We start from the raw sequence: 144,179 nt of genomic DNA, 5'->3' as shown, positions 1-144,179 counted from the left end.
CATCGGACGCCAGCAGACACAGTCAGCCATTTACCGAAGAGCAGCAGAAGAAGAAACACTGGGAACCAAAACCTGCTGATCAGGTTCGTGTTTTTAATCAAATCAAAATCTGTAAACCTACATTTAAAAAACACAAAACCTGAAACAACAGAAACTGTGGATGAGTTTGTGAATTTGGTGCATTTTTTTGTTCAAACTTGTTTGTTCATTCGGTGAAGTAAGTAAAGTTTGGTGAAGGACTCAGTTGTTGTCTTGGTAAGGTAGTGATACTTTAAAATATATTAGTAAACAGTGCAGCCCCTCAGGAAGCCCCTGTTGGGTAATTGCTTATTTTACTGTAAAATACCAAACAAATATTTGATGTAATGAGTCTCTGCTGATTGGACTGATTTCTGAAGGCATCTTTTGTCTTTTACCCTGTTTTCCTCTCCTCAGTTGTTCATTTGTCTGGTTTTCCAGGTGAAGATGGCCGCCAACTCTTCCCTCCATACTCTGAGCTGTAACTTCCCACTGATAAATTTCCTCATGCCAACCATCTTAGCGCTCCTCAGCTTGATGATCCCTCTTCTGGTTTATGTCCTGGTTGTTGGTTTCCAGCGGTGGAGGAAGCAACCTTTCAGCTCTCCTTTTGCGATGTCAAGTCACATCGACATCCTGACCTACAACGTGGCGTTCATTGACCTCCTTGGTATCTCAGGGAACTATTTTACATATTTTGGCGTGTATGCTGATCATGTGGAGGTACTGATCGTAGGATACAGCATGATAGTCGTTTCCTCACTTGGACATCCGCTGCTTCAGCTCCTCACCTGCATCGAGCGCTACCTGGCTGTGGTTCATCCCATCTGCTACCTGCGCCTGAGAGGCTCAGCAGGTGTCAGGATTAGAAACATCACCATTGGTTGTGTTTGGCTGAGCTGCATTGGTGTGATGTTTCTGTCTGTGTGGTTGGGAGTATCGTTTCTAACTTTGTCTTCTGTGTTCCTGTTCTTCACCACCACGGCTTTCTGTTTTTGCAGTGTATCTGTTCTCTGGGCTTTGATTCGTCCAGGGCCTGGAGAAAGGGGCGGGGACAATAGGCTTAGTAACCAATCAAAGCAGAGAGCTCTCCACACAATGGCTCTGATCACAGCAACCCTTTTACCGATGCTTATTAGCAGTCTTATTATCTCTGTAGTAGAAACAGTTTCCGTCCTGTACGGATACACGTTTTGTGTCTTAGCGTGTTTTTCAGTGTTGTTCCTTTTGCCCACCTATCTGGTTTTACCGCTGCTCTTTCTGCAGAGGGTTGGCAAACTAACAGTCTGTGGACACAAACCAAATGAAACAGCGTGAAGTTAGAGGGTTTGTCTTTCAATGATGTCATCCTGACATCATTGTTCTTTACTCTAGATACAAGCAAACGTTTAAATTTTCTCTTGTCATTAATTTAGAGAAAACAATTATCTGTGAAAAAAGACCAACGTCTTAAAGTGATCCAGGATTAGTTGAACATGTTGGCCTAAATATGTTGTAATTTTCCAATAAACTTCAAAATGATATGCCAAAACTCATATTTACTTCAAAAATGGATACCTTTTGTTATATTTTTCACCCTTGGAGATGCCATTTATTCATATGTTTCGGTCCATTCGGTACTGGAGTCTACAGCGTAAACACAGGGAGGCTAACTTTACCTGAGTTGTTGTTTATCACACCCAGTTTGACTGGTTGAATTTTAAATATTGCCACACTGTGATAAAAAAGTGAGATGAATCTGGATTATTTCCCACATGAAAGAAAGAAGAGGTCACTGAGTGGGACACAACTTCCAGAGGATCTACATTTGTGCCCTCAACATTTCTCTCCAGAAGACTTTGACTCATTTGTACGAGCAAAACTGACAAAGGCTCCAACATATGATCGTTTATATCGTATATCATAATAAGTTAAAAAGTAAACATAGAGAAATATACGTGTTGGATTCCCTCCTGAAGCCAAAACTCCTGCTACCTGATCTCACATAAGCAGAGTGATGGGTGGAATATCCTTTGTTGTTGGATTTATTTTTATCCTAATGTGTTGTTGTTTGATAGCTCTTATTGTCCACAGAACATCATGTCTGCTTTGGATTCATCATGTCTGTTTGGATTATAGATTATAAATGTGACAGAATTTGCAAAATCCATTTGTTTTTGTGACTGGTTTTCTAATTGAATTATGACCCACAGCAGCTGTTCATCAAGGATTTCTTATGGAATATTCAAAAATCCCTTCTCAATCATTGTGACACATTAACATAAACATTACTTTGGACTGGACTCCAGCGGGAAGCAGTCGGTTAGTGAAGAGGAGCTGAGGAAGGAGCGTTGGGACCAAACAGAGTTTATAAGGTTTTTGTTTTTGACACATTTGAAGTCTGTAAAGTGAAATTTGAATAACTAAAGCCACATTGTTTTGGGCCATCCAAGTTTGTCATTCAGTAAATCAAAGCTTGGCCAGTTTGTTGCAGACTAAAATGGATACAGTTGGTTGCCTTTAGGTAGAAAACTAACATGTCTGACACTTTCTGTGGTTTTTTCAGCAGTTCATCGTCGTTCCTCTTCATCCTCAGTCGCTGATGTGAACTGAGATGTCCAGTAACTCTTCTTCCAACTCATCGCTCCTCTCTGGTTCTGGAAATACTGTGTTTCTAATAATCAATGGTGATCAGGAATTTTAGGCACATATAGAAACTTTATGGTGTTTTTACTCTGCATTTTTGTTCTTCATTGAAAAAAGAGGCAGATATACAACAATGTGATGAAATTTGTTGGGAATCTTAGGAATAAATAAAGTTATGAAAGCATCAATGTGTTAATTTTGGGTTAAATCAAATTAAACAGACATTTTGCACTGAAAATATATGAAAATCACACGTTTATCAGCAATAACAAAATTATTTTCTTATTTAAATGCCGAATTATATGCATCAAAGCCACTGGACTGGATATACTAATGTATTTTATTTAATTAAATGATTTAATATTTAACATGGATGTAGAAATTACAAAGACTTAAGGTTGTGGGAGGATGTGCAGTGTGTTGCTGTTTGGGTGTTAATAGAGAAAATATACTGTAATTTATTAAAATTGTTCATTAAATTAAATCTTGCGTTGTAATTTTCTTATTTTGAAAAACATTTTTTCCTTTATGAACAGCTGCTTTCAAACTGGAATGTAATATTAGATCTTTTGAAATCTTTATGATGTAAACTTAATGTTTTTTACAGTGTTGTATAAAGTACTGAAATCTCAGAGTCAAGTAAAAGTATAAGTACTTCTCCAAAATACGACTTTGGTAAAAGTCCAAGTCACTGACTGAAATGTTACTTGAGTTAAAGTCTTAAAGTATCTGAAACTTCTTGTACTTAAGTATGGAAATTACTGTAAAAATGGATGTACTCAAGTAATGTAATGAAAAGTACAAGTAAAAAGTAAAACAAGGCAAATGCAGTTTGAATGACATTTTTTATATTTTGGTAAACTTGTCAAATACACTTAAAATAATGTACATAACCAAGTGCAGGCAAAATTAAACCTGCTAATAAATTGTTCCAGTTTTAAAGAGTAGCACATGTTAATGGTTTGTGGTTTTGAACTTGCATGCCTTTCCTATATTCGTTAAATTTAGTCTAAATTGCTATCGCTATGGCTTCTGTCCCCCCTTGAACAGAGGAGTCTAGGTAGCCTGCTACAGTCAACATTAGGCCTAAGCTAAATACACCACGTATGGAACTGAAACAATGCCAAACAAAGTTCATTTATGGTCAACGTTTCACAATACAGTAGTGCCTAGTGACCAAGCTATAGTTACTGAAACAGGAGGATTATAACCATTTCATAAGAAGTTACCTCGATGTGTTTCTTCAAGTTGGACGGGGAGTTTTTGTAAGATAGAATTTCCACATCTTCGGGCAGGAATAACATAAACTGCATGCGGTACGACGAATCTTTAACACCCACGAAAGAATGTATTGTGTTTAAATAAGGCCAAGGGCTCTCATCACCAGCTGGTGGTTCCCCTGGAGCCGTGTCCGACGTAGTTGCAGTCGTTGTGGTCTCCGTCTCCTCCTCCATGTGGCTGCTGCTGATTGCGAGACTTGCTTTGTGTTTAATGGGAGAAGCGAAACAGGTGTATCCTATTGGTGGTGATGAACAAGCCCAGGCAAGCAGGATACCGACTTTGTTGCAGTCAATCAGTAGGTGGAGTCAAAACACTTGCGTTTCTCTCTCTCGCTTTTTTGTAACGAGTAACTAAACCACACATTGAAAATGTATCGGAGTAAAAGTATGCGATTAAGTTCGGAAATATAGTGAAGTAAAAGTGAAAGTCATCAAAAATTTTCATACTCGAGGAAAGTATGAAGTACTCCAAAATATACTTAAGTAAAGGAGAGGTAGGATGGATGGTTGGATGGATGGATGGATGGACGGACGGACGGACGGACGGACGGACGGATGGATGGATGGATGGATGGATGGATGGATGGATGGATGGATGGACGGACGGATGGATGGTTGGATGGATGGATGGATGGATGGATGGATGGATGGATGGATGGATGGATGGATGGATGGATGGATGGACGGACGGATGGACGGACGGACGGACGGATGGATGTTTTATGATAACATTATTTTCAAAGAATAGATAATAAAAATACTAGAATAAAAGCAATATATTCTAATTAACTCCAGTTTAAAAATTTGTGTAAATAATCAGTCAAAATATTTTAGAATTACTTTTAAATGATAAAAATGAAGGTGAACAGAGTAAAACCTTGTAAAGGGACCAACTCTGAGCTACACGCCAACCAAATATTATACACTGCTCAAAAAAATAAAGGGAACACTTAAACAGGTGTTTCACACTTAAAGTGTTCCCTTTATTTTTTTGAGCAGTATATTTAACTAATAAATATAATTTATATTAAAAACATCTCATTTCCATGTCGTCTTTCTCACCTTCAGTCAGAATAAAATACATCTGAAACCGTCTCTCAGTTTTTATTGAGTTCTGCATGTTTGCTTCAATCTTTGCACGACGTAAAAATTAAAGTTTCAAACACATTAAAGCAGAAACATTTACTAGAGGCAGCATTTGAATACTGGGACAATTATAACCAGAAACATTTCATTTACAGATGATGCATCATAGATCCGCTCCACGTTAAACAAATGAAGAATTTGCATTTACTAGTTTTGCATTTCTGCCTTTATCTTGAAAAAAGAAATGAGTCACAACCCAGTTTCTTTTCATTTCTTTATTTCTTATTCATTAGTCTAAAAAAATTACAAAAATAATTAATAAACTTTCATTTAAATGTTTGTTTTATGCTGTTTAACAAACTTTCCTTGTAGTGTTTATTTTTAAAGCTTAATAGTTGTTCATTAATGTGTTTAGTTACGCATTTTGTTGTCCACATAAGGTGTTTAAAGTTTTATTCAATCACTTCAAAACAATCTGGACAGATTTCCATTTAATATGGAAATATTTCCATATTAAAAAGTATGGAAATAATTTTCTTTATATAAATATAACTTTACTTTCTTTCACATTTTACTTTCTGTAAATTAACCCTCTAAACTATTTTTTCTGCTTGTGAGTCTGGAAGTTATAACCAACTTATGACAGAATTTGTTTTCATGAAGACGTTTTCTTTGGTTTCTTATATGATCATAAATGGGATTTTGCTCTGTGTTTTTTATGGACTCTTCATGTAGCTTTTATTAATCATTTTAAATAATTTTGTCTCTTTAAACAGGATCACCTCATTAACATATTTGATCAGATTATTTATTATTTATTTACTTTGTTCCATCATACATTTACTGTCTATGTCCAGTTTTAATTTTATGACAGGATGGAGATTTTAAAAAATTCCCTGAAATGTAAAACATTAATACCAGACTAAGCTGCATTTTTGCATATGGTTTGTATTTTGTGGATTATGGCTCCTGGTTGTGAGATTAATAAACGAGGTGTGATTGAAGGACCTGCTTTAGAAACGTTTGCCTTCTCGTTGAAAGGGAAACGTAAATCATGAGCCTGAGTGAAACATGCAAAAACCTTCTTCTGTCATTGTGACACAAACAAGTAATCCATGAATGTTGGACAGAAACTTTATTTGAGACTGAAACTCTGAGGAGACGACGAGAACCAGATCCGTCTGACGAGGTGCGTTTTTAACAAATCTGAAGCTTGTTCATTTAAATTTGATTAAACTGCTTCTTAGCTTTTATTTATTTTTGTTGTGTTGCAGCAATAATTTGTGTTTAATTTTATTTGTCTGATATAAATGATGCAGGTTTACCTTAAACAGAAGTGATGAAAATGAAAAACATAAAAACACAAGAAAAACCCCTAAGCACAGTTATCTAAAAACTATTAAAGCTTTTAATATTTTATCATTTTGGTTTCATAAAATTTAGTGGAAGAAAACAGAGCACACACCTGTGGAGTAGAAAAGCAATAAATAAATGTTTTTAGATATTTTTACCAATACATATCAGAATAAAATGTCTGTCAGATTAAATAAAACCACATTTTACTGCAGCCACGTTTCCACCACTTCTGCACATGAAGAAACTCAATAAACTCAAATTTCCATCCTCAGTTTTTCTCAGACAGATTCAGAGATCCAGTAAAGATCAGACATTTTTTTTACAAATTCACTATTTGATTTAGATCTAGACTTTGACTAAGCCATTCAAACGCTGATCTGACGCTGCTCTTCATCTCCAGTCCTGGAGAGACGGGATCCAGCAGAACGTCTTCGCTTCAAAACACCCGAGTCAAATAATCAGGAATCGGATTTTTCAAGAGGCTCCAAGCAAATTTCTGGAATTGTAAGACTTTCCTTAAAATTTGACATTAATAAATGTTACAAAGCACCGTAAGTCTTTAGAGAGATCCTAATGTATCAGTTACCAATGCACTGCAAAAACACAAAATCTTACCAATAATTTTGGTCCAGTTTCTAGTGCAAAATAAGACAAAACCTTTCAGTAACATGTAGAGTCTTGTTTTAAGTAAATAATTCCTTAATATTGAAAAAAAAATTCTTCCATTGGCAGATAAACTAACTTATAACAGGAGAAATGTTTTGTTATAAGTGAAATAATCTGCCAGTGGAACAAATACTTTTTTATGAATATTAAGGAATTATTTGCTTAAAACAAAACTATATATTGTCAATAAAGTTTCAGTAGGTTTTGTCTTATTTAATGTGCACTAAAATACCTGGACTAGAAACTAGACCAAAACTACTTGGTGGGACTTTGTGTTTTGCGGTGAGATTATATTTTCAGCTGTTAATGTTTCTTTCCTTTTCATTTTCAGACATCGATATAAATGTTGCTGCCTTCTGACTCGTCCAACTCGTCCCTCCGTCCTCTGCTGGTGTTCTGCACTGCCCCTCAGACACTATCAGTGATGGAAAGCCTCCTGGTTGCTCATGTGCTGCTGTTGCCTCTTTTCCTCTACGTCGTCACCGTCGGTTACCAGCGATGGAGGAAAGACGGTTTCATGGCTCCTTTCACAACATGGAGCCACATCGACATCTTCACCTACAACGTGGTTTTCCTCGACCTGTTTAATATAGTCGGGACATTGTTCTACTTTCTTGGTGCCGTCACTGGAAACGCAGGTATACAGCTGGCAGGAGACGGCATATTTAACATTTTCTTTTCAGGACAGACTCTGTTCCACCTGCTCACCTGTATGGAGCGCTACCTGGCCGTCGTCCATCCCGTCTTCTACCTGCGTCTTAAAGGCTCAGCAGGCGTCAGGGCCAGAAACATCGCCATCGGATGTGTTTGGCTGATTTCCATTCTGATAATGATTCTGATTGTACATATCCATATTTCCTATTCCATTATCAATGGACTGATGGTGTTCTTCATGTCTGTAGCTTTTGCTTTCTGCAGCCTGTCTGTTCTCAGCGCTCTGGTCCGTCCAGGTCCTGGCAAACGGGACGAGACCAGGGTCAGGACTGACCAATCAAAGGAGAAAGCTTTCCATACGGTTCTCATAATCACTGGAACTCTTTTCGTCAGGTTCGCGAGCATCTTGATCAGCTCTGTAATTCAAAAACATCTTGGAGATGATATTTGTTTGATTGGTTGGTCTTCAATGTGGTTCTTGGTGCCCAGCAGTCTGGTGTTACCTCTGCTCCTTCTGCAGAGGGCAGGAAAACTACCCCCCTCTGGGGCAAACATCAAATAAATATATTACCTTAATATCAACACTGCATCAAATATAAGATAAGATGTTCTTTTTGGAAATAAATGATCTTCTATGAGGGTTAAATCTTTGAACCAAAGACACCATTAAAATATTTCCTGCTGTTAAATGTGAGGTTATGCAGTTGCAACATTTAGGGAAAGTACTCAGTTCAGAGAGTGTAAGTGTGAAATAATCACAACGAACGAGAAAAGATAGATTAGAAGAAGAGCATTTGCAAACCATAGCACATGAGTGAGAATCAGATATATTTTTGTGCCCTCACTGAAGCAATATCAATAAACAAGTGAGTTCTGGGTTCTTTGTTTCAGTATACTCTCTTACTATTTCATTTAACCTCTCTCTACTACTTATGGATCCATCAGCATTGGACACTACTGACGTAAATTACACTACACATGATGTGAAGTAGAACACAGTAACACTCCTTTAAATAGGCAAGCTAATAAATAATAAAATACGTAAATGGTTTTGGGTTTTCAGGTAAAACAGGAAAAACATATCACTTTACCAACTGTACAATGAATCCACATAAAAACCACTTTTGTAAAGAAAACAATCTGAACCTGAACCAGGTGTGAGGTCAGCAGGTGGAGCTGAAATGGGTGAACTAACAAACCAACAACCTCTGCCAAAACCTCGGGAAGGAAAGTTGCTATTTTCTGTGTGAGAAGTGGCTTAGAAACCTCAATATGACGTCATAATTAATTACTATATTTGTTGCTATTGTATTTGTCATCCAACCTATCAAGTTAAGATATTGCCAAAAAAAATAAAATAAAATAAAACTCTAAATATGTTTGGAACAATAAATTAACTTTGTGGAATAATTTAAATACTTTAATACGTTTCCTGTCTCACGTTTTCTAAATGTTAAGGTTATATTTACACCCTGATAAGCAGCTTTGTGCATGATTCATTTCCAATGTGGACACAGAATCAATTCAAATGTATTTAATCAAGGACAGCACGTTAAACAATGCTGCATGTGGAGAAACAGATAAACTTGTTTTGTGCACAACAAAGGCTCTGAAAGGAGTGAAGGGATTATTTAAATCCACCAGGGGGCGTCCTGACCTCTCCACCCTCTCCTCCAGGCTCACCGCCCTGCAGGTTTTAGGGATTTCCTTGCTTCAGATCAGCTGATTTCAATTGATGACTGATTAACAGGCGTTTGTTGAACTGCAGTCAGTTGAATCAGGACATTAAAGCAGGGAAACCTCTAAAACATGTCGGACAATGTGCCTTGAGGACCAGGGTTTGGAAACACTGTGGTAGAAAAATGTACATTTTGAAAACTTAAAAAAAGTTATTCAGTCCTACATTATAAAAAAATAAATATTAAATGTTGCTGTTTCTCTACAGCAAAATTTCTAAATATATTTTTAGAATATATTTTTTGAAATTATTCTAAAGATATATAAGAGATTATGAATAAAACATATAATGCTATTAACATGAGTTTAATTAAAGGTTTAGATTCGGACTGTTTCTTTGTAGTGGGCGGGTTTTACAGCTTTAGTTTTACTTTGTGTTTGGACTGGAAAATGTTAAATCTGGCCATAGTGGCGAATGGCGCCATTTTTGTTATTAATGAGCGTGAGGCGCATGCGCCATACTGGATAAAACCATGACGCAGCTTCTACGTGAGCTTTTAATTAAAGACGCGACCAGCTGCGGCCGCACGGAGACGCGAAGCTGTCGGTCTGATACTCATGGACGTTGGGACCTGGATTAAATGATATTTACTGAGACGCGGAATCCGAGTGGACGCCCAGCCTGGTGGCTGAAACCTCTGTGGTCCGATTGAAATCCTGTCATTGTTCATCGAGGCCCAGTTTGGTTCCTTGTACTTGACCTACTAGCAGGCTGCAGTGGTGCAAGTAGGCCGCGGGAGCGCCATGTTTGAAGTCGCTGCGTTGGTTATTCGGTAAGTTATTTTTCAGAAGCTTTATTCTAAGTTGTTTGTCTTTTTCCACCGATGACGTTAGTGAAGCCATTTTTTTTGTGTCTAAACAGAGCAGCACACAGGAGAGACCCGACCAAGGCCTCTCAGCGGCGGCTTGTTTGGTTACTGGCGTCTCTGGAGCATCTCAGGGGATATAATGGCATCTGGAGCTAGCAGATGATCGATTATGGATTTACTACAATCAAGCTAAGGATCGCTAGCAGTTGATCGATCATGGATTTACTACAATCAAGCTGAGGATTCCCTTCAATCAAGCTGAGGATCGCTTCCGTCAAGCTGAGGAATCGCTACAAGGTGCCTGGCGGATCCGCCCGACCCATCAAAGGTTGGTTAAGTCAAAGAACTGTTCCAATGGCGGGTCCAGAAGACATCTCAGGGTAGGAGCTGTTGCGGGTTTTGCTAAGCTACGCTGCTGATGCTAACGCTGTTTGTTGAAGGCCAACGCCAGGCCTCCTGCTGCTGGTTTGGTTTGATTCTCTGCTGAGAGTCAATGAGCTGAGAAGGATCTGCTGCTGTAAATCCTTCTGTCTTTGGGTTTTTAGTGTTTGAAGCAGTTACTGTGGTCTTGTGACCTGTTCAGGTTTAGGTGTAACTAGAATCATATATCTACAGTCTGAAGTTCCTGGCTTAAAGTCAGTTGTGATGTGAAAGAAAGATGGCTGCCAAGGCAAATACAGTTTAGATGCTGTAGGAAGTGATTCAGCTTGGGCTTTGTAAATATCACTAATAAACCTTGATAACATACCTACTTATTAATACCAATATAATGAGGCTATGTTGACATTAGTATAGCTGCATTAGGATAATATTTATCTTTCCAATGAATATCAAATATGTTTTTGGGTGACCATGAGGTCTATCTATTTCAACATACATATTTTTTTTTATTTTTTGTACCTACTTAATATTTAGTTTGAAATGTAGGGTCCATACTTTAATAATTCAATAACTCAAACAAATTTAATTTACGTTCAATTTAAACGTGAAAACCGGATAATTTTTGCGCGGAAACAAGGCGTGGCGTCGTGAATTTCATCATGAGACTTCATTTCTTCTGGACGACGTCGGAGGGATCTGCTGGAGCTGCAGGTCGGAGGTCACAGAGGTAATGTTCACACTGTAATCCACCATCTTTTATTCTCAGGTTTTCAGCTGAACTCCATGTTTCCCTTCTGAAGAGGATCAACTGGGACCTGTCCTTCAGTGTTTAAGTTTGTTTTAACCCATTTTCTCTCCTAGACTGAGCAACTGGTGAACCTGTTGTTGCAAATAACTTTATTTTTTCTCATAGATAAAACCACCAAAGGAGCTTCTATTACAACTAACTCTATTTTCTCCTATAGCAACACTCTTGGAGCAGCTCTTTCATTTCTGTCTCTCTCTTTATTCTGTCCTTTCAAATCCCCCCGGGGTCGTGACAGATGGCCTTTCATACAGAACCAACTTCTGGTTCTGCTGGAGGGTTCTTCCTGTTAAAGGGAAGTTTGTCCTCTCCACTGTCACTACATGCATCCTAAATATGAGGCATTGATTTAGCTTACTTTACTGTTAATGAATTTAAATAATTGGTGCAGTGTTATTTTTATTTAAAGTCTTCCTGTTAAAGGGAATCCTTCCTCTCCTCTCCACTGTCACCAGATTGATATTCAGTACAAATCATTGCTTTAGCTTAACTTTTAACCAATTTAGATAATTGGTCTAGTGTTAACCTTATTTTGGAAAATCTTCCTGTTAAAGGGAAGTTTTTCCATTTTTGTTACCACGTGGGTCATCAGTAGGAGACATTGCTTAAGCTTATTTATAATGAATTTACGTAATTGGTGCAGTGTTAATGTTTTGGAAATCTTTCTGTTAAAGGGAAGTTTTTCACTACATGTATCCTCAACATGAGAAATTGCTTAAGCTTTCATAATTTTTAACTTATGTTTGATAACCGGTTTTTATTTTTTGGAAAGTCTTCATGTTAAAGGGAAGTTTTTCCTTTCTACTGCCACTACATGCATGTTCATTATGAGGCATTGCCTAAGCTTACTGTAACGTAATAAATTTAAATTGGTGAAGTGTTGACCTTATTTTGGAAAGTCTTCCTGTTAAAGGGAAGTTTTTCCTCCACTGTCACCTGATGGGATCCTCAGTATGAGTCATTACTTTAGCTTAACTTTTAACCAGTTTAAATAATTGGTGCAGTGTTGACCTTATTTTGGAAAGTCTTCCTGTTAAAGGGAAGTTTTTCCTAAACACTGTCACAGCATACATCTATAGTATGAGTCTCAGCTTCAGCTTACATAACTTTTAATCATTGTATGATAACTGCAGTTTTTTTTTTGGTACAACTTCCTGTTAAAAGGAAATGTTTCTTTTTGGGAAGTCTTTCTGTAAAGGGGAATTTTTGTCTCATCACTGTCACCACATGCATCCTCAGTGTCTGTGGTGGTGGATGATAGTTTTAGCTCATGGTTGAGAATTTAAGGCCTGGTCATCACCACATGGTATATGGACTGGGAAGACATGGAAGCCAATCAACAAATTTTGTTGAGATGGAAAGACGACTCTGAAGACACCAGATGACCTCGGACTGTGAAAGATAGGAGTGGGAATCCAACGGCAGGAAATGTGGTATGGTACTTCCAGTAGCCGCTCCTTAAGGCTATGATATCATTGGAAGAGTTCAAGGAATTTGGTATCAAATGAGGACGACGACGGGATTGATCATTCCATGCACGATGCTCCACACAAGAAAAGCACGGTAGGCTATTTGAAAGGTAGCTCTGATCTTGGTTTCAAAAGGGTAAAGGTGTGAAAGCGAGCCCGACTGAAGGGTAAGGGCTTAGTTGCCCTTTGGTCGGGTTTGTGTGAAACGAATCTGACTCACGGGTAAAGGGTTAGCGTTGCCCTTCGGTCAGGTTTGTGTGAAAAAGAACTTGACCGACGGGTGAGGGGTTAACGTTACCCTTCGGTCGGGTTTGTGTGAAAAAGAACTTGACCGACGGGTGAGGGGTTAGCGTTGCCCTTCGGTTGGGTTTGTGTGAAAAGAACTTGACCGACGGGTGAGGGGTTACGTTGCCCTTCGGTCCGGTTTGTGTGAAAAAGAACTTGACCGACGGGTGAGGGGTTAGCGTTACCCTTCGGTTGGGTTTGTGTGAAAAAGAACTTGACCGACAGGTAAAGGGTTAGCATTGCCCTTCGGTCAGGTTTGTGTGAAAAAGAACTTGACCGACGGGTAAAGGGTTAGCGTTGCCCTTCGGTTGGGTTTGTGTGAAAAAGAACTTGACCGACGGGTTAGCGTTGCCCTTCGGTTGGGTTTGTGTGAAAAAGAACTTGACCGACGGGTAAAGGGTTAGCTTTGCCCTTCGGTCAGGTTTGTGTGAAAAAGAACTTGACTGACGGGTAAAGGGTTAGTGTTGCCCTTCGGTCAGGTTTGTGTGAAAAAGAACTTGACCGACGGGGAAAGGGTTGCGTTACCCTTCGGTCGGGTTTGTGTGAAAAAGAACTTGACCGACGGGGAAAGGGTTAGTGTTACCCTTCGGTCGGGTTTGTGTGAAAAAGAACTTGACCGACGGGGAAAGGGTTAGTGTTACCCTTCGGTTGGGTTTGTGTGAAAAAGAACTTGACCGACGGGTGAGGGGTTAGTGTTGCCCTTCGGTCAGGTTTGTGTGAAAAGAACTTGACCGACGGGTAAAGGTGTGAAAACTAACCAAACTTGGATCCTTCAGTCAAATATGTGTATGGAATCCATTGTAAAAATTACTAAGAAGGTACCAATATAAATAACATTTCAGTGACGACCAAAACTGACGAGACCAATGACTCAAGTGACCCAGCCACTCCTCGACTGCTCCCAACAATGACCTACGAAAAAGGCCTTCATCGCCCCCACCGCTGATGGATGACCTCAGTGACCCTGCCACCGGGCTCAGAAGTTTTCAAGCAATGCTGCAGGTATTTTATTATTTCAGAGAGCTTTTAAGTTTTTGAAAAGTGATTTCTGAGTTGTTAAAGAGTTTGACCTTAAACTTGCAACCGTCTTGTTGTCTTCCTGTCCTGTTGTCCTTCAGGAATCCTCCTGGATCATCTGGTTTTTCGTGTCGGATTTCGCCCTTCAATGGACCCCCATCGACCGACGGAAAAGGCCCTCATCGCCACGACGACGGAAAAGGCCCTCATCGCCCCGGTCATCCCCTGCTGATGGATGACCTTAATGACCCTACCATCGGACTCTGTAGTCTTCCTCAAGAAATGAAGCAGGTATTTTTCTGATTGATATTTACAAGTGTGAGATTTTGAGAAGTGATTATTCATTGAGTTAAAGGGTCAAACCTGTACCTGTCCTGTTGTCCTTCAGGAACCCTCCTGGATTATTGCCCCAATGACGGAAAAGGCCTTCATTGCCCCCACCGCTGATGGATGACCTCAGTGACCCTGCCATCTGGTTCAGAAGTCTTCAAGAAATGCTGCAAGTATTTTGTTATTATTTCAGAGATCTTTTGAGTTTTTGAAAAGTGATTTCAGAGTTAAAGAGTTTGACCTTAAACCTGCATCTGTCTTGTTGTCTTCCTGCCCTGTTGACCTTCAGGAATCCTCCTGGATCTGGTTTTTCATGTCGGATTTCGCTCTTCATCGGACCCCCATTGACCGACGGAAAAGGCCCTCATCGCCCCGACGACGACGGAAAAGGCCCTCATCGCCCCGACGACGACGGAAAAGGCCCTCATCTGCTCGCCACCTGCTGATGGATGACCTCAGTGACCCTGCCATCAGGCTGAGACATCTTCCTCAAGAAATGCTGCAGGTGTTTTGCTAGTATTTAAATGATAGTTGTGTGTTTTTGAAAAGTGACAATTTAATTCTGAGTTAAGAGTTTGACCTTAAACCTGCATCTGTCCTGTTGTCCTTCAGGAATCCTCCTGGATCATCTTGTTTCTGTCTCGGATTTCGCCCTTCATCGCCCCCATCGACTGACAAAGGAAAATGGCTGAACTTAAAACGTTTACCAAAACTTTTTTTTCTTTCTACCAAAAACTGGGTCTGGTACTTTGGCAGCATTTTTATTTAAATTTTTTTTCTTTGGACAATTTTGTTTAGAGACATCATAATTAATTTTATTTGCTCTGTTTATTTTAGATATTTAAAATGTCTTCCAATTTCAGTGTTAAATGTTAGAACTGAATGTTTGTTGATTTTTGAGAATGTTTGCATCATTTGGCGTTACCATGGTTATGGCATTGATTATGAAAGGCGAATCCTGTTTTATTGTGATCCGTCTGTATTTATGCTGCTGTTTGTCATTTTATTTCAACTGGTTTTGTTTTCTGTTGTTTTTCTCTCCACAGTTTCAACACCTGGCCTGGCGTTCTGATTGGCTGCGGTTGCTTCCTGGAGGAGGACATTGGCTGACATGATGCTGCCACCACCCAACCGTTCTCCCTCTCCGTTTCACTTCCACGAACATGGAAAGTTCTCCTGATCGTTGACCTGTTGTTGTGTCTCTGCTCCGTCGTCTCTCAGCTCCAGTCGGTCCTGGCAGATGGCTGCTGGTACTGAGCCCGGTTCTGGTTCTGCTGGAGCTTTCTTCCTGGTAGAGGGGAGTTCTTCTTCTCTACTGTCGCTACATGCATGCTCTGTATGAGGGACTGCTGTAGAGTCCACAACTCAACACAAGCGATTTGCCGTCGCCCCCTGCTGGTCAGATGGAGTGAATGCTGTAAGTAATGACTCCATACAATCTGCTGGGTTTTAATTGGTACAAACTTTTTAAACTACTTTAATAATTAACTGAGATCATTGTACTAGCAATTGGAGTACATGTGATTGAACTAAAATTATTTCAAAGTGCATTGAGACGACATTTGTTGTGAATTGGCAATATATAAAATTGAACTTTCAAACTAACAAATGGGCCCCACCAATAAACAATAAAAAAACCCACAACAAACAATACAAGAAAGTTCAAAACCCCAAAAGTAGATACCAAAACATTCAAAACCCCCAAAAGTAGATTTCAAAATCCTAAAAATAGATTTCAAAATCCTAAAAATAGATTTCAAAATCCTAAAAATAGATTTCAAAATCCCAAAAATAGATTTCAAAACCCCAAAAATAGACATCAAAAGCTTATAATTATAATGTTAATTCACAACAGTGTCGTTGTCGAGGCATTTTACGAAAAGTCATTTCAATTTAGTGAAATTACGATTGATAAAAGTTTTCAGTTTCTTAGGTTCAGTTAATTAAAAAGCAGTTTAAAAAGTTTGTACCAATTAAAACCCAGCAGATTGTATGGAGTCATTACTTTCAGCATTCACTCCATCTGACCAGCAGGGGGCGATGGCAAATCGCTTGTGTTGAGTTGTGGACTCTACAGCAGTCCCTCATACAGAGCATGCATGTAGCGACAGTAGAGAAGAAGAACTCTCCTCTACCAGGAAGAAACCTCCAGCAGAACCAGAACCGGGCTCAGTACCAGCAACCGTCTGCCAGGACCGACTGGAGCTGAGAGAAGATGGAGCAGAGACACAACAACAGGTCAACGATCAGGAGAACTCTCCATGTTCATGGAAGTGAAACGGAGAGGGAGAACGGTTGGGTGGTGGCAGCATCATGTCAGCCAATGTCCTCCTCCAGGAAGCAACCGCAGCCAATCAGAACGCCAGGCCAGGCGTCGAAACTGTGGAGAGAAAATTTACAGAAAACAAAAGTTAGTTTCTAACTAAAGACCTGTTTGAAATCAATCAAATATTTATTAGTTGAATAAGCTAGCAGCACTTACAGAAAAATGCTGCTATAACTGTCTGTGTGCTAGAAGTGAGCAGAGGTGGAATAATTTGTTTCAGGTTATAAATATTTATTTTGAATCACGTCAAAGAGAATTCGGCTGTTAATTAATGGAGATGCTCGTTGTTGCTCTCATGTCTTGTTTAACAATCGTTCTCAATTAAAAAAAAAAACAGATTCATTACTTGATTCATTATTGTGCAACATGTTTCAATTTAACTCAGATGTTGAGAAAACAGCTGTTACAAAACCTTGGCATAACAATAGGTGTCTGCAAATTTCTGAATTTGAAAAAAAAAGTCAAGCAATTTTTTGATTATCCTGGTGTTTAGAAAATAGAAATAAATGAAGTGAAGCAGAAAATGTTTGGTCTGGTTTACTGTGAGTGAACAAATGTAAGTAAATATCTAGTTTCAGACAGTCTGACTGCAAAAATAAATCAAAATGTAGAAAATCGTATGTTTACTATGTAAATGTTTTTAGAAGATAAATGAAACTGTTTTATACATTAAATTGCTACATAAGTCAACATTCAGTCAGTAGATGCAGGTCAGTGTGTTTCTCAGGGATTTAAAAACATTGATTCCTGTTGAACAAGGGATCGGCTTCACTAGGTCAGAGGTCAAGTTGGAGTCCAGCCAAGAAAGTCATGTTATCCATTTGCTAACGGAGTCTGTCTCCTCCGTATCTTGTCAAATTAAATTTGACAAGACTCGGTTCACAAAGTTCCAACAGCTACAGGAAGTCCTCACAAATTCTTCGCCATAAAACAGGAAGTAACAATAACTCCTGTCGGATTTTGACCAAACCTTTAAAACGGGCTGCTGGACTCGTACTGAACCGGACCCACGGCAGTTTGGAATAATATAATCTTTGCTCTGTAAATTTTTAATGCACTTATAGTCGACCTCGAGGTTGATTTACAGAAAGATTTTATTTAAATCTTTAGGACAAGGGCTCAAAAGCAGAAATTAATTTATGTTCAGAAGTTTTCCAGCCACTGACTTTCTTTTGTTTCAATATTTTATCACAAAATTTAGTTTTGAAAATTTCCATGAACTATGTATTTGTAGTTCATGGAAAAAGTCACTAAACCAGACTATGCTGTAATTTTGCATACGTTTTGTATTTTGTGGATTATGGCTTCTGGTTGTAAGATAAAAAAAACTAGATATGATTGAGGGCCTTGCTTTAGAAACGTTTGCCTTCTCATTGTAAGGCATAAATCATGAGCCTGGGTGAAACATGCAAAAACCTTCCGTCGTTGTGACACTCGTACATAAACAAGTAATCCATGAAGTTTGGACAGAAACTTTGTTTGAGACTGAAACCCTGAGAAGACGACGAGAACCAAATCCGTCTGACGAGGTGCGTCGAATCTGAAGCTTATCAGTTTAAATTTGATTTTAAAAAGTGTTTTAGCTTCTTGTTGTGTCAAAGTAATCATTTAAATTTATTTCTGTAGTAATTTATTAAGATTTCTTAAGAATATCTTCTGTATGAACAGCTTTTGATCTCTAAGGGCTCGTCACTGTGTTTAATTATATTTGTCTGATAAAAATGATGCAGGTTTACCTTTAACAGAAGAAAAACCATAAAACAACTCAACACATTCTCTACAAGCTATCAGAACTTTTAATATTTTGCCACTTGGATTCTTTCAAGTTTAGTTAAAGGAAGCAGAGTACATACTTGTGAAGTAGAAGGAAAGAAATACGTGTTTTCAAATGTTTTTACTAATAAAAATCAGATTATTTAGAATCAAACACTCCATCTGCAGTTACATCTCTACCAGCTTTGCATATCAAAAAACTACAAACAGAAATTTTCTTCTATTTTTTTCTAACTAATTCAAACTCAGGGAGAGTTTCTGTAAAGATTCAAATTCACAGTTTAGATCTAGATTTTGACTAAGACATTCAAACACATTGATATACTTTGATCTGTGGTCTGACAGTTTAATCCTCGTGGGACGGTATCTTCAGATCTCTTTGCTTCAAAACACCTGAGTCAAATCATTCATTCAGTTTTAATGAATCATAAAACTATAAGCGGCTCTTTATGACGTCTTTTCAGGAAAAAATCTTTTACATTGAGATGAAAAGTTTCCACTAAACACCTGAGGCTTTAGGCGAGCTCATGAAATATCAGCTAAAATATCTTTCATTTATATTTTAAGTTGTTAATGTTTCTTTTCTTTTCATTTTCAGACATCGATACACATGTTGCTGCCTTCTAACTCCTCCCTCCATCCACAGTATGAACCGTGCGTCGGCCCTGAGGTAAAGCCCATCATGGAAAGCCTCCTGGTTGTTTATGTGCTCCTGTTGCCTCTTTTCCTCTACGTCGTCGCCGTCGGTTACCAGCGATGGAGGAAAGACGGTTTCATGGCTCCTTTCACAACGTGGAGCCACATCGACATCTTCACCTACAACGTGGTTTTCCTCGACCTGCTCAATATGATGGGGAGTTTCTCCTACTTTCTTGGTGTCGTCACTAAAAACGAAGGTGCAAAGATGGCAGGAAGCGGCATTTTTGCAATTTTCATATCAGGACAGACTCTGTTCCACCTGCTCACCTGTATGGAGCGCTACCTGGCCGTTGTCCATCCCATCTACTACCTGCGTCTTAAAGGCTCAGCAGGCGCCAGGCCCAGAAATATCACGGTTGGATGTGTTTGGCTGATTTCCATTCTGCTAATGGTTCTGATCATAAAGACGGGTCTTTCCTATCCCATCGTCAACGGACTGCTTCTGTTCTTCACCTCTATAGCTTTCGGTTTCTGCAGCCTCTCTGTTCTCTGCGCTCTGATTCGTCCAGGGCCTGGCAGGACCAGGAACCGGGTCGATCAATCAAAGAAGAGAGCTTTGCAAACCATCATGATCATCACTGTGACTTTTTTCCTCAGGTTCATGAGCAATATGATAAGTTCTGTAATTCAAAGCTTTAGAACGTTTTCATTTGCTCATTGTATGGTTGGTTGGTCTTCAATGTGGTTCTTTGTGCCCAGCAGTCTGGTGTTACCTCTGCTCCTTCTGCAGAGGGCAGGAAAACTACCCCCCTTCTGGGGCAAATGTCAGATGAAGCAACATATGTTTGTTTAATATCAAATGGTGGCTCAAATCTAAGGTCATTTTTTCTTTTTGGAAGAAAATCCTCCTGTGAGTTAAATTCTGAAACAAAGACGCCATTCAACCATTAATTGAAACGTTGCTTCGTTTTACTCATCAGCCTCTAAGCGAGTTAAATCCTGCAAAGACGTTAAAGTCTTAAGAGGAGACTTTCAACATTTCTGCAAGAACATCATCAAAAGTGGCAAACCTGAAAAAGACAATAATAAAAAGTGAGAAAATGGCTTCTGTAGACTCCAGTTATACATTTTCAATCATAGATTTGGGAATCATAGATCATAGTTGTGTAGACGATATAACGGTGTCATTTTGGAATGATGAGATGATGATATTTATTGGTTAATTTTATCATTTATTTATAAATAAACAAAGTGAACAGATTTCCTGTTTATTTGTAGATTTGTTCTGTTTCTTCCAATCTTATTTCTGTAAATATATTTGAGCTTCATCAAGACTTCCAGCTGGTTGTTTCGTAATCATTCCAGAAAAACATCTTTTTATGCTCAATGAACTTAAGAAAACATTTTACAGCTGTACTTATCAAGTTGACGACCCTCATGGGGAAGCCAAGAGAAGCTGTCACTAGGTGGCAGCAGTGCTCAAATTAAGCAGGATTAATATTCAACCCAGCAGAAGAAGTAGGCTGCACAGGTAGAGCAGTGGAGAGTTGATGGAGAAGTTTGTGACTGTAAAAAGGAAAATGGTGGAAGGCAGTAAAGCAATAAATAGGAATCAATAAGTTCAGGAATCTCTGCACACGTTGGACGGAGTTCAGGGTCTGAGGTGAGATTCAGCACTTTGGATAATGAAATGATTTAAATCAATACATTTACTGCTGAATGTGTCCAGCTGTTGGTATTCCCTTGTTTTAAAATTTTATAGCAAACAGTGGTTTAAAGAAACTCCCTGAAATACATTTCCTGTCAGGAAAAACACACTTTTACCAGAAAATGCTGTAATCTTGCACTTCTTGTTGCGGATTATATTTTATAATTAAAACGATCTTCCATATAAAGCAAGAAAAAAGTGTCTCCCCAGCTGTGGTTGTGAAAAAGCTGGATGTGTTTGGAGGCCCTACTTTTAATACATTTTCCATCTTATGGCATTGGGATCAATAAATCAATGACTCATTTGAAACATGCAAAAAAAAGCCTTCATACATCATCATCATCATGACTCTCATACACAAACGAGTAACAACATTTATTTGAGTTTGGAGCTGTGAGAAGACAAAAAGGACCAGAACCGTCCTGCAAGGTGAGTGTTTGTAACAAATCTGAAGTTTGTCCATCTAGATTTGATTAAAAAGCTTTTATTTCTTCTTGTGTTGCTGCAGTAATTTGAGTTTAAGGTAATTAGTGATAATGTTTCTGTGTGGATGGTCTGATGCTGAGGGTTTAAAGACAGCAGACGTTTTCATCCTGAATTTAACCTCACTGTTCTGGATTATATGTTCAAGCTATCAAAGCTTTTTGTATTTTCACATCTTGGTTCCACCAACTTTAGAGGAAGAAAACCGAGTATATTCTTGTGAAGTTGAAGACAATAAAACAACTTTTCACTGCTGTCTTTAACAGCTCTGCATAAAATTTGCGCTCATCCTTTGCCAACTACATGAAGCTTAGACAGATTAGTTCCTGTAAACATTAGTTTTAGTCCTTCTTTTGTTTTCCTTTGTTTTAATTTTTGTTTTAACAAATTCCCAATTTGATTTAGGTACTAAAAAATAAATGTATTCTCAGTTAGATCTGAATTTGGGGTTTCATGATACTGTTGGTTCACTAATGACTGGATAACAAATGGATTTGTTATTTAGACAAAGGCTCTATTTACTAACTGGATAGTTTGGGGGAAGTGACTGAATATGAATGCTCACCAATCAGATTTAATGTTAATATTTGTGTTGTGGTCCACCATTTCACCTGTCATCGGTGCTGTTTTGGGTTATTTTGTCACCTAAGATGTGAAAGTCAATGTTTCTGTCCTTGTTTATAGATGCTAAAGCAAATGGAACAACCGTCCAACTCTTCGTCCAACTCTTCGTCCAACTCCTCGCCCTATCCTCCGTACCTATACTGCATTTCCCCTGAGATAATATCAGTAATGATCAGCCTCCTGGTTGTTTATGTGCTCCTGTTGCCTCTTTTCCTCTACGTCGTTGCCATCGGTTACCAGCGATGGAGGAAAGACGGTTTCATGGCTCCTTTCACAACATGGAGCCACATCGACATCTTCACCTACAACGTGGTTTTCCTCGACCTGCTCAATACGCTGGGAAACGTTTTATACCTCCTTGGCACCGTTACTGAAAGACTAAGTGTACAGAAGGCAGGAAGTGCCATGTTTGGGATTTTTTTTCCAGGACAGACTGTGTTCCACCTGCTCACCTGTATGGAGCGCTACCTGGCCGTCGTCCATCCCGTCTTCTACCTGCGTCTTAAAGGCTCAGCAGGTGTCAGGGTCAGAAACATCACCATCGGATGTGTTTGGCTGATTTCCATTCTGCTCATGGTTCTGATCATAAAGACGGCTATTTCTTTTGCCTTCATCAATGTGTTGCTTCTGTCCTTCACGTCCTTAGCTTTTGTTTTCTGCAGCCTCTCTGTTCTCTGCGCTCTGATTGGTCCCGGGCCTGGCAGGACCAGAGACCGGATCGACCAATCAAAGAGGAGAGCTCTGAATACCATTCTGATCATCACAGGAACTCTTTTCCTCAGGTTCTTGACCAGTATAATTGCCTCCATTATACAAAATGTAGCTCCACTTTATGAATATCTTTATTGTTTGATGGGATGGAGTTCAGTCTGGTTCTTGGTGCCCAGCAGTCTGGTCTTACCGCTGCTCTTTCTGCAGAGGGCAGGAAAACTGAACGTCAAAAATCAAATAATTTGAATTTAACAATATCGGCTCAAGCTTTAGGTCTTTTGTTTTCTGTCAAATGTTACATTTTTACCTACTTGACTACGTTCTCTTTCTGTTGAGATCAACCAATTCCTGCAGGTTACTGGTTTATTTGTAACTAAGTTAGAAACAAATAATTATAACTTCCTCCACTTTTAACTTTATCAATGCAGAATTAATCAATGAAGGTTCAAGGTGATATAACTTAAACGGATAATAGTAATAAAAGGACTCAGTAAAATGTTGTATAGATTATAGATTATTCATTCATAGATTATAGATGCCATGTGAACTGATGATGTTTTACTTTTTTTTTGTAAAATGTTGGCATTTACTGTTTCCATTCAACTGAATAAATGAAATCAGAACACAGCTGTTTTATTGTTGGCTTGTTATTCTCTGTTTTTTTCTGCAAATATATTTAGGTTTCATTTTGAGATACAGCTGGTTGTTTTGTTATAACGCCTGAAAAAATAAAAAGTTTCTTTTCCGACAACATGCAGCAGATGGATTAGGGTAAAAACAAAAAATAAAATAATCTGAGCCTCCTTGGAGCAAATATTCTAGTTTGTTCAGATGTAATTGTCAGCAAATTAGAATATTTGGTCACAGGTGGAGGAGGTTACTGGTGGAGCAGGTTACAGGTGGAGGAGGTTACAGGTGGAGGAGTGGAGGAGATTACAGGTGGAGGAGGTTACAGGTGGAGCAGGTTACAGGTGGAGCAGGTTACAGGTGGAGGAGGTCACAGGTGGAGGAGGTTACAGGTGGAGCAGGTTACAGGTGGAGGAGGTTGCAGGTGGAGCAGGTTACTGGTGGAGCAGGTTACTGGTGGAGCAGGTTACTGGTGATATTCATCAACCAGTTGAAGTTTTATTTGACCGGCTGCAGCTGAGCTTCACAGGCCATTTGAATCCAGTCGTTCTTCAGCTGCAATGGAAAATGCAAATATTGAGTTTCTTCCAGGAACAATATAATTGTAATTAATTTTTTCCCCTGGTAGAAAAATTGAGATTCAAATAAAGACAAATCTCTTTGTGTTCGGACTGGAAGGTGGGAAGGTGATGTTGCTCGTTTCAGAGACACTCAGATAGAAACAACTCTGTGTGATAATCAAGAAAGATTCAGAAAAAAAATCTAAACTTTAGAAATAAGCATTTGCAAACCATGCACATTATCGATGAGGAGATTTATTTGCAAGAAATGACATCACTAACATAGAAAGTGTCAAATTTATACTTGTCTATTTATACTATGTCAGGTTCAATTGATTATTTTTACCATCTAAATATGTGATGTGTTTAAATATTTAGCCTCTAAAGGCATTGCTAATTAAAGAAGCATGTAGAGTTTTAGAGAAGCTGTGGACTCTCAGTTATCTGTGAATTTACAGGAGAGTTTTAAATGTTGCAGCATCACTGGGACTCCATACAATCACTAAATAAAAACATGTAAATGATGTGATGTACAGGAAGAAGAGACTTCACCAGCATAGCAGGTGTCACAGTTATAAGTTATTTTAAATTAAACATATTCACTGATGATCTGTTTCCCAATAAGTCTGAACATATTTGCAGATGTAACACATAATGAAAATGTGCCTCAAAGTTTTACAGTGAAACATTTTCTTCTGTTTTCCAGTTAATCTTTTATCTTCTTTGTCCCTTTTCTGATTATAGCTACAGAAAGAAACAAAACAAAGAAAAATTATTTGATTTTCAATTTATTTCTGTGAATTTTCTTACAAAATTAAACAAAATCTTACGACTTTTTTCTTCTTTTCTCTACTGGTTTGTGAAATAACCGATAAAACATTCAGATAAGGCTGCTTGCTCCAGATGCTTTACAGTGGATTTGTTTTTTTTTTTTACATCCGTTGTTGTTTTAGGATGAAGGATTTACAAACTTGGGTTTGTTTCTCCCAGATGACTGAACCTGAAGTATGCAAACGTAAATACGATGAATTGATTTAACAAATATATAAAATGACAGCTGGTTTTTGTCTGAGTTGTTAAATGAACATTTGCTTGTTGTCGTTCTTCATTCATGTAAAACAGCTGCAGCATCATTCATTTCATTTCACCAGCTGAACCTGATCACCATCTGTCAGTGAACTCCAGTCTGAGTTTCTGGAGCCTCAGAAGTGGATCAATAAAAGCAGCAATCGTTAAGAAAAAGGTGAGTTGATCAGATTATCTGCTGCTGTTTTAAGCTGTTATTTAAAGTTTTACACCAAATAAATTATGTATAAAATGAGATTATTTTAATTTGGGTACTCTTGCTTCCGATAATGTGAGATTTATTTTAAATATTTGTTTCTGCATTGAATAGATTTCAGAGTCTCAAACGCAACAAATTCATTGTTTATAATAATTTTTTTAAATCCTAATTTTTCAAGATTTTCCGCCAATGGAGAAACTCAAGCTGAAAATTGAAATGAGTGAATTCTTGTTTGCAAACTGAGAGATTGAATCTAAAAATTTGAGATTAAATCAGAATTAAGAAATAAATGAGTTCCTCTTCCCTAAACTGTTTAGTATGACAACAGCCTGAATATTCTTAATCCAGATGTTTTAGAGTTTTTTTATCATGAGAAAAGTTTATGTTAATTAAATTTTCCAGGTGATCCATCCACTGATCATGGCTGCGGAGCTGTCGGACCTGGAGCCGTCTGGTTACCTGCTCCGGTCCCGCTGTGTGAACGTTACGCTCAGTTTCGCCGTGGTCTATGCCTACACTGGGGTCAGGTTCCTCCTCCTCCTCCCCCTCTCCGTCTTCATCCTCTACCTGGGCCAGCAGCAGTGGCGGCGGCAGCAGCGCTCCGCCAAGCCGCAGAGCCACCTGGACGTCTTCACCTTCCACCTGGCCGTCCTGGAGCTCCTCTGGGGTTTGGGGAACGCCTTGTTCTACGGCGCCCCGGAGCTGCCAGCCGTGAACCTGGCCGGGTTTTATCTCATGAACATCATGTTTGTTGGAGAGACGCTTTTCCACGTTTTCACCTGTTTGGATCGATACCTGGCCGTGGTTCATCCGGTCGCTTATAAGAAACTCCAGAATACCCACGGAGTGACGGTCAGAAACGTCTGCGCTTTGCTCACTTGGCTCTTCTCCTTTCTGTGGAGTCATCTGACGCAGACCTACTACCCTAAACTACCCGTCATCCAGTTCTTCTGCTTCCTGGTCTTTTCCTTGGTCATGGTCTCCTTCTGCAGCTTTTCGGTTCTCCGTGCTCTGATTCGCCCCGGGCCGGGGGAGAGGGAGCGAGACAGGAAGCACGTTGACCAGATGAAGCAACGGGCTTTCTGCACGGTCACGGCCATCACTGGCGTGCTCTGCTTCTGGTTCCTGGGCTTCATCGTTGCCACGTCTCTCAGGGAGTCCAACATGTTCAGCACCAGAGTCAGCTGCCTGCTGCACAAGTCCGTGCACTGGTTCAGCCTGCCCAGCAGTCTGGTGCTGCAGCTGCTCTTCCTGCACAAGAAGGGCAAGTTCAGCTGCCAGAACTGAAGAAGAGCCTGATCTGGTGGATGATCAGGGTAAAAACCATCTGCTGATTTCTGTCTGGTTCTTATTAAGAGTGGAAACTGGGCCGATATGCATGGATTATGCATTTTTTACGCGTTCCTCTCCAAATCCAAACTTTATAACCCGAAATGGCGGCCTTGTTCACTCCTATATATTTAGCTGCTTTTCATTATATTCATGAATAAATATAATAATATGTATAAATCAATATTTGTAGAATCAGAATTTTTTTTTTTTGCAGTGTTTGTTGGTCCAAACAGGAATTATGATTTTGGTTTCCATCATGTTGGATTGAAATCAGATATTTATTAAACCATATCGATGTTCATGTCAGCCTCACATTTGTAAAAAATAAAGAAATGGTTTTCCATCTGCCAGAATAATGTGAGATAATTTATGATGGTATTTCCATCTCCTTGTGGTATTTAATTAAACACTGTATGTTCTTGTGTAACTGAAACATAACATTTATAATTTAAGTCAACAACTTTTACAAGTTTCCAGCTCCATGTTTAAATCACTTAAACTTTTTATTCCTGATCCAAAAACCTGGAAATGTTTAGTTTCTCCAGCTTAAATCAGCAGATTAACATGAACACTTTAATAATTTTTGGTTTGAATTTTGCAAACTGTTTTCTTATTTAGTCAACTGGTCTGGGTGGAAAACAGCTGGAAAAAATCTCTTCATCATGTTGAACAAATGTCTTTTCCTTCTTCATGTCACCAAATGGAGTTTAGAAACCGCAACAAAACAAACTCAGCACTGAGAATGAGTTCAGTTCTGCAGGGTTCTGTTGTTGGTTCTGTTACTGGTTCTGTTGTTGGTTCTGTTGTTGGTTCTGGTGGTTCAGATCCTTTCTCTGCTGAGGTTTAATTTGAGCTGAGAAAAGCTCCCCTCTGTCACTCAAAGCAAAGCAAAAAAATCCCTGCTAATATTTCATTGCAGTGATGATGCAAAACAGCTTCAGCTCCATCGTTTGTCATCTTGTCGTCTGACTGAATCACCTCGGAACAAACAAAACGCAGTTTAACATCGGGCTCGTTACGTCAGGACTGCATTTCAAAAGGCTGCAGGACAAAGTCGCTTCTTCGTAGGTGAGTTTAAAACATGAAACCACAGAAAACCTGGTTATTCCACCAAACACTGACTTCTGAACTCTTCCTGAGTTAAAACATTCGTATTGTTGTTTCTAAATGAATATTAACTTGTTTTCTTTGCATTATTTGAGGTCTGAAAGTGCTGATGACCATTTCTCATTTTCTGCAAATAAATACTAAATATTTGCTTGGAATTTCAGAGACATGTCATCAGTTCATAGAGTAAAAAACAGGTTCATTTTACTCAAACATAAACCTATAAAGAGTAAAATCAGAGAAACTGATCATTTAAAGTTGTCTCTTCATTTTTTCCAGAGCTGTATATATGTTTATGTATTTGCTCATTAGTAAAGTGTTGAGCATTTCTTGTGATGAAAACATGTTTTTAAATAAATCAGAAGAACCATGTATATTCTGACTGTACAATTTTGGGTAAATCCAAACTTTAAGGGATGAAAATGTTAAAATATTTCAACATTTTATTGTTTATTTTCAGACCTGCAGGTGTCACCTGCTGCCATGATTTCATGATCATACAGGCTCTGGATATTTAAAATTGTTATTTTTCTGACTTCATTTTGGTTTCCTTTTCTTTACAGAATCAATCTTCTGACTAGACAACCAACATGTCTTTGCTCCATTTTCCAAACTCTTCCCTGGAGTCTGGACCTTCTCGCTGCAACAACACCGACGGCTCACTAATCGGCCTCGCCTTGATTTCCACCAGAGTCTTCCTCCTTTTTCCGGTGTCGCTCTTCATCCTCTGCCACGGCGTCCAGCGGCGGCGGCGCTCCTTGACGGCGATGAGCCACTTTGACGTCTTTACCTTCCACCACTGCGTCCTGGAGCTGATCTGGATTCTGGGTTCTGCGTTACAGTTTTTAGGGTCAACGATGGGCCTTGATGTCTTGTTCAGGGCGGCTATCTACCTCAGTACCTGCATTTTCCCAGGAGAGACCTTGTTTCATGTGCTCACCTGTCTGGATCGTTACCTGGCAGTTGTTCATCCGGTTCTTTATGTTAGCTTACGTAGCAGCCGGGGAGTTTCAGTCAGGAACGTCGGCGTTTTGGGTGTTTGGCTGTTGTGTTTCCTGTTGAGCTGTGCAGCCAACAACCTCAGGTCCGTGATCTACTTCAGGTTGTTCACTTGCTTCCTGACCTGCTCCGTCCTCCTCGTGCTTTTCTGTGGCCTTTCGGTTCTGTGCGCTCTGATTGGTCCAGGCCCGGGGGAAAAGGCGGGAAACAAGAAGCTTGTTGATCAAACCATCCTGAGGGCGTTCATTACGGTCGCCGCCATCACCGGCGTTCTCTGCGTGTGGTTCTTTGCGTTTCTGGTGTCCAGTTCCTTAACCAGTTCTGGGCTGGTGGCGGAGAACGTTTCCTGTGTTCTGGAGGTTTCTGTGCTGTGGTTCAGTCTGCCCTGCAGTCTGATCTTACCTCTGCTTTATTTACTCAAAGCTGGAACGCTACAGTGTGGACACAATGGTAGTGATGAAGGGCAAGAAATGGACACGGCAACGAACTAAACTTTTCTGGTTTAAACTGAAAAATTGGTCAAATTCAGATTTAGAAGTGATGAGATTTGTTGGTAGATCTCTGGAAAAATCCTTCAGTCGAGTAAAAAGTGGTTCAGTCAAGACAAAACTTTTCATCATTGCAAACAAAATAATTAGGAAGTTAAACATCAAAACCTTCAAGTTCATCATTACTTCAAATAATCGATCATTTCAAAACTGTTAGGAAATCTTTGAGTGGAAATATTCCACTCCTGAAATGATTTAAAAGTGTCATAAAAGATCAAACAAACATTAGTGAACCACTGCTGCATCATTACTAACTTATTAGAAAATATTCCTGTGATCATTAATAAGGAGCGTTTTGAATTAAAAGTAAATGTTAGACATTAAATTAACCAGCTTTTATTTCCCTGAAGTAAAATCTGATGGTTATTATTATTATCTGCTGCTTTGTCACTGTTATATAACTTCACTATGGGTTTATCTGAATGGCACTAATGAGAATTTTCATATCTTAAACTTGTTAGTTAATATGTACATGAAGTTAATAGTTAACTTGTCATCCACACTGAACCCGGTTCTGGTTCTGCTGGAGGTTTCTTCTTGTTAGAGAGTTTTTTTTCCTTCCATTGTTCCTACAAAGTCCCAGACTGAATGCAACTAACAATAAACCAATCAATCAATCAATCAATCAATCAATCAATGACTGGACGATCATCCTGGATGTTTCAGGTCAATAATCTGGTTTCCTCAGATTAACAATTTGGTTGAATAATAACCTGAACTGACCGGATTAATAACTTTAATGGGATTTAATTTACTTTCTGTCTCTATGGTTGGATTGAACTGATTCTGTTTTTCTGTATATAAATTTGATGTTTTTCTTTGTTGTGTTTTGAGACGACATGTTTTTATATAAACAGAATGTATTTGAATTGATAAGTTATGTGATGTTTAGTGAACATAAATCCTGTTAAGCTTTAATTTTCTTTTCATTCCATAAACTGTAATGTTTATGTTGTGTTTATGATCGAGAGAAATGATCAGTGATTAAAACAATATGAGTTCTTCAAGCTACTAGATAGAAATATGTAAAAATAAAATACATATAGATTAAAAAAACAATCACTGGATAAATGAGTGTAAAACCAAACCACGGGTTATGAATGGAAGATAAAAAAATAATAACTTCCTGCTTTGTAAGATAAAAATACTGGTTATAAACCTGCATTCTGCTCAGTGACCAGCAGGGGGACCTCATCTGTTTTTGTTTTTGTTTGCTGTGTGTTGGTTGTGATAATTTTGCTTTTACTGGTTGAAATGTAAAATATTTATTGTTAATTATAGGAGTTTGAGTGTTAAAATATGTGGGTCATATTCTGGTGAAATAAATGGATATAATTTATGATTCCTTGTGTCTTTTATTTTACTGGTTGAGTTAAAACAGATGATCTTTGTCTAAAGTTTAAAGCAAACAATAAAAACTGAGAGGAACATTTTCTGTTCACATAATCTCAAGTTCTCTTCAACTGAGTTCACATTTACTGTAATATTTATGTTACAGTCATCAGATAAGGTTCATTTATTTTACATCTGGTTGTTTTTGTGTAAAGAGTAAATTCCTGGATAAAGATATGAACATCAATAATTGATATTCTGCTAAAATTAGCAAAGAGTGAAAAAAAAAACAAGGTTGTGTTCAATTTTTACTGATTTAAAACTTTCAGAGCAACATTAGGCTGTTCAGTTTTACACAAAATATTTTATTTTATAAACTTCATTTAAACAACTAAACATTTGGCCATCTTGTATTTAATGTTAAATGTTTTTAAATGTCAGCATGTTTACGTCTGTACGACGTAATAAGATATCTGATCTGACTAAGCTTGAGGTATTTTGTAAAATAATTATATTACTGCAGTAAAAAGCAGGTTTATCAATAAGTGTGTGACTTCATGCCTCCACGCCCAGTTTATATTTAATAACCTCGGCTCCATTGCAGTAATCTGATGTTTATTCTGCAGTTTAGCCACAGCAGGAATAAATTCAAATGATTTCCATGTGAAGCTTCGTCACGCTGAGCTGAAATAACACAGACAGCCACAGGTGAGGAGCTCACAGGTGTTCTGCCACATGCTGGACGCTCTGATGAAGGAGAAACATTTTCTATAAATGACAAGTTAAAAAATAGAATATTCAAATTAACAGGTGGACGTGGCACCACCTCATTAAATTTATGTTTCCTTAAGAAAAAGTAAAAAATAAAATAAAAAAGTGTGAGATGCACAAAATTCGTTTTTCCTTCCCTGAAAACTGAAGATGTATTTAGGTCAGCTCTGAATGAGCCCCCATCATGCAACAGGCCATCATTTGTCATATTGGGACATGGATCTCATCAACAGCTATTTAAAGCACACAGACAAAGTGCAGGCCAGATAAAGCAGGACAGTTTGGGGGAATCGCTCTGCATCAGGTAGGTGCTGGTTCATCGTGGAGGTTCAGGATGTTTTCCAGGAGGGAGGAGAAAAAAAGGGATTTTCTGAAGGAGAAATGAGATAAACAAAATGTAAAAAAACAAACAGCATCACGTCTCCAACAGGGAGCTGAAGTTGTTTATTTTAAGGTCAAAGTTCATGAATGATTTGAGATTTTATCCAGAAGTTTCTGTTCCTGAAGGACAACATGGTGATTAGTTTTCTTCCTGAAGGGACTTTATACTTCAGCTTACCCTGACCGTTTGGTTCATTCACCTCCATCAGACAGACTTTTACCTTCATATTAACAGTCAGAGACTAAATCCAGCTTTTTGTCGTCTTAGACTCGTTGGTGTTGCTCAGAAGTTCAGACCTTCCAACTCTTGTCCTCATAATCCTCCATTATCAAACCATTTTAATAACCTTTTTATTCAATCTAATAAGACAATTTCACTACAGCAGATCTTTATCACACAGTGATAATATTTAAAAATAATATTTTCCATTTTTCTTTCCTCTGTATTAGAAAAACACAAGAAAAGGCAGAAACTTCAATACGTTTTGCATTAAATCAAACTTTGTGTCCAAAACTGTAGACTCAAAAGTTATTGTGGGGCAAAAAACATAAAAATCCAAGATGAAGCAAATAAAGAATCCAAAACTGGAAATTAGAGCGATTGTGGATAGAAAAAAGGAATAAATTTCTGCCAAAAATTCAGAAATTTTCTAGAAAAGTTTTAAAAAGAAAATTTTTAACATTTGAAATTCTGAAATTTCCAAGTTTTTTGTAGAAAGTTTTTGATTAATCTGAAAAATTTGATTTTTTTTTTAGTAAATATTTTTGTCTTTTCTAGAAAATTTCTAATACTACATTTAATATTACTGTTAGTATTACTCTAATATTATACACTGTAGCAGAATTTGCACATTTATTTGTATTAATAGAAAGACATCTAGTTTTCAGTTTCTTCTGTTCTCTAATTAATACATTTATTTTCAATAACAGGATTTGGATCACCTTCTTTCAAAACACTTGGTACATCTGGCCAAGTTTAAGAAAAAATAAAAGCTGATTTAGTTAAAACTTGGTTAGAAAAACATGAATACTTTGGGTTGTAGTTCACATTTTATGTTATTAACAGTTTTTACCCTGATTACAAATTAAAAATCTCCGTCTGCAGGCCAAACTTTTGTATTTAGGACCTGAACAAAATCAACCTGAGGGCCACAAATGGCCCCCGGGCCTCACTTTGGACAACGCCGCATTAGATAATGTTATCGCTTAGAAAATAAAGTAATGAGACACTTTATAGCACAGAGCTAGGAAATTAGAGATAAACTGCTGCTTTTAACACATAGAGGATGCAATTTAATAGAATTGACCATAAAATGTTCTTAGACCAGATTAAACTTGTTGATCAAAGGAGTTCAGATTTGTTCATGTTAAATAAAACTAAACCCTTCAGGATGTGGAGCAGCAACTCTCTTTACTATCTATATTATTTTCTGTAAGTGTTTTGAGAGATAACCTGTCATTTATATAAATCAACTAAAGTAGATTTACTTTTGGATTTATTTTTTGCTCTGTTGAATAGAAATTTTGAATTTTGCATAATGAGGTTCTTTAACTGTAATTTTACTATATTTTAATGGCTCCTCCTTTCTGTCTGTCCAGATCCAGATTAACCATCCATTCAAAATGTCAGCCAACTCTTCCTCCAACTCCTCTTCCTCCTCCAACTCGTCCATTCAGTTTGTTCAAACTGACTGTGACTTTGCAAGCACCATGTTTCTCACCTCTGTATTCAACATCAGCAGAGCTGTCCTCATCCTCCCTCTGTCCGTCTTCGTCCTTGTCCTGGGCGTCCATCAGTGCCGCTCCTCTAAAGCAGCGAGTCACTTCGACGTCTTCACCCACCACCAGGCCGTCATGGAGCTGGTCTGGGCTCTGGGGGCAGGACTCACTGCTCTGGGGTTTTATTTTAATCTCCCACATGTTTCAGTTTGCGGCTACATTTTTAACAGCACCGTTTTCTTTGGAGAGTCCCTGTTTCACACTCTCACCTGTCTGGAGCGTCACCTGGCTGTTGTTCACCCTGTCACCTACAGGGGGCTCCAGAACCGGCGCGGAGCCACGATCAGAAACGGCTGCGTCGTTCTGACCTGGCTGCTGTCCTGGATGTGGGCCTGTGTGATAGTTTTACAGAACAGCATGATGTCCACCATCGCATTCTTGTGTTTCCTGTTTCTGCCTCTGATCATCGTCTCAGTATGTAGCTGCTCTGTCCTCTGTGCGCTGATCCGACACGGACCGGGGGACGGAGACAGAACCAGAACCAGGGGACAAATGGACCAGATGAAGCTGAGGGCATTTTTTACGGTCACCGCCATACTGGCGGCGATTTTTTTGTGGTTTTTTGCATTTCTTATCTCCACCGCGGCTAAATATGGCAATCTGTTCACTCAAAGCTTCAGCTGTGTGGTTGATTATTACGTGGTGTGGTTCAGTCTCCCCAGTAGTTTTATTTTACCTTTACTTTACATCCAGAAGAAAGGAGCTTGGTCCAACTCATAATGTAACAGATTATTATAAATTAGATCATTGGAGCTAAATAAAGTTACAGACATTTAGTTTATGAAATTATTGTACAGAAGATGGTGAGCATGGCTAAAGCAGTGCTGGGCTACGGATTCAAACAAGTTATATAATATAACTTTTCTGTTGTATCTTTTGTTGTCATTGTGTTATTTATTTTTCTAATGTAGTGTTTTATTCATGTAAATAATCACTGAATAATTGGGTTTCTATTTTTAGACATAGTCAGAACGTTCCTGTCAGTGAGTGATATAATTCATAAAGTACACAGTTTGAGTTTTATTAAAGTGCTTATTGATTGGTTGCTTATTGGATATAATGTGTTTTAGTTTGTAAGTATATATGCTAGCAGAGCTCATCATGTGTGCTGTAGATGTTAATGACTTTCAGGTTTTTACTGGTTTAATGTAAAACAAACCATCATATGATTCTGATTCCTGTCTATTTATTGACCTGGTTTTGGTTTTAACATCATGAAATTGTTGGTAAAGGTAAATGTTCAGTATTTACATTTAACCAGTTGGTTTCGTCTCATTGTGTCAGTTGAAATGCATAAAATTTGGACACATTAGCGATTAGCTTTCACTGCCACCAGCCTGGTGAGTTATCAAATCCCACACAACTGTTTTGTTTCTCTCCATAATTAATGATCGTCTCAGCATCTAGGAAGAAAAAGGTTGATCGAAACCATAGAGACGTTAAATATTAACCAGAAATGTGTTGTGTTCTGTTTCTGGAGCCTCTTCAGCGTGAGGGAACCTTCATCAGCGCTGACAGAGCTTCTGCATGAAATCAAGAGTTATTTTCAGATTCAAACTTTCATAAATCCTGTAGGAGTTGTGTCTGAATTCACTGTGTCTCAGAACTGAAGGAGTTTTTTGACATTTTTATGAAAATGTTGCAGCGTGGCTCGACTGTAAATCACATTTCTGGATAAAACAACGTTGTGCTAGAATCATATTTACTTCAAATTCCACACTTTTGAAATGCCCAGCATTCGGTCTGATGGTGCATTACTTCCTGTTTGGTAATAAAGGAGAGTGAATTTTTGTTATTTGCTGTGAAAAAGTTTAAAATACAGGAAAAAAATTCTAATTTAACTCAAAAATAAAGTTAAAGCAGATCAAGAATAAACTTTATTTTTGGTTTAACTCGAGTTCACTCATATGGAGCAAATTTCAATAAAACGTAACATTTTATTCTGTCAACCTGTTTTATTATGTAAATGTCCGTTTGACCTGCTGCCATGGCTCTGATGTAACGGCTGTAAACTTTGTTTTGGTTCATCTCTGATAAAATCACGTGAACATTCACACGCTGCTCCATTTGCCTGCTGGGAGTTTTTCCTTTTGCATAAAGTCCTGGTCCAATCATGCAAACATTTGACCCGGCATCATTTGTAATCCTGTCACATCTACATGATTAATCACCTTCACTGTACAAACAGGGAGCAGTTATATATATAGCTGCACACCTGTCAGCGCTGACTGACAGGTGAGCCGATCGATTCCAGAGGCAGAAAGAAAACGATTAATCACTTCTCCAAAGGTCAGTTACTCGAATCTTCATGATTTATCAGCATTTTATGGGTCAGCTGGAATTATATAAATAAAAATAAGTCTAGATGTTGAAAGGTTTGCAGAGGTTGTGCTCTAGAAATGGTTTTCTCTTCTCAAATAGTAAACAAAACAATTAACTGGATTAATTGTGATGAATCATTTAATAAATTATTTAATTGTTAACTAATTTAGTAGCAAATTAATTAACTGGAGTGGACAGACTCTAAAAATTACTGAAAGAACAACATACCCAGAGCAGAAATTAAGTCAAAACTGTACAACAGATTTACAGGTTAAGCAACTTTTGTCCATTAATTTTCTACCCAGAACTCAAGTTTCAGTTTTAGCTTCAAATCCTGTAAAACAAAATGTCTTATTGAGCACTTTTTGCTACCTAATTATTAATAAACTAATCTGAAGAATAACTAACAGATCAGTGTTGCACTGTTGACACATTTTGATGTTATTGGTGTTTTCTTAGCTGCAGATTCATCATTTGATACAAATGATCAAGCCTTCACTCCAGCAGTGCTGCTAATTCATTTCAGACAATAAAATGTTTTTTTCTTATTTAAAAAATTATCAAATTGTTTGTTTATTTGCATCTTTCAATGTATTTATAATATTGTTTAAAATTAAATATCTGAGACCATTTTTATCTGATTAATCGATTAGTTGATTACCAAAATAATCATTAGTTGGAGCCATAAACCTAACATGCACTTTTGTGTCTGTGGGAGGGAAACTCTGAGAATGGACCCATCCGTGGGAAAAACATCCAAACTCTGAGCAGAAATGTGTCACTTGTTGTGAAAACTTTTTATTATTGGTTAAATGTGACAAAACTTAAGCCATAAATCAGAAGAAAAAATCCCAACAATTATTTTTATATATTTAACTTTAAAACCTTTGAGAGTGAAGTGGAGCTGAAGTCAAATTCCCTGTTTGAGTGAACAGAGGCGCCTGCAGGATGTTAATGAAGGACACAAAACCATCACTGCACCAGACCCACAAGAGCACAACCACCAAACCAGCACAAACCACACAAACACACCCACACAGCCCACAAAAACAGCTTTTTTTATTTTAAACAAATTATACTAAATAATAAAGATGGGAAAGCAAAGCCTACCCGGGCGATCCACGGGAGGAGGAGGGTGGAGAACCTCAGGTTCAGGTGGTGTCAGACGTCCAGAGGAGGAGAAGGTGAAGCAGCAACGTTTGCTTAGTTTCTGCTCTATTTGGCAACGTTTCAACTAGATTTAACTGTTTAACATCAGTCTTAGAGCGACGCTCAGGAGGAGCGCAGCAGATGTCACGGTCGGTCGACTGGGTGACCCGTCAGCTCTTCAGTTTACCAAACCACAAAGAAGGTTCATAAACCGGCGACCCACCAGAACCGCACACGGTAAAAAGCTGAAGTGGGATCCAAACAACAGGAGGATCAAACTCTGATCATTCATTTTTAACTAGCTTCTCTGCGTAGCCACGTCTAGCTAACAGGAAGAGCACCGAGCCACTGCTGCACTAAAGAAACAGACACGACTCTTTTCTGTTTTGGCAACTTTATTTGCACCACAATAACTTAAATAAAATACTTAAAGGATGCAACACCCTCCCACATAAAAAAATAAATGTTGCCTAGCAACATTTTAAGTTTTTTAGCAATACAGAGCAACAATATCCACAAGAACTACCACTATAGGTAGGCAAATAAAATATATTAAATAAATGAATAAAAGAGTGTTTTATCCCTAACTTAAAAAATAGTAATAATTTAAATAACATATTTCTAGGTTGCAACACCACCAAATAAAAGTGAAACTGAACACCAACATTTAGGCTTGGGACGTTCATGTGTCCACTCCCTCAGATTCATGCAGATCTGGGCACCGCACAGGATGTTTTGATACCAAAGACCTTTTTATCCTCCACAATTTTGTTTCAGGAAAACCTGCAGCTGTTCGGCCTGCAGCTGTTCGTACAGCTGCAGGCGCTACAGCTGCAGGCCGTACAGCTGCAGGCGCTACAGCTGCAGGCCGTACAGCTGCAGGCGCTACAGCTGCAGGCTGCAGGCCGTACAGCTGCAGGCGCTACAGCTGCAGGCTGCAGGCCGAACAGCTGCAGTCGCTACAGCTGCAGGCGCTACAGCTGCAGGCCGAACAGCTGCAGGCTGCAGGCCTTACAGCTGCAGGTGCTACAGCTGCAGGCTGCAGGCCGTACAGCTGCAGGTGCTACAGCTGCAGGCTGCAGGCCTTACAGCTGCAGGTGCTACAGCTGCAGGCTGCAGGCCGTACAGCTGCAGGCGCTACAGCTGCAGGCTGCAGGCCGTACAGCTGCAGGCGCTACAGTCTTGCACAACCTTAGTGAATAAATCTGATTCGGGTTGTTTAGTAGGGAATGAACAGTTTCAACCTTTTCACTAAACTGGTTTAGTTTCAGACTTTATGACGCTTATTTTCTTCTGCACAGATCATCACCAGGATGTCGGTCAATTCAACCATTCCCAACTCCTCCTTTCATTCGGCTGACGATAGTTGTGCAAACAACACGGTTTCCTCTCTAATCGGCATTTCCTTCATTGCCACCAAATTCCTCTTCTTCACTCCTCTTTCCATCTTCATCTTCTACTTGGGCTTCCAGAAGTGGCAGCAGCAGAGGAGCTCCGTCAGCGCAGCCAGCCACTCCGACATCTTCACCTACCAGCAGTGTGTAATGGAGTGGGTTTGGCTTCTGGGCACGTCTCTGCACACTTTGCTAACATATGTCGGCGTTCTCCCCATGAAGACTCCGGGGATGTTCCTAGCAACCACCGTTTTTGTAGGAGAAACCTCGTTTCACGTCCTGACCTGTCTGGATCGCTACTTGGCTGTCGTGCATCCGGTCGTCTACAGAGATCTACGAAACACGCGCGGAGTCACGTTCAGGAACGCTGCCATCGTCTGCGTCTGGCTGCTGTGCTGCTTAATGACGTACGTCGTGAACGCATGGATCAGCCCTGAGATATTTCTGGTCCTGTTTTTTTCCTTTGTCATCTTGGCCTTGATATTGGTCTCTTTCTGCAGCTTCTGCGTCCTCCTGGCTCTCATCGGTCCGGGGCCGGGGGACGCAGGCGGGGACAGGAAGCATGTCGACCAAACAAAGCAGAGGGCTTGCTTTACTGTCACGGTCATCCTGGGGGTGCTCTGCCTGTGGCTCCTGGGGGTTTTTGTGTCCTCCTCTCTGATAGGGTCAGAGGTCATGGTTGGGAGCGACAAATGTGTCCTGGAGATTTCTCTGCTCTGGTTTAGTCTGCCCGGCAGCTTGATTTTACCTCTGCTCTATTTGTACAAGACAGTAAAACTACCGTGTGGAAGCCAGAATAAGGCCTGAGGAAGTGGGACAGAAAATCAGATCAGATTTAACTTTTAACTCAAGTTAAAAGTTACATCCTTGGACATAGAGTTATAGATCTGGAGTTATAGATCTGGAGTCAACGCACAGCTTCAGTTATTCCAGCTGGAAACTAGAGATCAGAATGACCTCTGACCTGAACCTTCAGAGCCACATAAAGACGGTTCCAAAGTCGGCCTTCCATCCCCTGCAGAACATTTCCAGGACCAGAGGACTCATGACTCAGCATGTTTTTATCTTCAGTCACTGATTCCTGCCGTGTCAGAGTTCCTTTAATCTGGACTGAAGTCCCAGCTGTTTGAAATTGTCTTTAAACCATAATAACTGGAACATTGATCGAAATATTTGATGTGTGTTTGCTTGATGATTTTGATGATGTTTGACAAAATGAAATACTTATCACTTGTTTAACATCTGATGACTGTATGATGAGTTTTACTTTAAGAACTGTGAAGTGCTTGTAAATGTACTGTAGAAATAAACTTGACCTTTAACCTCTTATTAGGAACAAAGCTGTTTTTCTTTCACCATATTTCTGGTTGGTGTAATTTTCCGCGTTGTGGTAGCCGACATCTGGGCGTGATGTGAGGCGTTTCCTGGTTTCAGTCAGGACTCAGACGGCAGCATTCTGGATGAGATGCAGCTTCCTGACTGCCTCAGAAAACTAACCTACTAAAATAGATGCTGACAGTTTTTCTTTGGCCACAACGTTCTGGACTTACATCCCGTTGAATCTATTTATGCTCTGATTTCTGCTGTTTGGACTTTTTGCATCAATATGAAATTATATTTATACATTACAAATAGTAAATTAATGTATTTTTTTTCTTGGCTTAACATTTCTATTATTAATTTGCTGTTACTGTACAGTCTTTTACTTATTAATTTAAAATTTCTACCTTTGTGTGAATCTTCCTTCCACTTTGTTGTTTTTACTTCTAAGTTTCCCCAATGAGGAACAATAAAGATAATGTATATGTACATATTTTTCATCCTCTTTGGTTCAGGAAACGTCTGTTGCAGATGTTTCCGCGTACTTGTTGGGTTAATCGTCGTTCTGTGGTGTTTGCACTCGTCTCTCTGCACAACAATGATCTGTAAAAAACATTTGCCTGCTTAAATTTACCGGAAAGATTAGAATAAAAGATTCGATGCTTCTGGAAAATGCAAAAATCCTCTGAATGATTTTCGCGCCTGTTTGCTGAGACGTTTATCTCCTGGTTTGTGAGGCTCAGGCCAGCGTCTCTCAGAGTTTTATACATTTATGACTGAGGTGAGTGTTTGTGAAAATTATTTAGTCCTTCAATGTATTTTATTACCTGGGTTAAAATTCTCATTCTGCATTTTTCATTTTTTAAAATTTGGATGTTTTGGGATCATTTGTCTGTGAATAGAAGATCTGCTCCAGTTTTTAAAACCAAATCAGATTTTTATTGGTATATAATATTACACACTGAAAACTGAAGTTATTATCAATAATATTTCCCTTATCTCAAGTAGAAAGGTGACATTTTTCTGTGATGTTATTGAAAATATAATAAATTTGATCATATAGTGGGAGTTCTCAGCTGTTTGTCTTTTCCAACTTTCAAAATGAAAAAGTTCCCATCAGCAGGATTTGAAAGTGTAACAGATGTTAAACGTTTTGTGGTCCAGCCAGTCGTTGTTTTGTGTTTCTACATGGAGTCACGATGCCTGAGGCTGCAGCTCACATCCATGATGAAGAGAAACTCAGGAGTCCTGAGAGCCGCGCTGGGATCAACTCAAGTTTATCACTTTAAGGAGCATCAGCGTTGGCTTGTTGCCATGGTTTCCAGGTCTTTTACTCTTATTAGCTGACAAATCCTCTTAGGTTAAATATTTAATATTATTTCTTCTTGGAACAACCTTTAGGTTTGCTGTATAATGTGAGTTACATAAATATAAAACATATAAAAGCTAAACATATTTTCTCCCTCCTTGTTGTCTCCAACACATTCAGGAGTTTTATTCTGCTGCATGTTTTCCTGCTGAGCTGCAGAAATTAATTGGCTTCAGCGACAAGATGCAATGTTTTGATTTAGCATGTTTAGTAATTAATTAAACTAGAGACATTGTAGAAATAAGACAAAAATAAGAATGTGGCTATGGAGAACATTTCTGCCAAAACAACAAACCAACAAATGAATTTAAACATATTGTTTCTAAAATAATAATGTAAGTCATTTTTGCCCAAATTCTTTGCCTGAATCTGTTGGTGAAGATGACTTAAGGTGTTATTTTAGGGAAGTGACAATATCCAAGAAAAATCTTTGATGTTCTCTGATTTCAAAAAGTCGTACGTTTCCAAGGAAGAAAGATGTTTTTATGATTAAAGGCATGAATTTATAGAATTTAAGCCAAGATATTTTGAGATGTTGTAAATCAGAAATCTGCAACCAAAAATAAAACCTGGATTCTGACTAAACGTCTGATAGATTCCTGTTGTTCCACAACGTCAGCATTCTGGAAAATCAGGTCCAAACTGGTTGATTCCTCTCTGCTTGTTAACTTGGTGATTATCTGTGTAACATTTAAGATCAATCTGTCCAAACGTTTCATTTCGTATTTCCTGCTGCTCTCTGCTTCTGGTGGTTTTCCTGTCCAGATGTTGGTGACCCTGAACATGTCAGGTGACTCCACCGTCATGGCCGCCCTGAACTCCTCCCTGCTCATCAAATGCAGCTTCAGCAGCTTCCTCGCTCCCTTCTGGACCTACACGGCTTTCGCTGTCGCCAACGTTTTCTTCCAAGTCCCTCTGCTGGTTTTCGTTCTGTTCCTGGGCTGCCGGCGGTGGAGGGAACGTTCCTGCTCCGCATCCAGCCACTCGGACGTTTTTACCTACAACATGGCTGCCATGGAGATGGCTCAGGTGTTAGCTAGCATCTGCTTCACCGCCAACATACTGATAGGAGACGAGTGGATGAATGAGTTCAGCCAGTATGTGATCTTCATCACGCTGAACGTGAAGCCAGAGTTTCTGATGCTGACGTGTGGTGAGCTCTACCTGGCCGTCGTTTTTCCCATCTCCTATCTGCGCCACAAGGCCTCGGCTGGCGTCGCCATCAGAAACTTCAGCATCGCTTGTGTTTGGCTGAACTGCGCTGCCTGTGCCGTTCTCACCGTTACCGCCATTAATGATAAAGACGCTTTGATTCTGTATTTCTTCCACATGTTGTTTCTGCTGTTTGTCATTTGTTTTTGCTGCGTTTCGGTTCTCTGGACTCTGAAGCGGCAGAGTCCGGCCCGCGGCAGAGACAGAGAGCAGGCGGACCAGTCAAAGCTCAGAGCGTTTCACACCATCCTGCTGATAATGGCGGTGCTGCTGCTGAGTTTAGGCGGCGTGGCGGTCTGCAAAGCCATTAAAAGCTCCGTGGTTAATGATGGAAACGCTGATTGCTTCTCAGCGCAGTGTGCAGAGCTGATGTCTCTGCCCAGCAGTTTGGTTCTTCCGCTCCTGTTTCTGCACCGAGCAGGAAAATTACCGAACTGCAAGAAGCAGAGCAACAAGTGAAGCCCTGAAACCGCCCAGTTCATTTTAACCAGCCAGAGAACGTGAATAAGGACAAAGACGTAGAAACTACTTTATCATTTTAGCTGAAGACAGTAATTACTGACCCAAAACCAAAAGTAACGATAATGTTACGGTTTCTGAAACTATGGATTTCATAAAGTGTTTTTTAAGTAACGAGTGTTGGGTTGAACATCCGATGTTTCCAACACATTTAACCTTTTAATACGCTGTAAAAACAAAGCTATTTATCCTCCCAGTCTGACTCTAAACCAGATTTGATCAACATTTGATTTATTTGTTAAATGCCAGAAAGACAGACAGTCTGGTTTGAGTCAAACGTTTTTCTTCCACAGGATTTTCCTCATAGTTTGCCAGAGTTTTGTCCCGCTCCCCCAGACAGAACCGGTGTAACAAAGTTGGGTTTCTGGGCCTCTTTGCTCACAGACTCCTTTATGCTTTATGGTCTCCTCTCCAATAAATGGTTCTGTTGTCATTAAGCCGCTTTGTCCATAATTTGGTGCCATAATTTCTGTCACTGACCAACTGGTGACGTTTATTTCTCATTAATTTCATATTTATTTTATGAAGTGTGAAAGTTCCTCCTGCTCAGCTTTACATCCAGAGTTTATGGTTTATTGTAATTTCATTTTTATGCCAACGTTTGCTGGGCGAAGATGTTCTGCCCCCACCTGTTTCTGAGAAATCATGTATTAGTTTGAAAATGTTTCTGTTTTATGAAGAACTTTGTTTTGCAGTTATGTTTCAAAAATAAGTGAAGCAGTCATATATTATGTGTTTATTGTCTTATGGCTGAAGTTAACCGAAAAGTAAAATTAGATACTTTAGATAATTTAATGTTTCCACTGAGTTTGAGAATATAACTTTTAAAGGTGATGGGTTTTTACTATCTGCTTTTGTTTCCTGATGTTATATTAATATATTTCACACAAATAAAACATACTGATGACAAGATGCCTGAGTTTTATTCTGGTTTTCTGGTTCAGATTAAAACTAAGTGCAGGTAGAAATAGATAAAATAACAATCAGCTCCGAAAACTAGAATTTATTCTTTAGAGAAATCCACTTCCACAGAGGAAATATCAGCCACTGGGTTTAATAAACACTAAATATTTTTAGTTACTGAGCAAAATCTTGATATTTTGTTTTTACCTGGATCAACTCAGTAAGTCAGAAGCTCAAACTACTGAGAGCATAAAAACAGAGATTCATTAAACTGCAAAAGGTTTTAAAATGTGTCTGTTTTGAATATTTTGAATTGAGGTCAAAGGTCATGAGAAAACTCTATCCGTACATAAAACCTTCCAGGAAACTGCAAAAACTCAATTATTTAGACATGCTTTGATTAATAAGAACCGGGACAGACAATAAAATGGATTTTATGATAATAAAGTGACAAAATGTCATATAAAGCGTTTATGGCTGGTTATTAGTTTTGTTCAGATTAATATCATCCTGACTCTAAATCAACCTTGGAGCATCCAGACCATCGTTTGCCTTCGATATAAAAATCATTTACCAGATTAAATTTAGCGTAAAATAAAACACTTTGAAAAATCAAACATTTACGTCCAGTTTGGTTTCCGCCGCTCAGGTTGGTGGGAAGCAGCTGCTGGGATTCAGGTACGTTGTTTTTAAAATCTGGTCATTTGTTTCATTTCATTCTTCAGATTTAATAATTTTCACTTATTTATTTATTGTTTTGCCACAAAGGTGAAGATAAAAGCAAAAAGTAAGAAAATGTGTGTTTGTCTGGTTAATCCAGTTTATTTTTTTTAATCATTTATAGTAATAAATTATATATCAGCAACTTTTACAATCAACAAGTTACTTTCACTTCTATTAAATATTATTTGTCTGGAGCTGTAAAACAAAAAGTTGTATTTCTTTATTAATTAAAGCAAACATAATTCCTGGCACCATTAGTTTGGAGAATCTTTTTGAAAAGTTTCCTATAAAACTGTTTAGTTCTGTATCTTTATTGGATGAAATTATCAGGAGCCTCTATGGAAACTCTGTTCATTTTAAGCAAATTTATTTTCATTTTCTCAAACTGTGCAGTTGGAAAACAGATATTTTCTCCCTGTTTGTGTTTTAAAACTTCGTTCTTGTTTTTCACCTTGAAGCAACATTTAATAAACTGATCCTGTCTCCAGTGTTTCTGCTGAGCTGCAGGTTTGAACTAATTAAGCTCAGATTAACTCATAATAAATGGTTTTCATTCCTTGTAATTGTTTTTTTTTTTCAGATGTTAACCACCAGGTGCATGCTGGGAAACACGTCTTACGTCTTTAACTCGTCTTATGGCATCGGCCAAAATCATCGGGCTTTTTAAAGATCATAATCGCCGATCGACCAGAAACCTGGAATATTAATAAATTATTGACTTAAAACCAGATAATTTATCTTGTTAGTTATTTAAAGTGTACTATCTGCACAGGAAACTTTCCCACAAAGAATTTAATTTTTGTGTTTTTTGCAGTGAATGTAACATATCAGGATCATGACTGTTTCTCATTTGATCAATAAACTTCCTAACACAAAATGGCTGCCATTTTGTTTCACAAATGCTTTTCCTCATGATCCACCAAAAGCTTCTTGTTAGCTTAGCATCAGTCGTTGATTCAGAGAAACACGACCTGCAGCCGTTTGGGTTAGAAATGATGTTTCCTGCCGAGTTTTTATCACTTTTATTTTAGAAATGCAGATTTTTCGTCGTCTTGTTCCTGTTTTTCACTTCTGGTTGCTGCACAGCTTGAATTTTATAAAACGTTTTGAAGAAGTTAAGTCAAAAATTATTCAAGCTTTTGCACATTTGGGTTGAAAAATACATTTATTTCAACAAATGTGATTAAATTAAATGAAACATACATCAATAAAAACATTAGTAAAACAACACAAAAGGTAAATAAAAACAGATTTTTTTCATTCACTGTAGGATTAATAAAATTTAATTTTAGTTTTTATTCACATTTTTTAAATGATGTAGTCATTTATACCCTTCTTAATAATCAGTGTTAGATTTTTTACTGTAATTATAGAAATCAAAGCCTTAATAAAACATCCAAGCAGCTTTCTGAATGTTTTCTGATATTTTAACAATTTATCTTTGGTGAGCCTCTCTGCCATCACCCTCATCTCTAGCTTCCTCCAGATTCTCTATAAATAAATACATTTATATTCCTCCAGTCAGAATTAGCAGGTCTGTAAAATTAAAAGATTATTTTCAACATAAATCTGCAGGCGTATGAATAAATCTGGGCTTAAATGATCATTTCTTTAGTACATTTAAATATATTAATCATATTTATTGTTTTATTTTCTTCCTCCTTAGCTCTGAACTGTAGAGTTTTTCTCATCTGTTGATAAATCTGCAATATGAACACCAAGCCAAATCAAAGTAGAATAAAACATTTACATATTAAGCATCAGAGACGGGACAGCGAAAGCTTGGCTGAAGAAAAATCATGACTTTCTGTCTGATGATTCATCATTTATTAACTTTATCAGCTGAGATTTTGGTTTATTTCCACCATTTCATCAGGTGAGGATGTGTTTATGCTACAGATTGAAAAATAAGAATTCAAGCCCAGACAGAAAAACCACAACCAAAGTAGAAACAAATCAGGTGAAGCAAAAGGACGAGTTTCTGCAGGTGTCGCTTCGTGTTTATGTTTTTCCATAAGCGAAAAGAAAAATGACTGAGATGTTTTTGCATTTTGAATTTGCATCAGAGTCACATTCCCTCCTGTTGCATAATGTCTCTGAGCTTTATGTAATAAATCACAACGTAAAGAAATAAAACATTTTGTTTTTTATTTCTTCTTATTTCTCAGTTATTGGATGTGTAGAAAAAAAATGTCATGAGATTTTATTTAAACTGATTAAGAGAAGATGTAATTTCTACATTATTGACATATTTTTCTTTTTACGACACAACAAAAATAAATAAATACATTTCAAATACATCATCAAACTCCATATATATGAACATGAATAAATGGACAGAAAATGGGTGATAATAATAATAATAATAATAATAATAATAATAATAAGACAAGCAGAATGCAACACACTGATTTTAAATATTATATTTACTTATATATGTTGTATTATTAGACCAAAACACAGAATAAATAGGGAGAGTTTGTTGGCTCAGTCTGAGGTGTAAAGGTCATGGGGTCGTTTGGTTTTCATTCTGTTTCCATTGTTTCCTTGATTTTGTTCTAAAGGTCTTGCCATAGATTGGTTCTCTGTGGTCATTATTGTTACTAAGGTGTTGCCATATTCATTCATCCTTTGTGTTCAGGTTTTTAGTTCATTCTTTTGTTCTGCTCCATTTCTTTTAGTTCAGTCTTTTTCACCTGATTTGTGATTAATTAGTTAATTTGTGTTTATTAGTTTTCCTCAGTTTCTCTCAGCTGTTAGAACATCTGAGTTCGTCTGATTTCCTGACCAGCATAAGGACATTCCCAAAATCTATTCATAAGACATTTAAAACAGTTTGGATTAGATATTCACAGCTGAATAGATGTATAAATAAATATTAAAGTTACCAACTCGACTCTTTAATGTTCCTATTTCAGCTGCTAGAAACATTTCTTCTACATCTAACAAACGATCATCTCTGGAACCAATTAGAAAAACAGAATTGAACTTTTTCTCTGTTGTTTTGTACATTTCCTGTTAATGCATCAGATAAAATAATGTGCAGGTAAATCATTATATTGAAGCTGAATGTCTGACCAGCTCTGCTGCTGCTGCTGCTGTTGTTATTCTTAGAGACAAACCAGACAACAGCTTAACAACAACATTAGTTTTTGTTTTATCCAGACTCACTGGTCTGGTTACTGCAGGTCAGTTTTCCAGCTCTGCGCAAAAACAGGAATGGAAGAACCAGACTGCTGGGAACCATCAGCCATATTCCCAAATCCACGAAGATGCAGAGAAGGTTTGTGCCAAAAGCTTCAACATTTACGACGCCCAACCAGAACAGGAGGCCGACGGACCGTAGAATCAGCGCGCCTGTGATCGCCACGACCATTTGGAAAGCTCTCTTCTTGGATTGGTCGACGTTTTGCTGCTTGCCGCCTTCCTGGCCCGGCCCGGGCCGAACCAGCGCGCGGAGGACCGACACGCAGCAGAGCAGCGTGACGAGTATCGCCACACAGAGAAGGAAAAACATCGGAGCAACAGGGTAGTCAGGGTAATACTGCCGAGTTACGCCCAAACCGCCGAAGGAAAACAGCCAGACAACAACAGAGCTGATGTTCCTGATTCGCACCCGAACCGCTTCTCTCACATGCACGTATGCGATGGGGTGAACGACGGCCAGGTAGCGCTCCAGGCAGGTCAGCAGGTGAAGCAGAACCAGACCGAACATCGGAGGAGCATTAAGAACCACACCCAGCATCAGCGCTGGCTCTCCGGTGAAAAGGTTCCCTATCGTATACACGGCGGTGCCCAGGACCTCAAAGAGCTCCACAGCCATCGCGTTGTAGGTGAAGAAGTCGGTGTTGCTCATCGCCGTCGCTGCAGGCGAGAGGCGCTGGCGCCGCCATCGCTGGAAACCCAGGAAGAGGATCAGAGCGCAGAGCGGGCCGAGGATGACCATGACGTACGCGGTGTAGAGGCCGAAGAGGACGCCACTGCCGACCGACAGCTGGCACTGCTCGTACAGAGAGCCCGAATAATTAGAGAGGGAAACTCCAGAGGAATTATCAGCCATGATCTGTCAACGGAAAAACCAGAGGAAACGTTTAAATCTGCAACACCTGAAGATCTCAGAGCCAGAAAAGTCCCTGGATCACGTTTTATGCTGATGATGTTCATGTTTTCAGTGAAAGCTTGTTGGTTCTTTTGAATGAATTGGGCCAAACAGAACCGGTTTTATTCAGTCAGAGTAACAAGCAAATATTCCCCGTGTCAGTTTTAATGTTTAAAATAATATGATCTATAACCAGTTTTTATACTCAGCCAATTTAATCTTCTGGGTTCAGTCGATGTTTCAACTGAACAATGAAACAAAACCCATAAAACTGCTTTCATCTTTACAGTCAAAATGACCAAAAACTGACATTTTTCTGCTGATTTACTCTGAAGTTTTAATTTCCTGAGAACAAGTTTGACTATTTCCACAAACTCAGAACAATATCTTCTGAAAATAAACACTTCAGTCCATTTCTTGTTAAAAATGTTTCATTCTTTACATCTTGCTTTCTGTTATTAAATGATGTTAAACCTGCTTTAAGTACCTTTACAGACGATTCCTCTGCGTATTCAAATTGCTGATGATTGTGTTCCCGGTTTCCTCCTGACAGTGACTGATGAGCCTCCTGTCAGGACGCGTCATGTTAACCTGTCAGTGTCTGGACTAAAACAAACATCTTTGCATGTTTGCACCAACAAAACACAAATCTGAACCCAGGGTTCGTCAGAACTGAGGGGCGGCTCGCTGCGGCTCCTTTCTGTTGTTTTAGTTTCCATTAAATGTTATCACAGAGTCTGAACACCAGCAGGGAAATGAGACACACAGACAATAAACTTCTCATTTTTTTCAGCAACTCCTAAGAAAAGATTTTGGAAAATGTAAAACTAAAGGAGACGATAGATTTTGTTAAACCTTTTCTGTGTCAATTTGACCATTTGGTTTGAAAGGGATTCTGTTAAATGTGAAAATGATGCCATGTTCTCATGTTTCTGGCAGATTTTATTTCATTTTTTACGCTATGAACTCTAACATGATTCCCAAGGCCTTTAGAGACAAAGAGGCCCACAGCATCACACATCCTCCACCAGGTGCTCATAAATATGACTAAACATTGTGTTTAGTGTCTGAATTTATTAAATGTTGGGTTCTAATTGACACTATATGTCTCCAAAACTAAATATAATTGATTTAAGGTGGACTGAATGACTTAACTCTCCAAACAATAAATCCCATCTCAACAGGAAGCTCAGAATTGACCCCCGTCTTTCTCTCTTCAGATAAAGCTGGAAGGTAACAGGTTGTGTGAGGAACTAAAGTCCCGTTTGATTCGGACGGATCTGGTGGATTCTGTGAAACGGACGGAGTTCTGCCACCAGCAGGTTCTGCAAAGTTGATGTTTCACTAAATTTGGCATAATTTCATCATTATGACCACAGTTGGGTGGAAACGATACATTTACTCAGCTACATTTACTTTAGTAACTTTTTTGAAGAAATTTACTTTTAAGAGTATTTTTACTACATTAAACTTTAATGAATTTTATTATGAAGTATTTTTACTTGAGTAAAATTTCTGGATTTCTACCCACTGAATGAAAAACAAACACGTTTAAACCAAAAGTTCCCCGGACTCAGACACACCTGCAGGTTCTGTTAAAGTTTCATCAGTTTTTTACTGAAAGAAACCGACTTAGAAAAAAAATATTTTGCCTAATTTTGTTATTATTTGTTACTAATATGAAACATTTTGATCCAACTTTTCCACTAAACTTTATATTTTTGTCTGTCTGATTATGTAATTTTAAAGTATTAAACGATTCTGATCAGTTAATCGGTACTTGATCTTTTAACAAAAACTTTTTTACTTTTACTTGAGTAAAAACATGTTGAAACATGTTGCTAGTCTTACTTGAGTATAACTTTTGCATATTTTGCCCACCTCTGATTCTGACATTTTTTAAAATCCAGAATAGATTCTACGATCGATTAATTCCTGCTAACTGTTTACTGGGTGTATATTTGTGTTTTATTCTTATTTTGTGACATTTGAAACCCTCAGTCATTCTCAGTAACTTTCTAACTCTGGTTCTTTACTCTGCAGGTTTGACTCGGCTGCAGGTCAGTTTTCTTGCCCTGTGCAGAAACAGCAGCGGTAAAACCAGACTGCTGGGAACCGTGAGCCACATTCCTGAGTCCATCACCGCACACAGATCCCCTCGCTCCATCGGAACCAGCTCAGTCAGACCCAGACACACGGACAGGCCGCCGACCCGCAGCAGCAGGGCGCCTGTTATGGCCACGATCATGTGGAAAGCCTTCTGCTTCGACTGGTCCGTCTGCCGCTCGCCGGGTTTTGACCCAGTTAGAGCGCGAAGAACAGACAGGCAGTAAAACATCATAGCAGCAACGCAGAGGCCCAGCAAGGAGAAGAAGGGGATTGTGGGAAACGTAGGACTGTACCACGCTGTGACTCCGGCCCAGCCGAAGCCCAGCAGCCAAACACAACTGGTGCTGAAGTTTCTGACTCTGAGTCCGAATGATTCTCTGAGGCGCATGTAGGTGACGGGGTGAACGACCGCCAGGTGGCGCTCCAGGCTGGTCAGGACGTGGAACAGCGTCTGCGGCGGTAACGTGATGCTAAACAAATACAACCCCAGCATGAAGGAGGTGAAACTGTTGATGTACAGGCTGAAGGTGTTGAGCACCGATCCCAGAACATAGAAAACCTCCAGGACGATCATGTTGTGGGTGAAGAAGTCGGTGTGGCTCATCTTGAGGCGACGCCTCCATCGCTGGAAGCCCCTGCGGAGGATGAGGATGTAGAGCGGCAGCAGGAGGAAGATGCTGAGGAGAGAGTACATGGTGTTGGTGGCTTTGTTTCCTGTGGAGTTCTGGCAGGCCAAATAAATCAGAACCTCAGAGGAGCTGGAGGGAGACGGGTCCGAAGACATGACCTGCAGAAAACAACAGCAGGAGGAACTTTAGAGTTTCTCTGCTTGAGGATTTTGCAACATGTTTTGTTGGACAGATGAACTAATAAATATCTTTGTCATTGTTTCCGGCACCAGATCTATTTGATCTGAGCCAGAACCAAGTGACCCACAGGCAGAAGAATCCTGTGCAACCAGGATCTGTGGATCACAAGTTGATGCAATGTTACTCTGGCAAGAACTCGTTTATTCTGACACATTTTCAATTAAAGGAAAACAAACAAATAAATGAAAAAATACAATTACAATACAATTCAAATTCAATCAACAAGATCCGGAGTTTCCACAAAGAAATAAAATAAAACTAAATGCACAAATAAAATAACATAGTAGCAAAAAAAATGTAAGAAAATCTAATCCTAAATTAACATAATCAAACTGAACAAAACATTCAATCTACAACACAGGAACCACCAAGAATGGGCAGTTATTACCGTTACCGTGGTTACAGAGATCAAGCCCACAACAAATAAATATAAATACACTTTTATGAGAAATAAAAATACTACAACACTACCAAATACAAACACAACATTGACTAATCAAACGATTTAAATAAATCCAAAATCCCGAGGCTCCAACAACGAAAAGCAACAGATCAACGCTAATATAAAACTGTCCAAATTACAAATAAGTTATAAAAACATTACAAAACTAATCTTTATATATTTATAGAACATTTTAAATGGGTTTATAAAAGTTGCCTTTTATCCTACCTGTGGCTCTCAGAGGAAGCGACTTGATGCAACTTTACTCTGGCAAGAGCTCCTTCACTCTGAGACGCGCATGCGCAGAGCCAGGAAACTCCGTCTCCCTGTCAGACCCACAGCGGCACGAGAGCGCCCCCTCTGGCAAGAAGATACATGCACACAACAAACACGTTTATATACAGAGGAACAAAAAATAAAGAAAAGAAAAACGAAGACAAAAGACAAGACCAGTTCTGACTCAAAAATAGGGAGTGTATTCATTTTTCTTTTTCTGTTTCTCAACCTGCTACACCTGCTTTTGATGCTTCACTTTCTAAAGCTGATCACTAACGATATTGATGATATTGATGATTTCCTGTCACTTCAGCTGTAGGGGAAGCAAAGTGCAGCATTTACCCTCCTATCTGCTTCACCAGTTTCTTACTGTTCATTATTCTGAGGTAACATCAGTTAGTTAGAGATTTATAACTAAAGCTCTGGTAAAAATGAAGAGCCCACTGCACTGGTTATTCCTCCAAATATGGATTTCTGAACTCTTCCTGAGATAAAACCTTAGTATTGTTGTTTAACTATTGAAGGTATATGCATAAAAAGAAATGAATTTGATACTTTGTAAGTAATTTATTATGATTATAAGCAATAATTTCAAGCCTTTCACATTTTTGTTGATAACTGAATCACTAAATACATTTAAATTAAGTTGTGTCTTTTTATCCTGGTTCCTGTGGCTACATTGTAAAAATAATTTTAAAAACAAATGTCTATTTATCACATCTTTTCTCTCTTTTAGTTCTAAATTAAAATATTTAACCTCCTCTCTGTGTCGCTCCTTCCTTTGGCTGCATTTCAGTGGAAATCTTCCTGTTTACAATAATCAGGCTGTGAATTCAGGTGTTAAATATCAACTGTGAAAATGATCTTCTGAGGAAGCAAAATATGAAATAAGAAAATATTGTTATTATTATTATCATTATTGTGTTATTTATTTTCTCAGTATGTGTTCCTGCTGAAGCGTTTTAGTTAGACTAACGAAACATTGCAGAGATTATCTGCTGATTATCTGCTGATTATCTGCTGATGCTAAACACAGTAAATTGGATTTCAAAGTTTGAACGCATCATTTTTCTGTTCTGATGTGAACCTGGGCTCTGAGGCTGACTGGTTCTGAACAGAGAGATTCAGTTTGGCAGAAGATGCTGCAGTAGAAAAGTATCAGTCTGGACATCTATACTTGATGCCTTCTAGTAATAATGTGTTTGGATCTTTTTTAGCTCCAGTTTGAAAGGGTGAGCTGCTTTAGTGTAATCTAAAACCAGAGTAAAAGTAGAACGACTTCAACATATTTTTGCTAAAGTAAAAGCAGAAAGTAGCCATAGAAGAAATTACACAGTAAAACAGTATTTTGTAGAAAAGCAGCTCAAGAACTGAGTAACTGATTAAATCACCAGTCAGTTAAAATTTTAAATTACAGAATCATGTTTATGATTCTGGACCAAAGTGTAAATTTATGTGGAAATGTTGGTATTTCAAAGACCAAAATGAAAAAAATATATAATTTAAAAAACTCAAGAAAATCAAGAAAAAATAAATATTTTCCCAAAATCAGTTTATTTCAGAATAATGCAGCTGTAATTCAGTGAAGTTACTCTCAGTAGGAATTTTACTCAAGTTAAAGTATTGATACTAAATAATAAAATGTCTCAAACAAAAGTGAAAAACAAAGGTACAGCGTAGCAAAATTACTAACATCTTTTATGTTTCCAAAAATGTACTAAATCCAAAGATCCAACCACAGAATCAAACCCAGATGTTCTGGATCAATAAGGAAGCATCAAACTAAGATTCCTGAAACATTTTTAAATAATCCAGCATTCAGTAAAAACAATCTATACATGAGAAAGATTTGTTAATTTTTATAGGATATACGGCGCATTGAAGCATTAAACTACAGAATGAGGTTATAGACTTCTGATTTGTGAGTTTCTCCTTCCCTTTTCTTCTAAAATGCTCTAGAATAGTTTGGAGTCGAGTCCTGCTGTTCTGTTTCTTCTCATCCTGAAACTACAACTTTCCTGCTCTGTGCAGAAACAGCAGCGGTAAAACCAGATTGCTGGGCACCAGCAGCCAAACCCCCGAGTCCATCAGTGCACACAGATATTCTGCATCTACTAAAATGAAATTCTTAACCACGGCACAAAGCAGAATACCCAGCATCCTCAGGGCCAGAGTGACGGTTATGGCTAAAATCATGTTGAAGGCTCTTTTCTTTGACTGGTCGGGGTTCTGCTGGTTCCCACTAGCGCCCCCTGGCTTTGGACGTCTCAGGAAATGCAGGACAGACAGACAGCAGAACGACGCAATAATGAGGCAAATGGCCAAACAAGGCAGCAGAATGTTTGTTGCGAAGTTGAGATACATTAGAATTAAAGTAGAGAACCCAGAACTTATCAGCCACACGGCCGCCGTGCTGATGTTCCTGACTCTCACTTTGACCGCCTCCCTCAGGCTCATGTAGGCGATGGCGTGAACCACGGCTGCGTAGCGCTCCATGCAGGTCAGGACGTGGCAAATGGTCTGATTGGGAATAACGAAGCTTAGCAGATACACTCCTATCAGGAACGTTATCTGAGATTCCAGGTAGCCTCCCAAAACGACCAGAGCTGATCCGAAGACATCAAAAATCCCAATGATCATCATCTGGTAGGTGAAGAAGTCGGAGTGGCTCATTGCTGCGCCTGCAGCAGCCGATGGCTGACGGCGCCATCGCTGGAAACCCAGGCAGAGGATGAAGACGTAGAGCGGGAGGAGCAGCAGGTTGATGAAGGCGTACGCCGCGTAGACGACCTTGAATCCTGCAGAAAACTTACATCCTGGCCAAAACTGATTGACGGAGACATTGGACATGTTGAAGAGAGGAGGGACGACTGAGGGGGCAGATATAAAGATGAGGTACATGGTCTGCAAAAAAATGAGAAAATAAACAGAAAAAAAACAACAGAAATATGGAAAACACTTTTAATCAACAGTAAAAACGTTTGTCAGCCTTCAGGTTTGGTCCAAACCCGACAGGAAACTGGGTTGTTTCTTCTGAAAAACACTGAGAACTAGAAGTTAGTGACACAAATATGAATGCTACATACTAATTGTTGATTATAGCGCTGAATATTTAAACAAACTGCATGGCGGGTCTGGTGACCTTCAGGGTGTCGAGGAAAATTTACCTCATAAACAAAACTCAACAGGAGAAGCAAACTCCTGATCCACCAGGTGTGAGCAGCTTCACTGAATGAAGAACAATATCGTTTTAACCAACAATTCACAAGTTTCATGAGTTTTATTTTGAAGAAACTGATTGGGAATCATGTTTCTTTTGCCTGAATTTTGTTATTATTATTAGTTAATTTCCTATTTGTCTCTAAAACACCAATATTTTCATATAACTTTATATTTTGGTTGATGTTTTGGTCAAGACTTGAGTCACATTTTTACCAAATATTGTTTTACTTCAGTGAAGATGTGAAGTAATGCTGCTCTTACGCTATCCATTGTTGCTTTAATATATAATAATTTAATATATAATTTAATTTAATTTAATTTAATATCGTGTTTCTTCCTGAAGCAAATTCACTTAAAACTTCTCCAGATAAAAGTCTAAAATACTGAAATTATGACTGTTTTTCAGTCGCCTTCTGCTTCTTCACATATTTCTGTTACCATGATGTTGATGTAAATTTGATTTTTTTAAAAAACATAAATCTGCACCAAACTTCTGATTATTAGTGTTGGTTTCGCTACAAAGAAGTTTTCACACATATTGTTATAAAATAAATTCACAGACGTCCCAAAAGTATTTTAAACAACCAGCTCAATAAAAAATCCAGTTACATTATTTTCTAAATGCATCCAGATCCGTTTAAACTCTCAATATTTGATCATTTTCAGTCAAATTTAACTACAGATTATCAATAAACATAGAAATAGAAAATGAGTGAAATGTTAAAACTATCTTTAGATGATTAATGTAATTGTTTCAAACCTACCCTGCAGTAAAACGTCCAGTCAGATAAAAACAAATCTCTGCTCAGTCTGGCATGAACTCGTTTCCCTTCCTAACATTTATTGATAAAACAGGTTCAGTCATAAACAAAATCCTGGTTTTGCATGACATGAAAACCACAAATGACCGACTACACAGCTGAGGTCCGAGTTTCTGAAGAGATGATTTGAATATGGAGCAGAACCTCCTAACGACCCGATTTCATTACTGCTGACCTGATAAATGTGGTTCCATCTCCAGATTTAATCTGGTTGGATTCAGATCTGGATCAGGTGAAGTTGAGTTTTACTCGTCTCGGCCGGACGGAGCTGGAAGCTGCTGATGACCAAAACATTTAAAGAAAGTGAAACGTGTGAAGCAGCTTCTGTTCAGGGATGTCAGAGGATTATTGATGATGGATTTGTGTTTGTGCAAAACATACAAGACCTTTGCTTCTTTGCATGTTCCAATCATCTAATGGACAGAGACAGATTGACCTGCTTCTGATGCTATTATTGTTATTCAAGAGTTCATTCCTGAAAATAAAAGAGATTAAACTCAGTAAAATCTTGACAAACTGTATAATATTTAATAAAGATCCCGGCATGTAGGAGTAAAGGTCTGCAGGACGTTGCAGGAAATGAGGGAACAGTCTGTGGATACGATTGGCTGTGCTGGTTGCTGAGCAACCAAATGAAGTTATGATCTTTTAAGGCTGCGGTTTGATAAAAAAAACCGCTGACATCATGTTGACTGATGAGGAGAATGCAAAGCTAATGGCTAATAGCGATATAATGAATGTTAGGAAGCTGGTTTAGCTAATGAGCCTAACGATGCTAACGACAACCTGAGGGTGTGAGATTAATTTACACTGAAGTTTAATCCTGTAAGAGGAGGGGCTGTTTGACAGGTTTGATCAATTTAATTTAGCAAAAATTAACAAGTTTTTCCCTTTTTCATCCAGATAACAGAATAATGTTTCACATTCTTCCAAAATGTCTCCTGCATTGAGGTTGTTTTCCAGCTCAGCTAGATTTATGCTTCCATTAAAGCTCACAGAAAGTTTTTAAATCACTTTTTAAACAAGTTTTGAAGTTTCTGTGTAATGAATCCTAACATGCAGATATTTGAAAAGTGTTAAGAAGTAATCCAGACAGTTTTCATCCAGGTTGGCTTTATTTTAAAAGAAAAAAACTGACACAAAACATTGGCTGTTTCAGTCCAGCATTTATCCACCTCTCACTTTCTGATCACGAACATTTTATCAGTAAAATACGATTCATCTTCCATCCATCTACATTTCAATCTCTGCTTAATCATCTATTACAGACAAACCTGATATTATTTCTATGTTTATGCATAATTGTACAGCAAGAACTCAGATTCCAGTGATTAGTTTCTTGAGACGTGACTCAAGGTCTGACGTTACATTCCCGACACGTTAGCTTCCCGTTCCTGTGCAGAAACAGCAGCGGTACAACCAGACTGCTTGGCAAACACAACCAGAACCCGATTAGAAAAATTTCACAATGATTTTCTACTATGTGGTTTGGATGCAGAATGGCCATGGATGCGCTCTGCCCAGATAACCTCAGCACCAGCGTGGCGGTTATAGCCAGGATGGTATGGAACGCCCTCCATTTTGTCTGATCCGTCTTCATTCCTGAGCAGATCAGGACACAGAAGACAGCCAGGCTGCAGAAACTCACAGTCACGATGACGAAGGCGAAGATGGATAAGTACGCTGTGGTGGGGAATTGTGGGTAAAACATGGGAATCAAAACAAACATCCCGAAGCACATCAGCCAGGAAACAGCAATGCAGACATTTCTGACTCTGATTCCCTGTGACTTCTTCAGCTTCATGTAGAATATGGGGTGAACCACAGCCAGATAGCGCTCCACGCAGGTCAGACAGTGAAACACAGTCTGTGCAGGCGCACCAAAGGAGACAAAGTAATAACCATACACCATGATGGCTGTCCTGCAGGTTCCAATGCCACAACTGAAAGTTAAAAACCCCAAAGAAGAGAGACTCTCTGTTACAGCCATCCAGTAGGTGAGGACGTCTGTGTGGCTGTTCTGTCCTGCTGCCGGCCTGTTGGAGCGCCATCTCTGGAAACCCATCCAGAGGATGAAGAGGTAGAGAGGGAGGATGAGGAGGAGGTCGGTGAGGGTGAAGCAGTAGTAATGGATCAGATGGTTGATGTTGCTGAAGCAGGAGAAGGTGAAAGGATGGAGGGAGGCGTTAAAGGAGCAGAAGATCCTGGAAGAGGAGTTGGTCAGCATGGCGGAGGAAAAGAAGAAGTTTCCACCCTGCAGATAAAACAATAACGAGTTTTATTGACCCTTTGCACGTGACGTCACGCTCTCCAGAACTCCGCCATGACGGACGGAAAAACAACCAGTGGCTCCTTTAAAGCTGGTCTAAAAACACACAGTCTAATATCCTTTTATTTAGTAGACTTCACTTTAAAATGGCCGTAGGATGCTGCGCGGTGCGCTGCCAGAAACAGACCAGGATGAAAAACAAACTTGTTATTTTATTTTATAACTTTTATTGCGGAAAGATGGATGTCAGCCGTCAATCATTATGACTGTCACCTCGGTGTAAACGTGGATTAGCAGCGAACACTTTTTACAAGGTAAGATTAATGTTCACATTCTTTATAAGCTAGTATGAAGATGATATCTAATATCGCATTGTGGAGAAGGTAGGCGTCTAACCGTTGGTAACCATGGAGACAGTGCCGCACAATCATGTAGCCTAGCATGTAGGGAAAAAAACTGGTTAGCATCTCGTCTCTTGTTAGGTTTTAATGCTGCTCGGGTTTAAGGGGAAACGCTGTTTATGACATATTAATATAAATCATGTGGCGTGAATTCAGGCAAAGTCGGTAATTTGATCAACACGTCAGGAGGGAGGCGGTGCGGGTCGCTTTCTAAGCTAGCTGTTTCCAACTTTTCTAAATCCCGCCATCCCATCCAGATGTGTTACCTTCACAGACAAGTTAGCTCAACTCCGACAAGTAAAAGCTATTAATAATCTGGCAAAACAACTTAGGAAAACAATTTCAGTCGCTCTGTTCAATACTCCCATCACTCACTTCCGACGTCCATCATGGCGCCTCGAGTGATTCAGTGACGTAGTTCCAAAGGGTCAATATTTTAAAATGCATTTTGGCAGAAGGAAGTGGTTTCAGTTGGGAGAAACAGAAAAGATTTCTCCAGAGAGTAAAACTCTTGGTAATTTTCAAAGTCCTGCCGTTCTATACAGTATATAAATATATGAATTAAACAGACTGACCTGGTGAGCAGTGTTTGATTTCTTGCTGCTGTCTGAGTCCAGCAGATGTTCAGGTTGAATAACATGTTTAAGTTCATCAGTAGGTTTTAACTAATGGGAGGGAAACTGACAAACTGACAGCTTATTTGCATGATGCAAACTTTGTGATTTATTGTAATTTTTCTACGTATGTTTTTTTTTTCCAGGAATCATAAAAAGCACTGGTGAGTTATGAATTTGATTTATTGTCTGTTTCTGGACTTTATTTCATATCAACCTGTCAGGATGTTTGTCCATATGATGCTGTAAAAACAGCTTAAAATATGACATGGAAAGTATCTTTCTCTGATCTATAGCTTCATAAAAAATTACTTCCACAGTTTTTAGGTTTATCTTTACATTTTCATCTTTACAATAACTCTGAAGTTACTGATATGAAGTCACAACAAAACATTTATTACAGAAGTTATTATTAATAACTTTTCATAATAGAGTTTTTTTGCTATGATAAACCAGATTAAGATGTACAGCTTCATCAGTTCTGCAGTGCATAATATTCTCATGTTTAAGTGAGTCTGAAAGGTTTTTAATGCCTAAACAACATGGCTGACAACCAAGGTGAACAAAAACAACCAGCTTATTTTCACTGCAGACAACAAACGGCCGTCTGTGTGAGGAACGTGAATTTCAGCAATAGTGAGGTAATCTCTTCTCTTCCCTGCCGTCCACAGGACATCCTGTAAAAAAGTGATGAGCTTTAGGTTTTTGAAAGTCCAAAATAAACAGAAACTTTGCTGTTTATTGTATGCAAATCATCAAAGATCCTCCATTTTGTTTTCAGTTCTGGAAAATCACTAGCCAAGATTTTAGTTCTGCTAATTGTAAGAGCTGCAATTTAATTTTGACATTAGTTTTTATGTTCTGTAACATTCTTAGATATTGTATTTATTTTTTACAGCTGTCCATGTTTTATTTCGTTCCTGTATGTTTCCTGTTTTAAATAAAGTTATCGGGAGCTAAAAAGAGAGGGAACATAAGGAGAGGAAATGGAATTGCTCACTTCAAAATAAGAGCATGGACATGAAGAGTTTGCTAACCAGAACTTCAGCACAGATGTTGAACTTTATTCAACTGAAAGTTTGCAAAACAGCCAAGTAAATTAGCGCTTTAGAGAAAATCTGGGAAAAGCTTAGCACACCAAAGGTTTTTAAAGTTAGCAAAAACGCTAACATGCTAAGTGAAAAATTAACTATGCTGCTAGCACATTAGCGGATTAGCATGTGTCCACCACTGCCTGGGAAAATATCATGAGTTCCTTAATGAAAAATAGTGGAGTCTCCAGTAAGTCTCTACCTTGTGGTACGCCATGAGTCGATTTGGGTCGGTTCGGTTCGGTGTTCTGTCTATGTAACTGACCAACAACAGAACATTTCTAACTGGCAGTGGAAATGCTCTTCTAAAAACGCCGGACCTTAAAGTAATGTACTGATCCACACCGACCCGAACCGCTTGGCAGAAACAAGGCATTAGCAGTAACATTTAACAACTAATATTTTGTTTTGTTTTTAGCAGACTCTTAGACAAAACATGACTTGTATTCTCTACATTAGTGATATTCCATACCGTCGATTTCCTTTCTGATCCAATACTGAGTAGAGTTGAAGCTGGTATCAGCAGGAACTGTCTGATTCTGATACTATGTGCAAACATTTAATTTGCCTGATAACGCTCAAAAAAGTGTTGGCATTCAAATCTTGGCTTCCTAAAAAAGAACAAGCCATCACTCTAACGTATTCATGGTAAACTCAGAAGTACATTGAGCGAGCAGCCTCATTTACTACAGCTAGGATATTTTAGCAACGGCAGAAAATCATAACAAAATATGTCAACAAAACTTTAGATCTTGTCTAAATGAGTCTCTTTTTAAGCTCTTGTTTAGTTATTTATTTGAGAATCAATCTTAAAGGTTTGGTATCTGAAGTATTTCAGCATCAATCCAGACTTCACTACGTTACATTCTTCCAGTTCCTCCTGAAACATGGCAACTTCTTGTTCAGAAACAGCAGAGGTAAAACCGAACTGCTGGGGACCGTCAGCCACAAACCTGAATCCATAAACATGCACAGATGTTCTGGAGCTATTGAAATCATATCACCGAAAGACACAAGATATCCAACTATTCTTAACAGCAGGGTCACAGTTATGGCCCGTATCATGTGGATCTTTGACTGGTCCACTCGCTCCCTCGGCCCTGGGCGCCTCAGAAAACGGAGCACGGCCAGGCAGCAGAGCGTGGTGATGAGGAAGCAGACGGCCAGGAAGGGAAGCAGAGGAGCGGAGGGGAGGTCAGGCAGGTACAGCTTCAGTAAACCCGGAGCACAGCAGCCAGACGGACGCCATGCTGACGTTCCTGACTCTGACTTTGATGGATTCGCTCCACTGGACGTACTTGACGGCATGAACGACGGCCTGTTAGCGCTCCACACAGGTCAGGACATGGAAGGAGCTCTGGCCGGGAAAAATGACGCAGAACAGAATCCCTAACAGGACCACTGCCTCATTCTCCATGTGGGTTCCCACAACATAAACCACGGAGCCCAGAACGCCAGTAACCTCCACCGCTGCCATCTGGAAGGTGAAGAAGCCGGAGTGGCTTGATGGCGCCAGGCGCTGACACCTCCACTGCTGGAAACCCAAAAAGAGGACGAAGGCGGGAGGAAGGAAACGTTGATGAAGATGGCCATGCTCTCAGGAGAGTTCAGGCACGCCACGTGGAAATCCTCAGCGGAGGAGACGGAGGAGGCGAAGAGCCGAGGAACGACTGAGTGGAACGATGAAGAGTTGATGGACGTCGCCTCTGGAGGAAAAATTAAAAACATGGAAGGATTTAGTTCACTGTGGAAACAAAAAACTGCTGGGAAATATCAAAGTGTTTGGTATTTAAACCAAATTCATGCCTGGACAACCTTTATAATTTTATAAGTTTCTAATTGTTTACAAACCCAGAAGGTTCCCTTGAGTCATAAAATAGCTTTAATTACCATCAGAAACAAGTTTATGATGAAGATGGATCAAAATCTACAATATAAGGATCATTAAAAAAAATAAATAATAAAATTAAGAGAAAACAGTCATATTATAATAATAAAGTCACAATATTTTAATGATAAATTCAAAATATTACAAGAACAAAGTCGTACAAGAATATTGTCGTAATATTACCAGAATAAAATCATAATATTAACAGGATACGGTTGAAATATTTCTATAATAAAGTCACAAATCCAATCCAATAATTTTCATTTTTTACATCATTTAAAATCAGTAGAAACATCTGGAACATCTGAACGTTTCTACCATATAAATGAATAAAAGCACAGCAGAAAATGTCATTTATTAGAGACAAATCTCACCAGCAGCGTTTCTCCCAAACAGATGAAGCTTTATTAGGTGTTATTGGCGTCTGGTTGTTTAAAACATAAATATTATTTGCATGTTAGATAATGACTGATGATCCTCTATTTAAATGTTTTGGGTTAAAACCCACTACCACCAGTTACCACTTTGCGTTTCAAGATGGCCGCTCCTCGCATCAACAGTGAGCCGTGGTGGAAACATGTTTATTTCATAAAACTCAGATGTAAGACCGGATTGTTGGGCACCAAATCGTTTCAAGACAAAACAAAAATCATGCAGGAGGAAAAGTAAAGAAATGAATCTTGACTGTGGAGATTTCTCGCCTTATTAGAAACTTCTGGCATAAAACTCCTAAAATATTCAGATAATTCTGGATGTTTGCGTCTAGAAAAAGACTCGATCTGATGAATGGATGTTTCTGGAGAACTGTAGTTTCTCTCATCAGAGAAATTATCAGTTTTCAGCTACTCTAGATATGAACTCACAACAAAGAATCTGGTAATTACTAGATCCATTTACAGATCCATTTCATTGTTAAAGTTTTATCTTGTCATTTTTAAAAAATGAAATGATAAATCTTATTGTATTTGGACCTGCAGTGTATAATATTCTGATGATTTACGTAATAAACCCTGAGCTTTAAGCTACTGGTTTCCATGCACATCTATGTATGTTTTTCTCCAAATAAACATGTCAGTTTGTGTGATTTCAGCAGACTGAGTTTATCATCAGTTATGTAACCACCAGCCTGCAGGAGATTCATCAGAGAGTTATCCATCAGGTGCCAGATAAAACACAGATCAACAGAAACAATTAATTCATTTAATTAATGAATTAAACAAATGAAGCAGCTCCGGTTTGCATGCAGAGTTTGTTCTGTGAGTTTTGTTTGCTCATCGTTCATTTCATTTTCATAAGTTTCTTTAAAAACAAATGGACTTTAACTTCACATTTAATAGGTTCAGTTGCATTTCGAGGTTTTTATAAATGTATGAAGCTGTTTTGTAAAAGCAACATGATTTTTTTTTTATGTGGCAGATCAACACAGAGTAACACGTCACTGTAAAGTTGGTAGAAATTAGTGCATTCATTTTTTTAAAATTGCTAATAAAAAATCTGGAAAGTACTGCGTCATGTTGCAATGCACACATTTCGCCAGAAGATGGCACTGTGGTTTTAAATTTAATTCTCTGTCGGGCTTAACTGTAATTTTTGTTCTTTTGTTTGTGTTTAAAATGAATCTTTCTCAAAAATGAGACTTTTTCTATTACTTATGGATATAAATAGTGTTTTCTATGAAACATTGGAGGAAGAAAGAGAAAAATGAGGAAAAGCATCACAGCCAAGTCAAAACTCCTGATTTTACTTTCAAGCTATTGATGCTGCAGCACAGCTGGCTGCAGCAGACAATTAGAAAATTACACCAATATCTTTTTTAATCATTAATTGTTTTTGATAGAGCACAGCACAGAATTCCACATCTTCTTGTGTACAGATTGTGTTAAGACTGCAGCGCAACTATTTCTGACAGGAAGTTAGGAAAATGAAATGAACCTAAATTGGAGGAAACCCTATTAGGGACAAACAACTACTACAAATCAAAGTGGAAAATAATGCAACATTTGTTTACATTAAACAAGAAGCAAAGCATTTACTAATTAAAACAGATTCATTTAATTAGAAAACCTTTTCCTGTTGTTGTTCATCTGCTGTTTGTTTGTGTTTTCACGTCACTAATATAAGGCTGACATTGACTCATTGTTTAAAGAAACAGTGATCAGGGGTTTTTTCTCATAGTAGAAACTAATGATAGCACTGTTGCACAGCTAAGCCTGACAGGAAGTTAGAAAAGTAAAAGCTGACACCCAGAACATTTCATCCCAATGCTCCAGTTTATACAGGTGGAGATCCAACTAAATCATTAGTGTTTCAACTATCATTTAGTTTGAAATGGAGACGTAAAAGCGTATGATGTTCCTCGTTCTAAACCCAGCATGTATGCAAAGACAGCAAATGAAGCTGTGGTGTAATATGGCATGTCAATGCAAACACAATCTAAAGCATCTACAGGACAACAAAGACAAGGATGGAAAAACTACAAACTGAATTTGAACAAAATGTCGTCTTCTTCTTCTTCTTCTCCCAAAAACAAAAACTCTAAAACGAAACATAACTACAGCAGTTCAAGAGCTTTAACAGTGTCTCAGGGCTAAATATGTGAGAAGAATATTGATGATATTACAAACATAAAAGCATTTATTATCACACTTTAATAAATAAAAAAATAGAAGTACAAAAAGAACTAAACATGAGAACTAAGAAGATTTTTGATTTGGTTTAGTTTCTTATTCCAAAATAAATGTAAAAATAAGTAAATAAAAATAAATACTGCAACATAAAAATAACTGGAATACTTAAATATAGAAATTACAACTTTTAAGAAATAAATAAATAAACTTAATTAGCTAAATCTTTATAATATAAAAGAATGGAAGAAAAAGAAATGAAAAAGAAAGAAAGGAAAATTACAGCATATTAATAATTATGCTTTTGATATGATTTCTAATTAAATAAATACAAATAAATTTAAAAATAGAGTTGGGAATTTTTAAATAGATAATAGAGGTAAAGGAATTAAAACATTTTAACATTTATTTATTTTGTATTTTAACAAACATAAATAATTTATTTAAAATAAAACAGCAGAAAAATTACAATAATATGTTTTGTGATAATATAATGAATGAAACTCTCTCCGCTAGGAGGTTTTAAGTGCATAAACGTTAGTTGTTGTGAAAAATCTATTTTCTCCTGATAAAAAGGTCAGAATTATTGAAATATTATGAATCTACTCGAGCGCGGAACCTTCGTGGTGCGTTTCCAATGGGACTGTTTTTGTTGACGCACCAGCGCACCTTGAACTCGTAGTGAGGCAGAAGTTTGGACTTTTCTCTTCTGTTTTCCCGTCTCATGCTAAGCTAAGCCGGTTTGTGAAGCATGTCTGGGCTTCCTCGGTTCCTCCGCTTTCCCCCCTCAAGCTCGGAGCGGATATGGCGCAGAGGAAGCGCAGAAAAGTGCGTCAGTTTGTCTTCCAGAGCCAACTTTCTGCGCCCCGGTGTAGCCCACCCGGACGGCAGAGGCGGATCAAGGGGTTACAGCAGCTGCAAACCGGTCCGGATCGGCTGCGCCTCCGGGTTCTGGGGGGACACGGCCACGTCGGGTAAGAACTGGGGGGATTTCCCAGTTTTCCAGGGTTCGGTGCCGCGGAACCGCTCAGTTGCGGGACATTTCCGGTTGATTTATAAACAACAACAACAACCTGCTTTCTAATGGGTTCACAGAGATCCAGAATAGCGGGTTCTTTAAGGATGCTTTCTGGTTTTATGATGCTTTGCAGAATATGCACACCCTTAAACACCGTGGTTTACTGGGACTCTATGTGACAAACTAATTTACTTTGACTAGGCCACCATATTGTAGCTTCCCATCAGCTCTGCTCTCCAGTAAAGGGTGCAATTTGTTTTCCTCCAGGTAAAATCAGACTAACGGATTCTTCCACCTGACCTCTGGATCTCTGCTTTTGGCTTCTGACCTCTTGTTGCCATGGCAACAGAGGCTTTGAGCCTGACACACTTACCAGCCTTCAAACAGCTCCTTTTTCACGTCTTGGTCCCTGTGACATCATTTTAAAAAACACACAGCCGAGCCAGAATGGCCGCCGGTGTTAACGACCGGTGGTTCTGCTCGGTCTGGACCCGCTGATCGGTCTCTGGTTCTGTTTTCAGCCCCTCAGCTGATCTACGGCGGGAAGCTGGACTTCCTGGTGTTCGACTACCTCAGTGAGATCACCATGTCTCTGCTCACCGCCGCCAGGACCAAGACGCCTGTGAGTCTCACCTGGTCAACACTCACACCTGACTCTGTTCAGCAAACCAGACCAGCACACAAATAATAGTTTTATTAGTAATAATATTAATGGTGTTTGTATTTTCATACATTTCTAAATGTTGACACTATAGATTTAATTAAAATGTATTAATTTCAGTATTTGGTTCTTTAATTTTCCTGAACAATTCTTTAAAAAAAAAATTTATTTTTATTTTATTATGTTTATAATTTCTGTATTATAATTTCTTGCTTTTTATCTCTAGTTTATTTCTTTACTTTATGGCAATTATTTTTTTCTTTATCGTTAATATTTTTTTTCCTTTTTAGTAGTTTCAGTAATTATAATAATTACTTTTTTCAAATAATGTAATCTATGAGCTATCGCAGTCTATTTCGGCCATAAAACCAAAATTAAAAGCTTGACAGGAAGCTTTTAATTTGAATTTCAACTTTCAAAGTTATAAGTTTGAGCCATAGTTATGAGATAGTCAATTATTTGATTGAAAGTCATAATTTCGAAATTATAAGTAATAATTAAATTCAGTCATAATTTAAAAATGGAAATTCATAATTTTGATTTTCTGCTTCATAATTATGACTTTTATTGCCACTTCAAAACTTTAAATTATAACTTCCTGTGGGGCTTTTATTAGTTTTTCATGGCAGTAATGAGTTCCTATACTGAGCTGTGTAAAAATATTAGTTTTTATCAGTGAATCAGGTGGAACATGATTTTTATCTGCAGTTGCAGCTCGGCGCCTGCAGGTGGTGCTGTTGTCCCTGCTTTAAAGCTCGTTCTCTCCTTCCTGCAGAACCTGGGTTACGCTCCGGACTTCGTCCAGGTGGCTCTGGCTCCGTTCATCAACGACATCCACAGGAAAGGTGAGTCCGCCACCCAGCAGCGGCAGCAGCCCTCCGTCTCCATGGCAACGGCCAACGCAGGCCTCTCTGCTCGTCAGGTATCCGTGTCATCAGCAACGCGGGCGGAGTGAACCCGCTGGCCTGCGCCGAGGCCATACAGGAAGTCATCAGAAAGGCGGGGCTGGACCTCAAGGTTGCCGTGGTGACCGGTGATGACCTCATGCCCAGCGTACGACCCCCTCCTCTGATCTGACTACATGACCTCTGAGTTTTAAGTTGATCTGAGCTGATCTCCTTCTCTGGTTTCCTGCAGAGGAGCCTCCTGTCTGAAGTAAAGATGGCCGACGGCGGCGGCAGACGGCCGCTGCCTAAAATGCTGCACAGCATGAACGCCTACCTGGGGTATGAACATGTAAATATAGATGTAAAGACGAACTGATATAATAAATCATATAATTTTTGAGCCATAAATGCCTTCAATTTACCGTAAATATCCTAATACAATTCCCTTTCTGTGTTCAGGGCCGAGCCGATTCGCCGCTGCCTGGACCTGGGAGCCGACGTCGTGGTAACGGGGCGCTGCGTGGACAGCGCCGTGGCTCTGGGACCGCTCCTGCACACGGTACAGCTGATGTACAGATAGAGGATTTCTGCAGACTTTTAGGCTTTAGGAAGCGCAGAAAGCAACTAAATTTACTGTAAATATCCTAGTATTTACTGAAAACCGTATGCAGAAAGATCCCAGGTTGGGATTTGAACCCAGCACCTGCTTGCTGCTAGGCAACAATGCTAACAACTCCAGGTTTCCAGCACTGAACTCCAGTTGTAGCTCGTGTTTCTTTAATTAATACATCTCATAACTCAAAATACGCTAGCATAGCATAGTACATCATAGCTGCAGTTTATCGTAGCATAGCATGTGGTAGCATATAGTGCTGTAGCACAACACATTACAGCATTCTGTGGTACAACATGTTGTAACATAGCACATTGTAGCATATCATGCTGTAGCATTGCATACGGCATAATAGCATACGGTAGTACATTGTAGCATAGCATGCTATAGCATAGCACTTTATAGCATGCTAAGTAGGATATTATAGCATAGCATGTTGTAGCCTATCACTCTGTAGCTTAGCATAGCACATCATAACATCAGTACATAGCTGAACATATTACATAGTATTTAGAAAATATTTCATTTATTTTTATAACCTAGTATAGCATAGAACAACATCATGTTCCTAATCACACCCTAGCATAGCTTAGCATACTGTAGCATAACAAACAAGCAGGACATAATGTAACATAGCAGTGTTACAAACATAGCATTTTCTAATGAAAATGTAGTTTTTAGAAGGTCTTTGGAGGGATTTGAAATCTGATAGAATATTCTGCCATATTTGGCCTTTCACTGACAGTTTTAAAAACTGAGAAAAGCTTTTGGTGCTAAGAATGTAGACTTAGATGACTCAGTTGTTTTTGCAAAGTTTGGTTTCAAGTTGCCTCTGAACTATTTGCGGCTAAAGATTTATGTGGATGAGCTAAAATAGTTTGGTTTCCATCGCAGGACATTATGGTTGTTTTAATCTGAGTTTTGTTCACATGCGACTTAAAGTCTGTTTCTGTTGCAGTTTGGTTGGAAGAGAGACGATTACGACTTGCTTGCAGCAGGAAGGTAAAAAAACCCACAAACACACTAAAAAACCTAGCAGAATTTAAAAATAGATATATATTCTTTCTATATAAGTTTTTATTTCTTGCTGTGTAAATGCAGGTGTTTTTTTTGTACAGCTTAGAGCAACGAACAAATAAGATCAGACCAAAAACAATCTTATTCTAACACAAATGCTGCGTAATTATTAGTATTTTTTCAGAAGAACATCTAGAAATTTTAATTAATTAGACTGGTGGAAAAATTAAGAAAAAACAATTGAAATGTCAATAAAAACATAAAATAAATGCTGAACCACAGAAGGTTTTGTATTGTTTTTGAAGCTCTCGTTGTTGTTGTTTGTGTTTCAGCCTTGCAGGTCATCTGATTGAGTGTGGAGCTCAGAGCACCGGAGGGATCTTCACCGACTGGCACCAAGTTCCCGACTGGTGAGTTTCAACGGATTATTAAAAATCTGATTTTCATTCATCCATCTCCAAAGTTTAAGCTGACCTCAACCCTCAGACCTGAACTAGAAACGTTAACATGTTAGCTCCTGCTACTTATGTGAATCTGGAAGGACTATTTAGCCAACCAAATATTTTTTTATAGCTACAGAATTTCTCATCTTGTGAGAATAAAAATGTTACTAACAGTTAGTACTAGTACAATTTACTATTTGAGTAAATTTCAGAACCTGCTAGGTTGATTAAGTGTCGTTTGACTTTAATTAGCTGCTATAGTTCCTGTAAGTCTGATTAGCTTTTAGCCTGACTCATTGTAATAGTTAGCTTGTCTCTTTTAATCTGTTAGCCTAGCTTGCTTTAGAGAACACAAACCTGTTTCATTAGAATAATAACGGTGTTTTGAGGAATCTTGTTTCCAGAGTAACGTTTGGCCCTTTGGTCACAGCTGCTCTCTGCTCCCCTCTCAGGGACAACATGGGCTTCCCGGTGGTTGAATGTTCCTCCGACGGATCCTTTGTTCTCTCCAAGCCTCCAAACACCGGCGGCCTTGTCTCCTTCGGAACCGTCGCCGAGCAGCTGGTGTACGAGATCGGCGACCCTCGGAGATACCTGCTGCCGGACGTCATCTGTGATTTCAGCCAGGTGGCGATCCAGGAACTACCCGGTACCCAAACACACACACCCACACACACTCCCACACACACAGTCCTGAGGACATGACCACAGTTTGAACTGCTGACTGTTTTCATAACCCTGAAAAACTCTTAAACAAATGCATCTGGAGCTTCATTTGGCCCCCTGACTGAACCCTTCACCCTCCTCTGAACCTCCATTAAACTCTCTATCAGCTATCAGTCACAGATTTTCCTTTTATAAACCTAAACCTAAACATGGATCCATCAGCCCCTGCCTGAACCTTTGGGCAGCAGCGTCTAACCTTCCCTTGAACCCCAGAAACCATCTTCTGAGCTCCTCCTCGCTGATAAAACGCCTCATTTTCTGCCTGTTTGGTCATTAATTCAGGACTTTCTTGATTGATAGAGAGAAACTTCACTACTGTTGCCAGATTTCTGAAATTCCACCCTCAGGTCTCCCTCCCTCTGCTCAGCCTGAGTAAATAAGAGCTGTGTGTACATTTTGGTTTTGGTACATCCAGAATATTTCACGCATGTATGTCAATGACCCAGTTACATCTCGGTTAGGAAAGACGAGGGAACAGAGTCAGCAGATAAAAAACATGGTTTTTTAAAAGAAATCTGTACATTTTATCCCTCAAAAGCAACAAAGTTCTGATGTCTGAATTTATTCAGAGAAAAAATGTCCTGAAAGCTCAAAAGTCACAGAAGACGTTTTCATTTCATGCCTGTAAATCAAAGTGGAACAGTGTTTCTTTTTTCAGGCTGAGGACCATTTGCCCCTTTAACAAATTTGAAATTGCCCCCCAAATAACACAACATCTTAATATATATAACCTGGAATAAAAATATTAGTCTGTTAGCTCATTGTTTTTGTTCCTCCTCATGTGAAATGTGGCACTGTTTTGTAAATGTGACTGGCCACAATAAAACCATGAACAAGTCGACTCAGGACGTTTTGAGTTATTTACAGATTCTGAAAATAACTTTCAATCATTGAAAACACATGGAAACCAAAAATGTTCTTTACTACAAGTGTCGTGTGTATTAATAATGTTTTAGGCTGTTTGTAATTTAGAATATGAGTTGCTTTGGAAAAAAGAAACATTTTCTTTCAGCCAGTAGATGTTGCAATATAATTTTATTTTAGGCGTTAAGATGCAGTTAGTCGGCGTGGGGCGCAGCGCTGCTCACCGCCCCGTCACAGTCATATCGCATTCAGCATGGGCGTATGCTGCAGGCTATGTATCTTAATAATGTTCAAAAACAAAAGTTCTGCAACTCTCCCTGAGAAACTTTCAGCCAGTATCTTCAGATTTTCTTCCTCATCTTATTAATTTATCCGTTATTATTAACACAATACTTTGATAAGCTAACTGTAGCATTGCACTTTGAGCTCACGTCACAGCAAATAAACAGTTATTTACATGCAGTACATTGTGGACCAGTAGGGGCGCCTGTGGACCACCGCTGGTCCGGGGACCACAGTTTGAGAAACACTGATCTAGAAGGTAAAGAATAATAAAAGGTGGGAAGTTTTTCCCTCCAGATGATGTCAACAAGGCATTTCAATCATTATTTAGTCATTAAGATTAGAAAAGACTGCGAACTAGAAGGTAGTGGCACTAAAGCGCTAATCATAAACATTAGCTAAGCTAATGCTACAGCGCTTATCAACACAGTATTTAGTGGAAGCTAATGCTAAACTGCTAGCTTCAGTTCAAACCGACTACAGTCCTCAAGCACCAATTTCATTCAATGTTTCTAACATGTAAAGTTTTCACTTGACTTCACAGTTATGCAATCCTCTGTGTTGCTTTATTAAATCAAATTCTAATAATAATAATTCATAATTTTGGCAAGAAAAACTAAATGAAACCTAAACTATCTGTACATCTTTTCCTCATAAAAACCGTCAGAATCAGTCGTTTATGTTTGAGCTGCGATGGGAATTTCCAGCTGTTGCTGAAAAATGTAAATATTTCAGTCTGATTGAACCTCGTTGAACTTTCAGAGCCCGTTTGACCACCAGCCGACCCGACTCAGTTTATCTCTGAACATTAACAAGGCGGGTTGGGGAACCCAAGACGGGTCAGTCTGCAGCGCGGTTCAAACCGCGGTGAACAAAATGCTGCGTGCCGTTCTCAGGCTGCAGGAGGAAACCGGAGGAGAGGCGGACGGGAGAAAACGAGTTCCTCCGCTCCGTAGATCCAAACCAACCAGATATGAAGAAAACAGAGGACACAGAATAAAAATAGAAATAAAAAATAATGTAAAACGGACAAATGAAGAATTAAAAAACTTAAATAATTTAAATGGGTTTATTAAAAATATAAAATAATTACAAAATAATAAAAAAATTATAAAAAATATTTAGAAAAAAAATATTAAGAAATAGTTTAAATATAACTTTTGCTGTCTCAGTGATGTTGACAAATCGTTTTTCAGGTGTAGATGGAGGGGCCGTCAGAGTCACCGGCGCCAGAGGTTTGGCCCCCTCTCCTGACTACAAGGTAAATCAGCAGCGTCACCAGCAGAGGGCGCCACCAGGAGGAGAAGGGACTCCATAGGAAAGGGTTAATGGTGATGTCATTGCTGGCGTCCAGGTGTGTGCCACCTACATGGACGGGTTCAGAGCGACGGCGGTGTGTCCGGTGGGAGGGCCCAGAGCGGCGGAGAAGGCCCGGCGGACCGCAGACAGCATCATCAAACGGTGCGTGGAGGAGAACCGACCCAGTTGGGATGATTCCTCTCATTTTCTTAATGTTCTCTGGGTTTTTCAGTCTGTTGAACACATAAATCATCACTGACTGAGTTTAACTGGTTTGTTTTGTTCGTTCAGGACCAGCAGGATGTTTCAGCAGTTGGGACTGGAGGATTTTAACTCGGTTAATATTCAGGTTCTTGGAGCTGAAGACACGTACGGCCCAAACGCTCGCAGAAAAGTAAGAAAAACAAAACAGAACCTGATATTCTGTATGTTCAGGTCCAGTAACGGTTGGATTGGATTAGACCACTAATTTCAATTTGTATTATTTTTCTCTTTCTACCAAAAGCTGGATGACAAAAGTCTTCAGTCTGGCTCTTTGGTCTCAACCAGCTTTTATTTTGAAGGATAACTTTGTTTTCAGAGACTTCATAAGAAATTTTATTTGTTGTTTCTGTTGTTTTGTTTATTTTAGACATTTAAAATGTCTTCCAGTTCCAGTGTTAAATGTTCATTAGACTTTAAAGTTTATTAATCTTTTGAGAAATTGTTCTTTCATTATTATGACCATTACTAGAGAATGGTCTCAAAACAAAACAAAACAGTATTATTAACTTTATTCACCTTAAGGAATGTGTTCTTGCATCATTATGTGGTTACTATAATATCGTTTACCACAATATCTTTGACAATTTATCATCCAGCCACATTTGTTTTCGTGACAGGCCTTTTTCTACCAACATATCTTTTACATAATTGATTTAAAAGATGAATCTGTTTTGTTCTTTGCTGCGTCGTTCCTCTGTCTGCGCCTCGTTGTTGGACCAACTGGGTCAGGGTCAGAGCTAAGCCTGTTTCAAGCCTCTGAACTCCCTCTGTGTCTCTGTTGTTCTCCATTCGCCACAGACGCCGCTGTGAACCTCGGCTGCCCTACATGGAGCCTCCTGTAGAGGCCGAGGTCAGAGCGGCGCCGGCGCCAGCCTGCAGCGGTTAAACCTGACTCTGGTCTGTGTCTGTGTTCAGGACTGCAGAGAGGCCGTGATCTGGATGGCCGTCCACCACCAGCAGAAGAAAGCTCTGGAGATCTTCTCCAGGGAGGTGGCTCCTGCAGGAACAGGCATGGGTACGATAACCGCTCCACACACAGGCTCCCTCTAACAGCATGCAGAGGAACTGCATCTAAACGCCAAATATTATATATTTGGTCTGGTTTCTAGTGCAAATGTCTTACTGCATTTTAAATAAGACAGAACTTTTCATCAACATATAGGAGTTTGTTTTAAGTCAATAATTCCTTAATATCAATGAAGAAAAACTAGATTATTTCACTTAGAACTTTGGGGAACAAGTGAAATAATCTGACAGTGGATATAGTTTTTTTATATCAATATTAATGAATTATTGACTTAAAACAAACACCTATATCTTGCTGAAAAGCTACTTGTGAGTTAGTTTGTTTTCTTAAAGGGACATAAAGCCGTTTTATAACACAGTCTAACCATGTCAACTTCAGTTGTTATAAAAACTGTTAGTTAAAAACTGTTAAAAACTATAAGTATATAAAAAAATTCCCTTCTCACCCACCGCGGGTGGTTCTTATCCTCTGAATATATATATATATATATATATATATCAAATATGCCTTTAAAGAAATTTAGCTTTGTAATTTAATGCCTTGAAATTGGGCCTCTGTCTCTTTAAAAAACTCCTGCTCTTTCTGAAGCTCAGCCTTTATTAACACTTTAACAATGTTTTAATCAGTGTTTCACTGAGAAGTCGCTCCTATGCTGAGCTCAGCAGCTCCACCAGGTGTTTGCTAATTGCTGCTGCTAGTCTGAAGGAGCTGAGTGTGGGAGTAACGGAGGAGGAGCTGCTCTGTGAGACAGAAGCTCTAAACCTAAAAACTGCAGGTCTGAGGAGGAGCTTCGTCTTCAAGGCGGGGCTCGGCCCACCCAGGGCTCGGTTCACCCAGGGCTCGGTCCACTCAGGTGTTTTGGACAGTTGAATGGTTGCCATGGAGATCTCAAACATGCGTGCAAGAATCAAAGCAACACTCCAGGTATATTTAGGATGAGGGAATAACATCACAACATGATGCAAAAGTCGATTTTACATAATACTGCCCCTTTAATTGAAGTGTACTGATATATTTGCAGTAGAAACTGGACCATAGAGATGGTAACATTTTGTGTTTTCGCAGCATAAAATCCTGATTTAACTGATTATGTGAGGAAAAGACTCGTCTTAACTCTGTTTCCCTCCAAGCAGATCAGATGGTAATTAGTGAATTTAAGAACAGCCTGTAGTTTGTGTTTCTGGCCAATGAAAAGACGTAAAACTGAATCTCATGTCTCTATCTGTCTGTCCTGTTGTCATGACGATCCTCCGGCGATGTGGCAGCTCTGAGGATCCTTTGTCTGATAAATTATTTGATCATTGGGGTAAAATCTGATAAAAATCCCTGAAAGTTCAGATGTGGGTCGATGTTTGTGTCTGTTCTGTGGCGGCTCCATTTTCCCCTGACGTTTCCTGAGCAGCTCAGGCTTCCATCACATCGAGTCCAACTTCTCCTCTGCTGTAAGGTTTAGGTGACAGATTGTGTTTTAATTTGCCTCCTTAAACTGAGATTCATCAAACTGGGATGTCTAGTTTGATGTATTTTATATTTTGGCTGTCGTCATTATGAAAAGTCCTAAATGAAGTTAAAAAGCAGCATCAGAAATCATCATGTTGGCTTCAGGAAGACGAGTTTAGTGAAATGTAGTCGCTCTGTTAAACTTCCCCCTGTACTTATTGGCCTCTTAAATTAATCTTTTATTGCAGCAGTATAATATCCCATTGAGAAAAATTCAAACTTAAATTGCAGTAGAGTAGCGATGTGACGGAGAATCCCATTCGTCTTGGCCAAACTTAAAATGGGAAACACAGGCTGACCTGCAGTACCAGGTGTTACCAGCAGAGGCGCCACTAACTGTGTCATCTGTTTTTATGTAAAAACAATAAATATTTCTGAAGTGTGAATTACACAATGTTCCTCTGGCCATCAGTCTCAGACTGTACAGCTGATTATGTAATGGTGTTTATGAAGTGCTCAGTGTTTGCATTTATTTATGAAACAGATAATGTAACCAATAGGAAGGCTCCTCAGCTTCTTTATCATTAATCTGCAGCAGAGTGAAACACCAAAATGTGAGCCAAAGTTCATTCAGAAGTTTCTGGATGTTTCTCTGCAGTCGGTGAAGTCGTGCTGCCGTTAATTAATCGTCTTTGGTGTTTGGAAGTCAGTGAGCAGTAAACAGACTGAGGTTTACTGACCTGCCGTCTTCCTCAGCTGGCTGCAGATAGCAGAGGTCACGACCTCCTGAGCCGCGTTCGGGTCGGGCTTTTTCAACTCGGAGTGAACTCTGCCTGACTCCGGCCGGTTCCGACTCTCATCTTGTTTTCTCTGTTTTTATTTAAACCCTGCAGCTCCTGGACTCACCGGCATCGTGGGCGGACGACCCAGAGTGTGAGTTATTCTCTGTTTTACATAAAAACCCGGGAGAATCGACGTGTTTAAGTCTGTTTTCTGGTTTATACTCACAGGTCTCCAGTCCTGAAACCCTTTTTCTTCTTGCATCCCAAATCCCAGATAAAGGTCAGTTTATCTCTGATCACCTGATGTCAGGAGTTCTTGAGTTTATGGGAAAACCAACACAACATGTCTCAGGTTGAGGCTGAAGAGTCGCAGGTTAACTCTCCAGGTTTCATGTACTGAGACAGGTGGACATCCACGTTGCTGGAGAACTGGTAGAGTCACTTACTGAAGTGGGACCGGACTCACCTGAGCAGGCGCAGGGTGAAGCTCCTCCCACCTCTGATCAGGATGTGCCGGACGCAGGTGAACAAACGTTTCATTTTCTCTCAGTAACTCAGTTAGTGATTATAGTGTAAAAAATTCATCAGAGTTATGAGTTTAACTTCAATATTGAAGTAGTTGTTGAATAGACAGCTGATTTATTTTAATTCCAGGTAACTTAAAAAAAACCTAAAGATATGTTGAAATAATTTAAAAAATGTAATCAATAATGTCAGACTTGAGCTGTTCAGCCCTTCAGAGACATTCAGGTTCCTCTTTGTGTGTTTTTACCTCTGGGAACAGAACAAGTGTTGCTGGTTCTGACCCATTTGCTCTTTTCAGTCGTTTTGTTCTGCAGAACTTCAGACTGTCAAGATGCTCTTCATTACAAAACCAAACAATTAAAACTCTGCAGGACTGACCACCTGCATGCAAACTACAGTCATTGGTGTTTATATTTTTATGCATGCATTCATTTTCAGATATGCATGACTTAGAAGTGAACATAAGTGTCTTCCATAAAACATGAAGTAGCTCCAGTTAAAAAGCACAAACATGCTACTTGAAAAGATTACAGGTCTCTTGAGTCTTAACTGATTACAGATGTCTTTGTGCACTCGTTGTTTTTTCACCCATTTCATAGATTCTTGACATTCTTAGCAACTTTTTACGAGCTTTCATGGTTTGTTGAGAGCCTTCAACTTGAACTGAATGGGTTGCATTAGGACAGAGCAGAGCACTGGCAGGAAGCAAACAGCTAACAGGCTGAATGTGTGTTTGCCTCTGTTTTACCACAAGTTTCTGGGCCAAACACGCAGGTCTTTCTGGTTCCTTTCAGACCTGCCCAGTGGACCACACACCTACCGGCTGGAGGACCTGGCATTCACACGCAGCGGCGACAAAGGAGACTCGGCAAACATCGGTGAGAACGTTAAACCTCAGCGCTGCATTTTAATGGAGCCAAATACCCAGATCCAGAATGCTGAGAACCCCTCAGACAAGCTTTTAACGTTCAACGAGCCACAGAGAGAGATTTAAAAGGGTAGGGAGACCACCACTCATTAAATGGTAGTTAAATTTTATCTTTTGTATGTTCTGATCTTTCTAACTCTAAGAATAATTATATCAATCCATAGCAGTTTAAACCAGGCTGTGCTGCCAGTATGAAGTACGGCAGTGTCCCAGTCTATCCCACTCTGCACCAGTATGCCAGTGTTTCTCAGACTACTGACCTTTTGCACGTGACGTCACGCTCTTTAAAACTCCGCCCACTCCGCCATGACGGACAGGAAACAACCAGTTCAGCCTAACATCACTTTATTTAGTTGATTTCACGTCAAAAATGGTCACAAACAGACAGAGAACACTTTTTACAAGGTAAGGAGATTAACGTTCATATACGTTATAAAGAAATATGATTACAAAGACATCAAATATTACATTTTGGAGAAGGTACGCGTCTCCATGGAGACCATGGTAACCATGGAGACAGTGCCACACCGTCATGTAGCCTCTCATCTCGTCTCTTGTTCGGTTTTAATGCTGCTCAGATTTAAGGTGAAATGCTGTTTATGACATATTAATATAAATCATGTGGCCTGAATTCAGGCAAAGTCGGTAATTTGATCAACACGTCAGGCGGGAGGCGGTACGGGTCGCTTTCTAAGCTAGCTGTTTCAATCTCCAGTAAATCTATGAACCCCAACCAGGTGAGTTACCTTCACAGACAAATTACCTCGACAGGAAAAAGTAGAAGCCATGAATAAAGTGGCAAAAACAACTTAGGAAAACAATTTCAGTCGCTCTGTTCAACACTCCCGTCCCTCACTTCCATCATGGCGCCTCGATGATTCAGTCACATAGTTGAAAAGGGTCAGTATCAGTTTGTTCCAGTTTATGCTAGTTGTACCCATCAATCCCAGTCTGTCTCAGTCTATACCAGCCTGTAACCAGTTTACAACAAAACAAACTAAATCATACAATCTACACCAATTTATACTGGCTGGTTATCCTATTCCAGGTCTTTTGTTGTCTGCGCCGCTCTATTGACCCAAAGCACAAATATATCTCTTCAAATGATCGGGTGGTTCAGACGAAGTGAGTGTAGAAGTGAGGATGCTGTTAAACTTAAATCAGCATAAAACCTGAGATAATGAGTCTAAAACGAATCCTTCGAATGTCTCTGTAGGAGTGATCGCTCGCCATCCTCTCTACTTCCCTTACCTGAAGAAACACCTGACTTCTTCTGTGGTGGAGGACTACTTCTCTCACCTGATCGAGCCTGGAGTGCAGAACGCCGTCACACGGTGAGTACAGAGGGTCGTATCATGTGACTTTAAGTAATGCAGGAAAGCATAGAACATAAAACACACTTCAGCGAGCGCTGAACAGTTCCTACTTGATGTGCAACATTTAAACAAACCGTTTGCCGTAATATTAAGTTCCTGGAGCAGAAAAATGTTTCAACATTTCAACAGGTAAGGTTAGGTTGGTAGTTCTACTTTATATCTGTGGCAAAATGTGAAAAACGTTTTAACCCCACTAATAACACACCGGACCGTCCTGGAGACAGAACCAGGAGTCAAAACAGGGAAACTTCTGCTGAAACCAAGAAGCAGCAGAAACACCAAAGTGATTCCAGCAGAAAAAACCCAACAAAGAGCAGAAGTTTCCTCTGAGAGCCAGACGCTCTGCGCGTTCACACCGAGTCCAGCCGCTCTGCTCGCTCACACCGAGTCCAGCCGCTCTGCGCGCTCACACCGAGTCCAGCCGCTCTGAGCGCTCACACCGAGTCCAGCCGCTCTGAGCGCTCACACCGAGTCCAGCCGCTCTGCGCGCTCACACCGAGTCCAGCCGCTCTGCTCGCTCACACCGAGTCCAGCCGCTCTGCGCGCTCACACCGAGTCCAGCCGCTCTGCGCGCTCACACCGAGTCCAGCCGCTCTGCGCGTTCACACCGAGTCCAGCCGCTCTGCTCGCTCACACCGAGTCCAACCGCTCTGCGCGCTCACACCGAGTCCAGCCGCTCTGCCTGGTTTCTAGTGCAAATATCTTAGTAAAGTTGATATAAAAGAAAACTAAATTACAAGTATCTCATCAGAAACATAAAGGAGCCTGTTTTATGTAAGTATTGAATTAAAATTGATTTAAAAAGTGCCACTTACACTTTTTACTTATAATTGTTCCATGTTTTAAAAGTCGTACTTATTCATCATTATTATTGACTTAAAACAAGCTAACATATCTTGCTGTAAAGTAAGTTTTGCCTTATTTGAAGTGAACTAAGACATTTGCAATAGAAACTTGACCAAAAATACTTGGTAAGGTTTTGTAATTTTGTATGAGTAATTCTAGTTCTCAAAGTTTTTATGTCAGATTATTAATCTCTTTAATGTTACTCTGGGTGTTTTTATTGTGACTCTTCAGCAAACCGATGTCGATTGAAGCTTTCGATCCGCAGCTCCTAGTTTCTGTATGTTAGTTAGATAAACATGTTGTTGTTCATTTAAAGTTACATTCACATAAATTCAGACACAATGAGAACCAGGTTATAACTTTCTGCTGCTTGAACGTTCAAAGTAAATGAGTGTTTAGTCTGGAGCTCAGCCTCAGAACACGGTGTGGTTCTGATTAGCCCAATAAAGACTTTCAGGCTGTAAATCCGACTGACCAACGGCTCCTTTCACACCTCCAGCCGCCCCCCCGCCGCCACAGACGCTTCGTTAGCGCGTCTGCTGCTCGTTAGCGCTGCAGGCGGCCCCACGCCGCCTCGCCTTTAAACGCTTACAGACACACACCGCTCTGTTTCTGAGGGTCGCAGTTCGCCGCCGTGCACAGACACACGTGTTACACTGTAGTGGTGATTCAGCCGTTCATTCATCACACATGAACTTCTGGTAAGTCCCACAGCAGGTCCAAGAAAAACACTCCCAGGCCTGAGCCGGGCTCTGGGTTCTCACTGGTGGGGGTTTGTGGTTCCAGATACACTCTGCCGGGGATCCACGGCCTCAACTTTGTCCTGACGAGTTCCCTGGGAGGGGGAGGGGTGGCCTCGCTCCGCAGCGACCCCCAGGTAACACACACACACACACGCACACACCCACACACACTCTGTTAGAGCTTCGTCTGCTCACTTCAAAAAGTGGCCCCGGTATCAAACCTTTACCTGAAGTTTCTCCTCTAAACCTGCAGACAGACGACAACTTTCTGCTTGTTCAGCTGTTTTCTGACCTGTTTCTGTTTCCTGTCCTTGTTTTGACCACCTCTCCTCTCACATGAAAGGTTAAACATGTCCAGACACCTGAAGGTCCACTCAGCAGTGAGGAATGTCAGGGAGCTGCAGCTAAACCAACAACAAGTAGAAAACCTGTTAAAGAAAAGGAAACAGATTTTCTACTCAACCTTTAAAATCTTATTAGTGACTAAAACCTTAAATGTGCTTCTTTGAACAGGTTACAATAGATTTATGGTCTACACAAAACATCTTCATTACATTTCTGTACGTAATCATTCTTAGAGGATGAGATTTGAGTCAACTCCGTTTAGAATGAGCTGTTTTAGGGCCTCTGTCACTTTAAATCCAAATAAGTTACTGCTCCAACTCAAAACGTTCACAGTCGCATATAAAAATGAAGACGTGCAGTTATACAACCATTCATCTGTGAAAAGCAGAAGTAGAGCCTCCTGCACAACCAATAAGAATGCAGCAAGTGGTGTTTAGACGATAAGTCAACAACAAAACACTTGTCTTTTCCAGCAGCCATTGTAACCAGCTGACCAAACATGCTGCAGCTCAACTGGGGTTGCTAGGTAACATTGCAATGCCTTGTGATTTGTGATGTTTTTGAAACGGTTCATTTTTCAGTCACCAAAAAACAAAGTTTTTGTCAGAAGCTGGTTGATTATTTTAAACGCTTGCTTTGTTTTTAGAAGCAGTAAAAACCCAAATAGTACAAAAATCCAGCAAAATGGGAATTTTTATGATTGTTTCCCTTTAAATCTTGCAACATTTTATCACATTTAATCTCAAACTTCAACGTCCTGAAACTTGGTTCTCTAACAGAGCAAGAAAAGTTATTTTATGAATTAATAACTTCAACATAAATGCAGGAACAAGACGGAGGATTTACTGGGTTCCATTAAATTTAATTTCAAAGTTTTAATTGTTGGTTTTCAGTTTATGGAAAATGACTCTGAAGCCCAGAATAATAATAATAATAATCAAGTTTTATCACCTTTAAAAGCTATGAGGAAAACTTACTTCTGTTTGTTTTTTACCTTCAGTTCTTCCAACATGTTGGACAAAATCAAATTAAAAAACTCTTTATTGATCCCAAAGGGAGATTATTGACTTTACCTCCCTTAACTGGCATGTTGAGACACAATCTCTACTTATGTTTTATGAGCTACATTTACTGTTTTACAGCGAAATGTTCAATCCAAGCTGAAACTTTGAAACACTCATTTTGTTTTATTTGAACAGCTTCAGTTTTATGTCTCAGACATCAAAATGTTTCTGCAGGACTCGGCGTTCCCAGTCAGGTCACCAGTAACTGCTGGTTCTGCTCTTTATCAAATCACTTCCTCAGTGAGGAAATCCCTGTTTATTTGAACAGAAGACAGTCGATCTGTTGAGGATTTTGAGACAGTAGCTGCGTTGAAGCGTTGTAAAATGTTCTTCATTTGGTGGCTGTTTTTGTTTTGGTCACATGTGGAAGGAAAAACGTGAAAACAGTTTAACAGGTTGATTCCAATTCAGCTCAGATGCTGACAAACACTCAACATTCCTGAATGTTGTTCCATTTTGCTGAATGCCACAGTAATAAGAAAATTATGTTTTATTCCTTTTGTTTGTGCCTCAGAAGTTGACATGGACTTTGATGAATAAGCCTTTAAGCAATTAGTGAAACCCAGATGGGGGTCGTCAGCTCCATTTGAGTTAAATCAGGCCAAACTTGTGGAGGTATTGCAAGGCATTATGGGAAAATCAGCCCAGATATCAGAAAAGCGAGTTCTGGACCTCCATCAGTCTGATTCCTCCAGGTTATTCATCTGTTTATATAAACAGCTTGAAGGAACTGTTCAGGTTCTGTGTCAGATAAACGGGTTTTTGTGTGAAAAAGCTCAGAAACAAAACAAAAGACCCTGAGATGGTGCTGAAAGGCCGCGCAGGGAGGAAGAAGCCATAGCAACATAAAATCAATCAATCCAGTTTATTTGTGTTGCTCGTTTCAGCAACAAGGCAGTTCAAAGTTCTTCACGTCATAAAAACAGAAAAATAAAGTCATGAAACTGAGAAACCAGTAACAAACATTACATTTAGTCAAGTCCTCAAAATCATCAAAACATGTCAAATGTGTTCAAAGTTTCATTCATTATGGATCAAAAGCAACGCTTTTAGTCTAGACTTAAAGGAACTCTGTGTTTTGGCTGCTTTGCAGTTTTCTGGAAGTTTGTTCCAGATATGTGTTGCATAGTAGCTGAAAATCCTGGTTACAGTTTGGAAATTAACTCAGGAACAAAGATTTCAGTTTTTGGAGACGTCCTGCAGTCTGATGAATCTAAAACTGACGTTTCCGTAAAGACTGGAAAAAAACAAGATCATACCAAACCTATCAACGTTTAAACATCATGTTTCTCGTTGAGGTGACATGAGCACTAACACGTTGAGTTGATCATGGCTTAGCCTGATGAATTAGCAATAGAAGATGCTCCAACCACTCTTAAATTATTTGATTAGCAGCATTTTGTGTTTATAGTAGGAACTATTAATGGTGATGGAGGCAGGAAGCATCGCTAAATCAGGCGGTGGCTGATGAATGTTGTACTCAGGTTGAGGTTTATTCAGGTCCCAAAGGGAAATTTATGTTACAACAAATAAAAAAATACAGGACGATCCTGAGGTCTAGAGAGATTTAAGAAATCATAAAAAGAAAGTCATGAGTTTGTGGTAAGATCAATCAAAATGCATCAGAATGAAGCATTATGTTTTGCTGCAGGAGAAACTGGTGCACTTCACGAGGAAAGAACATTATCTGGAGCTTCCTAAAGCTTTGGTAAACCTTTATGACAGTGGAGTTACTGGAACCCTGTGGGTAAAATCTGAGACAGTGTTGAGTTTTCTGTAAAGGTAAAGAACAACGGTTGGAGTCTGAAGAGGAACGTGTGTCTTTATTATTTCTCTGTAACTTTAACTGGTGCAGAGGAAAGCTGAAGCTGATTTTTATTGAGATGTAATAAAATGAATGAAAACGTGCCGATACACAGATCAGACAGCCAAACACACACTGAGACACATCAGAGTGTTAGTTGGGTTCCCACGCTGAGAGCTTGTTGTTTGGTCTTCCCAGGGAAAAGCCTTCGGACAGATGCTGCTGGACCTGAAGCTGAAGGGACTGCCAGATCTAAAGTCCCTGGTGGACTGAACGAACGTCCCACTGAGAGACATGAAGGTGGACACAAATCATTTGACCTCAACAGGAACACAGATGATCATTTACGCCTTCAGATCGGCTGAAATGCACAAAAATTAGACTTTTTGCTTATAACATGAAATTTGGCACAGATTCACTAGACTTTGATCCACAGTGGAAACCAAAAGAAAAACTCCACTGACATGGAGTCAGGTTGACTCTGGATGACCATTGTTCAGCTCAGTTTCATGGCAAATTATTCCTGTATTTGAAGCAAATGTAAAGTCAAGCTCTGAAACTTTAAGGCCAAATTTACAGAGTTCAAAATATGTGAGTTGTTTATTGTCTTATTGAAATTAGGGAGTAAACGAACTCTTTAAAATAAATTAACTACACTGTCAAAAGAACTGAAGCGTCTAAAATCAAACCCAGCATTAATTTAAATCATTTTGTTTCCACTGAGCTGCAGTTATTTCCCACCAGAGCGAACATCAAACCTGATCAAAGGCAGCCATTGTTTCTGGTGGAAGAAATCAAACCTGTCATCAGCGTAAGTGATAATTCACTCAGAATCAGGGTTAGGGTGAAGCAGCATGGAGGAATCAAAGGCTTTAGGAATTCACAGGATATACAAGATCCTGAGTTATTACAAACATATTGATCCAGAAGATAAATCAGGTGAACATTTCCGTACAAAAGGTGGTGGAGATAATAGCATGTTTAGCTAACTCTGACTTGCAGGTCAAGTCCAGATTTCCTCATTTATCGAATAATTTTTTAATAATAAGTTTTGTTCTATCACAGCAGCTGATAAAGATGATATGTAGAATATTTTATTCCTCGGCTGGTCATAATGTGTCGGCCTTAACGCCTCATCATCCTATGCAACATGATTCAGTACCGTTTTCTATTGTTTCTGCTTTTACTCATCGCTGGGGATGCTAACTGCCAACCTCTCCCCATTTATGTTTACATTAGTTATCATCATGTAACTTTAATATTTTACATGCAAAATGCAGAAACTGTAAAAAGCAAGAAGTCATTAGACAGTAAGTTATGAAATACAGGGCCAAAGGGACAAAATGAAATAATTAAATGTAAAATAAAATATTTAAATAATTTAAGACAATACATTAGACATATTATTAAAATGCAAACTTATAATAGTGTGCAGATTATTTCTTGGTTTGTGTAACTCCAGTGACGGCAGTTAAACATTTATTTCCTGGTACATTTGGTTAAAGATTTAATGATGTATTTATTTATATAATTTTGTCCCTTTTGGCCCTCCATAGGATCCAGCCTTTGTTGTGTTGGAGGTGTAACACCACCAGTATTTCCCTCCAACAGTTAAAAATATATTTGAAGTTAGTTTTGACTAGTAGCGGTTTTAAAATGTAAGAAGTGGTGAAAAATGTTGGTGTGTGGAAATGAATATTTAATTGGATTTAAAAGGAGCCCTGTTGTCACGGTTTCCTTTACACAAATAATATTTATATGTGACAAAGAAGCATTTATTGGTCGTTCATGTGAAGAAAACATCAGGCTGGATGTTTTTAAGCTGCAGACTGATTGTTGCTAAAGAACTAAGAAAAACAGAAACAGTTTAACTTTCCTACACCCTCAGTCTTGGGTTTAGCTGCCTTCTTAGCTGTGCTTTGCCTCAGGGGAGCTGACCTTTGACCCCAGCACAGGAGAGTTTTGGTTTGGGTTTCCTCGTAAGATGCTCCAGGCAGATAGGAGAGGTGGCGCTCTCATCCGACAGGAACGTCGGTGTCTGGTTCACCTCGACCCGACCCGGCTCTGATGTTCAGCGCCCCGGAGGAATGCGAGTCTCTCTCTCTCTCTCTCTCTCCGCAGCCAGACTCGGCCGCGCTCCGTCTGCGTTGTCATAATTGCAACCAGACTGAAGCTGGGAGTCGGAGTCGCTCTGCAGTTTAAACTGAATCATCTCCCAAAACTTCCTCCAGCGACTTTCCTCCGTTTTCAGGGAACCTCTTCAGCTGCCGTTCTGTTTACCTCTCACCAAAACACTCCAAGAACCAGAAAACGTGAAACATACACACACTTTGTTTTCTTTTTTAGAAAGTTTGGTGAAGAAGCCACATGGAGCAGTCTCCCTGAAACAATAAAGAAAGAGCAGCTCAGTAAACAGACTATCAAAGTCTGACAGTGGAACCAGAATAAATATCGACCCGTCAAACTCTTCAGACAGGATTGAGAGCAGGCAGTAAATCAGGACGAAAAGTTCAGATCTGTCTGCATTTGTTTCAGAGCATCAAGACATGCAGAGCTGGATGTCACAGTAAGATCTTTGAGTGCTTGTTCTCATAAAACCACAGCCGTCACCACTTTGCATATGAAAACGCCTCATGACTAAAACGAGGTCTGGATTCACATCTGTCCCACGTTTTCCTTCCCAGGGAACAACAAGGCGTTCCACGGGATCTGCTGATTGGTTATTTGCTCACGTCGTTTTGTCATAATAAACTTTCCCAAGAGCCAGGATCTGGGTCAGGTCTCCAGGAATCTCAAACATCACCGCCGTCAGTCGTGAGCGACACACTTTGACCCCGCCCACGTGTGTGTGTGGGTGTGTGTGTGTCATCTCGTTCTCTCTCAGATCTAAAACACCTCAAGGGAATTTCTTCAGAACCGGCCCAAGCTTTTAACTGGAACAATAAATCTCTGTAATTCAGTTATCTCAAAAAGAAACCAGAAAATGATTGTAAATTTAAACTTGACAGGTGAAGACAATAAAGAAAAGCAGTGATTTCAAGCAAATATTGAAAAATATCTTTTATAATTTGACGTAATTGTATCTCTGTTCTCGAAATGATTCCATATGTCACTGTAAAAATTAACATCCTTTTTGTCATTTTATGGTTGTATCAGTTTTTCTGAGAGAAAAAAAACCAAGGTCCAAGAATGGAGCCCTGTGGAACGCCGTAAATATTTACCAAAATTAAGAGCTGCAGACAAACACAGAACAAAATAATCCACCTTTATAAACACAAATCTTCTTTAGTTATTAGATTTCCTGCAGCTTATGAATTAAGGTTTCATTTCTGAATTTATTAAAAAGAGCAAAACTTTGAATATACAGAAGAATTTTCAAGTCAAGTCAGAAATACGTTTTGTTTCTCAAAGGGAAATTAAATGTATCTTTAGAGTCATTTTGATGGTGATGCTGTGGGACAAACTCCAGTAGCAGTCAGTGTTGAAACGGCTCTGTTTAGGCCTCTGACTGAAGACTTGCTGTACAGCAGTCAGATATGACAAGCTAACAGCTCCAAATCCAGGCAGCGCTGCCAATCAATCCACCTCATTTGTTTTTCTGATCAGCTGCTCCCAGTTGGAGAAAAACGCTACCTTGTTGCCATGGTTACGCGTTCGAAAGTAAACAGTAAGGGCAAAACTCCTTCTTAATAATCGCCCAAACATTCAACGACTCAACAAAAACCACGACGAACAGAAGAGGTCAGATCTCCAACATGTTGCCTCCAGGAGCAACGCAGTCCGGAAGCAACTTCACATCCAAGGCAACGTTTTTATTGATTACAGATTGGAATATCTTCATAAAAACAATTCATTAAAGGAAGAGAGGTATGGGTTTCCCTTACAGTGGATGTTTGTCTGTGCCAAACTTCATGGTGATCCAGGCAGTTGCCAACACATCGCTGCCTTTCACAGCTGCTAATCTGGGATTAAAGAAATGCTATTAATGAAATAAGAGCTGAACAATAATTTTACGGTTCTGTTGAAAGAGGTTGTTTGTGTAATTGATCGTTATATTTTACAGTGTTTAGAACGAATGTAATTTCCAGATTTCAGGACAGTTGGAGACCGCAGCCCTGTGGAACGCCAGAGACATTTTACTTCTTTCAATGAGATTTTAATTAAACTGGACAAAACATTTCCTTTTTTCCACATGTGAACTCAAACGACGGCCAGAGCTGCAGCACTTTATTCAACCTGAGGCCTTCGGTGAAACTCTGTTTAACCTGACAAACGAGGGATTTTCTAATCAGTTTAACCTCATAATTAAACATCAGGTGGAATTAAATGTGAAATCTAAGCATTTAAAGAAAACCGGATTCACCTTCCTGCCTTTTTTATTCAATCAATGTAGAAATTAGATTTTGTTTCACAGCTTTTCACTGTTTAAATGCCTTTAATGCATGATGTATGAAAGTGATTTTGTAGATAAAATGATTAAATTAAAGATGTTATTACCAAAACTAAAGTTTCTTCTTCTTTATTTTGGCTTTTTTTTTAAATTTAAACCTGAATCATGTTTTAAACATAAAGTTGTGTAAATGAGCCCAGCTGATCGTCTTTAACTGGTTTCTGCAGACAAACGTAACAAACATCCATTCACTCCGACTGAACAGGATTCCTGCCAACTTGTCCCGCTTATCGCCAAACGTATTCGATGCTAGAAGCTCCTTTATGGCGACTGATTAATGGCGGCCAGAAAGCCCTAAACGTTGGGATTTAGCTCCCAGATTCCTGGACAGAAATGTGTGGGATGTGCTGAAGGAACGGTTTGCTCCACTGTGAGCCCTCCTGACTCGCCCGTTGTTTTATCGGCTAGTTTTACAGCAGCATGTCTGATTCGGTTTGGACACAAAAGAGCCAGACGCTCAGATTAATCAAACTTTTCTGTCACGGCGTCATGGCTGAGAAAAGGAGATAAATTACGTCTGGCCGCTCGTTTATCTTCCCTCTTTGTCCTCATTTCAGCCCCGTTTTGCCTTTGTGTCCAAACCTAAAACTGTCTCCAGGTTTTATTTGTCACTTTATCACCAAAGTTTGACTCCATGAAAAGACCGAAGAAAACTTCAAGCTGAACAGATGAAGGTGAAACTTCTAGTTTCTAATGATTTACACATTATTGTTTTCTACATATCAGAGCTTAACTAGCCTTTAGAACCTCTTTGTGAACTTTTAGGAATTCACAATGGAAAAATCACGGCCAGATTCATTTTATTCCTTATTTTTAATGTTTTACAACATTTTTACATAAGAATTTAATAAAATAGCAAATCCAGGTTCAGCTGTAAAGACATTTAAATCATCCATAAATACAGATTGGACCCCAAACTGTTTCTGGTTGAGTGTTTTTCTGTGGAACCACATAACTCCAAATTGTTCAGCTATTAACATCATTTTTCCTTAAATTGAAAATATTCTAAAGAAAAAGCAGCTTTTAGAAGTGCAAACAGGCTACAAATAACACCAAAGTTTCTAGTGCAAATATCTCAGTACAACTGAGACAAACTAACCTGAAAGTAACTTTTTTCTGGTGGTATTTTAGTTAATTTATGGGGAAAATATCTTGTTATAAGTTAAATAATCTGTCAGAGTAACTACAGTCTTACTGTTTCATCAATATTAAGGAATTATTGATTTTAAACAATCCCTATGTTTTGCTAAAACGTTGCTTGTAAGTTAGTTTTGCCTTATTTGAAGTTTGCTGAAATATTCGGACCCTAAACTGGACCAAAGTGTTTTTGCAGTGCAGCATGTCGGGTTAAATCCTGAAACCTGATCCGTCCTGAAGTGAGAGGATCAGCTGCCATCTCCTCTCTGAGGCGTCACTCGGCTCCTTTCACCTCTTCACAGCCGCTCAGTCGGGGTCACATCAACACAACCATTCAGCATTTCAGATCTCACCTCTCCTCACTCATTCAGCTCCAGTCGGAGGGGCGGGGTCTCACTGCGTGAGTCCCGGTCCGTTTCCATAATCTTCCCCTAATCCTTCCAAATCCTCTTCTCCCATTCGGAGGAAGACGGAAGAAAAGCTTTGGTAACAAAAATGAGAAGTGAATCACAAGTAGCTTTTAGCTAATCAGACGGTTTAACCCACCATGAACATGAAACACAAAACTTGGTTTGTTCTCCTTTCTGGAGATGAATCAGAAAAAAAAAACAAGGATCAGCTGAAAACTGAGTCCAGATTCAGACATGAAGGCAGGTTTTCACTGTCTGTGCTGGATCGGCTGTATGAGGTTCTACAGTTACTTGCTTTAGATTATTTCAGATCATTTAAACCTCACAAGATTTTCTGAAGTATTTGTAATAAATTTGAAATAACATCCAAATTAAATTTTGTTTTTCTCAACAATTACAAACTATTTCAATAATCTTGATATGAAAATAAAGCTAACATTTGAGGGACTCCTTCAGAAGTGTAAGCATCACAGCAGGTTGCGATAGTTTCTGTTTTGTTTTGTTGTTTATAACAGATTTTATGTCCTGACCAACCGTCTGTGTGTTCCTGCTGAAACTCGTTGGACCAGCAGGATTTCTCTGTTTTCTGATTTTGGTGAGTCTGTGTGATTTAGTCCGTTAGAGTCGGTTTGATTATGGACCAAAATCACAACATTTGCTCCATCTCCAGCTGCTGTGGTTCTTTCTCTCTCTGCTCTGACTCAAACCAACCAAACCCTTTGAGCAACCTGTTCCCCTCCAGGCCTGTGGGGGCGCTGCACCAAAAACCACTGAAGACACTGAGTGCAACTTCCTTCTTCACCAAATGGAAACAAAAATGGAGTGGCTTCAGGTTTTTGCGTATTTTTCACTTTTATTGTTGGTAAAAAACAACAAGCCATCTCTCCCTTAGCGCTAGGCTCTCTAGCATTTGTTTTGGTTGTATTTACCCAGAATCCCCTACACTGTAGTCCACTTCCTGCTTTTGGAGCGGACTGGGAATGCACTCTAATCTTCAGTCTCCTGTTCTCAGCTGAGAGGAGAGGCATCTGCTGCTGTAGCTCATCTGCTCTGGTTCTGTCATCTGGAACCAGAACAAAATATTGGCTGTTTTTTTTCTTTTTCAGTTCATTCTTTTTAAATCTTATGTTGGTTGTGTGGAAGAAAAAAAGCTAAAATCAGCAGTTTGAGCAACTTAAACCTTTTTCTCCTTTTTCTGAGGCTCCATTGGACCTTCAGCCTAAAGATCTCCAGGTTCTGCAAAGCGATTGGCTGGTTTGTGTTTGACGATAAAAACGTGAGAGGTGAGTTTACTTACAGAATTTTATTTTTGTGGTCACCAGAACCGGGACTTTCTGTAAACCTGAGCTCTGTGATGTCATCATTGAATCATTCCTACTTTTAATGAATCTTCCAACTCGGTTCAGTTCATTTAATCAGGCCCGGTTCACAGGATCAGTCGACCAACAGGTCCAGTTCATTAAACCAGTTTGTTCCAGTCGTTGTAATCCAGGACACTGTGCAGCCAGAAGGTCAGAGGTCATTGTGAGGTGTAAACGGTCCAGGATGGTCCAGGTGTGAACAGGAAGTGGACCTGCAGCGGCTCCTGGCCGACCCGGTTCCCACAGAGCTGCTGACGACTCGGCGTCAACAACATTTGCTGCTCTGACTTGCGGCTCAGAAGCGTTTGGTTGGCGTCAGGCTGAGCGGAGGCGGTTCTGTTACAACCACAGCAGAACGTCAGCGCCAGGTTCATGAACCTGTGGTCCTACGGGAGCCCAGAGGAGCCAAACAGAACCAGAACCAACTGAAACATGATCAACTCTTTATTAATGTAGCATTCCTGTTCTGCTTTTACTGCAGATCAAATCAATTATTTCTCCTGTTTTCATCCTTCAGTTTTTGTGATTTTTGATTCCAGAAATGCTTTGAAGTGGATTTTAAAGACATGGCAGTTTTGGAGGAGCCAGATTAAAACCTGCTGCATTCAGGCCCCGCCCACACAGACACCTGGAAGGTGTTTGGTAGTTCAGACGGGAAATCCACAGCCACCATTTTGAAAAGAAATTATTTTTAAAAATGTTTGAAAAGTAGAAAAATTTCTAAACGCCAGATTCATGTTTCAGTGTCGACATGCGAGCCGTGTTTTTAAAACGACATCGCTGCTCCGTCTCCGTGGGAGAGTTACAGCGCCACCAACTGGCCTGGCAGACCTACTACAGCGATTCTGTGGCGCTGTGTCCTGTTTTTAATTCTTTCTTTATAGATTACAAGAATTTACCTTGTTCACCTCCATGTGGGCGGAGCCTCAGAGGGTCTGAAGTTCATGTTTAACAGAATCTCACTGGTTTCTCCTGGGATGGATGGATGATGGATGGATGGATGGATGGATGGATGGATGGATGGATGGATGATGGATGGATGGATGAACAGACCAGGAGGTTGTCGGTTAACTGATTTAACTTGTTTAACTGGGCTAACTGTTTAACTGATTGAAATGGTTTCATTGGGTTAACTGGTTAACTGGATTATGTTGGGTTAACTGGTTTCATTGGGTTAACTGGATTATGTTGGGTTAACTGGTTTCATTGGGTTAACTGGGTTAACTGGTCTCCGGTATCTCATCTCCTCCCTCTCCCTGTGACACACACGGGGCGCGCTCCGCTCCCGCACGCCCCCGCAGTAAAAGCGGGCTTCCCGCGGGGAGCCGCTCAGACTCGGAGCCGGACGGACCCGCATCCTGCCGCCGCCATGCTGGACAGCCTCACCTTCCTCCTGGAGCGCCTCTTCCTCCTCGCCCACATCAAGCTGTCCAGCCTGCTGCCCCCGCAGCTGGCCCGCAGCTGTGACCGGGAGGAGCCGCTCCCGCAGCCCCCCGCAGCAGCAGCGGCGGCACCGCACAGGTTCCAGCGCGGGGACCTGCTGGAGGTCCCCCGAACCCTCTTCACGCACTTCGGGATCTACCTGGGCGACAACCGGGTGGCGCACCTGATCCCGGACATCCTGCCGGTGCTGAGCTCCGACAGCCGGCAGATCCAGCAGATGGTGACCAACAGCCGGCTGCTGCTCGGCGTGCTGTCCAAGCGCGCCAGCATCCGGGTGGACTCGGTGGAGGACTTCGCGTACGGAGCCGGGATCCTGCTGAACGCTATGGACCGGGCGGTGCCGCACAGCCCGCTGCCCGGGGAGGAGGTGGCCCTGAGGGCCGAGCGGCTGGTCGGCGGGGTTTCCTACAGCCTGCTGTGGAACAACTGCGAGCATTTCGTCACCTACTGCCGCTACGGGGCCGCGCAGAGCCTGCAGACCGACCAGGTGAGCTGCCCTTTGACCCCACCGAGCCATTCACCAGTTCATTTACCAAACTACTGTCTGCATCGGAAAACTGCAAAAGTTTTAAATACATTAATTAGACCTAATTTTATTAAGTAGCATAGAAAGCCATTACTGCCAAAAGTCACTATTTGTCTAATATAGAAATGATTGAATAGTCATTTAAAACAAAAACATTCATTGCCTAAAATTCACTCCCACAGGATGAAGCTAAAACTTTACCACTAGGCTAAAGTATAGAGTCTTAAATGCAACATATAGATATTTTTGTACAGTTTTGTATATTATTATTTTTTATCAATTGATCTTTTTTGAGTCTGTATACCCCAGTTAATGATTAATTGATTACTAAATTAGTTAACAATTATTTCAATAATTGATTAATCCAGTTAGTTATTTCAGCCCACACACACACACACACACACACACTAATTTTGATGGATTTTTTGGGTTCCATGTTTTGATTATAGAACATGACTCTGTCTTTGTGTGACCTGAACATGATTGATTCCCTGCAGACAGAAAAAGCGATGTAACGAGCAGATAAAATCTTTTACAAGCATCTTTGTGGAGCTTCATGTTTCTGTTTTGCACCATGTTGACAGAGGAGATCAGGCATCAAACGGTCTGATGCCTGGAACCAAACCCAGCTTGGCCGAGTCCAGACCTCCACCCACTAAACCACCGTCGCTCCTAAAACATTTCCTCGTAATCTTTTATAGCCTCTTTAAAAGTTAAATCATGAATTCTACATCATTTGTTTGTGCTGATATTTATCGTTAAGGGCTTGCCGTACTGACTCGTCGCTGAAAGTCTGCAGAAGTTTCCTGCACACAGGGATCCTGTGTTTTATTGGACAGAACGTCCTGCAGCAGGAGACCACATGTGTTCACGCATGTTTGACTTTGCAGCCTCATAAAACGCTGAAGGTTTTAGTGAAACAACTTTATCCTGACTCACTGTGCATGCAGCAGAGCAGACCTTAACAGAGGAGGACTCTTTTTTAAAAAAACTTTTCCATCATCCAGACGTCTAACCTGCCGTTCATCAGTGGTTCCCAACACTTTGTTGTGATCTGTGAATGATTCAGGCGGCTGCAGCAGATTTGACTCTGAATCTCTGCTGGATTTAACTCTTTTGTCTCCTGATTTGTTTGTTATTTTGCACACAAAGCTGCTGCTTTGTGCTGAAATGCAACAGCAGAAAATCTCTGGACCCTGTTAGCTCTGGATAAACTCAAAGATGGAATCTGCTCACTGGAACCAAAACTCAGTTGAGACAGATATTCATACGGCATATTTAATGCATTAGATTGTAAGCAAGGACAAACTATGATGAAGTGCAACATTTACTTATTTACTTATATTAAAATGCATGGTTTATCCTTCATGATGCCCTTTTTGAACGTGTGTTTCTCATATTTATCTCCAAAATGATACAATATCATAAAAAAACACTGCAAAAAGTACAAAATCTTACCAAGTAATTTTGGTTTAGTTTCTATCACAAATATCTCAGTTCACTTGAAATGAGATATTTGAAGTGACTTTTCAGCAAAAATATATGAGTCTGTTTGAAGTCAATTGATCCTTAATATTGATGAAAATCTTCTAATTTCACTGGCTGATTATTTCACTTGTAACAAGACATTTTCCCGTGTTATAAGTTAAATATTTTACCGGTGAAACTGCAACTTTTCCATCAACATTAAGGAATTATTGATTTGAAACAAGCTTTTATTTCAGAATAGCTACTTCTGTATTAATTTTGTCTTATTTCAAGCATTCTAAGATATTTGCACTAGAAACTAAACTAAAAATACACAGTGAACATATTGCAGCAAATGAACCAGCTCATTTTTTTTACATAGATGCTGATATGATTAATTCCCCCATCTGACCGTCTCATACAATCTTTCCAGAAAAATCTCTGCCTGATAAATGAAACTATTTTAACTTTAATGTAAGTGGATCAGAAATGCTGCCTTGGCTTCATGTGAAGGATAAACCTCGCTGTGAACCAGGAGGACTGAACTGTTAAGGATGGAAATAATGGCTCATGGAGGTTTAGCAGCCAATCAGGACGTCCGTCCTCCTCTGTTGGACTCGGGTTTACGGAGCAGGAAAATCTGGGTCGCTCCTCGGAAAAGTCCTGAGAACAAGAGCCGCATTCAGACCTGAGCCGCCTGCCAGCAGCAGAGAGTCACTCAGTCTGCGCTGAGGATGCTGATGATGATGGACGACAGCCGTACCGGCCCTTTAAACCAGGACCACGCCTCTCTGCGGTCGGTCCAGGACGTGTTTCACTCAGATGACAGCTTGACTCTTCTTCAGCTGGATTTGGGAAAAATTCGCTCATCTCTGCTGCTGTACATCAGATGAAGGTTCATTTTTCACATCCTGTTTGAGCCTTTGTTACTCAGCCTAATACTAATACTGATGTTAAATAGGAGTTTGACTGACTACCACGGATTTGAAGGTACTGAAAAGTTTTCAGCCCCCTAGCCCATAAATCAAAAATGTAATAAAATATATATATATATATATATATATATATATATATAAATCTTTTTGTTTGGAGAAGTGTTTATAAAAGATGTTTTCGTCATTCCAGGTCATTCAGTGACTGTTTGGTGTTTACGTAGTTTATGTGTGTTTGGAGGAATCTGGATGGTTTAATCATTACGGAGGACCCCCAGTGTTCACAGCTGCTAATAATTAAAATCTGTGAATTCTTAAATATTCAAAAATGCTCCTAATTGCCTATTTTAATAGTTCAAATATAAAATATACTTTAGTAAGCATTAATATGCACAGTGGAAACTATCTGAAGCTAACATCTACAGACTTCCTTATCGCTGCTCTGCAGCCAATCAGAGCCACGTAAACCAAATGGTGCTCCTGGATTGGCTGCTGTACAAACAGCAGCCAATAACATGTCAAGCATTGTTTGTTGGTATTTCAGCTTCTCAAGCTGAAATGAATCTGTGTGATGTTTTGGATATGATCTATGAAAAATCTGTGAATAAGTGGATCAGAAAATACTGAGTTGCTGATAGGCAGGGTTCAATTGTATATGGGAGTTTGGCATGAATGTTGTTCCCTATTGATTAATTTACTGTTGCTGTTTACTTCTCTGAATGTTGCTGTGTTGAATAATTGAGTATAAAGTATGTCAGTCAAAGTATTTTCAAATCTATAGATAATGCAGTGCAGACTTCTTTAACTTAGCCAATCAAATAATAACTTCAGTGAAAGAGAGACGGGATTGTTTTAATTTTGAGTTATGAAAACTATGCAAAAGTAATAAAAGCATCCATATTTTCTTACCAACACTCTGCTAACAAAGGATTTGACAATAACAGGACATGAAGACAAGCCTTAGAAAACACAACTGTGGCACAACCTACAGATAACGTTGTAGTGTAAGTTTGCGTGTCGCTCCTGAGGGTGTGCCGCCCTGGGTGGTGTGCCGCCCTGGGCGGTGTGCCGCCCTGGGTGGTGTGCCGCCCTGGGTGGTGAGCCGCCCTGGGTGTTGAGCCTTATTGCCTCTAAACAACAAAGCACAACTGAATGTAACACAATCTTCTGAAGCTACTTAAAGCTACTAGCATGTTTTCTTGATCAGTGATTATTTTAAGCCAACTGAAACTTCCAGACTCAAAGAGTTTAGTTTTATAAAAGTTGAATAACATTTTTCTGACTAACATCCAGGTGAATAAAGGTGATAAATATTTACCTTTTTGCTGTTTTTCAGTTTCACACAGTCAACCTTTACATGTCAGAACGATGGCGCATTCTTTACATTTTGAAAACAAACCTGAGCTAAAACTCAACCTGACCGGAGCTTTGTGAACAGAGTGGCAGCATGCTGACCCCTGGTAGCAGAGGGTAATCCAACCTGATGTTTACTTAACGCTGGGGCCCTCTGAGGCTCCTTTAAGAGCTCCTGTTGGCCCTCGGCCCCCCATTCCTTAAACCTTTACAGGCTTCTCTCCGAGGCGGCACACAGGTCAGATGTTTGGCTTGGAAATTACAGGATGTGAAACTTGATGCAGGGAAAAGTCTGTCAGCAGCAGCAGGAGGGAAACCGCAGTCTGTCTCTTATTAAGGCTGTAATTAGCATTTCAAATGTCATTTACTTACAAATATGGGAATAATTTGTAGCGTTTCTAAAACCTCTGTGGGCTTTTGTGTTGCTGGTGTTTCTGTATTGTTTCAACTCTAAGCAGAGTTTGAAAAGCAGCAAGTCTGGCAAAAATATTCATTCCCTCTTGAGCTGGTTCACATGTTGCAACCTCACAGTTCAATGTATTTTATTGATTTTTTTTAATGTGATTGACCAAATCTGATTAGTTCCTACCAGCTTCCTTATTCCATGCTGAAGAAATGCATCCCCTTAGCATGATGCTGCCACTGCCATGTTTCACTGGCGGATAAAATACATGGAAGTTTTGTGATTTTAGTGTGAAAAAATATGAAAAGCAAACCTAAAAATATCAATACAAGTGGAAAAGCAGCGAGTTATATCAAGTCCAAAAGTATCAAAAGTGCTAAAATTCTTTGTTCAGACAGTAGTCTTTGTTTCTCCTTTAAAAGAAATAAATATTTAGGCACTGCATTAATAACAAACATGTTTCCTAACATTTATGAACATTAGTTAAATGTGGATTAAAAAAGCCGGTTTTCAGTTCAGCACAGGTTTTTTTTTTTTATAGATCAAGGTTTTCCTGTAAATGATTTTACAATCAAAGACTTTCTGCTATTTTATGTGGCAGGCAGGATGTAGGATGCAGGATGTAGGATGTAGGATGTAGGATGTAGGATGCAGGATGTAGGATGCAGGATGTAGGATGTAGGATGCAGGATGTAGGATGCAGGATGTAGGATGTAGGATGCAGGATGTAGGATGCAGGATGTAGGATGTAGGATGCAGGATGTAGGATGTAGGATGCAGGATGTAGGATGTAGGATGTAGGATGCAGTATGTAGGATGCAGGATGCAGGATGTAGGATGCAGGATGTAGGATGTAGGATGTAGGATGCAGGATGTAGGATGCAGGATGTAGGATGCAGGATGTAGGATGTAGGATGCAGGATGTAGGATGTAGGATGCAGGATGTAGGATGCAGGATGTAGGATGTAGGATGTAGGATGCAGGATGTAGGATGCAGGATGTAGGATGTAGGATGCAGGATGTAGGATGCAGGATGTAGGATGTAGGATGCAGGATGTAGGATGCAGGATGTAGGATGCAGGATGTAGGATGTAGGATGCAGGATGCAGGATGTAGGATGCAGGATGTAGGATGTAGGATGCAGGATGTAGGATGCAGGATGTAGGATTTTTAGATGCAGGATGTAGGATGCAGGATGCAGGATGTAGGATGCAGGATGTAGGATTTTTAGATGCAGGATGTAGGATGCAGGATGTAGGATGTAGGATGCAGGATGTAGGATGTAGGATTTAGGATGCAGGATGTAGGATGTAGGATGTAGGATGCAGGATGTAGGATGCAGGATGTAGGATGTAGGATGCAGGATGTAGGATGTAGGATGCAGGATGTAGGATGTAGTTTGGGAGAATTTGTCCATTTTTGCAGGAAATGTGACGTTTTATGGGGAGCAGAATGGTGAAGGTGTGTCTAGATGAGCAAAGTAAACCAACATGGTTCCATAGTTTTCCAAATGAAAATGCAGCCCACACTTTTCAGATTTGTATAAGTTATGTGTTTAATGTGAAAAATGTGAACGTTTTTTTTCTGTCCTCTGTGTTTTTCTGCAGTTCTGTGAGTGGCTGAAGTCTCTGATCCGGGACCAGCGCAGCGTGGTTCTGACTGGCCTGCTGGGCCTCCTGTCCATGGCGTGTTTGGGCGTATCCCCCGGCACCGCCCTGCCCTCCGCCCTCATCCCCTTCACCCTGTGGATGGCCAGCTAAGAGGCCAGAACAAACCCAGAGACTCTGTTCTGGAAGACGGAAAACATCTGGTCTTTAACTAGACCATTTGGGTTTTAGAGACGGAAACTGTTGCCTCGTCTGATCGATCTGGAAGTAAAAACGTTTTCTGCTAGTTTGGACACTTCTCACTTTGATATTATGTTTTTTTTCTGTTATTGTTTTTATTTTCTCTCCTGCTGAATAGAAACTTCATTTGATGATTATCAGCCAATCAGAAGACAGAAAGGAACCAAAACAGCCGACTGAACATTTTAGTTCAGATTTGAAAGTTTTCTCCATCCAGACCACAGATAAAAATCTCACATTAACTCTGCTCTGTTTCTAATTTTTATCTGACTGGTTTTCCCTCCAGTCTGCTCTTGTTCTTGATCAAGTCTGGCTCCATTTCTATCCAGTATGTCAGGAATCTGTTTGGTTTTTTGTTTCAGCTCTGCATCCTGGTGAAGATGTAAATATCTGTAAATATCCTTCTGGACCTGATTGTTTCCTAACAGTCACAAACTTTTTTACCGTTTTATAACTTGTTATATTGTGTTTTAATGTGTAAATAAAGGAAATGGAAGAAAAGTGGATTTGCGTTTTTTTTCCTCCTTTGTTACATTTATTATAACAAATTTACCCAACTTTGCTTTTATTCTATAAATCTTTAATTTATTTTGACTTACATATTAAAATATTACAATTTCTTCAAAATTATCACTAAGACGGATTAAAGCAAAGTCATTAAAATAATTAAAAAAGCTGTGTCAGCACTTTTCTTTCCAAATTAACTGAAAATTGCTTGTAGTATATTTTTTATCTCCTATGAATCACTGAACTCGTTTTGAGTTTCGCTGCTCAGCTGTTATCAGGGTTTGGTTGCTGTAATGAAAGATTTTTTCCTCTGGCTGCTGAGAAAAGTGGAAACAGTTGCTGACCTGCCAGATTCAATCAAATGAAAATAAAAACAGATTTTCTTCCAATCAAATATTCCTTTACTTCCCTGTGTGAGAAGAAATGGATGGAAACTATTTTAATCTGGCGCGTTTGTTGATTTTATTTATGTTTATTGGTTCTGTAGGTCCTTGGTTGCTTACGCCTGTTAACTTTTGTTCATCATAATAATTTTGAACTGTAAATAAACGTGATGACCTCAGTAATGTATTTAAAAAAATTTTTTTTTAAATTAACTTTATAAACTCTACATGCAGTTTAAAAACAGACAAAAAAAACCCCTAATCTGTTTATAATAATGAAGTTATGAGTTTTTACATTATTTATTTGGCCTGATTCTTTTCGTTGGGCTCCTTAGAGCCTGCCGCCCCCTGCTGGCCAGCGTGGAGACTGCAGACCCAGAACAGCGTTGGGTCAGTGATGAAGACGTCCTGTTCTTCATCTGTAGAGCCTGAAACGCCGTCAGCCCAACCCGGGCAGATAAAACAGCTTCAGATCTCCAGGAAAGACTTTCCATAAAGTGTAGGAGTTTCTTTGTGGAAATTATTGACTGTTGATCATTTGTGAGGTCAGACTCTGATGTTGGATGAGAAAACTTGCAGTTTCTAATTCCTAACAGGTGTTTTTGTGCTCCTTCTGCACCTGTTTTTGTTCATTATGTCTTTTATGTGTATTTTCTGACTTTATGCCAGAAAAAAAGGTTCTCATCTTGCTGACCTTTTTAATAGTTTAATATTTTTTGCTTTATTTTATTTTTAATTGCTTTGTTTCTTTGTTTCAACACTTACAAACAAAATCCCATGAGATTCAAATGTAAGATTTTTCACCTGTTAGCAGATTTTACAGGTTTCACTGTTTTTCGTCTGTTTGCTTGTTTTGCTAGTGTTTCTGGTTGCCATGGAGACCCTGGCTCACCTTGTTCCAGGTGTTACTGTGTCATATTGATCTATCTGGAATATTTTTTAAAACATCTGTTGAGGAGGTAACTTTACCAGCAGGATGTGGTTATAGTTTTTTCACTCCTTTGATGTTTTTTTTTTTAAATCGATTTTATTGTTTTTTTCCTTTTCAGTGGTTGAATCTTGTACATTATTTCATTTTTGTCAATTTCTTCTGGTTTTCTATGACAGTAGTTTGAAAGTTGTCTGTGAAATACTTTATATGTTTTCATATCAATAATGTTTGGTCAGTTTTCATCCTGTTTTGATCTTTTTGGACCCAGGAAGTCAGAGCTGAGACCTCTGCAGGTAAAGCAAACAGCGCCCCCTGTCTGCGGTGAATTCCTTTGACTTCCGGTCAGAATCGGACTCTCATCTCCTCTCTGCTCCTCCCACCTGCTGGATAAAACCTCCAGTTTCACTGCGACCCGCGTCTCCTGCGCCATGTTTCCGCTGCGGCTCCTCTCTTTGATCTTCGTCTCCTCGGCAACAGTTGACCCTTCACCTGAGGAGGAGGAGGAGAAGGAGGATAATGAGGAGGAGAAGAGCAGGTATGACCTGGTGTTCATGAGGGGAGACCTGCTGGAAGTCCCCCGGACTCTCTTCACTCATTTTGGGATTTACCTGGGAGGAGGCAGGTGAGTCTGACGCTGCGCTCTGATTGGTCAGGAGGTAAAAATGTTGAAAATATTACAATATTTCTTATTTTGCCGCGTTGCTTCTTTCTGATGTGTGACGTGATTCTGCCCTTCTGAAATATTCTTCTCTATTCCTCATTTTCATCTTACATTTCTGTCTTTCTACCATTTTCTTTACTTTCTTGATTTGTCTTTTTTATAATTTACTTTTAACTTTTTTGTTCTGTTTGTTCATTTTTTAACTTTCCTGTCAATCCATTTTTATTCGTTTTTAACATTTATTTTTCATTCCTTTAATTTTTTTTCTGCTTTTTTTTTGTCAGTCTGTTATTTTATTTATTTTTATCTCCATGTTTTCCTCCAGAGTGGCTCATTTCATCCCCGACATCATGCCCGTCGTCTCCACTAACCAGTTTCGGCTCAAACAGATGGTCACCAACACCAGACTCATACTGGGAGTACTGGCTAAGGTGACATGGACTCTTCTCCGCCTTGTCCTTCATTATTTCCTGAAGCTAGAAGGATCTATGAGAGATTTTTAAAAATATTTTATCATCATTCACAGCAGCACTGGCAGCATCAAACCTTCCCTTTGTTTAAAGTTCATCTTGCAGTTTCCCTTGCGGCCTGTGGATGGCAGTGTTGCTCTGCGGTTACAATTCGCAACAAAAACACTCATTGGCTTGGTGTCTGTTTCGTAAACACATCAGCCTGTTTTATTGTGTTCGGGCCCCATTAGGCCCTTAAATAGGATTTAATTCGCTGCCCTCGTTGTGTGTTTGGCTCTAGACTCCAGGGTTTTGGCAAAATCAATTGGTTTTGCGTAGATTGATCTGGTGGACCCGACCGGACCAGAACAGATGACATCAGTCGAGTTAGCTGCTAACTCTTATATCAATGTCTGGTAATGTCTTTAAGTTAAAGGAGGAACTGAGCCTAACTTGTTCCTGTGTGCAGTGTGGCAGCGTGAGGGTGGACTCAGTGGAGGACTTCGCCTACGGAGCCGAGATAATCCTCAACCCCATGGACAAGGTGACCCTGGTTCAACTCCCTGATTCAGTATTTAAAGCTCTGAAGTCATTCATACAGTAGGAAACAAAAGGTTTATGTTACTTATCCATGAATCCAGCTGACTGTCTGACTGGACATAAACCAAGGCTTCTTAAAGGTGCAGGGAGTTCTGGGTTCTGGGTCTGATCCATGTTGGATTATTCCTGGTCATTTTGAATGAATCTGGAGTTCTCTTGATGGTATTAATCCAGGTTTTATGTGTGTTCTCCCCTCAGATGTGCAGCTGTCCAGCGCTGCAGGGGGAGGAGGCGGCCCGGCGGGCCGAGAAGCTGCTGGGAGACGTGGCCTACAGCCTCCTGTGGTACAACTGCGAACACTTCGTCATGTACTGCCGATACGGCACCGTCATGAGCTTCCAGACCTTCCAGGTGACGCTACACAGGAAACCCCCACAGTCCAAATTCAGCCATTCTCCGATTGGGAATTACAAACCCAGGTGGAGAATAAAAGCGACTCAGTTTTATGGGTTGTCAGGTTTTCCAGCAACACTTTAACCTTCAGCTGCAACCTTTGCTCCCTGTGGCAGATTAACAGCGATCACCGATCAGACCAGCCTCTTTCTCTGCTTGGGTTAAGCTTTGCATTGCAGCAACCGTTTGTCTGTGAAAGCTTCATTGTTTCAGTAGATTTTCTGTGGGATTAGGAGGTTGAGAGTTGAGAAGGAATTAAGGAGGAGCGAACCAGGCAGCATGGAGCTGGAGAACAGGGCTTGAAACTGCATCAGTGGAGCTGCTGAGAAGGAAAATCACGTCAGGATTACACAAACATTCATTTAGTGGAGGTCAGGAACATAATGTTCAGACCTGCTGCAGCCACAGAGGATAATCGTCATGACCCACACCATAGGAACAACTGCTGACGTCAAGAAGGCAGATTCTCTTGGTTTTCTTTGAGAACTCAGAAACGCTCGGAGGGAGTTTCATTAGCTTGGCTTCTCTCCAACTGTCATGTGGTGAAAAAAGGGGAAAATGCCAATCAGACGTGATTTTATCAGCTGGTTTGGAGAAAAGCTAAATAAACAACTGAATGATCTCTAGAGTCAGAGCCAGCACGGTGCAATGTCGCCATCCAGTGGCTGTTTTTATGTAGGTGGATTTATCTGATACAATTTTTCATTTAAATATGTTTAACTTGAACTGTTTATTATTATTCCTCCCTCCAGGAATAATATTCAATTTCGCTTTAAACTTGCTGAAACTTGTTAGTTGTTTTTTTTTCTGGCAACAGAACCAAACAAAAGTGAGACAGAAGAAAAGAAGGAATGAAGAAAACCAGTCAGATCATAGAAAACAGCAGAGGAAAACAAAATGGCGGCGCTGACGGTTCTCTGGTTTGTCTCCATCAGTTCTGTAAGACGGTGAGGAAACTGTTGCTGAGTCGAGGCGTTGCCAAGGTTACGGCAGTGCTGGCTGCTTGTCTGCTGGTCTACCTGCGGGTTTTGAACACCTGGTCGGTCCTGCTGGCGGTTCTGCTGCCCTTCCTCCTCTGGATGGCCTCCTGATTGGACACACTGACCCGGACCCTGACCCGGATCCTCAGAGATGATTTATTTTGACCAGCAGTCCAATCTGAAGCTTAAATTAGTCCTGATTGTTTTCATCACAGAATCTTTCATTGTTTATGATTTATAATAGATCCCAAACATATCCTGTTAAATAAAAACTTATTTATTTACGTTTGTTCAGTGTTTAGATGTATCAACGGATGGAGTTTGCCAGAACATTCTCATAAATCCACCTCCTTCGGTTTGCACTCATTCTAAATATTGTTTCATACAATATTATTTTTACATTTCTTGCAAAACAATTGTGATAATATGATTTATTCTTGAGAAATCAACATCATTGATTCATCTCTCTCTCAATCACATAATATAAAACTACAATTGAATAAAATTGTTCCAACTTTATGTGCAAAAAAGTTTTATTCATTTAACATTTGATTCCTCTCATGTTTTTGTTTACATTTTTTATTTGGTGTAAGATTTTAAATTTATATTCTTGTTCAACTTTCAGTTAATGTAAATATTCAACAGATTAAATAATTTCGTGTTTTTAGCTTTATATAGTGACACCTAAAATTTATTTTAGTTTTACTTTGTTTTTTAGTTTAAAGGGAAAATAATTCAGTAAATAATTAAGTAATAACATTTTCTTATTATTATTTGCTCCCCTACTGCATCTCGCACTACGAATCAAATCAAATTTAATTTAATTTAAAGTCAAATCAAGTCAAATTAGTTTTAGGATGGACAAAAAAATAGGTGTAAAGCAAATGAAAAAACTTAATTGAAAAGAAAGACGGATTTTTATTTTATTTTATTTTATTTTATTTTATTTTATTTTATTTTATTTTATTTTATTTTATTTTCGCATCTATCCGATCCCGGCTTCCGCACTGAAAAGCTCATCTCTGATTGGCTAAACGTAAGTCGCGTAAGGATCCGCTTCCTCGAACGGCTCTGAACTGTTCTCACCGTTGCCAGGCAACCTTCCTTCTCTTCCCGGCGAAGTTTTGACCGAAGACCGGAGCTCTGCTCGTCTCTCCTGAGGTTTTATTACCGCAAAGAAGGCGAATAATTCACTCAGAGGGGACAATGCCACAGCACAGAGGCGGTAAGAGTTTAATTTAAGTCGTTTGCTAAAGTTTTAGGAAATAATTTGACTTGACTTAAATTTTCGGAACGTCTTTATATTGGTGAGCCGCTAGCATGTTTAGCTAACTTTTAATTTCTGTTTATCTAAGTTTAGCTGCTGAAAATGTTGCTAATTTGACGATAATGATGCTGAAAGTTTATGTAATTGTGATAAAAATTTGAATTTGAACATTTTGAAGTTTCAGATAAACTATTTTATTCGTCACTATTGGTTTAAATCAGCTCTACACTCTCTGTGAAATCTTTAGGAAAATGAGAATTTTGACCGTATCATCATTACTAGGCATTTTTCCCAATTCCAAACTGGATAAACTTGAATGAATTTAAGCATAGCAGTTGATATTTCGTTGTATAATAAGGGAGGGTGCGGCCTAATAATAACACACACCCTGTATCAAGGTGTGTGTTATTATTAGGAGTGTCTAAACTGGAGCAAGAAACACTTGAAGGCAGATTGTTAAAAGATTTAATGGATGAAACGAGAGTGACTCTTATTGGACCAGATGGACCAGATCAGTAACTGGCTCAGAGCTTCACTTTGAGTCCAACGCCAACAAGGTGGAGATGGGGTACTGGTATGGACTGGTATGATTAAAGAAGAACTGGTCAGACCTTTTCAGGTTGAAGATGGGGTCAAAATAAACTCCAGACCTTCTGCCAGTTTTTAGACACTTTCTTCCATCAATGGTTCAGGAAGACGTCTCCCTCTTTCAAACGATTCCTCCTCCTCTTGCTAGAAAATAAATGTGTAAAAGAAGCAAAACTGGTAGCATGGGCCTTCCTTTAGAACTGGTGGGTGGGTCTTAAATGGGAGATTTCCAGTGAAGGAAACCAGTCCAACTCTCTGGGAGGCAATGAATGGAACCCGATTGCTGTTATTGAAAAGAAGGGCGGCCATATTGGTCACTGATTGTTTTGTTTTTTAATGTCAGAAATGTTTATATGAAAGTTTTGAGTTAATATTAATTGAAAATAATGAAAATGCCAAAGTCAGGTGTGAAAATGTGTGTTTTTCTTTTAGTTGCTCATAAATAGATATTTTCCTAAGAAAGCTAAAATTCATGGTTACTTTCTTAAACCTTCATGTTTGAGGTTTATTCATATTTTTGGATTAACTAAAAGAACTGCAGAGGGTGAGTATAATAATAATAATTGTATTATTTTAACCCTGCTACAGATTCTTTAAAACACAAACTCTGTAAAAATTGTTGTTATTTTTTTTTTATCAAGCAGCCTCCCTTAGTTTGGCCAGTGAAACCAGAACTGGATTATTATGCATTGAAAAATACAACTGATGATTTATGAAAACATTGCTAAGTTTGTAATGTTTTAAAACACAACATGTTTGTGTAAAAGCACCAACATGTTGATTTAATGTATTTTTGTATTTCTGTAAATGATCTAAGTTAATTTCAACAAGAAGGAGTAGAACTGTAGTCTCAAGTATTCGTCTGTAATCCAGGTCATTGGGAAGAGTTCTTGTCTTTTTCTCGTAATGATTTAGACTTTATTGTAACATTTAATATGACAGTCAAGCTGTACAGCATCAGGTGAGCTGCAGAATGCTAACCGCGGTGCTTCTCATTGGACAGACGGGGACAGGTCATCCGACGAGGACCTGGACGGGGACTCCGGGGACGTGGACCTGCCGGCGAACAGAGATGACTTCAGGGTGTCGTGTGCGAAGGAGATGGCTCTGCTGGCTCTGATGGAGAAGACGGGATACAACATGGTGCAGGAGAACGGCCAGAGGAAGTACGGCGGCCCGCCGCCAGGTAAACCAGAGTCCAAACAGGAAATAAAACACCATGAGATTAAAGCTTCACTCTACTGCGCTGATGTTTTCAACATTTTATCACCATACAACAACAAACCTTAATTAATTTTATTTCAAAACAAAGTTTTCAGTTTTCCAAAATAATAAATCAGAATTCTGATCGTGACAAGAAATTTATGACGATAAATGATACGATAAACGCTCACGGCTGAAGTCCAGCAGTCATTTCTGTCAGTTCCACGCACACATTAAATTTTTCTACTGTTTTTCTAATATTGTATAAAATTAAGTGGTTTTATAAAAAATCAGCAGAATCTGCCAAATTTTTATCTGGCAGATTGACGATTGAATAATTGATCAATCGTCAAAATTTTTATTAAATATTAAATTATTTGTCAGAATATTTGAGTAATCATCAGAGTAATTGATTAGCTATCTGAATATTTGATCATCTGAATATTAGAATAATAGTCAGAATACTTGATAAATTGCATAATCAGTTATTAAAGATTGTCATTAGTGGCAGTGATGCAGCTTAGCAGGGTGCTGCAGATTTGTATCTATTTAGTAGTGGGTATTTTAGTGACCTCTGACTTTTGCACATTTAAACTGTTAGCCGTGGTAGATGAAGACTCGTGACCCTGGCTGTGCGGTCCAGTTGGGAGTGCGGCGCCGCCGCGGGGCTGCGAGGTCTTCGTGGGGGATGATCCCACAGAGACATGTTCGGTACGAGCTGTGCCGCTGTTCGAGAAGGCCGGCAATATCTACGAGTTCCGCCTCATGATGGGTTCATCGAGAGAACACGCGTGCTACGCCTTCGTCATGTACACCACAGGTTGCGCTCGTGACTGCGTCGGTCCCGCAGGTGAGCTGAGCAGATTAGTGAATGTACGCTGTCCGGTTCTGGTCCAAGAAGCGGCGCATGCGGGCATCCAGATTCTGCACAACTGTGAGGTCCGACCCGGGAAGTTCATCGGCGTCTGCGTGAGTCTGGACAACTGCCGCCTCTTCATCGGCTCCATCCCCAAAGACAAGAAGAAGGAGGAGATCATGGAGGAGATGAAGAAGGTGGGGAACATGCGCCGTTTCTCTTTACTCAATTCAAACTAAATGTGTTCAGCTACTCTTGGACCTGGGCTATTTCTTTAAATCCTCCTCCTATCATAGGGTTAAAAGGACAGTAAAAACTTTCATAAAACCTGAATGTGAACACCACCTGATCAGCCAATCAGAGCTGATCAGGTGGTTGTTTCATGTTATGCTGCTTCTGTCCTGTCAGTCCAGCTGATCTCAGAGCAGCTGCTGTCATGTGTCTGGATTTAAAGTGACAGCTTGTCCTCATGAGTCAGAGTGTGTGTGTGTGTGTGTGTGTGTGTGTGTGTGTGGGGGCATGTGCTCCCAGGTGACGGACGGCGTGGTGGACGTCATCGTCTACCCCAGCTCTATGGATAAGAGCCGCAACCGAGGCTTCGCCTTCGTGGAGTACGAGTCCCACAAGGCGGCTGCCATGGCCCGCAGGACGCTCATACCCGGTACTGTCTCCACACCGCCCCTGTCACTTCCTGTCTGCGTCCAGCAGGGGGAGGCACAGCATAGCGACACACTGTTGTGATCTGCTTTTTAAGAATAGGATGATGAAGCAGGCGAGTCATGGAGCAGGTGAATCAGTCTGAGTTAAAGAAGTCGTCCTGATCTCGAGGAAATCTACTTCCTGCTCCGTTATCTTCCCCAGTTAGTGAGGAGAAACTCAGAATTCCTGGTGTCAGTGAATGCAGCGCAGTAAAGAGTTTATGAATAGGTCAAATCCCTAAATCAGTTCTCAGCATCAGCGCTGTAGAAACTGAATAAACACATAAATTAATGTCCAGACAGACTGTAAAACAAGACCACGTTAAATTTAATATAATATAATATAATATAATATAATATAATATAATATAATATAAACCACAGAGCTTAATGTTTACATTTATTACCAATAACTCCTCAGGGTTTGATGCATCAGGATGTAATAAACGGATCTGAAATGATCAAAAACAACAGAAGAAACTTGAAGCCATCATGAGAGACTGATGTGATAAAAAGTAAGTACACCCCATCATCCAACAGCTTATTGTTTTTCATCTGACTTCGTCAGCCTCTTGGATCACTGTGGAGAACCTTTGGGACAAACTGGGTTTGAGTTCAACACCAGTATGGATCCATTTGGATCCAGTTTAAGCTGAAGTTCAGCTGCCCAGCAGGTGGCTTCACCTGGACTGAAGCCCCGCCCACACCAGAACGCTTCCAGAAAAACCTTTTCAATCTGATTTATTTGACTTTTATTCTGGAAAACAGCTGAGAAACACGAGAGCAGCTCCTTGTTTCCACTGTCAGAGTTCATAGTGTTCTGGTTGTGAACTGGTTCTGGTTGTGAACTGGTTCTGTTGTTCCTGCAGGAACCTTCCAGCTGTGGGGCCACTCCATCCAGGTGGACTGGGCGGAGCCGGAGAAGGATGTGGATGAGGAGGTGATGCAACGTGTTCGGGTCCTCTACGTACGTACCCCTGTCCGTTTCCGCCTGCTAACACGACGGCTACATTGGTCAAATATTGAGCCTGGATTCCACCAGAAAACTGCAGTTTGGATTAATGAGAAAAATCACCATAAACTCAAATATTTTACAGAGTTTTTGTTCTTGAAAGTCATTGAAAGGTAAGGAAAATGATTAAAACCCCATAATTATCCTGGCCAGCGTGCCGGTGGGGAGTGAATTTAAGCTCCGGATCAGAGCTGTGTTCAAGGCTGAAGATCCCACCTGGAGAGACTCCCACTGCTGCTGCTGCATGAAATGTTCCTCAGATGAGCTTTAAGTGGAAAACAATTAGAGGCCTGGAGACGTGAGTCATTGATTTTCCTCTGAGCAGCTCAGCAGGGTGACGCGTCTCCCTACAGTCAACACACACACACACACACACACAGCCTGACGGTCATTACAGAGAACACCAGGACTGGTTCTGAAGTGTGACCCCCACCTGTTGCCAGCTGACCCCGCCTGTCCTCCTGCTGCAGGTGCGTAACCTGATGATGGACACGACGGAGGAAACGCTCCACCGGGAGTTCTCCAGCTTCAAACCCGGCTCCGTGGAGCGCGTCAAGAAGCTCACCGACTACGCCTTCATCCACTACCGCAGCCGCAGCGACGCCATCGCCGCCCTCACCCTGATGAACGGCGCCCAGATCGACGGCGCCACCGTGGAGGTCACCCTGGCCAAGCCGGCCGGGATCAAGGACGGGAGCGCCGCCGGGCGGAGGTACAACACCAGGGGTTACCTGGGAAACACGGCCGCGGGGGGCATCGGCGACGGCCACTGCTCGCTCAGAGCCACGCCCCTGCAGACTCGCTTGGGAAACCCCTATTACAACGGAGGAGGTGAGGAAGGCTTGAACACAACCTGAAACTCTAGAGACATGATTAGATTTTACATCTGCTGTAAACACATAAAGGCTGTTGGTGTAGCTTCGTTTCTCTTTATGGTTCAAACTCTTTTCATTTTATTGAACGTAATCACACAAACACCTGTTCACCTCTACAGCCGAGCCCCGCCCCCAAACACCTGTTCACCTCTACAGCCGAGCCCCGCCCCCAAACACCTGTTCACCTCTACAGCCGAGCCCCGCCCCCAAACACCTGTTCACCTCTACAGCCGAGCCCCGCCCCCAAACACCTGTTCACCTCTACAGCCGAGCCCCCCCAACCTGTCACCTCTACAGCCGAGCCCCGCCCCAAACACCTGTTCACCTCTACAGCCGAGCCCCGCCCCCACGCCTAGTCAAAGTTCAGCCTTTAAGCATTTGCTCTGCAAGCTGACGCCGAAACACTTGACACACCACGGGCTGGCCAATCCAGGAGCTGCATTTATTTTGCTTAGTGCTGATTGGCTGAGCCACCAAAAGCAGAGATCGCGATGCTAGCTTCTGCAGCTTTAAGACAGATTTCTTGTTTAACATCTCAAACAGCCCCTCTGTCACTTTTAAACTTTATTTTATGGCCTAAAACTGCTTTTAAGTCAGATAAAAACAAATGAGGACAGATTTGATCTTTTAGTTTGAGGAGTTGGATTCTCTGACTTCAGATCAGATCCTGACCTTTGGGTTTCTGAGCAGTTTGGTAAGAGGCCTCTTACCAAACTAAACACCCCAGGCTTCCCTTCAGCCTGACCACACGGACGTCCATGCTTCCTCTCCTGAGAGCTCACTCGTGCTCCGCGTTGCTTCTCCGATATTAAAACCTTCTTCGCCCTCAAGGTGTCTCTGGAGAGACGTCCTCAAACGTCCACTTTGTCTTTAAATGCAGGCTGTGCTTTCCAGGATAAAGGTTACAAACACTCTGTATTAATCCAACTGTGAAGCTACAACCCTTTTTCATGACGCCTGCAGATATTTCCTGTAAATAAAAGTTTTAAAACGAGCTCTCCCACAAATGAGCCATGAATGATTCATGGCAGGATGTGGGTAGAGCACATATAGCAGGAAGGAGAGATGGAATAGTGATGAGTGATTACAAAAACACTGAAACAAAAGATCCTTTTTCCAATAAATCTGGCCTGCAGGTTGTTGCAAGTGGGACTCAACAACTCCATAATGAGAAAAACAATAATCAGGACATTTTTTTTTATTGTCCACAAAAAGATGGGTACAGCAGGGGAGCAAGGGCTGGACGATTAATTCGTGGAGTTACAGAAGGCAATGAAAGCCAAGAAACCTGCTGAAATCTGTGTATTCAGAAAACTTTCAGTTTGTATGTTGGTCATCTCTGGGCTGGTTTCTAGTTTGGTTGATCTGATCGTCGTTCAGTCAGTTGGTTGAACTGTTAGGTGGTCAGTGAATCGTTGGGTCTGCAGCTGATTTTGATGTTGGTTAGTTTATATTATTGATTTATTGGTCTGGCTGATGTTTCAGTCAGCGAGTTTGTTGGTTGGTTAGTCAGAAGTTTGGTCAATTGATTAGTTGATTTTAGAGAGTTTAAACCACATAATAGTTAGTTGAATGAAAAACCCTTAAAGGAAAAGTCCCTTTACTTTCATTGCCGTAGCAGAAACTAAGCCATCAAACCGGCAGGAAGCCATTTAAAGTCACCAAAACATCTGATCAGTAGAGGCTGAGCAGGAGCACAAAAACATCTAAATAAAACCAACTTAGTGATGCTGAAGCTGCCTGGAAGAGAGGCAGTGAATGGAGTTATATTTAATTAAAGTCAGTTGAGCTTGTTTACATTTAGTTAAAACAGGAAGTGAACCTGAGCTCCAGACTTTACTGCAGAGGTTGAATCAGCTTGAAGCTTTAAATATTCCCAGTCTGACAGTTTTACTTCCAAGCTCAAGGCGCTCCACAAATCATGGAGCCAAACATAAACAAACAACATGGCTGCCAGGCAGGAAGTGAGTGAATAGTTGCTTAATCATCTCTAAACAATGACAGTGAGAGACTGTCTCACCCATTAAACACGTGAACCCGTCAACGTCCTGTTGTCCTGGAGACGAACCCTCTATGGGGAGTAATGAGGGACATAATTACCCAAACAACTTCAAAGTGTTTCTCAAACAAACACGCATCATTTGTTGCACAACATCTTGAACACTAATCAGTTTCATAAATAAGACCAAAGCAGAGAGCAGCATTCATCCCCATCTAATCAGGACATTAAAGTGTTTTACACTGATGGGGCTGATCAGCAACACTTAGTTACTTATGTTTTGTCTCCTAACAGCTAATAGTGATAATTCAGGACCTCAGGTTCAGTTACCAGAGAGCATTGTGGGTAATCTGGGCGACTCGGCTGCTGAGCTAAGGTTTTCTGGGGTAAAAACCCTCTAAAGAGGAAGTCAGTCACTCCATCATGGTGTCTTAATGAAGAGACGAGATGAGGTGATGAAGAGCGTCGTTAATCAGAGGAGCTGTAGCTTCAACACAGGTTTGGACTCAACTGGGATCAGAGACGTATCAAAACAACGTCACAAACATCAGGACAGAAAAGACTCGCATGGAGCCTCTTCCCATCACTTCAGGGCCATTCAGGGGTTTTGTACCTTTTTTAAAATATTTTCTACCAGAAAAAAGTCATTAAAATATTATTTATAGCTGTTTAGCATATAAATTGCTCTGGTCTCGTTGAGATGATTAGAAAGATTGTAAATGTGAACTGCAGCTTTATTGCTTTAAGCTGTTGGACATAAAAGTCATTCATAACAAGGGCAGCGACATATTCACTGATACTCATATAACCACTAGCTTAGCTCAGTGTGTTCAGGTTACAGTAAGTCAGGTAAATCAATGGGTCGGTTCTGGTACCAGTTCATCCACAGTTCCCACCCACTTCTGTGTACGACAGCGCTAACTCCTCTGAGCTTCTCCTCACTTTACAAAATACCAAACAAAATGTCTGAATTTTCTGAGAGCAGCATGGAGCAAATGATGAAATGTTGCAACAATATTTCCAGGCTCTGGGTTTAATGATCAGCGCAGTGCAGAATCGGGTCGTCAGGCTCTCAGTGAGGCTTTATGACACTTTGGACAGAAACGAGACGTTCTGGACAACAAGACACACATTCAGCTGCTGCTTAGAAATCTCTTCTCTGTTTTTGTTTGTTTTTTGTAAATTGAATTGAGATGATGTGCTGCATAAATGAACTGAATTAAAACAGCCTGCTGGCTCTCCAACTGACATCAACTTACATTTTTTATCCTAAGATTATTTTACAACAAGCGTTAACATTAGTTTATTTTCATCTTCATGGCGTTTAAAACTGTTAGGAGCAGATGTGACGTTGTGAAAGAGCGTTTACTATAATTTCTTTTTAATTCTGTTTATTATTACAACTCACTGTAGCATCATATTTTACTGTCCATCAAAACGCAATAAAACAAGATAAAATTGGATAAAACTGGACCAAGCTGGATATAATTTGATAAAATAGAGTAAAACAGAAAACGTCTATTATGATCTATTCAGCCTTCTTGTTATCTGCCAATGTTTCCATGGAAACCAGTTTCCTCCAGTCTGACTCTATTTTGAAGACGTACAGAAAATGAAACTAACTTTTGATTCTTCAACAAATTTAGCATCAGTTTGTTGTTATTAGTGTGACCTGGATGTTTTACTAAAATAATCTGATTTAAATTGATGGTGTGTGTGTGTGTGTGTGTGTGGTTCAGAGGACCCGGAGCGCTTCATGTTCCCCCTGCTACCCTGCACCCCCCTGACGCCCATCAGTCTGCTCGCCCTGAAGCAGAGCCAGATCGGCTCGGCCGTCAGCCTGCTGGAGTACCACTGCCACAAGAACTGCTGGTCTCCACCCGAGTACCACCTGTACTCCACCCCAGGACAGGATGGGAAACTGCTGCTCATCTACAAGGTCCACACACACACACCTCCCCACACACACACACACTGTGCTGGTAGCCTCTCTCACGCCTTGATATTTACACAGCAGCCTGTAGTTCATGACCCACTTATTGAAGAGCCAACATCTTGAATTGAACCGTATCTTTAATGATCAGCTGTTCTAAAGCATTAGGATCCCACAGAGCAGCTGTTCAGCGCTGTGAAACAGAAACATCTGGTTTGGCTTCACCTGCTTCACCTCAGGAAGCTTCACTTTTACAGAAACAAGCAGCAGCAGAACCTGACAACACCGACCTTCACAACAGAAACCCGAGGCCACATTCTTCATTCCTCTCTCTCTCTCTCTCTCTCTCTCTGTGTGTGTGTGTGTGTGTGTGTGTGTGTGTAGGTGGTGCTGCCGTCCACGCGAGCCACCTACATCCCTGATAAGCTGTGTGTGCTGCTGGACGACGCCAAGGAGCTGGCTGCCCAGACCACACTGTGGAACCTGGGTAACGTCTCACTCACACCGCAGTCTGCAGGAACACGGCGTCCATGTTGGGCTACTGACATGGAGCCGCCTGATTGGCTGGGAAATCTGAGACACAAACAGGAAGGAAATGGAAATATTCGATATTGAGGACAGAAACATTTCTTTACTGAACCAGTTTTAGTCCTGTTTATATTAGTTTTAAAGAGAATAAAAAAGAAATTAAATTATATAGGTTGTGTTCAGTCAGAGGCTTCTAGAGTACGTTGCAATACAGACTGCTATAGGAGCCTCGTCCTGTCCACAGCCATCAGTGTCTACAACAACTCTGAATAATATGACATTGAATTTTTGTCTGGGATCAATAAACTAGTTTTGAATTGAGCTGATTTCTGCTGGCCTGCAGTTTGGCTGATCTCTGCTTTCATCAAACATTTCTTCCTGATTTAATTAAAAATCTGGTTAAAATGACATAAATGTTTAAAAGGACAGAAACCCTTTGGTTCCATTATTCCTCCTACTGAAATCTGATTCTGCTGCTGGTTCATGTGAGCTGGTTTTTTCTGAGGTTTGGAGTCAGAGTTGATCGGTGAGTCGTGGCCGGAGCTGATTCCAGCCTGCGGCTGTGTTGAACGTAACTCTGGCTGCTCCCCACGCGTCACTTCCTCCGGTTTGTTAAAAGGTCAGCGGGGCGTGGCGCTGGCTCGGAAACGTATGCAGAGATATGCAGCCTGTGTGTCTGACAGCAGCTGCATGTTTTATGGATGGAGTTGAGCGTCGTAAACAATGACCCTTTACTTTTAATGATGAGGTGATAACAACCTGCAGCACGTCTCCACTCACACGTTCAAAACTCACTGCAGCTGCTGCTGGAGTTTCAGCCGCCATCATCTGTTTAGGTCCCAGCAGCTCAGACTGGGACATTGATTTACCAAGTCACACAGCAGATCATCTGAACCCTGAAGGAGCGACGAGGCTGGAAGAGAAACACTTTGATAGTCTGGAGAGCAGGGCTGACAGAGCGGCCATGTTGGCGGCCATGTTGGCGCCCAGTGGAGCGGCTGCAGCTCTGCCTCTGACAAAAACTCTGACAGTCGGAGCCAGTTATTTATTCCCGACTTTTTAATGATTCATTTAAAATATTCCAGATGTTTTAATGATCCTCACCTGGAAGCTGGGGAACGTTTCAGTGTTGTTTCTTTAACTACATCAGTAGGAGGCTGGTCTGAACTCGTCTGCTGTTTTAGGTTAAGTTGGTTTCTGTTTGGGTTTATGTGGTAACCGTTGGTAACCAGTGTTACTTCCTGTCTGCCAGCTCTGAGGATTAAGAACCAAAATGATTTTTGGAAGATTTTCTCAGGAAACTTTTCCATTCAGCTCAATAATCCAAATGACATTTTCCATTTCACTGAAACTTTGGCTTTTCTGCAATGCAAACCTAATTCATCATTAAAGCAGCTTGTAGCAAAATGTCAGTGTTGATTTAAATCTCTTCAGTCTAGTCAGAGACTGAAGGCCTGCAACTTGTACGACTTTTATGGTTTAATTAGTGTTTTAGAAGTCACATTTTTAATGAGGTAATTGCATGTCTCTAATTAATTGAATTGTATTCAAAAACTATATTATAGATATTTTATTTTAAATGTTAAAACTAAGCACCAAGTTATTTTGTCAACAAAATGCACAAAATTTTTAGTTCAAAAATCTTTTTTTCAGTTTTTTTTTCTTCCTGAACCAGCAGGTCTGAAATGTCAGGTTCAGATTTGGTCAAATCTCTTAGATTTTTATTTCTTTGAACGACATTTTCCTATAAATAAATCAAACTTTGGTGTTTCTGCGACGGAGCCGGACCGGTCCATTAATCCAGAACCAATGAAGTTCAGACATCAGCATGAAATGGAAAAAGAGACAAAGTGGTAGAATCGGTCAGAGCTGCAGAAAGCTGCTCCTATCTAAAGAGTTTAGAGAATCTCATTCTGGACCAGAACCAGCTTAATCAAAGGAGAGCAGCAGGAGTTTCATCCACTGGAGGATTTTTTTATTAAACTCTCAAACTGCATGAATTTTTTATCCCCTCTCTGCCTGAATAGGAGCCTGAATATCTTTGGTTCTGATAAAAAATGTCCTTATAGGGTTTATTTTAAATATATTTATTTCTGTTTCATCTCTTCTTGATGTCTTCATGTCTGAATCCTCCTGCTGCAGAAGAAGAAGAAGAATCTCTCATGAGGAAAACGGTTTCATCTGGATTTTGTTCTCACTAAACTGTTTGTTTCTCTTCCGTTTATTATAGTCAAATTGATTAATGAAAAACATTTCAGCAACAAGGAAGTTTAAAGTTCTTTACATCATAAACTTTTGTTCATTTGCTCATTTGTTTGAGCAAAAACAAATCAAATATGTTGATCAATGTTTCATTTACCTCTAATCAAAAGTAAATCTAACAATCTTGATTTAAAGGAACTCAGCGTTTCAGCAGTTTAAACTGTACAGACTTACAGTATGTTAATAATTAATGTCCAAAATATTCAGAAACCAATGAATATTTGGTTTCTGAACCAAAATATTGGTTCATCATTCCATACTAATTGATGAAAAGTTATTAATCTGGTGAACTTCAGATGATTTATTTTTGCTGCCATAACCAGGTGAAGTTTTATCCAGACCTTTGCGTCTCATTCCCAACCTCCTCTGTTTCCGTCCAGATTCGTCCATCCTGACCGGAGCTTCCTTTGATTCTCCCAGCAGCCTCTCTCCGCCGCTCGCCATGTCGCCGTCCGACTGCAGCCCCAGCCTCCTGAGCTGCGGCGGCCGCACCTTCACGCCCTGCCTGCCCGCTCCTCCTCCTCCGCCGCCGTCGCCCTTCCCCATCTCCCCCCTGCCCTCTCTCTCCGCCTTCTCCCCCGCTGCGTCTCAAGCCCAGCGGCTCTACTTCAACTCCCAGTCTCCGTTCTACTGACGGTGAGGCTAAAACTCTCCACACTTCACTTATCTCACCTCAAACTAATGTGTTTTCACATCCGTCTGTAAAAAATGGAAACGAGATTATTTTTGTTAAGCTACGTTCTCAGAGCAGGTCTTTATGTTTGGGGCCACTGACAAAAACAATAATTCAGACGTTTTTTTCATTCAGAATTCTGACTTTTGATCTCAGAAGATTAAAGTCAGAATCTGAGAAAAAAGCCAAAATTTGGAGAAAAAGTCAAGTCTGAGGAAAAAGGTTCAAATTCTGAGAAAAAAACTTTTGGTCAAACTTGGAATTAGAAACTCTCTTATGAATATGGAGTAGAAGAAGAAAATAAAGAGAAAGTGGCTGAAAAGCTGTCCTCTTGGTAAAGTAATAATGAGAAACGAGATCAGCTGTAACTTTATAAATCCAGAATTTCAAACCGATCCGGAGATGAAATGAAACATTTTGATTGTATTTTCCATCGTAGAGCTTTTACTGATTGCTGATGTCTTTTCTTCTTGGCATTGTGTTAACACAAACCGCTGCTTCTATAAAGGAGCCTCACTCATCATGATGATGATGATGGTCCGTTTATCTCTTTTGTTTGATGAAGGTTTGTCCTTCACCCTGGTGCCATGGAAACCTTCTTTTCTTACCTCTATTGGACAGAACGTGTAGAAACTGTTTGTTTTTGTTGTTTCCTGATTGCAGGGAGTCGTTTGTCGCCCAGGGAGCGAGCTGCGTCCCCGGAGGAAGAGGAGGGTGAGGAAGGCAGGCAGCAGTGTGTCCATGCAGGTTTCCAGCCGCTCACTCTCTTCTCTGCGTTTGATATTCGGAGTTAACGCAACGGTTCTCTGGCTTTCCTGGCGTTTGTCAGATCTCAGAACGTCCTCTCATCTTCCCGTCTCTCTGTCCTCGTCTCCTCATCATGTCCAGAACCGGTCCGATCTGACCTCCTGCCCTCAGATCCGGTTACATAAACAGCAGCAGAGCTCGTCTTTCTCCACAGATCCAACTTCTGAAGCCTTTCAGGAAATGTTGGCGCGTTGAGCTAATGATTCAGACGGAGCAGGGATAATATGGCCGCCTCCTCTCCGCTTCCTCTCATCCCCTCAGCAGCTGAAAACAGATTCATCTCCCCGTTTGTAGCTGCTGACCGCTTTCATGTAAACCTGACTAAATCCATGAGCTTCTCCAAGCAAAACAAAACCCATTTTATGATTTTTAAGGCTTCAACTGCTCGGAAAAAAAGGCCTAAAAAAGCAGATTTAATAATTATAAATAGACTGTAGCGTTTAAATGTCAAACAGGAATAAAACTGTTTATTTTTAAGCCATAGAAACTAATCAGGTTTTTTGTGTTTTCTCTGCAGATTCAGATAAAATATGGAAATAATTCACTGTTAATATTCTCTATGATTAACAGACATGGTGGCATTTTCCAAAAATTTCAACTAAATATTTAGAAAAATTTAGCCGATCTACAGGAATCTATTATATCACTAATAATAGTAATAACACAACATGGCTGTAAAACAATTAGGTAAATATGAACACATACATAAAGTTAATTTAATGAAAATAAACATTTTCTTACTTTAGGCCAGCGTTTTTCACTTTTATTGGTTTAAAATAGTATGAAAGGAATATTGTTACATTTAATATGCACCTTTTTCAAAATACTTTTTTGATTTTTGTTTTAATTGTTAAGATTACTTATTTAAAAAGTCTTTTTTGTTGAAGGAGTATTTTGTTTTTGAAATTTTAGATTTCAAATGTTTTACTTTTTTATTTTTATTTTGAAGCTACATTTATTTAAGGAGATAATTATTTTTTTTTGTTAAATTGTTTTACAAATTACTTATTTATGCTTGGAAACAAAATACTTAATATTTCTAAAACATTTTAAAAAAAATTATTTTATTTTGAAAGGCTTTATTTATTAACATAAAGTCATTAAATGCATTTCAGGAGTTAAACTTTGATTAATTAAGGATTTTCAGGAACAAATAAATTAGTCTTTTTGAAATCTTCATTTAAATGTTTTTCTTTATGATTATGTTTAAATAATTTTTTTCCATTTAATATAATGGCCAGAATGGCTTTCCATACGAAGCATAGATCCATTTAGGTTCATTTGTTTGCGGTCAGATTTCAGGACGTTCCTGCGTTTGTAGAGAAACCGGTTTTAACATTCTGAGTAATAAGGAAGAGAAAACGTGCCGCTGTTTTTCTAACCTGTTAGTGAGAGAGAGGAGAGGATGAGGATGAGGATGAGGAGGAGGATGAGGAGGAGGAAAAGTTTCTGCACAGAAGACGAGAGGACCGTCTGAACCAACTGAAGTTTCATTCAGAGCAAACAGACGAGTTTCCAGCTGCAGCTGCTGAAACGTTTGTGGCTCTGAACGTGTTTTATTGTTCTGAGCCTGAGTTTTATTGTTTTGGCTCAAGTGTTTTATTCTCATTGATCTGTTCAGGCTGAGCAGCTCAGAAATGTTCTGTATTTTTATTTTATTCTTTTTTTTGTTCCCCGACACAGAAAGTCGATATTCATGTTTGTTTCACTGGTGGTTTGTTTGTCGTTGTTGGAGTTAATTTAGTGTGTAGTCTGCAGCCAAACAGCCATTTTGAATCTGAGTTTGTCCCGACGCTGTGAATGAACAACCACAAATATATGTTTTTAATCCGACTTTCAAATCGCCTTGATTATCAGAACAATCTAAACCTGAGCAAAGAAATATTTAACAGTCCAAAGACTAAAGGGAAATCACAAATCAGGCGCGCAGCTCTGGAGTTTGAAAGGTCTGTGCAAAGTAAATTATTCATTTGTGTGAAGGTCACCCTATTTATTAAAACAGATAAAACATGAAGTGTTTTCAGCTGCTGTGAAACAAATGAAGGCTTTGATTGCTGATGATCAATCTAGCTGAAGATGAAATGTTTTGTGCTTAAATGTTGAAACGGTTTCATTTCTCCGGCCAAAACAAACAGATGCTGGTGAGTCTTTAAATAAAACTCATTTATTTACCAAACATTTTAAACTTCTCCAGTGTGTTCGCCTCCACATCTGCATCAGCGGTTATTTCACTCACGTATGTTGATAATTGTTTTTATTTCTGCCTCTTGAAGCACTTTGGAGCAACATTTCTGTTTTTAAATGTGCTTTAAAATAAAGTTGACCTTGACGTCTGCCTTCTTTACGTCCAGATGTAGAGTTTAATTAACAAATGCTGACTGTGAAAGGATAGAAATATTTCATTTTTATCTTATGTGGGTTTTATATCATTTAAATGACTAAATCAGACTTTACCTTTACTTTATGTTGTTTGTTGTTGTGGTTTCTCGGTTTTGTTTTCTCTCTTTCTGCAGGTTTAGACTTTTCTTTGCTCCTTCTTTTCCTTCTCTTTCCATCCCATTTGAAATGGACCCGGAGCAACTGCTGATAGTTTCATACGTTCACCGTCATGTTGTCATGGAAGTGATGACTCGGCTCTTTCAGCTCCTTTGATTTGTGGATTATTTTCTGTATTCAGCAGCATTAGGAGCTCAGTGAAAATCCCTGTCATGTTCCATCAGGATAATTATGTGTCAGAATAAAAGTTTAATGAGTCGTCTGCCATTTTGATGTAATGAACATTAGGCCCTGCTGTTCTGAAGGTCGGCGTTATAAAACCCAGGAAGTGGCGTCCTGTCAGCGTTTGAACGCTGTTTGGACAGAAACAACTTTCCTTCTCTCTGCTGCACATTTGCATTTGTTCTCCTCTAAACGTCTCTTTATCTCCGTTCTTCCCTCCCTCTCTCTCTCTCTTCTCCGTCCTTGGGTTTAGTTTCCATTCCTGTTTTCACACCCAGAGCTCTGCAGCTTTGTTTTCACCGGAGCTGCTGTTGTTTTAACTCACATTAGAGTCTTTTTTCCTTTGTGCCGCTCAGGAATATGAGCTGCTGCGTCAGAGGATGAAACGGCTCAAACCCCCACAGAACTAAACGAGAAAAAAAACTGGACATCTCGTGTTTCTTATAAACATTTTTTCTCAAACGTTCCAAAACGTTTTTTTCTAAGTTCTTCATTAGAAAAATGATGTCATTAAGAGGTTAATAAGTTGTACTCAGAAGGATCAGTAATTGGTCGTCAGTCATTAATGTGGCCTGACCTCCAATCAGCTCCACATTTGGGTCGTTGCTGCTTCCTGGTCCAAACATTTAACGACTAGTAGAGCCCGACCTGGATGCCGTTCAGATGTTCAAACTGAGAATTTATACATCTAAGCTCATTTTATTTTTTAAATCCTTTCAGTTTTACTTTGTTCCTTTATGAAAACAAAGTGCTCAAAAGTTGTAAAGCAGAATTTAATACGACATTCATTTCCAACATGCATCTGCTCCTTTGTTTTGTTTTAGATCCTTGAGTGGATAACGAGGTTTTTAGTTTTCCACCAGCTGAGCCTAAAACTAGAGGAAGGAGGAGGAGCTGCAGAACAGATGAAAGCAAAAGAGAGAGAGAGAGAGAGCCAAAAGATGAAGAGGAGGAGGATCAGAGGAAGAGTAATATTTGTGGAGGGTAAAATCAGGGTGAGCAGTTGGCTTGTCAGCAGGAGAGTCTGTGCATCAGAGTCGACAGTTCATGTTTCATTTTGTGCGTCTGCAGCAGAACTCCTAATTCTTCCTCTGATTTTAAACGATGAAACGCTTTGCTGCTCGGTCAGCCCAAAAACCTGAGCCCGGCTCCTCGTTTTCAGTCCCTGGGTTTTCATCGGCGCTGGGAGTTCATCTGACAGTCAGGCACCTCTGTGGACGCCTCAGCTCGCTCTGCCATCTGCTTTCATTTCTTTTTAAGTAGCTTAGAATACCTGAAGCTCTTCATTTACAAAGCAAATGCAGATATTTTCATCACCAAATACAGAGTGGCCTTCATTTGAATAGCGCTTTATCAAATCCAAGGACTTTAATCTGCAGTCATTCATGTAGCCAGCTGTGCAGCCAGCTGTGTACATGCTGGCTACACAGCTGGCTACACAGCTAGCTCAGAGGGTCGTTGAGTTTTTCCCAAAAACACGACTGAGATGCTGCTGACTGGTGACAAGACAGACGGGGAAGGAAAACCCAGTCCAAACCCTGCAGACCAGGATATTAGCATAGTAGCTAACACATAGCAATGCAGATGCTGATAGTTTCAGCCCCTTCATGCATGCCGCCCTGGGCAAACCTCCACTACTGCCTCCAACAGCTGTTTCTCAAATCCCGATTCCTTAAAATGTCCTGGTTTTGCATAAGTAAATGCACTAAATGTAGAAAACAGGAGAACTGGAGATCAGGTTCTGTTTGCTAACAGTTAGCAGTCGTACCATCTCGGCACTCGGGGGTCCCTGTCCATGCATAAAAGCAATAAAAAACTTGCTCAGGGTTCAACTGACTGATAAATACATATATATTTTAAAAACAAGATGTTTGTGTGCCCCCTTTCATGTTAGCGCCCTGTGCAACCGCCCATATTAAAAACCACCAATGCTAGTAGGACTAGCGTCACTTTAGTGTCAAATACTCAGTTTTAATACCATAAACTCTCATTATGCCTCCAATAATTCCTGTTTCTGTCCTCAGAACTGCCTGAATTCCTCATGATATCCATTCAAAATGTTGTCAGACACATTTTGATGAGGTTTCCCTTCATGTTAGCCTGATAGCATCAATCTGCTGCTGCAGATTTGGTTATTCTGAGATCTGGTGACTGGAGGATGTTGGGCTGCCGGTGTATCTAACAAAGAAGCTCTGAGCTGCGGATTAAAATGATATTTTTAATGGTTTCTGTTGGCTCTCCAGAGGAGTTTCTGCCAGAACCGCGGTGGGACCGTTGGACCAGAACTCCACGCTCTGCAGACGGTAAATATATGGAAGTGGGAACGCTTTAAAAGCCTTTTCTCCTCGTCACTGTTTTACTGGCAACCGAACCGGGAATTTAATGAGCTCCTCTGGAATGTCAGCTCCATTTATCCGCAGCTAAACTTTCAACAGAACCAACGTGTCCCACAGGACCGGGTGAAGCTGCGCAGTAGAGCAGATTTACATTAGAGGTGATTTATTTCAGCTGCTGTGAATCCGGGAGGCCCCAGGAGACCCGGGGGTCCATGGAGAGCCGGGCTTTTTTCTGATCTACACGTTCAGCCGGAGGCTTTGAAGTCCAGCCCAGCAGGACTCCACGTTGGATCTCCACAGAACTTCCTGTGTGTGTGAAAGCGGGGCCTCCTGGCGGCGTGAGGACCGACTCCTCGTCCTTCTCTGGGTTTATTCTGCGGCGCCGGCTCACTGTAGAATGAGAGAAATTAGTTTTTGTCATCGCTGCGTCCCGGGAAACGGATGCGGTCGTTAAAAGGCTCTTTTGTTCGGTTTCAGTTTGGATTGGACTGTCTGCAGAGGGAAACGCAGACGGATTCCTCTTCAGGTTCATCCCTCAGCACATTCCTGCCAGCCTTTCTGCAGCCGCCAGATGCATGATGGGTCGTCGCAGAGAGCGCTGGAGATCTTCACTACTCAGCAGGCTGAAGGAGGAAAACATGCAGCCATCGTCACTTTACAGCAAACTGCAGCTGATGGGGAAGTTTTCTGATTCAGCTGCAGTATGAAGGATTCAGGGCATCTAAGGTTGGTCCAGAACGTCCAGAACCGTCTCTTTGCGGGGACGGAAATGGACCGGATCATGAAGCAGGAATTTAATCAGGTGGAATTGCTCTTGATTTTGTTACAGCTGAACATCTTTTGAGGTCACATTTGAGGTCACCGTCTCCAGGGTTGGAGACGGTGAGGAGCTCCGTCATTCAGTAGAGCCTCCGCTTCTCCACACCGACAGGAATCAGTCTGATCAGAAAGCCTCTCTGGGAGTTTTCCAGACATTTCCCACTGGGAGGAGATCCAGAACTCACTGGAGGGATTTTAGATCCCGTCTGAACTGGGACCAAAGATGGACGAGTGTCTCATCTGTCTGACTTCACACTGATGACCTACTTCCTGTTTCCATCACATAAAATCCAAATAAAACTTTCCTGTAAACTGGTGTGGAATAAGTTTTATTTACTGGCTGATTTCTGCAAAACGACTCAGGAATTCTTCATATTTTCTCATCTAATACTGAAGTTTCTTCATTTCAGTGCAGCAGTTGGTAAGTTGTCTGTTTCTGCAGGACAAACTGAAGCCAAAGGGATCCACTGCCTCCCACTCAACAGCAGAAGGCGAAAAATGTTTCCTGTCGAGCAAATTTATGCAAAAACAAGTGACATCCTTATGGAGATGCATTACTGGGACTAACTGCAGCAGGAACCAACAGGATGCAGTGCAGAAGCCCTGAGGGTCTCTGACCTCTGACCTGAGGGTCTCTGACCTCTCCGGCCCCCCTGCTGAGACGTCCTCCGCCTGTTTGAGGAGCAAATCTCCAGAACTGATGTCTCTGCTTGCGCAGCAACGCCTCACATCGCTCGAGGGGCGTCCAGTTCTGTTAATTACATTATCTCATGATGTAAATTAAATTAATGATGCTTAAGAACCAGCATCATTTCAGAAGTTTTTTTTTTTTCAGAAAAAAATTATGAAAAATCAGAATTTTTTTCCCGAGTTTCTTGTACCGAAGTGGAGCGAGGTGAGGACTAAAAGTCAGAGTTATGCAACATTTTCCTGATTATTCCAGTACGGTCGCTCTGTTGTCCCGGATAAAGCAGCAGCCTGCGGGCTGCGGGGCCCGCGACACGCCGTTTATCAAACACGGCGCTGCTCAACAGATTTATTTTATCTGCTGACAGCAGCTGGAAGCGGCGGCTACACAGCATACCAATGTTTGATGAGGAAACGACGAGAACGGCGGAACGCCATCAGGACTCAGACGGAGCTGGGTTAGCATCCTGCAGAGACCTGACCTGCTACTTCCTGTTAGCTCAGCGGAGATGAAGGCCAACCTGACGCTCCGCACTAATCAGGTGAACCAACCCGAGTCCTGCTGCTGACCTCACAGCCGGACGCTTAAAGGAACAACTTAAGGCTGGAGAGAACAAACCTTTCTCTGAGTCAAAACATGTAAAAATAATTTTTAAAAAATGAATCAAACAGATAAAATTATAATTTATTTTTATTTTTTGTAGGAAATGAAGGTTATTCATCATAGATCCGGAACTTAAAAAGATTTAGCTCGTTTGGTTTATTGAAATAAAGACATTTAGTTTTTAAATTGTTTTGTCCTCAATCGAACAAATAAATGACTCTTAGCTATAGAAACAGGATTTTGTTACGTTCTTTCAAAATGGTTGCTATATGTAGCAACGTTTAATAAAACAAAACAGGTTTGAGTGGAAAGGCGACATTCCTCTTATTACTAAAACTTGGTTAGAAAAACATGAATATTTTGTGTCATACTTAACATTTTTCATTGTAAAAAAATCATAACTAATGGTAATAATTTTACCCTGATTAGTAAATAAAACGTCTCCATCTGCATCAACCACATGTACTGGACAAACACCAGTTGAAGGGCCACACATGGCCCCCGGGCCACACATGGCCCCTGGGCCACAGGTTGGACAGCCCTGCCTTAATGAATCCTCGTTATGAAAATGTTTTTATTTACATTCAGAAAGGCAACAAACCGAAGAGACTCAGCATTTTATTCCTGAATGAACAGAAGGTTTGGCCTGGAATATTGTGCCTAGTCAAATCATTTAAAAGCTTTAGAGTAAAAACTAAATGTAGGTTATGGTTTATTTCATAGTTAAATAATGTGTTTGATGAAAAAGATTGTTTTTCAGAACCTCTAAAACTTACTTCAAAGCCTTTTTCAGTTTTCCAGACTGAATGAAATGATTTATTGACGTTAATCTTTCATTTTATCACAGCAGCTCCATAAATCATCTCAGGCTAACATGCTAATACTCGCTCACTGCTCATGGCTTCATTTCCTGTCGGTGGCGGCGCAGCGTCAGCCAGTCACCGCCATGTTGCCGCTGCGCCCTCCAGACCCATCAGACTGAGGCCGGAGTGTCTGGAGGTCAGGCGGCTCTTTCAGGGATTCCTCTCGCCTCTCAAGTTGACAAAGTTTCTGCTCCATTAAGCAGGTGTCAAACTGTCCACAGTCACACCTCCTGCTGTCCCCAGGAGTCACCTGGACGGCTGCTGGGTGTCCTCAGTGTCCGTCCCTCTGCAACAATCCGCAACAGTTTCCACCTTTTACCAGCAAATCTCTGGAAAATTACTGATCTGTGTGTCAGAGCGGCGCAGGTGTGTCTGAGTGTGAGAGACTCAGCAGGACATAAATACATTCAGTTTGAAACAAAATGCTTTATTACAATAACAATTTATTCAAAACACGCCTTCATTAAATCCTTTGAAAGGGCATCACTATGTAAAATTGACTTTAAAAAAAACTTTCTCATCAAAAACATCCCTGTAGTGTTGCTTTGATTCTTTCATGCATGTTTCAGAAATCCTTTCATCTCCATAGCAACGAATCAGCTATGCAAAACGCCTGGGTGAGCCTAGCCCCGCCTAAAAGACGTAGCTCCTCCTCAGAGCTGCAGTTTCCAAGTTTATGAGTTTCCGCCTTACAGAGCAGCTCCTTCCTCACTCCTTCAGACTAGCCAGCAGCAATTAGCAAACAGCTGCTGTAGTTTTTAAAGAGACAGAGGCCCAATTTCCAGGCATAAATTACAAAGTCAAATTTATTTAAATCATGTTTTTATAACAACTGAAAGTAACAGTTACGTATTTGTGCTATAAAATGCCACCATGTGACACACACTGGGCCACGCCTCTCCGTCTACCTTGGCTCCGCCCACTTCGGTGGAACGGTTGAATATTTTCCAGGGAGCTGGCGATGCTTTCACAGGGGCTTTTTAAATCAGCTGTTCAGGGCGCCAATGTTTCAGAGGTGATGTGAGCTCAAAGTGCGTCACTGCAGTTAGCTTATCAAATGATTGTGAAGATAATATTGAAAAAATGGCTTAAAACCGAGTCACTAAAAATAAAGCCTGAAGATACCAGTGAAAAGTTTGTCAGGGAAAGTTGCAGAACTTTTGTTTTTCAACATTATTACCGTATATAGCATAATACAAGCATGCAGATCTGAGGCTGCGAAATGACTGTGACGAGGCGGTGAGCAGCGCTGCGCCCCACGCTGACTAACTGCATCTTAACACCAAAAATAAAATTATTTATGTTGGGCTACTGGCTGAAAGAACAGAAAGTTTTAGATTTTTGTGTGTTTTCTATCATTGATACTTTCAGAATCTGTAATTGACTCAAATCCCCAAATGTACACATTAATGACCAGTCACATTTTCAAAACAGCGCCACCCTTCACATTAGGAGAAACAAAGACAACGAGTTAAGAGACTAATATTTTCATTTCAAGTTATATTAAGATGTTGTGTTGAGGGGCATCAAATGAAGTCGTCCTCAGTCTGAAACAGTTTGAGAGACGCTGACCTGAAAGATCAGCCTCCCTTTCAGAAACGTGCAGCCCGGATGGATGGACGTTATCGGCAGGATTTTTAGTCGTTCTGTTTCTGTTTGGCTGATTTCAGGGGAATGAAACTCGTCTTTCACCTCATTACGCTCTCTGAAGCTGTGATGACGCTGCCATGATCCATCACGTCACACAGAAGTGCTGAGCTGGAAATAATTTCATGAGATTCATCTGAGGTGGCTGAGATTGATGCGGTGATAAACGGATGAGGAGCCGTCATGAAGACCCGTTTGGACGGTTAGCAGTAGACGTTCGCGGTTCTGATTCCTCCTGGTCATTAAAATATTCCCAACCGGAGTTCCTCAGGGTGACTTTGAACGGGTCCAGCATTAACAAACACACAGAGACAAACGGGCTGATTTTCTCCAGTGGGACTCTGTCAGACTCACCTGACAGGTCAGGAAATTGTTTCTCCTCTCCCTCCTATTTGTCGGCCTAAATATCTCCCACCTTGTATGGGAGCAAGGTTAGCAGAACCCGGAGGAGCCGTTAGCTGAAACTGAACCTCAGTCCCTCAGGAGTCCTTAGGTTCTGATATCTGGACGTCAAACATGATTTTAAGCTCCACGGCTGATGAATCTCTGAAGCTGACCGGTTTTCTCCTGTGTGATGTAAATTTCCATCATGTAGACTTTGATGCAGTTACAGGAGCTCAGAAACGCCGGCGGCAGCCGCAGGATTGGTATTCAGGCTGGCCGCTGCTGTGAGCTGTAATTCAGAGGCAGAGCTACAAGGTCAGCAGAAACAAACCATAAAAAAGTCTGAAATGTTTCAGACCCTGAAATGAGTCCCAGTTTCACAGAAACCTGCTTCTGTTAAACTCTTTCATTTCACAAAGTCGTGACTTGGCAGCTGACCTTAAAAAGTCACAGCTTTGTTGGAAATGACTTTGATTTTTGAAAATGAACAACAAAACTGTCATCTTTCAAAAAACCTCAAAGCTTTGTGTTATTTTCTGACTGATTTGTCATTAAAAACAAAACAATGAAATGTCCTCCAGTTCCTGTCGTCTCAGAGTTTTTTGTTTTTTTCATTTTATTGACATGCAAAAATTTTATTTACTGTTTTATTTATATAAAGTCCCTTCTGGCCCAGTAGCTCGATGAACTAGCTTAGCTAACAAAGGTGGGGTTCTTTTGGCCCCATATTTGTTTGCCCCACTAGCTTAGTGTTGGTGGGTCAGTTCGCCCTGTGCATTGTCTTGAAGGCATGTCGCCACGTTAAACTGATTGGTTTCTATGTTATGTGTTTTATTTAGAGTCATAACTAAAAAAATAACTGCTGAGAAAAAGTATTTTGGAAAGCATGTTCATTTGTTTAAGGTTGATTGTTTAAGGTTAAGGTTTGCTGATAAGCTTAAGTGCTTAAACATTACAATTCAGGAAATCTTTGAGCGCAGTCTGAATCTACTGTTATTTACATTATGTCCACATAGTAGTCTACATAACTTCTTATATATTTAATGTTTGATATTAAAGCCCTCTTGGTGAGAATGCGATACAAAACACTACAGATTTAGATGTGAGCAGATTTATTTGGAGACATTTTAAAGAACTCATGTTTAAAGTTTAGGAATCAGAGCTCAGGGAAATGTTAGCATAAAATAAGCTTTTGCAAATTAATGAGACGCAAACTTGATGACAAATGCTAACCTTTGTGTTTATTGCTGCTATGCTTTTAATGTATTTTTGTAGACTTGTCACTTTGTTACCATGGTAACAATCACGGGACATGTAACATAAAGTATGACTTTGCTACAGACGCCTGTTTTCTACCACCAGTGCTGGTGAATTACAGAGGATTTATCTCTCTGTCATTTTTACATTTCTTTGTAATTTTCTGTTTTAGCTTCTGCTTATAAAAACCAATCAAATCATCATCGACTGAATCCTCATCCAACTCAGACATCAGCTGCTAACTCATGTTTCTCTTTTGTTCATTCACCTGGTGAAGCTCAAACTGACACTTCGTCTCGTCACCTTGGCATGTTTCTCACATGCTTCACCTGAACTGCGTGATCAGGGCTGAATCGGATCAAGAACATTTAATAAATTCAGACTCACAGATCTTTAACTTTGTGAAGGTTTGTGGAAATTAATGAGATCAAGTAACAGCCCAGAACTGGATTTCCTTTAAACACTGAAATCTGAACTGCAGATTGTTTGAGTTGTTTCTGCATCCAGAAACAGAACCGATAAACAAGAACCAACCGTCATCTGGAATTAGTCCGACTCTTTGCCTCCCCTCAGATAGTTTTTATTCTTGATGTTTTTCTCTACCTCCTGCATTGTTTTTCATTTTCCTCTGGCTTTCATCATCATCTTTCATCAGTTTCTTTTGACAGAAATACTCTTGATTCTGATTTGTCGGGAGATGGATGTTGAATTTCAAGCAAAGTCTTTATAAATCTTTTCAAATCAATAAAGTTCTCCAGTGCTTTTATCATCATTACTTTCCCCTGTGGGAGTTTTCACTCCCTCGCTGAGTCAAGGTGTCCTTGACGGAGTCGGATAAACAGGATTGGGCAGCTGCAGTCGGCTCCCCGGAGCCAAAGTGTCCGTCTGAATCCAGTCACCGTTTCCTCGATAAACAAATCCAAACACAGAGGGAGAGTAACCGTCCTCAGGTGACAACCTTTAACTCTGCTCACCTTCACACAGTCTTTTACTGCAGCAGATATTGGATCCACCCGAGCGCCGACGGTTCCCAGAACACTAGACCAGACATCGCTGAAGACGATCTCTCCATTACCGCCGCTGTCTGTTTGCTCGTCACACAATCACACAGCGCCGGGGCGAAGACAGAAACACAAACAGACTCACAGCGGCGACACAAAGTACCGGAACAGCTCCTGATTCAGTCCTGGGGTGGAAATAAGCTCATTTCCTCCGACACAAACAGCCCAACTCAGGCCTGGACAAGCAGATGCAAATCCACACAAACAGCTGGAGGAGAGCTGCAGAGGAGGCTGGGTGGACCCACAACAGCAGACAGTCCGGCGCTGAACTTTACCGGACACTCACCACAACAACATAATGACCGGACCTCCCGCAGGAGCGGCACAGGCGGGCTAAAAAGGCCCCCAGGGGCCCCGTCAAAATGAAGAGGCTTCTCCGCATCAGGGATAATGAGGCCGCTGGTCTCACACCGGGCTGGAGGTGTGAGGTCGTCCGGTCACCTGGAACCAGAACTGAAAGGTTTCCTGTTCATTAACGGTGAAAAGGGAAACATTTCCTGGGTTTTATGGAGATCTGGGTGGATTCAGAGACGACACCAAGCTGTTCACCTACTGGAAGAAATGATTCCTGTCCGAGTTTGATGAGGTTTATACGGCCAAAGTTTAGGCTTCAGGACTTTTGGGAGATTTTAACCCAGAATATTCAGACAAATTCAGAGTTTTGTCTCCACATGAAGTGTGGATGTTTGTGTGCTGCTCTCTGCTGCAGGACTTTAAAATGCTCCCATTAAAGCTGGAAACACATGGCCTGTTTACCTTCTACATAACCGACTGCAGACATGGAAATGTCCGTCAAAAACTTGGACCATGTCAAATTTCATTCTAAATGACCAAATGAAGTTTTTCCATTGTGATTTATTTCAGTCCTGCTCCCTCTCTCTCTGCCAGCGTTGGGTTTCTCTTGCTCTCTGAGGATCAGGAAATGCTTGAAAACAATATTTTTTTCTGAGCCCCCAGGTGAATACCAAATTGATTTGTATTCCCTTTGCTTTGCCAATGTGTTAAAGTGACGTATTTCTCTCTACTGTCACCACATGCTTGCTCTGGAGGAAAGATTGCTGTAGAGTCAGTGACTCGATGGAAGTCGCTTCCTTAGACTTCCTTCTCCTTTGTGCGTCTTCAAGGAGAAATCAAACAGAGGAGGTTAAGACGGGATCGGATCGCAGCAGCAGCTTCATTAAATCCAATCAGCTGCTGCTGTTTCCTCAGACTTTATCTCTCTCAGCCTCCTGCATCTCCCGCTGCCTGTGATTCATTTTTAAACAGATTTTTGTTTCAGCTTCGTCGCCTCGTTGATGCAAAGCGCTCGGCTTCAGATCCACGGAATGACGGGCGACGGGAGGTTCCACGTTTGAAGATTGATCCTCAAGAGTTTCCAAACTTTTTCATTCAGATTTTTGTGTCCTTTTAGCAAGTTTATATCAGAAAGCATTGAATTAAAGCTGCTCCATGGTGTCATCAATACTGTAAATAATAGATTAGGTGAAAAGGATAGAGCAAGTGAGAAGGTACACATCTTATTTTGTAGGTTTTTAGTCGTTTAGATGACAGACTAACATGTTTCTGCTTTTGGAAACACTTCCATCAAACAAACGCTGAACTTCCAGACCCTTTGATATTCATATTAATTTATTATCATATAAAACAGGATGCCATCGTCTCCCTGACATTACAACAGGCTGATTGTTTTTTTCGCCCGCTGGAGTTTTCTACTCTCTTTTCTTCCCAGCTTTGCACTTTTAATCAAATATTAAAAATCCTTCTGAGACAAAAACAGACTTTTCTTTTGACAAGATTCCTTCTTGAAGCTCAATCTTTAGGAATCTGAACCAACTTCAAGTGGCTGTGAAAACTTTCTCAGGGTTCAGGTTCCTACGTTATACTGCCAAAAGTGTTTGGCAATGAAATGATCAGAATCAGGTGTTTGAATAACTGTCACTGCTGCAGCTGTTTAAAATGAATCACTGAGGCCTGCAGGTTGACTGTAAAAACATTTGTGGAAGAATGTTTCGCTCTCAGGATCTCAGTGATTCCAGCGCTGAACTGTGACAGGATGCAACAAATCCAGTGGTGAAGTTTCCTCGCTCCTAAATATTCCACAGTCGGCTGTAATATGAAAATGTAAATGTTTGGGAACGACAGCAGCTCAGCCACCAGGTAAACTGACGGAGCGCGGTCAGCGGATGCTGAAGCTCAGTGCGAAGAGGTCGCCAACTTTCTGCAGCATCAATCACTACAGACCTTCAAACTTCGTGAGGCCTTCAGATTAGCTCAGGAACAGAGTTTCATGAAATGGGTTTCCATGGTGACCAGCTGCATCCATACATCACCAGGTGCAAAGCAAAGCATCGGATGCAGTGGTGTAAAACACGCCGCCACTGGACTCTGTCAATGGAGGGACTCTGTCTGGAGTGACGAATTGCACTTCTCTATCTGGCAATCTGATGGATGAGTCTGGGTTTGGCGGTTGCCAGGACAACGGTACTTGTCTGCCTGCATTGTGCCGAGTGTAAAGTTTGGTGGAGGGGGGATTATGCTGTGGGATTGTTTTTCAGGAGCTGGGCTAAAGGAACGCTGAATGCTTCAACATACCAAGACATTTTGGACAATTCCAGCCTCCCAACGTTGTGGGAACAGTTTGGATCTCTTCCTCTTCCACCATGAGCACAAAGCAAGATCCTTAAAGACATGGACGGAGACTCTGGTGTGGACTGGCCTGCACAGAGTTCTGATCTCAACCCAACAGATTATCTTTGGGATGAATTGGAGCGGAGACTGAGAACCAGGCCTTGTCGTCCAACATCGGTGTGTGACCTCACTAATGCGGTTCTGGAGGAATGGTCAAAAATCCCCATAAACGGTCCTAAACCTTGTGGACAGAAGAAATGTAGCTGATCCAGCTGCAAAGGACACGACACACCGAGCCCTCTGGATGAGGAATGGGATGAATGGGAAGTTCATCTGTGAGTCGAGGCAGGTGAGCGAATACTTTTGGTAATATAGTTTAATAAACTAGAGTCTCAGCGCCGGGCGTAATAATTGTGTCTTAATATAATATAACAGATCTCCAACCAGGAAAGCGATTAAATTCTTTCCTGACCCGTTTTCTTCCCAAGGACTAAAAGAACATTAAAAGATTAAAATCAGGATGTAATTAAAGGTTTCCTCTGGACGCCTTTCAGGTGTAATTTAGAGGCGAGTAAAGAATTTAAATCTGCGTTTATTCTCCACCTCCTGCAGGAAAACACTCAACCAGTCGGTTTTATTAACTTCTGTCCTGGACGACTCGGACCTTCTTTAGCTTGATTGAGTGGACGGGTTGATTGTTTCTGGTGACAGATGACACCTGCCGGTTCTGGTCCGATCCATCTCAGATACGACGCAGCTGAATCTGATCCGCCGGCCGTGATAAAACGCTCCAGCACCTTCCGTGGCATTTCTCAGGTGTCAGCCTCTCCGTTTTGGGTTTTCTGTCACAAAACTCAGCAGAGAGGAAAAGAGGAAAAGAATCCCTCGCCGTTACCGAGACGACCACAGCGGCGCGGCGATGTCCTCAGCGAGTCTGTCCGTAAAATGTCTTCATTTCAGGTTTATGACCTTGTTGGTTCTTTGAACTCATTTTCACAACAATGTTTGGTTGAGTTTCCACACAACAACAAAGTCGCCCACTGAGTGGGTAAAAACCCAGTGAGTGGGTAGAAACCCAGTGAGTGGGTAGAAACCCAGTGAGTGGGTAGAAACCCAGTGAGTGGGTAGAAACCCAGTGAGTGGGTAGAAACCCAGTGAGTGGGTAGAAACCCAGTGAGTGGGTAAAAACCCAGTGAGTGGGTAAAAACCCACTCAACAATGACAGGATGTGGAGGTGAAATCTGAGCCACCTCCTTCACTCTGCAGCCATAATCTGATCCTATTACAGAGAAAACGCTGCAGGTGAATCTCAACAACTCCTATGTGGCTCATCGTTGGGTAAAATTGATGTTACCATGGTAACCCTGAACTTTATATTCACTTCATATTATAACCCTTTTGCTGTTTAATTACCTTGTAATTCGATAGTTTTACCAAATTATTACATTTAAACTTAAAAACATTTAGTCTGGTACGATCTTAACTTGTTAATTACATTGTAATAATTTAATCTATTCTAAGCATTTTCTTATAACCTTTTACTGTCAGGCTGTTGTAATGCTGTAAGTTTTACACTATTACATAATAATAGTGAATAAATATTGGAAGCTATTTAATATGAGCCCCAGTTTGTAAATAGTTTTTTGTTGTAAATAGTTTTTTGTTGTAAATAGTTTTTTGTTGTATTTGTTCCAGTGTTCGTTTTACCTCAGACACACTCCTTGTTTCCATTTAAAGTAACTGGATCATTTTTATTTTATTTTTTTTAACCAGCTCACAGTAAATCAGCCTCAGTTCCTCCTAAAACCTGCCCGGAAACGATCCTTCATCTTTCTGCCAAAATCTCCTGCAGCTGATATTTTATTATTTTCTGTCTCTGATCAATGAATTTGTTTCATAACTTTATTTATGTGTTGAAAATAAAGCTTCACGGAGATCCTAAAGAAATCAAACTTCTGCATGAAATATTTTTGCAGATTGTCTGATCAACCTAAACATCTAGTTGCTCTTTGTGAAACTGTTGGTACAGATCCTGGGTTTATGGCCATAACTTTGATTTTCTGTCAGAACCCGTCCGCCCCTCTGACTCACAGGCTGCTGCTCTCTGAGATGACGGTGAAATAACTTCACATTATTCGACTCCCTGCCCTGTGCAGACTCATCAGTCTGCAGCGGCTGAACCGCGGCGCCGTCAGGAAAACGAGCTGCGTGATTTCCCTCCCCACGCCTCGCAGGACGCGGCGCGGCGCAGCCAATCAGGGAAACGAGCAGTTCTACATGGTAATTCTGAGATGTTTGTTTTAGAGACGTGCCGCTGTTTCAGTTCCCTGACTGCAAATAAAACGGCGCTGCTGTGTTTTCTACAGAGAACCAGAAACATTTACCTGGAGAGCAGAGCTGCTCCTCACGTCACGCCTCTCGGCTGCGTTTCCATTACAAATAAGATTCTGCTAATATAAAAAAACCCAAACAGTATTTCCATTAAATAAGAAACAATTCTACCTCTGCCATCATCCTCCAACTACTTCCTGCCTTCTTCTTCTTCGTGGTTTGTGCCAGTAGTAACATCCGGTTGTTGACCATGTGACTCATGATGCAAAAAATGTAACGATTTAGATATGACCAAAAACAAAACACACCTCATCCTGTTGGCAAAAGTGGTTTGGACATTTAAATCTTCATCTTGTCTAAAATTGACCAAATTGGTACCGAGTCACTTAAAATATCTTGATTTTATAAAAGTGTTAGTGAGACGTTTACCAGGCGGAGAGGAAAGTTTTTTCATATTTATCTGAAAATGTCACCTCACTGCTAAATGTGTTTTTCACATCATAACTGGGAATCTGTTCAAATTAAATGGCTGGTTTCCATTATATGACACTTTCTACATGTAACATAACCATTGGTCATGACATTTACCCTGCATATATGTGAAGTATATTATTGTGCACAGTATAATAATAATGACCTGAATTCTATTATTTTGGCTCCAACTGGAAAACTTTTATTGAAACGTAGTAAAACAGCGTAAATATCTTTTTTAATTACAGTTATCAAATAGAAGAATTTTTCAAAACAAAACTATGTACAAAAAATTTTTTTCTTGCAGAACAAATAAACAATTTTGAAAAACCACCAGAGAACAATGAACATGTTCAACACAGAGAAGCAGAACTTCCTGATCGTCGTGTTAGTCTTCAAAACGGTTTCTGTCCGGCTGAAGACAGAAACGGTTCACACTGTGGACAACACCGCTGGGTTTATTTGGTAATGAACTTCTGTTTGCACCACAAACAAATCCTCCGCTTGTCCCCTGCTGTTCCTCCAAACTATCTGGGCCTGCGTTTCCTGGATGCGCCGGGTTGAGGAGGAGCTGCTGCTGTCCTTTATTATCTCCTCCATTGGTTTCTCACTGAGAAATGATTATTTCCCCTCTTGCTATGGCCAGCATTTTGAAAATGATGTAACTATTCACAGCGGAAATGTCAATGAAATGGTACAAAAAGATCTTATACCGCTTCATGGTCTTGCCTCTGACTGAATAGTACTGGATCAGAGCATCTGACAAATCGACTCCTCCCATGAATTTATTACAGTCTTTCACAGTCAGGCTCAGTAACTTCGTTCACCACCCACTGCCCTGCCTGACTCTCCTCCTCTCGGTTTCTCCTCTGTCAGCTCTGTGAAAGGTACGGCACACCGTCTCCTCCTTGGTTAAAGTCCTTCCACTTGACCAGTAGGAGTCCGTCTTTCCGTATCCGCCTCATTTCTCCCCACAGACGGTTGTTCTGTGTTGTTTTGGGGAATCCCACCAATTTTGGCGGACGGCGCCACATGCAGCAGTGTTGTTGGAAAACAGTTTTTGAAATAAGTAAGGGCTACTGTAGAAATGATCCACATATAAATGATGGCCCTTTCCTAGAAGTCCAGACTCCATGAGGTCCATGACAGACGTGATGCTGAGGCCCTCATCTCGGACTACGCCAGTGTCTCCATGCATACCCAGTCCTGGAATCTGCCAAAACATCGTTTATACCCAAAACCTGGGAGGTTTGGGTATAAACAAGGACATGGCGAACTGAGTCAGCAGTTAATGTTTCCCATCTGACAGCAGCCTGACGGCGCTCAGTTCCACCAGAAACCTTTGTTTGACATTCTCCTGGTGGCATTTCTCGTTAGTAAAGGATGAGCAGGAATCCCGCGCAGGACGCTAACGGGGGACGACGTGTGGCAAAGGTTGAGGCGAAGGCTTCTCAGAACTTAACCCTGACGACGGCGCAGAGACACGTGACCTCTTGTTCATGGAAGGAAGGGAAAAAGTCTCAGAAATCACGTCAGTGTTTGTCCTCATCGTTGTTCCTGCTTCGCTACGTCGTTGGGTAACCTTTGTGGAGTAAACCTTCCTCTGATTGGCTGGTGGCAGTCAGGGAAAATGTCACGGTCGGATGTGGCTGGTGTGTCATTTATGCCCCTGAGGACGGAAGTGAAGCCCTAAAGGCTTTCTTCATATTTTAAATAGCATTTGGTCTGAATGAGGAGTTTAAAGTCCTTAAATCTAAATTTTGAGGAGTTACTGCATCTTCACACGGTTTTTGCACCAGCAGTCTGCAAAGCAAGCATCAACAATATATAGAGCACCTATTCATAAATAATCTTTTCTCGACAGATTCAAAATCAAATTGCCCGTTTATCAAACATTACATCAAGTTTGGTTCATTATTCAGTTGAAGGTTTTCTATCTTGAGAGCAGAAACCTGTTAAAGTTCAACAGGAAGAAACTTCAGCAGAAGCAGAACTTCGGTGCGAGCAACAACCAGCCACAACTGACTGGTTATCTGGGAAAACAGATCGAAGAAAAACACCGAAGAATCGGTGACTTCATCAGTTCAGAAACAACTGAACTGAGAATTTCTGGGTTCAGGATCCGTTTCATTTAGCTCAGAAACTTTTAACAGTTTGCACAAAGTTTACATCAATTTCTCCTCAACCAGGAAGATTTTCTGTAACTGGAAAGAGAATCGTCTGGTGAACCAGTTGGTTTGATTTTTATTTTGATTTTATTCCAAACTGGTTTTTAAAAACAGGAAAACAAGCAACCAGTAGGACAGAGAAAAGATGTTGACACATAACTAAGAACAAAATTACTTGTTTACTTGTGAACATTTATTTATTTTTAATCTGGTTGATGTTTGGGCATTGTTTTAGTTCCATATTCAGTTTGTTCCTTTGTTTGACTCCAGTTACAGTAAAATCTTTTCATAGTTGTTCAGATGCCATATATTTGAAATTTAGTGTTAAATTCAACCTTCCCTTTTATAAAACATTTCCTGAAGATGTTTAACAGATTATAACAGATTTTATACATAAATAGTATTTCACAATGTTCTGCGTTTCTATTAAATTAGACTTGACAAAAGATTTGTGTGTGTAAGAAAACTAGCATTGTGTATTCCTCTGATGGCTCTTTGTTGCATTACTGTTAATGGTTGTCATGTTGATTTATATGCATTGGGGAGAAACACACAGCTGGTTATTGACATAACCAGTATAAATAATAATACCTGCAGTGACAAAGAAATGTCATGTATTTTTGCATGACAATGTACCACTTTTCCTCTGCATTGCTCTCCTCTGGGTATTTACATGCCGTCTTTGAGTCCTGACAGTAATTCTTATGTAAATAGTTCGTAAAGTAAAAGGTCACGCTGCTCTGAATGTCAGATTGCGGCTCGTTGTTTGTTCAGGATGACAGTCAGGTTTCACGTCAGCAGGAAGGTGACATGAGGGCAGAACCCTCAACAAGCCGGCGGGTCGCTGGAGGTCAGCGCCGCCGCGCCGCCTCTTCAAGTCTGGAGCATATTAATCAGCTGAACTGCTAAATGAATACAGATGAGGCTCTTAAAGCTCATGTAAATTCATGGCGGTGATTCTAGTTGTTTTTAACAGGTCAGGAGATCTGGCTGTGCAACACGGCTCTGATGAACCTTTCAGCGTTGGAAACAACGGCTGCTAACCGTAAACCAGACAAACAACAAGAAATCCACTTCAAGGGTTTATTTAATTCAAATATGGATTTTATTTGCACATTTAAAAGACCGACTTGTGTTCACATTGGGAGAAAATCTTTAAACACAAAGTGGTCGGTCCTTGAAAATAACGGCTAACTGACGTATGGAGCTTCAGACGAAAGGCTTAAAAACTCGTATTTGTCAGGTGGGATTTAAAGTGATTCATGGTGAAGCTTTTAATACCAACTGGAGGCGAATCAGGACAGCAACGATCAATACTCCATCACAGGCAGCAGGCAGGCGTTTAAGGTCCAAAGACAGTTTAATTACAATAAGGAATTTGAATTGATTCCTGGAAAACGATGGATAGAAATACTGAAAAACTCAAAGGGCCGTTTCACATTTCCCTCCAAACATCTTAATGAACTCAAGAGTTTTATGGATTCAAAGCACAACTGAAAGTTTATATCTGAATGACTGAAACAAAGAATTTTAGAGCTGACCATTCAGGATTTAAACTCCTTCAACGTGATAAAATTAAAACAATTCTGCAAAGAAGAGTGGATGAAATACTGAAAACGTCACGTCTCACATGTACAGCGTATGTGAGTCACTATTACACAGTAACCCAGTAATAAAATTAATCTCATTCTATTGAATAAAGAGCTTCACTGATAAAGATTCACTCGCCTCGACATGCTGAATGCTTAAAACTCTCAGTGAAACTGACGGCTTGAAATACTTTCTGATGATTTTCTGATTCTCCAGCCTCAGAAATGAAACATGTTAAATAAAAACACTGTGAACTCGAAGCTAAATCAGAAAAACAAAAGTGAATTCCACTTGATCCTATTCAGAAAGTAAGTACATTAAAAATGAAACACTAAATTTAAGAGACAAACCTTCATGTTTTACAAAATCCAATTATTTGACCAACATTTAGTAACATGTTTATTTTTTCAATACGTCCACAAATATTCATGGAAATGTCTGAAAAAACAATTAAAAAACAATTTGCTTAAATCCTAACAACGTTCCTCCAGTCTGAAGTAACATCTGTGAAAACTGAAGGCCCAGAAACAGGTTTTCTCAGCAGAACCTTCTCAGGTTTCCTCATGGTGTCACGTTTCTCCACAGTCAGTTTGAAGCGACGCATCAGTACGTCTGGGTGCTTCTCATCTTGGACCAGGTGTTTGTGTTACAACCTTTGGAAACAGGAACATTACACAATATCAAATGTTTAATGTTTAAGATGAATGCTTATACTCTGGCAGAAGTTGGTCAAATGGTTATGATTTCCCATTTAACTGGTATAAAACCAGTTAAATGTGACTCAGAGAAACTTTTCTCACTTAAGAGCCTGTTATGCTGCCTTTATGGTTATGAGTGCAATCAGTAGAGCTGATGTCTTCCTGCTCATGTCTAATGGAAATCAGCTTCCAGTGGCTTGAACATCGACGCATCGTTCTGAAAAGGCAAATGAACAAAATAAGCTAAAAGCCAGACACAGCAGGTGTTTCGTATCATCGCCTGCTGCTCCCTGAGAGCCGGTGAAAAGCTGATTGAGCCTCTAAAATGAGCATCATAGAGCAGCTCATTGATTTTACTGCTCTGAACCGTCATCATCAACACCACGGCGTGGAGTCGATACCTGCGGCCCTCCCTCCAATAACAGCCGTAAGGGGCGTTGATGAGCGCCGTCGTCAGGCCCTTCACTCATGTTTGCTGGTATCGACGGAGACGTTGATGGAGCAAGCTGACGCCGTGCGTCATCGACGCTTTCTTAATCCTGATTCCACTTCGTTCCTTCAGGAGACAAACACACTGCAGGAAATCTCTCCAGCGCTAAGCTGCTTTTAACCCAGGGATCAAGTCTAGAACCTCCAAACGCTCCGCGGGGCCAACACATTACAGCATCTGCTAAATAAGTGAAAACGGCGCCTGCAGACCAGGAGGGAGGAATTTAAAGCGCTGTGAAGACGATGGAGTCCCATGTGATAAATCACGACACAGGCAGATTAAGTGGACTGCTGACTTTGACTTTCCAGTGCCGGTACCGTTAGCAGAGGCCAGTACATCATGTTTATTTCATCATGATCGTCCAGTGGATTTTATGTCTCATAAAACCTTTAATTAACTTTCAAGAGGTGCTAAAGGCCTCAGCCTTGATCAGACTGTAATTCATCCCATAAAACACGCATTTATTTGTCACCTCATTAACTTTGGGTCATTACTGATCTGCCTAGAGATGTTAACCTCTGGTCCTTCATTTAAACTGTAACTTTAGCAGTGATCCCTGGATATTTACCACAAGCCTGAATGGCTGTAGATAATCTCTGCTACACTTCTAACAATAATCTGCTGGCTGCATTTAAATAGATTAAGGAGACACCAAACTGCTTATCCTCTGCACCCTCCTTCAGGCTTTGCTACGCTAAGAAGGTAAACAAAATAAATATTGTTGCCATTTCCAGTTTTCCAGGATTCTTAAAGTTTGCATCGTGTGGCTGTTGATCGTCCCTCTTCTAAACTTCAGCAGCTCCCAACAATAATCTTCATATTTTGGTTGATAAACTTTAGGACATTTCAACTGGTTTACATCAAAAATAATAATAAAAATATCACCTGCTAAGATGTTTTATCCTTTTAATTGGTTTTAAATCAATAATCATCAACAAAATGTAACATTTTTGACCAAACGAGCCTTTAAGGTCAAAGTGAAAACTGATTTTCACTGTTGCTCCTCTGTTCATGGCAGGAACAGCAGCAATAGTAATAAAAATGTTTATTAAAAAATGAAAATCAGACATTGCATAATTTAAAACAAAAACAAATGAAAGGATGTGTATGATTGTATCTATAACTTAATATTTTCTTCCACAACATTTTGAGCCAATCACTGTTTAATGTCTAATTATATTCAACCTTTTCCAGATTGAATATCTATCAGTTATTTATTTCTTAAAAGAATTGTGTTTAATCACATTTAAAAAGCAATGTTTGATTTTCTTTGGTTAATTTTTCAAACTTATTTCCGTCCAGCTGAAGTTATTTTAGTGGATCCTTCAGAGTAACATGTCATAAATAATTATTCAATTCTGCTATTCAGTTCATGATCATGCATATTAACTTAGCCAGTGACTGTAACTGGTATTGATATAAATATTTACCTAATAAAAGCAACATTTGTTCTGTTTGTAATGGATTGACTTGGATCAGCTTCGTTCGGCTCTTTGAGGTTAAATTTATGGAAAGTTGAAAAGCTGATGAGTGTTTCCGTTTCACTCGTTGTCGTCTCGTACATGCAGATCAAATCCATAACGGCTGAATCTGCTGGAGGATTTTCTCTCCATCAACATCCCAGCCTGCAATTCTCCTGTTTCTGTAACGGCAGGTTGCTGATCGGAGGCCTAATGAACGACCTGCAGCCAGGCTTCATCATGTCTGAACGAAGCTTTCTTCTACTGGATATTTATGATTTATTTAGAGTAAATATTTTCCTTCCTTCAAGCTTGAAAACAAACTTTTTTCTAATCATAACCTCGTGACGCTGCCAATCTCCAGCTCTTACATCTCAAACGGTGACGGCTGTCAACTTATTTTCTTGCATCTCGCAAAACAAATTATTGGTGACATTTACAGGAAAATGACTGTTTTTCTCATTTATATTCAAATTACATTCTAAAAATGTGGAAATAAGAAATAATGAAGTTGATGTTGTTTCTATATGTGCAGGAGAAGCGAACAGGCTTCAGTTCAAATATAGATAAAACAACATAGATGTTCTGAACATGAGTTATGGACTGTCCTGAGTTTAGACCAGGCTGAAATGGGCTCTAGCCCAGAGCGCCAAGTGTTGGGGTAGCCCCAAAAGATTCGGTTCTTTTTTTAATTAAAGCATGTTTTGAAAACATTGTACTTTATTTAAAACTTACATCAGTTGAGGTGTTTTTATTTGATGCAGTTCTATGAATTTAAGCAATAATCAAGTGTTTTAGTAAAAACACAGAGATTTAAGTGTTAACTCCACATTCTGGCCGTTAAAAGAGATTTTACATGTAGAAGTTTGATCATTTTCACTTTGGGGAACATATTTTATGGAACAACACGGTGCTGTCTGTTGTTTAAAGACGTAAATAG

At 40.2% G+C, this 144,179-nt stretch overlaps 4 protein-coding genes across 4 annotated transcripts; all 4 read left to right on the top strand.

Annotated features, from left to right (window-relative positions):
• Positions 1–65,777: 65,777 nt before the first annotated feature.
• LOC116732950 (uncharacterized) lies at positions 65,778–88,595 on the top strand. Its single transcript, XM_032583566.1, has 20 exons — positions 65,778–66,113; positions 66,679–66,779; positions 67,594–67,663; positions 67,741–67,871; positions 67,956–68,044; positions 68,165–68,264; positions 69,277–69,320; positions 69,668–69,745; positions 70,231–70,427; positions 72,847–72,911; positions 73,005–73,111; positions 73,241–73,343; positions 74,129–74,228; positions 76,574–76,613; positions 76,691–76,742; positions 76,868–76,985; positions 77,782–77,865; positions 79,132–79,249; positions 80,924–81,014; positions 84,292–88,595. The coding sequence occupies exons 1-20, from the start codon at positions 65,891–65,893 to the stop codon at positions 84,364–84,366; spliced, it is 1,986 nt and encodes a 661-aa protein (XP_032439457.1). The 5' UTR covers positions 65,778–65,890; the 3' UTR covers positions 84,367–88,595.
• Positions 88,596–92,710: 4,115 nt separating this feature from the next.
• Positions 92,711–99,928, top strand: LOC116733392 (lecithin retinol acyltransferase-like). Its single transcript, XM_032584227.1, has 2 exons — positions 92,711–93,381; positions 99,183–99,928. The coding sequence occupies exons 1-2, from the start codon at positions 92,821–92,823 to the stop codon at positions 99,333–99,335; spliced, it is 714 nt and encodes a 237-aa protein (XP_032440118.1). The 5' UTR covers positions 92,711–92,820; the 3' UTR covers positions 99,336–99,928.
• A 770-nt stretch (positions 99,929–100,698) lies between these two features.
• Positions 100,699–104,610, top strand: lratb.2 (lecithin retinol acyltransferase b, tandem duplicate 2). Its single transcript, XM_032582269.1, has 5 exons — positions 100,699–101,865; positions 102,230–102,335; positions 102,823–102,897; positions 103,152–103,304; positions 104,282–104,610. The coding sequence occupies exons 1-5, from the start codon at positions 101,672–101,674 to the stop codon at positions 104,435–104,437; spliced, it is 684 nt and encodes a 227-aa protein (XP_032438160.1). The 5' UTR covers positions 100,699–101,671; the 3' UTR covers positions 104,438–104,610.
• A 922-nt stretch (positions 104,611–105,532) lies between these two features.
• On the top strand, positions 105,533–118,190 carry rbm46 (RNA binding motif protein 46). The gene is made up of 10 exons (XM_032582362.1): positions 105,533–105,551; positions 107,185–107,377; positions 108,035–108,204; positions 108,283–108,437; positions 108,772–108,901; positions 109,808–109,905; positions 110,421–110,781; positions 114,564–114,763; positions 115,142–115,244; positions 117,928–118,190. The coding sequence occupies exons 1-10, from the start codon at positions 105,533–105,535 to the stop codon at positions 118,179–118,181; spliced, it is 1,683 nt and encodes a 560-aa protein (XP_032438253.1). The 3' UTR covers positions 118,182–118,190.
• Positions 118,191–144,179: the final 25,989 nt, after the last annotated feature.

Source organism: Xiphophorus hellerii, chromosome 14 (assembly GCF_003331165.1).
Source record: "Xiphophorus hellerii strain 12219 chromosome 14, Xiphophorus_hellerii-4.1, whole genome shotgun sequence".
NCBI classification, from domain to species: Eukaryota; Metazoa; Chordata; class Actinopteri; order Cyprinodontiformes; family Poeciliidae; genus Xiphophorus; species Xiphophorus hellerii.
Note: the sequence above shows the minus strand (reverse complement) of the source record. Positions and strands in the feature narration are given on the sequence as shown.

Bases quoted from the DNA above. Each gene is read 5' to 3' on its own strand.
- LOC116732950 (XM_032583566.1), top strand. From the start codon at position 65,891: ATGTCTGGGCTTCCTCGGTTCCTCCGCTTTCCCCCCTCAAGCTCGGAG. The intron at 69,321-69,667 runs GTAAAAAAACCC...TTTGTGTTTCAG, and splicing joins GACTTGCTTGCAGCAGGAAG to CCTTGCAGGTCATCTGATTG. The intron at 70,428-72,846 runs GTACCCAAACAC...ATCGTTTTTCAG, and splicing joins GGCGATCCAGGAACTACCCG to GTGTAGATGGAGGGGCCGTC.
- LOC116733392 (XM_032584227.1), top strand. From the start codon at position 92,821: ATGCTGGACAGCCTCACCTTCCTCCTGGAGCGCCTCTTCCTCCTCGCC. The intron at 93,382-99,182 runs GTGAGCTGCCCT...GTTTTTCTGCAG, and splicing joins AGAGCCTGCAGACCGACCAG to TTCTGTGAGTGGCTGAAGTC.
- rbm46 (XM_032582362.1), top strand. The intron at 107,378-108,034 runs GTCCAAACAGGA...TCCAGTTGGGAG, and splicing joins CCGCCGCCAGGTAAACCAGA to TGCGGCGCCGCCGCGGGGCT. The intron at 114,764-115,141 runs GTCCACACACAC...GTGTGTGTGTAG, and splicing joins AACTGCTGCTCATCTACAAG to GTGGTGCTGCCGTCCACGCG.
- lratb.2 (XM_032582269.1), top strand. From the start codon at position 101,672: ATGTTTCCGCTGCGGCTCCTCTCTTTGATCTTCGTCTCCTCGGCAACA. The intron at 101,866-102,229 runs GTGAGTCTGACG...GTTTTCCTCCAG, and splicing joins ATTTACCTGGGAGGAGGCAG to AGTGGCTCATTTCATCCCCG. The intron at 103,305-104,281 runs GTGACGCTACAC...TGTCTCCATCAG, and splicing joins TGAGCTTCCAGACCTTCCAG to TTCTGTAAGACGGTGAGGAA.